We start from the raw sequence: 120,819 nt of genomic DNA, 5'->3' as shown, positions 1-120,819 counted from the left end.
TCCTGGGAAGTGTTCAGCTGGTTTGTTACACCTTACAGACAGGTGACAAATTAAAGGAAAAACCATCATAATGCGTCTTAGATGTTGGGCCACCACAAGCTGAAAGAACACCTTCAGTGCACCTTAGCATAAATTCTCAGGAACTCTGGATGGACCATTATTCTGAAAAGATACTCCCACAATTGGTGTTTAGAACAAACAATTTGGAGTTTGGATAGTGGTGGAGAGCCTGTCTAACATGTCTGTCTGAAATCTCCCATAGGTGTTCGATTGGGTTGAAATCTGTTGACTGCAAAGGCCATAGCACATGACTTACGTCATTTACATAATTATCAAAACATTGAGCTCATGAGCCATCATGCCCTGTAGATGGGGACATTTTCACCCTGGAAGAGACCACTTCGATCAGGATGGAAATGTTTCATCAGAAGATGAAGGTGATCAGTCAGAAAAACTTTGTATTGTTTTGAAGTGACCCTTCCCTTTAAGCAGACAAGTGGGCCCAAACTATCCCAAACCATTCCAGCCAAATGCCCACAGCATTACAGAGCCACTGGTGATTCTTTTAAATTGTCACTCATCTGAGTGCGTTTTCCAAAAGTATCTCCTTAATACCATCTTAACAACATTCTCAAATTAATAAGCATTTCCCAACACCCTTCTTGACTAAGTAGTTTGCAAACTTGTATATAAGTTACTAAGTAAACTTGGCCACTCATTTATTACCTAAGTACGTGTTTTATGAGTCTTGCATGCAGTTCAACCTCAAAAAGGCAGAGGCTGCAAATTTTAGGATAAAAAAAAAAAACAGCCTCAGATACATTTGCCCAATCTTAGGTTTATTATTATTGTTGTTGTTGTTCAGCATTTTCACTCTTCATTTTTTCACTCTTTCTTACAAATTTAGCTTACACATTGATCAATGATATAAAAAATATTGGAATCCAAATGATGAAGAAGATGATAATGATTGTGCACCAGCAGTGGAGACTGTGGAGTCTATCAAGTGAAGTTGTTTGTCTTCATGCTGTGATGCAACCAAATATAAACCCATTCGACCATCTCAGTGACAGCAAGAAGTGGTGTGCCCAGCTTATTAGTCTTATTAGAATATTTCATTTGTTCCTTGGTGCACAATAAGTGGCCACAGCATTACTGTACTACCCTGATACCAAATGAGTAATGGCACACTGATGAACTGCACTAACCACTTCATTTGGCCCACATATCACTGAGGAATGACAGCAATGAATTAATCAGAATCTGGCTCCCATTACACAGCCATAACTCATCCTTGATGAGACTGTATGTTTACAACTGGGCCACTTTTGGCAAGAAAGAAACAAACATTTGGGTCATTTTTGGCCCACACTACAAATGCTGTTAAAAACTTTAAATGTGACTGCTTAACTTTGGGCACCTTTTTGGACCACAATACACTTGTCATTGCCATAAACAGCCCTTATGTGCATGTTTGGCCTTCTTTACTATAGTTTCTCTATGGTTTCAAATACACTGTAGTATTGTAGGTAGTGGTCAAAATGCCTACAACTTGACAGTGATTATTTAAATCAGCTTGAGCGAGATATGATTCATTACATCTGCATGCATTGTACATACACAATAGTTCAGTCAGATTTGTGATTTGAACTCATGGTTGTGGAGGTACCAGGGCTTACGTCAAGGGTTAAAGCTGTAACCCAGTGATTCGATATGGCCACACCCCTTATGATAATAAAGATAAATTTGGCCTGGTACAGGAGAAACCTGCAGAATTGTTGCCCTGAGCGTGCTGTGTGAATTCATTGGTGCAGTGACCCTAATGTGGAAGGCTGGGAGGATGAAGACATAGAAATGCAACAGCAGAACATTGCACTTCCTGACCAGGGGAGTGAGAGGGGCAATGCCATGCTGTAGTGGAAGCAAAACCAAGAGAGTTCTCATGCAATGTGCAGTCCTTGTGTTATGTCTTGGTCAGAATAGGCAACCCACGGTTTATTTATTTGAATATAAGCTAACATTTTACACTTGCTTTGTTCATTATGCAAGAACGTTGTTACCAATATTGAAGGCCGTTTTATGTCGTTCCTCTAAAAGCAGGTTTGCGCTTAATATTAGTATCAATTTTCCTCATTGCCCCCCGATGGCTGTTGAAACTTCTCTTTTCTATTAGCACCTAGCTGCCATTGATTTATTGGAAATCACTGTTTGACTGTACAGGTTGCACCCACAATCTCTGTTCAGTGTCATCCTTTTTAAATGTTTTTTTTTTCCTGCATGCCATGCCACGAGGTTTAGAAAACAGTGCCACTTGTTCTATCTCTTCTAGTAGTTAATTTCTGGTTTCAGAAGGTAATTTCTGCTGTAAACTGATTACACATACAATATCATCTGCCATTTAAAACCATCAATCAACACATATTTATACTTTTTCAGCTGCTGATCCATGTAAAGAATTTGCCTCCAGACCGCTGATCGATTTAATTAGCATTTCGTCACACACTCAGGCTAGGATGAAGTCAACAAAAAATTCTTAGAACTTGTTTATTTAAATTTCTGTTAATGCAGACTTTTGAGAAACACTTTCAAAACAGGCTTGTACGTAACAAAAACCGTTCATTAAGTTTTTTGCTATTCACTAAGATTCATTGTTATCAGTAAACACAGTGATACTCACTATGGATTACCGTGGCTAACTATGGTTTTACTATATGTGGTAGTTCATATTTTCTGTATTGTATGTTCTGTATTCTGCATGCTAGGTATCTTATAAAACCAAGCATTCATTCAACAATTGTGTTCTTGGCTTATAAATAACTTCTAGCTAGTTAACTAACAGTTAGATTAACAATATGTGTTACCAACAGTAACAATATATAGCCATCTTGCCATGTCATTTTAACTTCACATGGTCACGGCTGCCAACATTTATTAGCTAAATATGTACTTATAAGAATATAGCTCTTTTAACATGAATACTGCATAGACATTGTATAACCTAATTTCCCTTCAAGCAGACTCTTGTGAAGATAGAAAAAAAGACATATAAAACATGTAAATCATCTTTTTGCAACGCTGAGTTAGTGACGAGGAAACAGGTACTGCAACAATTTGCCTATGTGACAGAATCTGAAGATCAGGTAAAGAACCTAGAAGAGAAGTGAGAACACGCATATGGTAAATTTCCAGACATAAACATATGTTGCACAGGATGTGTGTACCACGCAAGTTCAAACAACCTGTATGTGCCATTTTTCTTGAAGTTTGTGTGCACATAGTAAGATGATGAGATTGCTGTTAGTCAGTTAGTCACCTTATCTGTTAGTCACCTTAATGGAAAATAAGACTATGGACAACAACATGGCTGATGTAGGTATTGTCACTGATTTTGCAGATTGCAGGAGTAAGACTTGGTTGTGCCAGATCACATCTTTGTATCTTTGTCTTGTGTTTAATAGCTCATCGTGTGTTTTCGGTAGTGTATGACAGGTGCACTGTCGTACAGTGCAACCATTAAGCACCAGAGGGCTTGAAATAAGCTGAACAGTGAAAGAAAGCTCTGCAAAACCCTGTTCATGTTCAAGAGTATATCAAAACTGCAGAGTTTTTGTCTATCACATCTATCACTCACCTCCTCTTTCTCTCTTCCTCCTCCTTCCACTGCCTTCTTTCTCATATACAGGTAACCTGGAGACAGTGTTTCCCCAAGGTCTTGCCCGGCCCCACTGCTCTGCTTATCAATTTTTTTTTATTTAACAAGACATTAAAATATTTTACCTGTTTAATAATTCACTTGAAAAATACTCCATGGTTAATATCATAGTAACCATGGGAAAACCAAGGTATGAAAAACACACCGTAGTGCAATCCTGCTTAATTTTCCCGCAGGCCTGTACTCATAAATAAACTGTACCCAATGGTACATCTAAGCACACAAATATTTATATATTCGTTTTACTTTATCTGCCATGTCTGTAATGTTCTTTCATGTTCATTTTCAGAGTAGTCCTTCAGATCACAATTATTCAAACAATAATCATTTGTAAAACAATAACATTAAAATGAATTGAAAAGTACTTGAAATTAATTTTATAATTACATTGTAATTAATTAAAGTGAGAGCATTCTTATAACTGTCAAACAATGAATGTGCTGCTATTACAATAGAGAAAAAAAAAAGGGTTTCCAATTAGCCAGCTAGCAAAACATGAGCTTGCAGAGCTGCTTAGATGTCGAAGTTAAGCTCCGCTGTTTTATAGGCCCTGTTTCCCTTATCTACACCGTGCTTTAACACATTCACAAGAAATGGTGTATATTTCGCATATAAATCTTAAACATGGCAAAAGAAATACCACTTATGCATGAAGCAACAGTGCTGCTTTTTATTCTGTGATATCAAAAACAGTCAAGAGAGACGTAGCAGTGTACACCACCACCTACTGTACTGGAGTACAGAGAGAACATCTACTGTATGAAAGGTTATGTGTTCAGTCTAAGACAGAGATAAGATAACTATCTTATGTTTAATACTGCTTTAACTAAGAAAAACTACTATACTGCAGCTTTTAACTGATCTCTGTGTTTTTGTGTATTCATTTGTCACATGCAAGATTTACGCTCAGAAACTATTCAGTTCATACTTCCAGTTTTTTGTTTTTTTTGGTTTTTTTTTAACTTTCTCTCAAAGTTCCTGAATCTTGGTGGGAAAATGTTTACTGTGAAAGGGCATCCAGGGGCATGTAAACTGGACTGTCCAAACCTCATGTAAAAGCCATTCAGACTTACACAGAGAACAGCTAAACAATATTCAACTACATCATCCAGAAAATGTTTAGCAACACGTGCCAAGTGCCACACTAGGAATCACTAATGCCCTGCTAGGAATCGTACTACTTTCTCAAATGGAAAAATAGAGTAGAGTTTCAGTTGAATAATTCTAACTTAACTACAATCATTGAAGTCCTCTGAGGCAGGGGTTCTTAAAACTTTTGTAACCATGGACCTCTGTAACTGTAAAATAAATTTCATGGACCCCCTCTGAACATAACCCAACTACTCAAATATTAGGCTCATTATTTAAACGTGCATAATGATAATTATAATTCTAGTCTATTCTATCTCCCAACAGACAAACCGTTATATAGCCTATAAGAGTGATCATCAACTGTTCTCAGAGATCTATGTAAGTAAACTGTATGTAATATATACAGACATATCTGCACTTTACGGTTCCATCCCTAATCCACAGTCCAGTGTACTTGCTCCAGATAATCAGCTACAGGCCCACAAACCAGGGCCCAGGCTGGACAAATGCTTTGGTTAACACCAACCTCAGCTTGGGCATGACAATACATATTTTTCTATATTATATAAAGTTCATTTTTCTTATTAATTTTTTTCTTCATGCTAGATAGCTAAAGTTATTAAGATATTAAGATTTGGTTTAAGTTTAATTGAAGTTGGCGTAAATAAATCGTTCCACTCAGTGACATTTCAGTGATATTAAAAATATATTAAAAATGTAGCCTGAATGTAGTTTGTTTAATGAACATTATTTAAATGTGTAAAATTATATTTTGTCTATTTATTCTTGAACTTTTCACTGACAGAACAAGGTTGACTTTATTTATCGGCCTACTTGTGAGTTATTGAGACCTGAATTAAACCCATTCAATTCAAGGGAACAGTCAAAAGGCTAAGAACTAGAAGAACTCAATAATAAATATAATAGCTTTGATACAGGTGGGTTGTGATTTTCTCCACTTTGCTTCACAGACTCCTGGGATTTCCTGGATTCCACTTTGAGAACCACTATTGTGCAGAGTAAACCAACTCTCTCTCTCTCTCTCTCTCTCTCTCCATTCCAGCAGACCAACTCAGTTTCCCACACACTGCCTACTACTTTTTCCTCTAACACCTGGTGCAAAAATAACCACTGGCTTTTTCTACTTTGTTAATCAGAATAGACCTACTTGAACTCAAGCCAACTCAACTCAATTCGCTCCTAACATCACACACGATGGAAGGCCGTACTTTGGTGGGTTTTGGTGAGACCTTTTCACACTTTGCACACACAGGACAGTGTAAAATTTGTGACAATAGTGGACAGACTTACCGTAGTGTTTGGGGAAAAATGCATTTTATTAAAATACATGACAAATATATACCAAAAAACGTCACTAGGAAATATGCATCCTTAGCCTATCCCGGGAACACTGGGACTGAGGCAGAAATACACCCTGGATGAGACCGAAGTCAAGCACAGGGTACCATGCACACACACTCTTTCACACCTAGAGCCAATTTAGCATTTTTGGGAGGTGGGGGAACCGAAGAACCCGGTGGAAAACCCGAACAGATATGAGATCATGCATGGAAACATCACACAGTTGGTAACAGGAGATCAGTATCGAACCAGTAACCCCAGCACCTCTGTGCTACCCAAATGGTACAGTTCAGTTTTGTAGCCTCTATGGTTTTTGAATGGAAAATGGAGAAATGAACAATTTATGAGCAGGTGCTGGAGATTGTATATTACAAACAAGAGGATCCAAAAGATACTTTTAATATTTAGTACTTCAAACATTGACACAGCATTAAAGACACTACATTTAATAAGCTTACAAAACAATTAGACAGTAATAATGGTTAAATAATTACATCTGGAATGTTGCTGCATTTTTCAGAAGGCACTCCTTCCTAAAAGAGAAAAATACAATTAAATTTGCTTATTCTCTCAATGCTTCTGCAAGGATCAGAAATGAAAAGCTTGATATTACACTATATTATACTTAATTATACTACCATAAACCAATTTAACAATACTCCCAATGCTCCAGCGCATAAGCATGCTTATTAAGTTTAATACATACATACATTTAGCAAGTCGCACTAATATGCATTTTAATACTGAAACAATTACTCCTTGAGGATGTTTTCTGGATGTATTTGTTACACATGAAAATGATGAAAAATTAGATTATTTGAATTATACACAAATAGTGTAGCCCCTGACCACCTGAATATAAAGATCATAAATTGCTCAGCTCACATCATTTCTCATGTAACCCTAAAGTAGGAGTGAACGGTGCAAAACACTTACGCTTCTCGTTTGAATGTCTCATGTGATATCCTGTCATTTCCAAGACCCTCAGGACACTCACTGAAATGCTGGATACCAAGTGTCTTCAGTGCTACACACAAGCACATTTCACTTAATTTAACAATATTATATATATACATAGATATATATACATATATATATATGTGTGTGTGTGTGTGTGTGTGTGTGTATAGAGAGAGAGAGAGAGAGATAAATAGCTAGCTAGCTAGATATAATGTTACATATATTTGTTTAAACTATTATATATAGTATTTGAAACAAAAGTTTTCAGAGTATTTCCTACACCTCACAAAAAATAAATTATTGCAGTAGTCATCCTACCATAAAAGGGAATTTTAATGCAAAACCAAACCTGTGTTTTAGTCAAGACTGGACCCAATATCTGTAAAACTATCCCTCTTTTTAAGGAATCTAGATGTAAAATTCATGTTCAGGTTATTTTTAGCATGCAATGTGATATCCTTACCCTCTCTATACTGGTTGTAAGAGATGTACCCTTGATTTGTAGGATCTAGGATACCACACACTGCATCCAGGTTGGAATCATCAAACAGACAGGGAATACCAGCCGCCTGAAGCTTGGATGCTTGCATTTGCTCAAGTTGGGAAATCAGGAATTCCCTTGGCTGTTCTATAAAACAAAGACAAAAACACAAGGCTAATGGTTACATAGATAGATAGATAGATAGATAGATATCATACAGTGAAAACAATCACCTACAACCATATCAGAGAAGACATGATGCCTGTTCCATTCCCACTTTATCCAGGAATTTTGATGAGTCTCAGGTTAACACAACTACTAAGACTACAACAGTGCTTTTCACACACTGGGTTTTTTAAAAACTGTTATTATTAGTCAGCCAATATATTGTTTATTCAATAAGATCAGAGAACTGTACAGCTAGTACAAGATTTGTGTAGCTTACATTACAACTGCCATACATAACATGACAAGAAGGTCAGAGGTGTGTCACCTGGTCTGTAATAGAAGAGCATGCTAGTTAAGTTGTTCATTAGTTCTAAGATTTTGTGATTTTCGAGGTATTTTGCTGCCTCTTTTTCCCGCGGTGTTGACATGATCGCGCTTCATTAACACTGCTCAGGCCTCCGCTTCCTCAGTGTTTGGCCTGGTTGCTAAGATACCTGCAGCGCGCACTCAAGCCAGCGGCTGTTCAAACTGTAGTGCGCGTATATTCGGGTTTTTACCGTAATGACCAGGAAGCTACTGAAAAAAAAGGTACTACGAAGGTTTACACTTCCAACTTTTTTTATTTTTTTTTATTTTTTAGCGTCCCTGAAGGGACTGTGCTCACGACTAAACCAGTAGTTTCTGTTTCACTAACTAAATGTTATGTACGATAATGCTTTCGAAGATGTGAATGTAAATTTACGTTTCTCTCTACGTTGCTGAAAATAGACCTGTTACAGCGCGCGCCCCCTGCTGACAACAGTAAACCCCCGAATATGCGTGCAGCCTATTCGGGGGTTTACTGTTATACTGTTAAACAGCATATATATATATAAACATATATATAAACACACACACACACACACACACATATATATATATATATATATATATATATATATATATATATATATATATATATATATATATATATATAAACAACTGTGTTATACAATCTTGTGTGTTGCAAGTTCTAACAGGTAGCAAGTCAGTAGCACAAATCATACATTAGTGAGTTTACACTCAAAGATAATAATAGTGATAATAGTGTAATAAAACTGCAGAAAAGCAGCATAAAACTGACAATGACAGCATTACACTATTGCCATGTAAAGTGAATAAAGTATGTTGTTAATGTGCAATGGTTTAATTACAGAGCAGAGAAGGTACAAACACAATATGTAGTGTGTAGTACAATCAAAATGTTAGATGCAGTGGTGCAGTGGTGAATGTTACAATGACACAATGTTACTATGACAGTTGTAGTAGTAATATTAATAATCAACTGTACTAAATAACAGCACCAATACTGCTGCTACTACTACGAAAAGCAACAACTGGCATCACTAGGATATAATGACAAGAAAGCTTAGTGCTGATGTACCATCATGTCTGCAGTATATAATCTATAGTTACTAGTGTTTATCAGTGGAGTTTAATGTGAAGGTTAATGTGATTGAATGGTTTGTTTGTCTGAAGTAGGAGATGCAGTGGGTCCATGGGACTCATTCAGGTGATGGTCCTGAATTAAACCTGTTTCTCAGTCTGGAGGTATATGAGTAGATGTTTGTGTGAAGTAGGAGATGCAGTGGGTCAGTATGACTCATTCAGGTGATGGTCCTGAAGGAAACCTGTTTCTCAGCAAGTGTCAGTGGGATCCACAGGTATGTTTTTTGCTTGGTGAAGGCAACATGACCTGTAACAGCAACAGCACAAGATTTCAAGGGTGAGAAACAATTGGTTAAGCAAATGAACTACTTGCATGAAAATGCATGATGCATGAAAAAAGTAAAGGCCAGGCACCACAGGGTTAGGGTTTGGTAATTACATACTGTAATTACATCCATCATATGGAATGAGAGAATTGCAATTATTGATATAAATACTTTATTATATTTTTGTCCCAACTCTGTACTACACCTAGACATTTGTGACAGTTTCTTTTACTGTAAAAAGTACTGGTGGGTTTAAGAAGTAATAAAGGTAGTAAATCTACATTAACAATAATGCTGAGGGGTAATCAGGTTGTCAAAGCGCTTTAAAATGGTATCCTTTTCCTGTTGGATTTTAAAGAAAGCTTTAATTCAACATAGAGGTTTATTATGACTATAACAGACTAGGATGTAATTGTTGTAACTTTTTTGTGACTTTTTTTTTTTGACACTACCGGATGGAGTGCACTTGACGTAATCAATAAGCGACAAAATACTTCGCTCGGCCCTGCCCCACGGTTTCTTTTGCGCATGCGTAAAGCAAAGAGTCCTTGGCTGCGCTGGCTGCTGTAGGTGAACCGCACTGTTTTGGGACACTGTCAAAATGCAGACCTGGAACCAGCTTTATCGTACCCTTGCAACGGTAACTATCTAATATGTAACCGTAGCATGCTCCACTGAATGTGTATGCAGTGAGTTTATAGACAGAAATCAAGCAATACGTCGCTTCGTCGCTCAAATTGTTTCCCACAAGGCCCAGTTAGCTCAGTAGCTAGACAAGTAAGATTAGCTTAGTTTACTTAGCTTCAGACGAAACTAACGGTATAAGGTGTGTAACTGCTCATGGCTGCTTTTGTCATGCACTTGGCGAAAAAAAAATGCTTACGTTCGAACTTGGTCAAGCTTTTATATGTTAAAGTAAATTATGACTCTAAAATATATCTAGCTTACAGCTTGGAAAGCTTGCTGCTTTGTGTATTCAGGGTCAAGCAGCCTTATTATCCTAGCATCATATGTCTTAATATTGAATACAAGTGTTTCTTAGTTTTAGGTGGATTTGCATTAATGATATTACTAGCTAACAGCAATCAGTTTCTCAAAATGCTGCCACTAACTTGCCTATGAGTCTAAATAGATTTTCCACAACCCCCCTTTTTTAAACCTTGTTTTGCAGACATTTTCTTTACCTTTTTTAATTGTTTGGTGAAGATCAACAATGTAAGACAAGTTAAAATTACTTGTCTCTTCCTGACTTATTAAATGGCCATGTTTAATGGATCATCAAGCATCAAGAGTTTTTTAAGCCAGTCTTGGATTGTTATTTTTTGTTTGGATTATTTATTTGTTTGTTTATCTATCTATCTATCTATCTATCTATCTATCTATCATACAGCGAGGTCAACAGCTGCCCTGCAAACTGCACGGAGCCACAGCATTATCTCTGAGAACGTATGCTGACAAAGCAGCAAGTAAGACCACTGAACTGCTTTAGATGATCAGTGCTACCATAATCAGTAAACCTTCATGTTCATTTACCTGTAGTTAAAGGCACTGAGTTCAGCCGATGTGCATTGCTTTCTTCTAGTTGATGCTGATGTCACGGTGGTGGGATCTGGACCTGGAGGGTATGTCGCTGCTATAAAAGCTGCACAGCTTGGTTTCAAGGTAAGGTGATAACAACAGAAAAGGCTCTTTTGCTGTTATTGTTTTTTTCCTCGATTAACATGGCTTCCTTCTGCAGACGGTGTGTGTGGAAAAGAACGCCACCCTTGGAGGCACCTGCTTAAACGTGGGCTGCATCCCATCAAAGGTGTTTTCTACTTTTTTCATACTAATTGGGTGGACCAGCCATACCAAACGTTTCTGCATTTACAGCAATTTCCTGACAATTTCCTGAAAATTGTTGTTGTATTTTTCAAGGCCCTGTTAAACAACTCTTATCTGTATCACTTGGCACATGGAAAGGATTTTGAAAGCAGAGGTATTGAAAGTAAGTACAATCTCACACTTTACATTTTTCATGTCAGAGCTGCAGGTACTGTTTTAATAGTGACATCATCTTAGTAACCTAAATTTCTCCATGCTTCTTTTGCCAAGTTAAGCAGAACATCAGTGGCACAATGACAGTGTGTCTTAAGACATGTATCTCCTGTTTTTGATTTTGATTTTCAGTATCAGACAGCCCCACAGCAGTATAGTAACTGCCATGTCATCTCTCCTACCAACATAGGGATTGACAAATTAATTGAACATGAACATTTGAAACTCAAGCCTGTTTCAAAATGCAGATAAACATATATATATATTTTTTTTAGTCCAAGGGATTTCGCTAAACTTGGAGAAGATGATGGCGCAGAAGAGCGGTGCTGTCAAAGCCTTGACAGGAGGCATTGCACACTTATTTAAACAGAATAAGGTATGTTGGTAAACATAAACCGATCTTCTAGAGGGACACAAACTGAAAGGACAAGGACAATGAGCTGTTATTTACTACTGCTGTGGTGTTTAATTCTTCTACAGGTTACGCATGTCAATGGGTTTGGAACTATAACCGGGAAAAATCAGATCACTGCAAAGACAGCTGATGGCGGTGACCAAGTCATTAACACCAAAAACATCCTCGTTGCTACAGGATCAGAGGTCACCCCATTCCCAGGCATTGAGGTGTGATTTCACACATTTACTCCAGCTTCATATGCCAAAATGTACAGATTTTTAACAGTTTCAAATTAATTTCGCAAGCCTGTAATAAGTACACATCAACATTTAACGCTTTTGGTATTAAAAAGTCATTTTAGTTTGGTTTCAGCATGTAACTTACCATTCGTGTTTGCAGATCGATGAAGACACTATAGTATCCTCTACAGGGGCTCTGTCCCTTAAGAAGGTCCCCGAGGAGCTAATTGTTATTGGTGCTGGAGTTATTGGAGTGGAGCTGGTCAGTAAATAGGACATAAGAATGTGTACATGTACATAAAGCCTTTATATTGATCATGGACTTTGCTACATTCCATAATTTATACGTTTCAGGGTTCAGTGTGGCAGAGACTGGGCTCCAAAGTGACAGCAGTGGAATTCCTGGGCCATGTTGGTGGGTTGGGCATCGATATGGAGATCTCCAAGAATTTCCAACGCATTCTCCAGAAACAGGGCATGAAGTTCAAGCTGGGTACCAAAGTCCTGGGTGCCACCAGGAGGTCTGATGGCAAGATTGATGTGGCGTAAGTTTAAACTTCACTTAAACTGTTTTTGTGGTCTCTCGCACAGTAGTCAGAGGTGACAGTGGCGAGGAAAATCTCTGAGATGCCATGAGGAAGAACGCTTGAGAAGAACCAGACTCAAAAATGAACTCTACAAAAGAGGTTTCTTCTGGGTGACACTGGATAGTGGGACTATAAATCATTACAGAATATGGTTAGAAGAGTAAAGGCAAAAGATAACAAGTGTGTTGAAAGTGTGTACTGCAGAAGTTCCCAAACATTTTGTGTGAACCTGTTATATATTATGAATTTTCTGCAGCCTCAAGCCAGATTCCAGATTTATTCCAGATCTAAAATGTAGGACTTCATTAAATGTTTTTTTTTTTTTTTTTTTTTTTTCCTAGATTTCTGTTCAGAGTCTATGTTGTCAAGGAACTAGCAGAACGATATTCATAATATATAGAATAAATGAATAAAACAAAGAGGAGTTTTTGAGTTTGTCTCACAACCCTCATGTGTATAGCAAGTGACCCCTTTTCTGAGAACCCCTGATGAACTCTCTGAGTGTATTGTAAATAGTATGACCTCTGGGATGACAGGCTTTATGATTACAGCAGCAGTTCTGAGAGAGTGAATTAGTCTCCAGCATGATTTGTTTGTCCTGATTTATCTAGCACATTTTCTTTAACAAGGTTTTTGATGATAAATTTTAAGCCTGTGTGAATAACTGTGAAACTTTGTTAGTGTAATATTCACTGGGGAGAGAATAGTTATGGGAAAAGAGCAGTGATGGCAGTATTTTGTGTTTGCAGAGTGGAGGCTGCTGCTGGAGGCAAGAACGAGACGCTCACTTGTGATGTGCTGCTGGTGTGTATTGGCCGTCGCCCTTACACAAATGCCCTCGGCCTTGAGAACGTTGGTATTGAGCTGGACAACCGTGGCAGAATACCTGTCAACAACCGGTTCCAGACCAAAGTGCCCAGGTACTACAAATTTAAGGGAAATTAAATCATTTTGCTTTGTGACCAAACCAATAATGACTGATAAAACATGCAGAATAATTTAAGAATATCATTATCTTGTTGTGTTATGTTATTATGTTTATATGGGATATGGGTTTGGGGTTTATATGGGTTATGGGTTTATATGGGATATGGGATTATGTATATATATCCCATATACATAATATATGGGATATTATGTTTCCCATAATTAATAAAAATTAGCATACCCTTACCTACACGTTTTATTGCGATTTATATGGGAGCACAACTACACTGTCATTAAGGCATTTGATATGGTGTATATAATCTAACAATTTCTGTCACTGACTAATTCGCTTGGCTAATTATTTACCTATTCACATATTCTGTTGACTAATTGTGTAATGATTAGCCAACGCTGTCAGACGTGGTGGTTCTGTGCTATTTGTCGTACACAGATGATGCTGAAGGTCGCGAAAAACATTTTGCACTTTCACTTTTACAGTTCATATTTTTGGGTTCCATGTTCCATCCGCGATTTTCATTATCTCAAGAAAGAGTGGCTGAATGTTTGTAGGAATTATCATTGTAACCAGCAGATGAACTGATTAGATTTTGGAATAAATCCAAACAGGGTCAAGGTCACAGCAAGGCAGACAAATTAATAATAGGAAGGACTTGACTTGGTTGGCCTTGAGGCAACTTTGTAGAGTTCAACTTGTTTATCTGTAAAATTGTATTTGAATTATGTTCATTTTCTGTGCACATTGTAAATAATATGATTACTAAGTACAAGCAATCCTCAGGTTATGGCATGTTTTCAACCAGTGTGCTTTTCTGAATGCAGTATTTATGCCATTGGTGACGTGGTGGCTGGTCCCATGCTGGCACACAAAGCAGAGGACGAAGGCATAATATGTGTTGAGGGAATGGCAGGAGGAGCCGTTCACATTGACTACAACTGTGTTCCTTCGGTCATCTACACACATCCTGAAGTCGCATGGGTCGGCAAGAATGAGGAGCAGCTTAAGGAAGAAGTGAGATCTTTTTGTCATTTAATTCAATTCATTTCAATCCCCCCAGCATAAATTAAACTTACTTTGTCTCCTTGAACATGTTTCCCTTAGGGTGTCCCATATAAAATTGGCAAATTCCCCTTCGCTGCTAACAGCAGAGCAAAGACTAATGCTGACACAGACGGCCTGGTGAAGATCCTGAGTCACAAGGAGACAGACAGAATGCTGGGAGCTCACATCCTTGGATCGGTGAGCTGAACTAGAACTGCGTGCCTAATTTCAGTGTTTTCTGTGTTCGTTTAGTGAGCTTTCACATGCATTAAGTTGTTTGCAGCATCTGAAACAAAGCGGAATTGATACTTTTGGTTTGTTTGCTGTTTGGTTTACTTTCACAGTGGATATAATTAAATCAACTAAAAAGCAATGAAGAAATACGGTGACAGAAACCAGTAAACAAACCTTTGCCACGCGTGCATAGAAATCATAGAAAAATAATCCTACACAGATCCGGCACTCAATTACAAGATAATTATATAAATTTAAAAAAAAAAATCTCCAAAAAAAATGCTGTAACTCAAAATACACAACATGTTTGGTTCACATCTTGCAGCTTGAGTCAGGGTTGAAACGTTTTCTCGATTGTACCCCACTAGTGTTCGCTGCTGGAACTGGACCGAGACCACCTTGCTCATATGGTCTCGGCTCGGTTGGTTTAATCCACTCTCGAATGCAGTTGCTGTGCTCTGATCTGCGTAAACAAACTTTAACAAAAAGAAACGCGCCTTTCATTCAAACTGACCAAACGCTGCACCCTTAATAATGTACACTTATGCAGATGATATTGATTTCATGTTGGCATCAACGGAAAGAGAGTGCTTTGTTATGCAGGGAGCTGGTGAGATGATCAATGAGGCTGCACTAGCAATGGAATATGGAGCATCGTGTGAGGACGTTGCGAGGGTCTGCCACGCCCATCCTGTAAGTATTGCCAAAAAACTCTGAAGGGTATAATTACAAAACACTACAAATGATTAAACAAATATCTGTTTCCTTCCAAGTGTCAAGTCATTTTTATTTTGAATTTTGAGTTGAAGACTAATTTTTTTTTTTAAGTGATGAGGAAAATCATATATATGTTATCACGTATTTTATATGGACCCCATAATTTTTCTTTTCTTTAGATTTTATAGAAAAGCTGTCCTACCCTTGTACACTATCATTACATGTAATGATACTGGGCAACACTGATAGTTAACGGTGATTTCTTCTACCAGACCTGTTCAGGTTTGTTGACTCAAACTTTTCTTCCTTTCCAGACTGTTTCAGAGGCCTTCAGAGAAGCCAATCTTGCTGCTTCATTTGGAAAAGCCATCAATTTCTAGATTACAAGTTACATGTATATAATTGTCTGCTTCTTAACTGGTTTCAGTACTACAGTACAGTGCACAGCTGAGATCCTGATCCCTTTGTTTTGAGGAGAAGGCATCATGCAAAAGTACAGTAAAACTGTATTCCATTTAGTATGTTATTTAAATTTAATCTAATAAAAGGGTTGGGTCTTAGAATGGTCTGAAAGTGTGTAAGTCCCATATGAGCGCCAATGTACTTGTGATGTTAACACTCCTAAAAATGTTAACACAGGATGAAGTGGAACTGCAGACAATTCGAAGTACGCATACGTATGTGGAATTAAGGAAACAAAAAGTTTCTTTAGTATGGAATTGTTTTTTACTAAATACATGCTGTAATGCAGTAGTTGAGTGTGCTGTGCTGATTTTGAGTTGGGAATTCACAAAGGGTATGAATGCTGTTAAGATTTGAAATCCTCTCACTGCCAAACTGTCATAGTTAGGCCCTTGAGCATGGACCTTAACCCCAGTGCGCTGACCCTAGCTATGATTTGAAAAGAAAAACATTCATTGTACAGCATACGTATAATGTCAATAAATAATGTCTTTCTAATCATATGATGAATAACGGGACACAAGTTGTTCAGTTTAAAATTGTTTTTAGGTTTAAGTGTCTCTAGTGTTTATCCATTTGAAAATGACCATATCTTCAGAAATTGCATTAAAACAAACTCAGGACAAACTGGGCTTTATAACCACATGAACATATCACACATGTAATTTCTGTGTAATCACAAATGTTTGCACTTGAGATTTGGACTGAAGCAGGAAGGAAACACAACATGGTTAAACTGTTCAGGTTGGTAGTAACTGTCATTTTAGTTCATTGGGGTCGTTTATTTGCTTAGATAAAATGACTTTCATTTTGGAACTGATATGGTGGAGGAACAGTTTTCAAATATATTTGCAGTAGTTATTTAGGAATAACAACTCTTACCTGGATTTCTGTTCAGGTTAATTTGTAGGTTATTCCACATATTCCTTTAAAAAAAAAAAAGAACTTCTTTGCCCTTTTAGCTTAGAGCTCCTTTTTTTTATTTTTGCCAGAGAAAATACTATAAAATATACTATACCTAATGTACTATAACTGAAATCATAAGTGACATTAAATGATGATGCAGAAGTGTGTAAAGAGTGAAGTGTTAAGGAATAGTGTTGTACTATTCAGACCTGATGGTGGCACTAGAGGAGTGTTTGTATGGGGGTGAAGTGTAATATAGCTGAAAAAGGTTGGATATCTATTCATCTGGCTTCCCAACGTGTCAAATATCAATTTGAGGGAAGAAAAACAATAAGCATTTGACAACTAATGTTTACATTTTTGAGGCCATTTTGGAATGACTTCCAAAGCATAGGCTACTGTGACATTTAGGAAAGACCTTTAGGTTTAGGAAATCTGCCTGATTCATGCAAAAGTCTACATTAAACTGTGGTTACTCTCCATGTTTTATGGGATATAATTTTATTCTCTTTTAATAAATATTATTTGCTTTTGCTTATGACAATTTAAGAATTTTTGTCTAGTCTTACAATTTTGATATTCAATAAATTCAGCAGCAGGCATAAGTTACTGTATTGTATGTGTTTAGATAAAACTAAGCAATGCATAACAACAGGATTTTTTTTTAGTATAGGTAAATGCATTTTATTTGGCTAAGAAACCAGTTTATTTGGCTATATTATATATAAGTACCATCCGGGGAGTGCAATTAGAAGGATCCCAAAGCTTGTGAAAGGGTTTTTAAATGAATGTGGACATCAGAAGGGAGAACATGCCTCAGCACGCTAGAAAGAAGTGGGCCAGGTGCTGAAATTAATTTCCAGCAGACAAAATTTTTTTCTTTTCTCTTCGTATTTTATATATATATATATATATATATATATATACACACACACACACATCACAAAACCGCCTGCCTAATATTGGGCTGTAGTATCTGGCACCAATCTGGGGCCTCTATGGATAGGACTTGTTTGTCCAGCACATGCTACAAATGCTCCTTGAACTATTTCTGATGTTTTTCAAGCCATGAACAATTTTTGTAGTGTGGCAGGGCTCATTATCCTGCTGAAAGAGGTCACTGCCATTAGGGAATACCGTTGCCATGAAAACATCCATATGAATTCCAGGACCCAAGGTTTCCCAACAGAACATTGCCCAGAGCATCACACAGCCACCACCGGCTTGCCTTTTTCCCCATAGTGCATCCTGGTGCCATGTCTTCCCAAGGAAGCGATGCATACGCACTTTTGGCGGTGAACAGGGCTCAGCATGGACACTCTGACCGGTCTGCGCAGCCCCATACACAGTAAGCTGCACTGCACTGTGTGTTCTGACATCTTTCTATCATAGCCAGCATTAACTTTTTCAGCAGTTTGTCCTACAGTAGCTCTTCTGTGGGATCGGATCAGTCTGGCTAGCTTTTGCTCCCCACGTGCATTGATGAGCCTTGGGCGCCCATGACCCTGTCACCGGATCACCGGTTGTATTTCCTTGGACCACTTCTGGTATGTACCACCCACTGCATACAGGGAACACCCCACAAGACCTGCCATTTTGGAGATGCTCTAACCTAGTCATCTAGCCATCACAATTTGGCCCTTGTCAGAGTCACTCAGATCCTTACACTTGCCCATTTTTCCTGCTTCCAACACATCAGCTTTGAGAACTGACTGTTCACTTCCTGCCTAATATATCCCACCCCTTGACAGGTGACGTTGTAACGTTAATCAATGTAATCAACATTGTAATCAGTGTTATTCACGTCACCTGTCAGTGTTTTTATTGTTATGGCTGATCTGTGTGTATGTACATACGTATATAAGGGACTGTATAAGGCATGAAGGAACACATCCTTTGCAAAGCACTGATACATTTTCTCTTTGAGCAGTGTCCCTAAAGTATTCTCAGTGACATAAGTAAGGAGAAAAAAGTAATAGTAAGGACATTGCTGACTGAAATATGACTGAAGAGTTGCAGAACTGAGTTGTAAAACATGTTGAAGCACTCAAAGCAAAATCAAAGATGTTTTTAGCAGTAATAAGCCAGTTCAGACTTGTATATTGCTTGCATGAGAGGTTTATTTGGTTTATGTTCATTCACAATTTGGTACAAAAATCTATAAAAAAAAAAATAAAAAAAAAAAGTTGAATCTATTCTGTTGTTTAAAAATCATTGTTTATTGGCAGAGACCTTTGCAGTCACATGGCCAAACAGGTCAAACTTCACATTCATTCATTTACTTTTTAGTATATAGTCATTTTAAATTCCACAGTACATTCCACTTTCCTTAACCAAGACCTTGGTATACCTTTCTTTGATTTATCAATGATTGTCAGTGTCTTACTCCTAATGGCTTTGTTGTTAAAACAGACAGGTGCTGTATAAGGTGGCTTTCTGGCTAATTTCTTGAAGTAACTCTTTCACAGCCTTTTCTAGATCCATCAGCTGGTTGGCTTTATCTTCCAGCGTCTTCTGGTTTTCATCGTAGGATTTTTCCAAATCTGTTGGCAAATGATTTTGTTAATATTTCAGCAGTGTGGAACAAAATAACAAAAGCAATAAAATGTTTGCGTATACATTTACATCCAAAAGGTGATCTTGAATTTCTTTATTCCCACTTAATCACTATTATAGCTTCAGTCAAAGTGTTAAAGACCTAAACCTTTTTTTTATTATTTAAATGAGTTTTAGAGGCAGGTACACTTGAAGGGTGAACCATTTAAACCAGTTGTTTGACCTACACTCACCAGCAACTTTAATAGGAACACCTGTACCCCTGCTCATTCATGCAATTACCAGGCAATCATGTGGCAGCAGTGCAATGCATAAAATGATGCAGATACAGATCAAGAGCTTCAGATAATATTCACAGCAAAATGAAAAAGGGTAAAAATGTGATCTCAGTGACTTTTGATCGTGGCATGGTTGTTGGTGCCAATCACATTTTTCTTCCCAATTCTGACATGTGAGCATTAACTGAACCTCTTGACCTGTATCTGAATGGTTATATCCACTGCGCTAATATTATAATTATATAATAATATTATAATAACTATAATTTACTTATATCTATTCCTGTTTATATTTTCTAATTTATTATTTACCTTTTTAATGAATTTTTTTAAATGACTGGCAACAGACACAAATGTATTAATTTTGTATAAATTTAAAGTCAAGAAACTATTTACTGACAAATCTCAAACAATTGCTTCTCCCATGTTTGCACAGAGCTTATATCAGTACCTTTGAGAAGTTGTAGTTTGTCACTAGCTTGCAGCAGCAGCTCTTTGGCTTCCTGTTGAAGCATCTCAGCTCTTTTCTTAGCATCTGCTACACCCTGAGCCTTTTGAGTGATGAGCTCCTCCACAGTACCATATTTATCCTTCAGCTCTGTGTCCAGATCCTACACACACACACACACACACACACACACACAAAGAGGAAACCATTGAATTGCTATTGCTGCAAGAACACTACCAATGATTTCCCTGTAATGTATGTAAATTCTTAATTCCCACATGTTGGTTTTCATATTATTACACATCAATTTATTACATCCTTGATGGAGAATACAGACACCTTTTTGATCTGTTCTGCCAGCTCACTGACACTGTCTGTGTCTCTCTCTGTCATTTCAGCACTGGTAGAAGTGTTGAGTGCTTTTTCTTTCAAAAGAGCTACATCCTTTTCCAGCTGAAGTAGCCTCTGAGTAGCATTACTCAGCTTGAACTCTGAATCTGCCGTCTCTGACTCCACCTGTAAATCACAGGGGGAAAAAATCAAACCTTTTGTACATGCAAAGATTTATGAGCTCATGTCTCACAGTAAACACTTATATTTGACTGTAGGTGGATTCCAAAAATGCATTCATGTGTAAGATTGCTTTGACATGCAATATGTTCATCTTTCTCATGAACAACCAAATAACACATCTTTATTAAATACTTAAAACACAGGTTTCAATTGCATGTGAAATCTCATCTATTTCCTCTTCCATCTGTCCCCTATCACATTCTTTTATTTCTCTACTCAAACTTTGAAAATCACTTCCAAGCATCTGTACAAAATCTGTACAAAGCTTGATGTGAGATTTTAACTTTATTGTCCTCACTGTATTTCCTTGTAGGATGTTTGTGTGTGATAATTGTCACTTGGTAGATTTGTTGTTAGATCTTCCATTTTAAAAAGGCTCTTAGGAAGCAACTGCCATAACTGTCTTCTTATTTGGCTTCTTATTAACATGATCTAAACTTTATTTTAATCTCAAACCATATTTTCTTCATGAGTGTTTACCTAGGATTAAACTTACAGATACAAGCAGATCCTGTGTTCCCTTGATGTCACTAGTGGCCTGCTTCAAGGCCTCAGTCACAGCTGTCTGAGCTTTTTCTGCCTGGTCCAGAGCTTCCTGTACCAGCTCAGCTGTGCTCTTCACATCAGATGCCTCTTTCCTGTTACAGACAGAGGCTTTGTATTTACTAACAGGTTACAAAATTTTAACATATTATATGTAGGCAAAATGTACAGTATGTGTGTCTCTTTTATGTTGCAGTACGCAATATACTAACAAACCACTAGATGGTGATAGAATATTGCACACTGCATTCATGCTACCTGATCAACATGAATCTTTTGAAAGACCACAAACAATCCAGACAGACCTGATCTGCAACAGAAACAGGATGACATTCTATGCGAGAGTCAAAGTTCTGACCTGGCTTTGCGGGCCTGCTCCAGCAGGGCCTCAGCTCTCTCAATATCAGCAGTGCTCTCGTTAAGGATATCTGCCACGTCAGACAGGCTGGCCACACGTTCCCGAATATCTGCTGTCAGATTCTGCAGCTGATCCGGCGTGGTGGGCATCTGCATCTGCAGCACCTCGTTAGCCACAGCCTCAATGCTCTCCAGATCTGCTCCTTCTTCTGAAGACATAATCAAAAACAGCAGGGATGAGTAGAGCAAAGATTAGGGACAATGATTTAAACTTTTTGTAGAGTGGATCTGGAAAAAGTTATCTGTCTGAAATATAAGACTCAGAAGAATACCACTGAGTCTTTATGATATATTTATACAACCACACAAAGAAAATGAACTATCCTCATGGCGAAGATGTTATTTATCATATTTTCATCTGAAATATTTTAGAAGTCGTGAGCGTACGGGTGAGGAAGTCTCGGATCTGTCTGATGAGCCTGCGCAGCTCCTCGTTGCTGTCATCCACACGCTGCTTGGTCCTATTGGTCTTCTGCAGCACTTCTTGAGCATTCAGCTTGGCCTCATCTGCTTTTACTTTTGCTTCTGACACCTGAATTCACAGCAACAATAATGTCAATATAAACTGCTTAGTAGTAAGTCATGTGATTGCTATTAGAAATGTTCAGTGGTTTACTCACCATCTTGGAAAGTTTGTCCACCTCCTCCATGGCACTGACAATATCCTGGTCAAAGTTCTTGGCTTTCTGCCAGGCATTATGGGCCAATGTGGTGAGACCATTACATCCCTCTCCCCCACACTTCCTGTTTCCTTCAGCATCCACACAGCCCAGACCTCCACACGGAGAGTCAGCACAGGCCTCAGAGCCAGCACGGCTGCCACAAGTCTGGGACCAAATCAGAATAATGTTAATCACCATACAGGCCTCATATATTAGCAGTAATGCTGTGTTATCTTGTTACATTAATTAATAATGAATGTGATAAAGGCCATTTGCTTATAATTAATAAGGATAATTTATAAGATATCTATAATTGTTTACACTGATCAAACTAAACATGCTTATGGATTAGACATCCTTAATTATATCATCCTTTATTATATATGTATATATTATGATATGGTGCTCTGAGAGTAGTGCTGGCTGTAATTCAAATTATAGGTTTATATTAATGTGCTCATCCAAATGTGTTATTGTTTCGATAGTAGCAGTTCATTCACAGGGACTTGTATGGCAATCCACATAATCTGAGCCTAATAATAAACGAATTAAAAAAGCATGCTGTTATTTAACAAAGACAACATATATTTATTGACAAGGTGAAGCTTTCTGTTAGGAGAAATTTATTTTATAGAAGGAGTCTCGATTATAGAGTCTCGATTATCAGCACTTTGTAATGGTCAGTAGATTTTCTGACAAGGGAAAGTCTTCAGGACAGGTTTCTCTGTAACATGACAGTGTGCATTTTTTTTTTGTCTTTGTCTTGTAGCTTCAAGACAGAGAAGGAAAGAAGAGGGGCTGGTGAGGGAAAGACTGTTTTATTGCTGCTATAATCTAAGTGATAACAGGAACTAGCTTGTCTCACGGATATTCCATAACATTAAATGTAACTATAAATGGCTGAAAGGTGCAATGTGTTATTCATTAATAAATAAATAATTGAATCATTGTCAAGTTTCTGTAGTTTAAGAGGAGTAATGAACTTCTGGATGTGCTGTTACTGGAAAATAATCCACTTTGGGGGGTAATGGCATGACACGTACAATATGGCCCGTTGTGTGCTATTCTTTACATATTCAATCATGCATAATACATAGACTTGTTAAACAGTCTCACATAATACAGAATGATATGGTCACCTTCTCACTGAGTTCAGACAGGTCCAGGGTCTCAAGCTGGCCAGCCAGATTGTCCAGTGCCTTGGTATGCTCATCTTGCTTCTTCTGAAACTCCTCTTTAGTCTCATTCATCATGGACTCTGTGTAATTGCGCAGTGAGGCTGACTGCTCCACCAGGCTCTCGGGATCACTAATGGAGGCATTCACGCGAGCCTCTGCTGCTTCAGACTCCTGCATGTATTTCCTCATACTGTCTAATGCTCCTAAAAGGTTGGCCAGTCCATACAAAAGCATATTAAATATACATTATTAAACATGTTAAGCAGTATCAATAATAATCAAAGTCTTTGACTGATGCAGTGCTGCTCACCTCGCACATCTGAATTCTTGATAAACTCAACTTGGTCTTGCAGGTCTTTTACAGTGCGCTGCAGTTTCTGAGCTTCTTCACTGAGTGTTTCCAGCTTTGAGTCAGTGCTGTTGTCAGAGATCTGAGACAAGAGCTCCTCTGTCTGATTCAGCTTCTCATTCATTTCAGCCATCATGGATCTAGATTTAAAAAAGTGTCAAAATTGTAAATTACATTACAGTATCATCTTTGGACCATGACCCTGTGCAAATGACTGCTATTTTCATTTCAATGATTATGTGTCAGTGGGCAGTGCAGTATGGAAATGTGAGTAATCTGAATCCATCCATACTCTCTATCTGTTTCCCAATGCATAAAGTACTATCATAATTAAATTCAATGTATTTGGTACGAAAATACAATTTAGCTTTTTTTATGTGGCACATGTCTAATTGTGCATATCAACCTCACAGCTGAACTACTAGACTACTGAACACAAGACAAAGGGATTTTGTCAAAATGGAAATGACTTATGCAAACAATGTAAAATCATGGAAAAATAGTGAAAATATATAGGGCTAAGTGCAAACGTTTTCAGACAGTATGTCAAATCACAAACTAGTTGCTCATTTTCTATGGCTGTATCTCAAATATGTTCTAATGGGTGTATAACCCACTATATATGCTCTACAACATCAATACATTATGCCCTATGTAGTGAACTGGAAGCCATTATCCAAGAACTAATAGAGGCAATAAATGAACTGTATGGCTTCAGATATCTGACACCACTTTCAGTTGTTTAAATAAAACTCAATCTGTACTCAGTGTGCTTTGACACATTTGGGTTGTAACATACGTAGCTTGCTCCACCAGGCTCTGGATCTCAGTGAGCGGCTGAGTGGCGGGGTTCTGGGCCAGAAGCTCACGGATGGAATTGGCACTCTTCTCCACGTTGTTGATGGTGTCCTGGTAGGGCCCCGAGATGCCATTGGATTTAATGGCGTTAACTTTCTGCACCAGTCTGTGCGTTTGGTTAGTGAGGTCTCCTATGATCACATCCCATTCAGCGAAGCACTGGTGGCAGCGTTCACAGTGTGGGAATTCACCAAAGTAACCCCGAGCACAAGTGTCACAGCGGGGGCCCGACACACCCTCCACACACACACAATGTCCCGAGGCTTTGTTACACTGCTGCTCAGCAATTCCTCTGGGGTCACAGTCACATGCTGAAAGCACACACAAATACTTAGACATAACAAGACACCAATAACCATCACATGAGTTCAATACCATTTTGTTACACTTATTTAAGGTGTAAACCTACATAATCACTTCACGACAAAAACATGAACTGACAAACATTTATAAAGGTTTATTCCAACATACATCATCTTTCATAAAGACTGCTTTGTAGATTTTGATGTCAAGATAACAGATTATCAGAGTAAAGTGACACATACTTACTTGTAGCTCAGTGTGTGTCTGGTTATGATGTGACAGCTAGTTATGAATGTACATCAGGGTCTTAATTAAAGTGAATGTCATATTTCAGGTTATAAGATTTTGATGAATACCTATGGCAGTTCCATAGTGACAGTTATGTACAGTATATTTTCTCTGGCCCTTAATTAAATTGTGTTTATATATATACATTTCATCTGTAATGCTGTATAGTGATCTTAAGCTCTCCTTTAATTTTTTTTATAGGTACAAATAGCTTAGCTTCAGATTTTGTAAAATTAGTAAGATTCATTTTGAGCCTCTGGGTTCAAAGACATAGTTCATCATACCTGAGGAGTTGCATTAGACTGTGTCTACACTAAAGGTCACTTGTAAAGAGGCTGAAAGAATGAGAGAGGAAGTGTTGTGGGAAGGACATGGATAAGGTAAATATTTGTGTGAAAGACTGTGCATTGTAACACATATGTAAAGTGGCCACAGAGTGTTGAAAGACAAAAGAGCCTAACTACCACACAAAAAGATGCTAGACACTAAGCAAACACACCACTAGGATTACTTTAAACTGGCGTCATTTGCACAACCCCTCAACCCCCAGTGCACACAAAGACAGAATCCTTCGAACAGAAAGGTGTTTCTATTCACATCCCCCCACACAGCTTCAATCCACTGGTCTTAATCTTCTTGAATTGCATTCCAACCTGAAGTGCTTCACACACATACATGCATTCTCCAAGAAAGGACTTCATCACCTCAGGGCCCTAATTTGAACAAAAGACTGTGTGGAAGTGGGGGCTTAGCTCAGAGGTTAATCCTACTATTGTAGAAGAGGCCTCTGGCAATGCTGAGAGGCACAACGTGCTGAAATATGCAGTGAATGTGACCCCTGGAGATGAAAACTGTCTGTGACTTTTTTTGTATATGTGGGAGTGATGGTGATCTACATGCTAATATGTATACACAAACCCCAGCTCATACACTTTTGGGAAAGTGAAACAGGACAAACAGAATATTTGTGTGACATCTATGGCATTAAAATTGTTCTGAGGTTAAAAACAAATATCAAAGTATGCATATTTAAATGAGGGAAAACCCTTTTTTAACATACATACACACACACACACACACCAGCCGAATGCCTTCACAAGGTCATAACTATCGGATATTCCTATGTTTTATATCCAGGATGTAAAATCATTGTGAAACTAATTTTCTGTTCAGTAGAAGTTTCTGAGTAGATGCAACAGAAAAAATCCTCCTTCCCAAACATATGTTTTCCATTTTCATGATACATTTACAGCAACAGAATGGTGGAGCAAGACTTTTGGATCGCAATAAAACAAACACATATGGCTAACATTCCACTCACAGAGACTCTGAGTTTCTGCTGTGGTTCCTAAAACCACTGTAAGGTGAATTTAAGGTCTTTCATGTATACACTATTAAAGACAGAATGCACACAGCACCATGGTCCTAAGGATAAGACAGCGATGCCTAAGGAGTAAAAATCTCAGCTACAGTACATAGATGAATCAGTAGAAAACGAATTTATATTACGTTTCATATTACAACCCCAAACAGGTTAAAATGTTATTGTACGTGCTAGAACTCGGAGCATCTAAAAATTATCATTACCACAGTCACACAAAAGGCACACACTATAATCCAATCAGGGAAAGTCCTCATTCCTCTACCTATGGATTGAGGCATATTGAGGTTAAGTCAACACACAGAGACACTCAGGAGGTAACTAGATCTTAGAGAAACATAGGGTAGGAGGGGGCTTCCTGCTATGCTGGGCTCACCAAACAACCGGAGTTGGGGCGGGGTGGAGGGGGGAGCAGTTCTCTGAGCAAACTGGGAGAAAACACAAACCCTGCTAGAGCCCTGCTTCCTGTGATGAGCCACTCATTCTTGGCCTGAGAAAAAGAATGTAAACCAAGGACAGAGGCAGGAGCTCATACTGTGTAGATATGGCTGAAATGTTTATGAATGTTTATGAACACTAGAGGCAGTTGCGTAGTAAGGTGTTCCAGAAACTTCAGAAAACCATTTGGCTTGCTTTCTACAATCTTTGAAGATAAATGTACTTTAAATATAAAGTTAGCTTGCAGATATTATAATGCTATATAAAAGGAATATTAATGCTTGGTCCATAGACTTATCCACCAAGCACTTCTTCATTCACTATTCTCCATCTGTTCCTCAATGGGTTGAATATTAGGAGAAAAAAAAAAAGGTAACAATCTAGTCTAGTCTATTCCACTCCACAGCTTTCTGGGACAAAAGCTGATTTCTGCACTATGTCACCAACCCATGGCCCCTGAAGGGAAAGCCTACTGGAACAAAGCTACTTTGTTGTAGTGGAGGAGAGGATATTAGGAGGCCCTGTGCTCATCATGGCAAAGCACATTTGAAGCTAACCCAGTATTGCAAGGAAACCTTTTATACACTACTATTAGTGTTTTTGGTTACCTTTATAGCCTTAGCTTTGTTTGGAGCAGATCAGCTGAGCAGAGAAATCACCAGCGTTGTACTTAGTGTATATCAGTACAGTTTAACTCTAGGTGTAAGAATCTGTGATATTCCCAAAATATCACATTATATCACAATACTTGAAGACACTTTCATGATACACTATATAGGTATCGTCATATTTAGGTTTGTTAACAAAGTTACAGCAAAAGTCATTTCTTTGCAAAATGTAATCAGTTAGCTACTTGTTATTGTAACAGTAACTGGGGCAGTGCTATAAAAGCATGGAGGATAGCTGCAATATTCTTAGAAGGACAGACTGTGTGATAATTTATCACGGTATTAATAAGACATTTTCATTTTGCCCAGCCCTAGTAAAGTGTTAAGAATCAATTCCACCAGACAAATTAAAATGATGGTTCTCAGCTTACCATGGCATTTGACTTCAGGGTTACCCCAAAACAGCTCTCTGCACTCCCTGCATGTTCTTCCTCCAAATCCAGGCTTACACATACACTGGCCACTTATCTGGAATGGCGTTAAATAAACATACTACTTTACAAACTGTACAACACACTGGCAAACCATGAGGACATAAAAATTTATGCTGAAATCATGCACTACATAAATACGACCTCTGATAGGCAACAGCACATATCATAGCATCCACTCAAGCCTAGGGGTTAGATATAATATGAAAGGGACATCACCTCATTGCAGGCAGAGCTGGATGAGTGATTGGGGTCGCAGTCACAGGCCTCGCAGCCCTGACCACTGGCCATGTTCCAAGTGTCTGGGGCACAAAAATCACAGTTCTGTCCAACTACGTTGGGTAGGCACTGGCACTGCCCGTTGTTCTGGTCACAATGGCATTCGCCAGCAGAGGGACAGGTGTCCTGCCTAGTGCCCATATGGTTACACACACACCCTGAGGAGCAGCAAACAATAACTCACTGACGAGATGAAATTGAAACAACTTGCCTATGATAAATTTGCCTAAATTAGATAAATGCAAAAATATCCTGGTGCTTACGTCTGCAGTTCTGTGTAAGGGCATCACCATAGTAACCCAGCTTGCAGTGGCTGCAGGTCTCACCCTCTGTGTGGTACAAACATTTGAGGCAGACGCCTGTGTGCACATCACATGATCCTGGGTCCATCATGTCAATGTTGTTACTGCACTGGCAAGGACGACACTCTCCACCAGCCTCATGAGGGTTTCCATAGTAGCCTGGGGCACACTCATCACACCTTGCACCTACACGAAGCAAAGTAAATGATAGACTGTACAGTAACACTCACAGAATCACTTAAAAATCAACATTCTGTACCCAAACATAAAGCACTGGATTGACACAAGCACCAAGGTGTGCTATAAGACATTTTTTCATTTATTTAATGTTGATTACCTTTATAGCCCTGGTTGCATAAACAATACACCTGGTTGGAGTCATGGCTCTTATAACATGCCCCAGCAAACTGTCGGCTGCTGCCAGGGCCATCTGGACACATGCAGGGGCGGCAGTGGTCTCCAGATCCCAGGACAGGGTCACCGTAATAACCGTGCAAACATCTGTATAAACAGGCAAGATTTATCAGCAAGTTTATATTACAAGATCAGATGGATTTTGCATTGAGTATAATATTTATACTGCATGTACACTGAATCAACCATGTAGAATTTATAGCAAAAGTAATTGGACATTTGGTTGTGTCCTGGTGAGCTGCCAAGGTCTAACAAAAAGGCTAATGATATGGCAAGGTGCATATGATGGATGTATAAAATTGCTCAATTACGTACAGATTGCACAGAATCCCTGCAAAATGTGTCACTAACCTCTCACAGCTGTGTCCAGTGGTGTGGTCCCTACAGTCTAAGCACTGCCCCGTTTGGGGGTCACACTGCTCCGCATGGCCATTACAAGTACATGGCCGGCAGGTTGGGAAGCCCCAGTGTCCAGGGAGACAGCGATCACACTGACGTCCATACGCTCCGGGAATACATTCACACTGACCAGTGGCCTCATGACAGAATGCATGCACTGAGCCCTGTGGATTGCACTCACATGCTGGAGAAAAGAAATAGCATGCATTAACCTAGTATACCCGTTAGCTCTGTGTATTATTAAAGAAGAGCTTAAAATTCTCCTTTACAAGTATGAAGTAGTATGAATTCTGTACGCAAATCAAATTGAAACTCACGTCTGCAGCCCTGAGGTCCAAAGAGGAAAGTAGAAGGGGCACACCTGTCACAGTTTCGGCCCACCACGTTGGGCCGGCATTGGCACTGGCCACCATTTGGGTCACACACCGTACTAAGAGACCCCTGAGGGTCACATGCACAAGCTGTGGGTGTGAGAAAGAAAAAGATTTATTATTCCATTCATTCATCTTCAGGAACTGCTTTATCCTGGTCAAGGTTGCAGTGAGGCCAAAGCCAATCCCTGGGCACAAGGTGTGAGAAATCACCCTGGATGGGACATGAACACACTCATTTAAACCTAGAGGCAATTTAAAGTGATATATAAGATTTTCTGTTAAATTCAATACAGTTTTTCAGCATTCCATTTATATGTGTATAATTAGCAAATGGATGCTATACAGTACAGTAATCACATAGAAGTTCATATGATTTTTGCAAAGTTTTCAGAAATTATGCTTGTGATATCAAGACCAAAACAGACGACTGCTGTACCACACTATATCAAATACTAAATCTGAAATACTAAAACTGTGGTTCCACTTGAGAGAGCCTTTTCTTTCTAACTTGATGAAAAGGTGCTTTTTACCTGACATGTTATGCATACCACAAACCTCCTGGCCAATTTGTCATGTTGACAGGAGAACAAAGGCCATATCACAATGAGGAAGACTTAATAGCACTTGGTGCATTCCTCAGGATAGGGCATTTGAGATGAAAGATCTATAGTGTCCATTCTGTTTTCTGCATTGCATGTTGGAGCATGTCGGAGTGATTTAGAAGTGCAGCCCAGGCCCATTTGACATCTAGGTGTAATTAATAAAGCACACACACTCAACCACACAAGCCTACAAAAATGTCAGACAACCCATTGTAAAATGAGTGCACACAGCACATAGCTGAAGCTGTGGATTTCAGCAACCTTTTTACATCCCTACTGTACATCTACATCCAAATGTTTAGTAAAGACAGAGAACTTGGTGATGTAATTTTACTGCAGTGCATAAATATAGACTAATTATTCATTGAACTATCACTGAACTTAAATAATCAGACCTATGCCCTTGCCAAACAATATGTAATATATTAAAAACATGCTTTTTCCGGTTTTATTTCCTCTCCCCAGCATCTCTGTGATTATTACAACTTTTGGGAGTAGATAGCTTCAAGGTAAATTCTACCAAACCTGTAATAACAGTAATGAATGCTGTTTCCTGTCTAGAAGACTTGTCTGTCACTTTATTTGACAGCAAATAAGATGTACACTGCTGAGAAAGCTGGCTCAGGAAGCAAGTGAAGCCCTATAATCAGGTGTAAGGCACAAGCTATAACATGCAAAGACAGCAGCAGGGACCAGGGATGAGTGAACAAGGAGAACGAATGAAGACGTATGACTGACATGCCCCATAAAAAAAGACCTTAGGCACTGAGAAGACTGTCAGGAAAGGGATGCGAGCATATGTATGTGCCTGTCAGTACCTTTAGCTCCCTGATGCAGTAGAGCAGACACACTGAAGATGTAGTTCTTGCAGATGTCAGGCATAGGGGTCTTCACCACAGACTGGCTGTTCTCTAAGCAGCGGTAGCGCTGGAAGGTGTCCCACGCACTGTTGGTCTCCAAGTCACCTCCCTCTGATCCGGAACCAGAGAAGATATCCAGATTCTTACAGTGTGGCATCAACACAAGCTGGAAAAAAACACAGAGCAAAACTATGAACAGGCTTGCTGTAATTAATGTTACAGGCAATCAAAAAAGTCTATTGATTTAGGGTCAGCTTTCCATTTCATATGTTGTAAAATGATTCTTGAAAGAAAATGCACATTCTTATACATACATATATACATATATATATAAAGAATGTGCATTTTCTTTCAAGAATCATTTTACAATCAGCTTAGATATTTCAAGAGAGAACATACTGAGTCAATGAGTGTGTATGGGGACTGGACGTCACTGCTGGTAGAGTAGCGAGGAAGACTCAGACGCACTGTGTAGTTCAACCCCTCCTCAAAACACACTGGCCTGGGTAACACCACATATCTGAAAAGACACCATGTGTTTATACAAATTAGACTAAATTTAAAAATTATACAAAAATTTCACTGAATGAATTCAATTATCAGAACAAAAAGTTCCTTCATCTCTTTTAATAGAAACGAGGCACTGAAGAACAGGTAAAAAAAATTACAAATGGCCTGAACATGAGAGTCATACTTGCACAATCTGTTTTACACACACAAATACACACACCTGGAGCCAGGGTGTAGAGACACCATTTGGTTGTCATCATCTGGCATAGTGTTGGCACAGCGGCTGTCAGCAGTGATGCCATGAGGCCTGATGACAGTCATCAGTACTTCCTCCCACTGCTCTGGAAGCTACATAGACAAATACACAATGATAGGAAGAACGGAAACTCATACAATATGACGTAACACGGATATAGGCGTCATGCTGTGCTAAGAATAACACACTGCCACATTGTCTATGTGCTAGACATATAGTGAAAAACACTGTAAAAATACTTCATACTATAAATTGGTGCAGATGTGTGATGGAACTAACCTGGGGTTCATAGCGAATAAGGATGTCATATTCCATGGAAAACGGGATGTTGTCAATGCTGAACTCCAGATAAGCTCCTTCTGGAACATTCACAAAGCCAATACCAGTCCAGGTTGGATTGCGGTCCTGAGGATATGGTCTCTGCACAACTGTGACACCCTGGAGAAAGAGAGATTTCTAGTACATGGCCCAATTCAGATTTATAAACCACCTTAAATAGATATAAGACAGGTGACTTACAGGTCCAAACTTGGCATCTTCTGCCTCATAAACGTAATGGTCCAGAGCAATGAAGTAAAAACCGGACTCCACTTGGTCACAGCGTCTGCCTGACATGTGCTCCCGACACTGGCAAAACCCTGTCTCTGGAGAACAACTGAGGAACACACAAACATCAACATGATCCTCATCAGTCTTAAAAATCTGGAATCTGCTGCAGCAATGAAGGCATGTTTACATATATGATGACATAATTCAGAGGTAAATCAAAAAACCCTGTAACTTCTTAGTGCTAAAGGGGATAAACATTTCCATTTGGAAAAATAAGTGAGAATTATATTATATTTCTTTGAAATTAGTGCTGAATATGAAAGAGCCAGGGAAATAAAGGTGGATGTACAAAATTTCATTTTTATGGCATGCTATGTTTTATATGTACTATGTGTGCATGCTTTGAATGCCTTTAAATATTTAGTTTAGTTTGAGCACATGAGATCTACAACTTAACATACATCCTGTAATGACGTGTTTTGGATCAAAAGCACAATGAGTGTGAGTTCAGCACGTGATCCAAAATAGATCTTGAAGTTTAATCTTCCTATCCAATCAGCTAGAAGTTGTACTGAGTTGCATGTCATACTCACTCGTTATTGAGAGCACCTCCAGCATCACAGTCGCATGGCCTGCAGCCGTCCATGTCGTTGCTGAGCCCCCAGTGCTGAGGCTGTGAAGGGAAAAGCTAGTTAAAACACGCTTTGAACTACAAGCTGTTTATGACAGACCTCCCAAGATGAGAAGCTAAGCATTTCACTGTGGGGTGGCCTGTGTTTGCCTTTGAATCTGCTAGCTAGATACATAAACAGTTAAAATGAAAGGCTGTCTAGAGATTATTTGGAAACAAATGTTCGCTGAAATTCAGACATAAAACTACGCTAATATTATTTAATTTAAAGCATCGTACCAGGTCCCTGTCTAAATCAACCAAATAGAATAATGTCCAGGAAATGCATGATTAAAACGAAAGTCAACCTACCAAGCACTGGTCACAGTCTCTCCCCGTAACTAAGCGCTTACAGTAGCAGTTCCCTGAACTTGTGTCACAAGGGCTTCCACCTGGGATTGTCCCCACAGGATTACAGGTGCAAGCTAGAAAAAGCAAAACAGACAACAGGAATCATGGAAATGCTTTCTCAATGAGTATTATTCAAATGCAAAATATCCCCTTGCCTGTGAAGCAATAAACTGAAATGTCTACATATGTACCTTTACATCCCAGAGGATCGTCACTAAGGCCATAATGGCCTTGTTTGCACTGGTCACAACGCTCCCCCTCCACGTTAGGCTTACAACGACACTGTCCCGCGATCAGTCCGAGAGAGACATCTGTCAGCCCATCACAGATGCCTCCATTCAGAGAACCAATGGGATCACAGTCACAGGCTACAGAGGGACAAATATCAACAGTCAAAACATTAATATTATAGGGCAAAATCAATTAACAATCAATTATCAATCCAAACAACAAGAAGCCTGAGGTGTTGTTTAATAACATACAGTAAAAAAGAAAAAGGTTTAATAATATTATATTTAATTATATATTTTTTAAAAAAATATAAGAAATCAATCATGTTTTTAGAATAATTTGGCCATGTGTGTGGTCCGAGAGATTAGCATAAGCCTCAGAGATCACATAAAATGAAGTGTGAAACTTCAGCTTAGTATTTAGCTCTGTGTTGACTAGCACCACTTCAAAGACCAGGTGTTTCCCACCCCATGCTGTCCCTCCATCATCCCAACCACAAAGGGAAACAGAGTCGTTCAAAGATCTAGCCAGACGTTCCTTTCAAAAATGAACTAGCCCAGACAAAAACATAGAGAAACAGATGAAAGCAGAGAAGAAGAGACAAAATAAAGGATGAGTAAATGTGATAACAGGAAGAATAACGCACCCTCGCAGATGTTGGGGTCACGAATGTCCCTCTCAGGATGCTGGTAGAAGAAGGGCTTGCACTGCTCGCAATGGTGGCCCATAGTGTTGTGCTGGCAGTCATCACACACTCCTCCACTAACATTACCTGAGGCCTGGTACACAGCCATGTCAAAGTGGCACGAGGTACTGTGGTGATTGCAGTTGCACTCTGTAGAGAAAATGGTAAATTTAGCTCGTCTCTGGGTGACGATGGAACTTATTTATAACCTTTTTATATTCTCACAGTGGAATTTTTTTTTTCACCTTATAAATAGGTGAAAATAATATAATTGGTAAAATAATATTAACATCTAATCATCTATTTGTGACTATAAGAAAAGTTGGACCTGTTATAATGTTAAAGAATTACTGATATTATCAGTGTACATAAAAACAGTTTTGAGCTGAGATAACCATACTGACCCACTGCATTACACTTGTGTAATATTTCCTGTAAGTGTCTTACTTTTGCAGGCATTGGTGTTACGCCCCTCTGCAGGCCTCCAGGGCAGGTCATGGTAGAAGTCCTGACAGAGCTCACAGTTCAGCCCCATGGTGTTGTGGTTACACATACAGTGGCCATGGACCTACAGGAAAAGCAACCATAAGAAATCTTAAAAAGTAATCATAACTGATAATGATAAGGACTAACTCTAAAAATGTGGATAACAAAAATTTTAACTGCAAGTGGGTTAAAATAAATGAAAAAAAAAGTGTTCAGGCTGAACTCAGCACATTTGGTTCTTATAAAAAGTTATCCTAGTATGCTAACTGAATAACAACAAGCACCAGATTCTTCACCATTGCCCTGATTAATTACCATTTTAACATCACAGGAAAAAAACAAACAAACAAATGGAGCTATGGCAAAGATGCAGCTACTCAGAATAAGCTGTAAAATCCCCCCATTCAGATGGCAGCAGAAAATGTTTATACTTGATGCATCTGGAATCCATTATCAAATGCCAGCTCTGGCAGCAGTCTCACACACACACACACACACAAACACACAGCTTATGCAAGCTCTCACTGTACTGTATCATTTCTAGAACAGATTAGGCAATGCTACAGTGGGAGTGAGATCAATAAGATCCAGTCATGATATGATCAGGATGAGTTTCTTTTAAGGGGCTGTTAAAGCTTACAATGATGAAATTTCTGTCAGACAGAAAGTAAACAGTGCGGAATCGAGACTAAACAGGATGCTCCTTTCACACACACACACACACACACACACACACACACACACACACACATACACATCACTCAGACCCAATGTCTATGCACAGAAAAGAGCAAAAAGTAAAGCATGTGTTTAATCGAGTGTGACTTTCCACAATGAAAAAAAAAATCCCCATTAAATTCATTCACATTGCAAATTTTGATTCTTATAAGCAGCACATTCTAAACTCGTTAATAGATTTGTCTGCAAACTTGTTAATGCGGTTCTCTTCAATGAAAAACTGACATGAAGGCATTTTACTCAGCTTTCAGTTGAGAAAATGCTAGACAAAATAATCAGTGCCTGCTGACTAAAAGCCCTCCAGCACAAAATTCCTCCTAGAATGGACTTTCCACTACTGACCTTTAGCAAATCTACACCTGCAATATTAAGCCTTGCTATACCACAGCACTGTTGATTTCTCTAATCTGATTGCTCAGAAGTTGTTGTTTACTGTGATGAGATTAAATTTTTGGAAGGACACTCCAGTCTCAGCACTTTGTAACAGTCAGAGCTCTTTCCAGCACAGGAAAGACTTCAAGAGATAGGGCTTTTTTTTTTTTTTTTTTTTTTTTTTTTAGGTAACACAACTTGCATCACAATATGCATCAATATCTGTTACAAGACAACTACATCTTCAAATCCCTTTTGTGCAATAGCAACCTACCATTCCATCCACCACCTCTCCAGCTCCATCGATGGGAGCACATTCAGAAGCGTGGCCATAGCAGAAGCAGTTACCCCTCACCACCATGTCATAAATGGCATAGTAGTACTTCTCCTTGATCTCAATACGTGAGTCCAGCAGATTGTCCCCCAGTGTGTGCAGCTTAGTAAACTTCACTCTCAGGTTAGTAATCTTCAGCATATCTAAAATCAGAGAAGAGATGCTACATGTGCAAAGGAAGTACACATTTCTGTATATTGCCATCATTATACATTCACAAGCTAGGCTTGCTGCAGAAGCTGTAAATGAAGCTCTTACTTTGGATCCTTGGGCTGTAAGGATCATCAATCCTGAATGCTGGGTCCAATACTCGAAAGATGACCTGGATGAATACAGGATTCCAGACACAATTAATGATAATTCAAAATACTGTACAAGCATTACAGTATATTTTAATTCAATTATAGGAAACAGTAAAGCTCACCTCTCCCTCTGTAGATGGTTCAATATCAGAATAGCGAGAGTCGCAAATGACATCATCCACCTTCTTCATGGGGCCCCGAGAGATCAAGGGAAAGGAGGACTCGCAGTCATAGGCAAAGTAACGGTACACCTGCCATGTCTTTCCAAAGTCAGCTGAGCGCTCGATCACCATGGCAGCTGGCCGGAAGGTCTGGATAAATATTACCAGAGAAAACATTTTTAAAAGATTAAAGAGAGTATTCTGTTAGTAAATAAGGAGATAATTCCTGCAATGCTCCACCAGGAGCTAAAATATAAGATACTGTATGTAATGACAATTCATCATGAGATATGAAGCAATGCGCCTAATACAGTGTAAGTAATAAATTTCTGCAATGTTCTTTGCTTAGTTTTGCCAGGATCAGCAGTGCATTCCTGCTTCTTAACAATGTTGTAAATCATTGATTTGGATTTCTTTTGGTTCTCATGTTAAGGCAAAACAGCAACAGACAGAAAGAATAAAAATCACTTTGAGAATCTAGACCTTTAGTACCTCTCGAGCATGAACTAACAATATGATGAAAAGAAACTTGAGAAACTACAGGTACATTTTTGCTGCAGCAACTTCTTTAAGAAACAAGGATCTTTGTATGAATTTCAAGAACTTTATTTAAGGCAACATTGGGAAACTTTTGTGTTTCCACCAGAGGACCATAAAATTTTAGTTCCTGTTACAGACTAGGCAACTTTAGATTTGAGATTGCTGTACACTTCCAGTGGCATGCTACTTGTCATCTTTTGTGTTCTTTTGTCAATGGTGAAGGCATCTGCCCTGTAAATGCAACCCAGGAACTCATGAAGAAACTTCTTGTTCAGGGGAGTTCAAGAAAATGTTGGTTCCTCAGAGGTTAACCGTCCACCTGTCTCAAATGGAAGTCGCCTTGGATAAAAACGTCAATAAAATATAAAAATGCAACTTTTGTTGAAAACCATATCAATGGGCCTTGAAATGGAGGAAGTTTGTGTAAAACACTTTGATTCCTCTATAGCTCACCAAAAACAGATATACATCAAAAATTAAATCTAAAGTTGCACACATTAACCTCATAGAGATTTCATCTCGTTTTAATGCAATTTGCTGGACTAAGGACATGGTTTAATACACTTTATACATAAAGGCTTAATTGTCGAATAGGAAGCTTTATCAGCAACATTCCAATCGTCTCAGTCACAAGCACAGCTGGAGCTTCTCCAGACCTCCTACTGTTCTCACACGGATCCACCATCACCTCCCCCACAAGCCATGATAATGTGAATCCTCAATGCACACACACACACACACACACACACACCTGTCATCACCAGACCATGTCCCTCAGCCTATAATCACAATTACCTTGAAGGTCATGATGAGATGGGTGAAGTGGAACTCTGCTTCCAGGTTCAGTTGGATGGTCACATTCTCCATGCCTGAGAACAGAGATTAGCATATTAAATAAGAAATAAACAGTTTAAAAATTGGCAATGCTTCACATTAAATCTAAACAAAAGACAAATCACAAAGGAAAAAATATAAACATGAGGAAATAATATAAAATTATTTTTATATTACATTAAAAAGCACAACTTTGGCTTAAGTATGGAAGTGCAAAGAACCATAAAAAACATGTCATGGTAACATCTGCAGCTTGTACATTATGGAAAAAGTCCATGTACAGTCACGGTGCAGTTCTACAGTTACAGCTGTGAACATCTGCTTTCATTGGAAATATGCCACATGGATCTAGGAAGGATAAAGAATGTATCATTAAGCTGTATGGCTCTGTGTCTTTCTCTGATTCCCAGGCCCATGTATCCAGCTGTGGGGTATAACTGTTTCCTCTCGCCCTTACATTACGCCACCTTAAGCTCTCCTCTCTTGGAACAACTCAGCCTTATATTCACAGGCCTCTCTTGTTGCAGTCATGTCCCTTACTTCCTTTTTCTCTTCATTTCACATTCCGTCTTTCCCATGAATCAGGCAATGCCCCCTCTGTAACCATTTTGTCAATGAAATATCGCCTGGGAAAATGTATGAAAGCACACAGGAAATGCAACCTCATATATAGCTCATTTAATTGTATATATTTTTTTAACTTATTGAATATAGACAATGAAAATCAACTGCTTTCCAAGGCTTGAGGGTGATAATTCCTATGGGAAAAAAGTTGTCATTCCAGAGTTAAAATGGAGGCCATCATTTTAACTAGTCAGCTATTAGGTGCCTGCTTTGAAGTTGTAACTCCCACCAATGGTATGATTACAGGGGGCTATCCTGAGAGGTGTTCCCTTTAACAAGCCTTCTTTTGCAGTGTCCCTTTTTCCCATGAGAACGAAAGGCCTTTCCTGCTTTTAATGAACCTTTTAATGAGAAATGTTTACTAGAAGCAAAATATATTCCTATTTATTCCAAAAGACGGCAAATATGGAAGGAAGAAAAGCAGTTTTTGGTCAATATCTGCTCTTACAAACTCACCATTTTCTGACTGCCACCAAGTCTTAAGTCGGTTAGGAGCAAATGTGGTCACCACATTTTCGATACTGTGGCTGGTTGTATGTGCGGCGTCACTGTAGGACTCCCTAGAATCGCACACAAAGCATTTCTTCTCTTCCTACATTTGGTGAGGGGGAAAGGATTGAAAATGTCAATGGCATTTGCACATACCACATTTAGCAAACCATATGAGAGAAACAACTCTAAGGCCCTATTCATTGTTTTATCATGGAATGTCTACACTTAAACTAAACTCCACTGTCTGAAATTGAATGGCTTATGTCCAGTCTCACAGATCTGGAGATAACAGCGGCCTTAGATTTTCAACTGATGTTCAAAGACATGCACACACAACTGTGACTGGAACCTTACTCACCCAGCTACTCCGACTACAACCAAATACCACAGTACTGAGACATCTACAAAGATAATAGCAACAATATAGCTGGTTATTTTCAGCCTGAATTAAGCTTCTTATGGGCTTTCCTGTTTTACTCTTTCCTCTCTCTTTTATGATGAGTTTTAATGTTGTAATTTGCTTTATTTTGTTTGTGGTTGTGGGGATGGAGTCTAGACATACCAAAATCTAAACTGGAGTCAAGTTGTATAAAATGTCAACTCTCATGCAAGGAAGAGTATGTCCCAAGAGCAACCACATGAAGTAATGACTAGTAAGAACAAGAAAGATTAAAGCCCAGAAGGGTATGTAAAGCACTCTCTTTGATCAGATCAGGTCTCTGATAGTCTCAAGTCCCGAACAACTCTCTGTAGATCAAGATTAAATTTAAGGAGATACGAAACAATGAACAAGGCTAAATGTTTTCCTATGTTGTTACAGCATTACCTAATAAGTAAATTATGCTGGGAAAGTCCCAAAGTCCCCCCCTTACTTGACTTTTAAAGTTGAATGTATTACTGGAATGACCTGTATATTACAGACCTTTCTCTCCTGTTACTTTTTTAGCCGCAGTCAGAAGTAAATAGCTAGTGGGTCTAGAATTCTTTATATGCAGAAGGGCCAGTGGGTAAAACAAACTCATAAAGGCAAACACTCAATCTACCTGAAGGTGACTGACGATGCAGAAAGGTTCGGCTTTCTCCAGGCCACAGGTGGAGGTGGCTGAGAGCTGATGGGCTCTGCCAATAAGCAGGTCTCCAGTGGCAGGGTAGCAGCTTCCCTCCGTGCACACATCCCCACGCTCAGGCAGCTCGGCCAACGACCGCGCCCCTAAACCTGGGTCAAGAAAATCCATTCAAGTTATTTGTGTGAAGATATCTTTCATGATCTTTCATGATCTTTCTATTTTATTTTCCATTGTTTAAAATGAAAACATGAACAAAAACATTTTTAAGCATAAGATGTTTAATCATATAAGAATTTTAGCATCAAATTAAAAAAATATATACTATAGTACTATATACTATAACAAAAAAAAAAATTTTTACAATACTGTACAGACAGATTTATGTACAAACAATTACATGTACCGTCAAATGTAGTCTGTAAAATTTAATTCTGTACCTTTATGGTGTTCATCTACAATTATGATTCTATAACCAAAAGTTGCAAAAAAAATAAAATAAAATACTTGGTTGTGGGATACATGACTCATTGCAAACATAACAAATTATGAGGAGAAAATAATTTTTTTATTCTTTCCTTTACTTTTTCCACAATAAACTAAAGTATGATATACAGTGTATGATATACAGTGTATAGTATAAACATCAGGAGGAAAAAAAGGGCTTATTAAATAACCCATGCATCTTTTGACTGTATTTTCCCCACACAGCTGTATCAAGAATAAAAAAGATATTTTCACTAACATTTCCTGAATAATATTAAAATAAATACAACTTCTGCCAACACGGTCCGAGAAGTAAAATTCCTGTACTGAAATACAGGAGCTGGAGGGAAAACAGGCTTGCATGGGTTAAGGAGACAATAAGGACAAACCTTCCGACCTGTAAATGGTTAAAGGATTCAGTCGGAGTGTAAACTCGCCTACAGAAAAACTCGTTCTATTAACAACAGCCAGCTGCCGAACATCTGGAAGCGTGCATGTGTTCACGTGACTAATAGTACGAAAACTTCCTGAAGAATCTCTGAAAGTAAAACAAGTCTTTAATGCATTAAATGGAAAGTGAATAAACTTACACAAAAGGGCTGCGAGTTGGAATATCATGATGTTGGTGTTCCTGGTGTGTCGCCTCTCGGTCCAAGTTTCTCCTTTTTCTCCTGTCCCCTCTCCCTCTCTCTCTCTCTCTCTCTCTCTCTCAGCTCATGCGCACAGGGCTCTCAGCCCTCCCCCAGGTGTTATCAAATGTGACTGAGTTAGTGAGCCGTTAAACTAGACCAGAACAAGCTAAAGTGTGGGCTCTGCCACCAAGCCCTCTATTCAGATGATATTAGTTGCTCATATTGTTCTTAGGACTGTAACCATGTTAGGCTATACACATGTAGCTACATACCCTATTCATAACCCTGTACAAATGACCACTACTAGCATTTTATGTATTTATTTATTTGAGGTCATGCTTTCATGGAGTCATTTGAGTAATCTTTTCCATTCATTTAATACAGTAAGCCCTCTTCTTTTTTTTTTTTTTTTTTTTTTACAAAGATTTTTTTTTTACCCATATGTCTTTGGAAAAGGATGAGGGGAAAAAAAGGATGCTAAAATCAATTTTATCTAGCCAGGAATCAAACATCAAACTACACAGAAAGAAACATACTATCTACCCACAGCTCTGGATAAGGGCGTCTGCCAAATGCTGTAAATGTATATAGTAAGAGAATAGAACAGAACGATCAAGACAATTTAACTTTATACAAAATCTCAGAGAATAGAGGCTACGCTGAGATTTTGTATCATGTTATATTGTCTTGGTTGTGTTGGAAGTTGAAGGATTTTTTGTTGTTGTTAAGAGTCTGGAACTGCTACTGCCAAGTGTCTAAATATTTACATGGCTGAGGATGCCTTGCCCCTAGCAAAAACAGCAAAAATAATCTAACTTGTAAAACTCCCATCCTTTTTCTATTCCCTGACTATATACATTTATAGCATTTGGCAGATGCCCTTATCCAGAGCAAAGTTAGATTTATCTCATTTATACAACTGAGCAGTTGAGCAGTTGTCCTCAGGTTATTACATTAGATAGCTGTGGGAAGCTAGTACATTTCTTTCTGCGTAGTTTGATGTTTGATTCCTGACTAAATAAAATTGATTTTAGCATTCTTTTCCATCCTTTTCCAAAGATATAAGGGAAAAAAAACTTTGTAGTTAATCCCATAAAGCTGAACAAAGTATTAATCTTATTAGTATTAAGTTTTAATCTTATTAATACTTCGACTACATTAACTATTAATGTTATAGTATAATATTCAGTAACTAGGCCTACTATGAATTTTTCTGATTATTATTTTGTTGTATTATTCAGTAACTACAACGAAACTACTAAAAGTTATGTCAGTGTGAGAGTCAAAATTGAGCAATGATATTTTAGATCCACCAACAGTTTTTGGGAGTATAAGAGGTTTAAGGTGTTTATATGTAGCTCTAAGCCCCAACCCCAGTCATTTGTACCCACAATCTCCCCAATATAACCACTGACTTCTCTCTTCCTCCTCCCCCTCTCTGAAAACAAAGAGACCTCTGATGTAGGAGGTGCGGCTATTCCCAGACATAACCAGAAGATGTATAATACTGCAATTTTTTACAGCAACAGTGTGATTGTTGTGATTGTATAGGTGTGGCTAGCATAGGTAAGTAAACTTCAAGAATGTGGACAAGTTTTTAGAAACACTCTTAGAAAGAAAAAATGGTTCACTGGATAAATAAGGGTCATTAGCTTCTAAAAGTATCTGCTTTAAGGGTTCATCCAGGACAACTCTCCCAAAATCATGACTGAGACATGATGCTGGTGAGATGTGATATTACTAAGTTCTAACAGCATGCATTTACCTATTTTTCTCCTATTGAATCACAAAATAATTGGGGATATTGTGTTACCTAAATGTGTTTGACAAATTGTTCATAGCATAGTTATTGACCCAAGTATACTGTTATAAATTGGTAAATTGTAAGAGTAAATTGTCATTCATTTACAGGACGAGTTAAAAAAAATTTCTTATAGCTTTCTATTGCTTACATGAGCCAACTCAAAACTTTATCTTTTTGATTTGAACTCTGCAAGGAGCTACCAGTAAGTGGTTCTTCCATATGCAATGTCTTTTCTACGAAAAGCTAAAATTACTGCACAATTCTGTGCACAAGGTTGCAAGTGCTTTAAACTGTCCATTTGTCCTGGAGCTAAGCTATATCCTCAGTGGGTGGTAAAGATTATCTGCAAACACAAATTTCATATGATTTAATCAAATGAATACGTGGCTTTAGGGCCAAATTACACAGCACTCTTCATGGGCAGTCTTCAGAATTTCACTCCCTGAGATAAAGACTGAAATTCAATCATTTAGAGGTCCTGAGATTTTGCTGCCCTATTCAACAAGTCTAAAAGACATGAGCTACATTTAATTCTCATATAGACCTTTGTGCAAAAACACTAAAGAAACAATGTATGTTGTAATTAACATATTGCTATAACTGTATTTATTAGTTCTTATAAACTGGGAATTGAAATAAAAATAAGTGCAAAGGTAAGCTAAGGTAACTAAAGATCAAATGTGATGAAGGACATCACTGATTTTGCAGTTGAATAGAAATGGTCGTCATCTGGCTGTTCACACCTCAGAACAAAAGGTAGAGATTGTTGGGCCCTTCAGCTATAGACACTTGAAATCAGCAGGCATCCAAGGCTGAATGTTGGTTTAATCTTATTACAACTAATTGTTATTTACACCTAATCTTATTACATTGACTAATTGTTTACACAAAATAAGAATGCAAAGCTGGACAATTGCCATGCTACAATAACAAGGACCCCTTATTCATGAAGTTCTAAAAGATAATAGAGTTACAGATATTATCATATTAAAATATACGAATATATATCAGAATCAGAAAGAGCTTTTATTGCCAAATGTGCTCACACACACAAGGAATTAGAATATATATATATATACACACACAAAGAAGATATATTCAAAAAAACCTACCACCTAGCACACTGATTAAACAGTATCTTAATTTAAGATGGCTGTAGTTATTTATGACAAAACAAAAGATAACAAAGAAATGTACTAAAATCACTATATAGATAGTTCCTGAAATATTCTACAATCTGCATGATAACAGATAATTATTTTTGCTCTCTTCTATACAGTCTTTGGTGTTGAAACTGATTCAGATACTATGTGGTTAATATAGCACACACAGAAAGTCTGTACCACCAATGAAGAATCTGTCTTTTAGCAAGACCAAAATAAGAGCTAAAGTTATCAAGACTGCACATACAGCATTGCATCTGGGTGGGGTGAAGCCGGAGACATCTGCAGGCTTAGGTGCCACACTGCGAATAATTGTCCACTTTTTCAACAATATATTCCTTCAAGCTCATCGCCTCTGCCAACAGAACCTCCAGTTCTTTCATTTTATTCATTTTATGTTGTACTGCATTTTGAATCCTTTCCTCCAAGACTGAAACCAATTGGAGAAGGAAATGTTTACATATTTTAAACACAAGATAAGCAAGCAATAATCTTCAGTGACAGAAAAGTCCTTTAATATGAAATCTGATTGCTGTGGAATAGATGTTACATGAAAAAACACATGATAATGATAAAAACGATAAAAAATCATACCTTCGATTTGCTTCATTTTATTTTCAACATCTTTTGCCATATTTTCAGCCTCCATTGTTATGTTCTTCAGGTGCTCAGTTCTTGTATCATTTAGACCCTGAGTGTTGTTTCTCAGTTTTTTTAACTGTTCTTCTATTTCCTCAAGATCCTGAAAAAGTAGATATAAAAATAGAATAGAATAACAGATAGACACAACATTTTCTTGCCATCTTACAAATTAATATACAACAGTTTCTATGAAATTTCAGTGCAGGAAGATTTGGAAAGTTCCAAAGTACAATTACTGTAGTGAAGTGTGGATTTTAAGTATATGTTTGACTTTTACTTACAGTATTTCAAAACAAAAAGCTCCATTTTCTACTTAGTACATTTTCAAACACCACATCACTACATTTCTCTATAATCCTATATTTGTACAATCATAAGCTGACCTTAGAATCAGATAGATTCAATGAGTTGATCTAAATTCCTAACAAATCTAAACTTCATGTCAGTTTGTATAATAGCAGCTAGCTATTAGCATTCAATTAGTTTGCATTGTCAGAGTTATGGTCATGCTAGTGAACATTTGAGAGAGTAGGAATTTATACTTTTTAAATTGAGTGAATAATTCGACATTTTACACATTTCTTATCATTTACCAATGTATTTATTTAAAGATGAGTACTGCACTTTTAGTGGAGTACTCTGTGTGTAGGTTAGTGTTAAATTGTTAACTGATACCACTGACCTTGTTAGCATCTGTAACATTGGCTAATGCTGCATCGGCTGCAGTTTTGGCCTCCAAAGCCTGAGCTCGATTCATTTCCGTTTTATTCTTCAGAGCCTCAATTTCCTCTTGGAGCTTTTTGGTCCGAGGCGTGTTTAAATTATCTTCAGCATTCTTTAGTTTTGTGGCACTCTGTTGGGAATGATAGTGATACTCATGACAACTTTAGTAAAAGTACACCTAATACAACAAACGTAAACCTTTCACTTAAGGAGACGGCTTACGTAAAATATTTACCTGGTCAAGTAATTCAGCGGTAACATTTCTGTTGTCTTCGGTCTTGTTCAGCTTCTGTTTTATCTTGTCATGGAGTTGGTCAGTGTCCTTTAGGGCTTTCTCTATGTCACTGACATCAATCTTCTTAGTTCTGTTTCTGAAATATAACAGAAAGAGCGGGAGTAATGAGCTACAGGATAAAATGTTTGGATTTTTAAAGACCTATCCATGATGTTTGCTGTGGTTGGATCAATGCATGATGATGATGATGCACCTACAGGATTTCATCAGCCTGATTTTTCAAGTCTTTGGCTAATTTGGCCTGGTCCTCCAAGTCCTTCAGGTCTTCTGTAATGTGCGTGAAGTTTTCCATCATTTTCTGAATATCCTGGATCATCCTCTTGATCTCATCTGGAGAACTAGGAAGCTTAATAGCCAACACGGCAGAGGCTACCTTGTCAATGTCTTCTGGTTCCATTGTCTCTGCTACAGCAAGAGTAGTAAAGAAGTATAGATTCAGTATAGATTTATGTACATCATACTAAATGTATAAACAGTATAGATTTATGCGTATCATAATAAATGTTTAGTTTACATATCTACTCTTAAGTCTTAACTTTAGGTTTAAAAAAAAAAAAAAAAAAAAATCCAAAAAAACTCTTATTGTCAAGACTACAATGACTGTGAAGACATTTGTGAATAAACCTAATGAATGTCAATTAAGTTTAGAAAACTTAATGAAAAGAACACGCCTTACCGCTGAGGTATTTCCTGACACTCTCTATAAGTTTTTTAGTGTCATTCTTGGCCTTATCAAACTTATTCTTGCTCTTGATGATTTTATTCATCATGTAGTCTGCCTTAGTTTTCACATCTTTATTAACATTTTTGATGTCTTTGATCTAAAAACAGAAATCATTCAAACAGAACACATTTATTATAATACCATCAAATAAGATAAAAAAAAAAACAGCACTCTTCCCTCAGTATGTCAGTAACTATATCACATTGAGTAACAGTTGTAAATATGTAAATATATAAATAATCAAGTCACAGCTGCTAAAATGTTTTGAAATATAACACGTGTGGTGTGATTTATCATGCCTTTGTTTCTGCCTGTGTGAGATTTTGGAGGAGGCTTTGAATGCCTGCTTTGATCTTCTTTGCTGTGTCTGTAGCATTGAGGGCGACAGGTAGACTTCCTGTACAAGATGGCCCGCCACACTTCCCACACAGAGCACCACCACACACAGACTTTTCACACTCTGCATCACCTGGTGCGCCACAAATCTACAGCACATTAACAAACATGTCAGGTTCGATGAATGCGGAATTCAGAATGTTTATTATTTTTTATCCGTTCATATCAGAAATCTGGGATTAGTTCTCCTATATATCATATCATATCATATCATATCATATCATATCATATCATTCATTCATTCATTCATTCATTCATCTTCTGTAACTACTTTCTCCACATCAGGGTTGTGGTGGATCCTGAGTGGATCCTATCCACTGGGAGCAAGGCAGGGATGCACTCTGCATGGGAAACCAGTCCGTTCAGGGCACCATGCCCTCACATTTGCATACCCAGTCACACCTAGGGGCAATTTAGAGTCGCCAGTTCACCTATTGGAGGTGAGAAGAAACTGGAGAACCAGGAGAAAAACCATGTGGCAACATGGAGAACATGCAAAACTAAACACAGATGTACTTGGGTTCAGACCAGGAACCCTGGAGCTGTGAGGTAGCAACACTACTAGCAGCAGCAACCAGCCACCCTATATCATATTAATCATCAGTATTACAGGTAGATGACTGTAGTTCAGTTGTTTCATTCTGCTGATAAGTAAAGAAAGAATAACCTACTATATATATATATATATATATATATACATATATATATATATATATATATATATATATAGTAGGTAATTTGTTATAATTTGTTATCGGTTTCTCTAATTAATGTAAAAAAAAATCTAAAAAAAAAAACATTTATATTTATTTCAAGTAATGATGAGAGAATATAAAGGTGACATATAAAGTATTTAAAATTCTAGCCCTCATAAAAATCAGGAACCAAAATTTTTAGTCTGATTGTAGTCTCTGTTACATGATCTGTATGCCTTACTTGCACACACTGGTACTGTCATGCCATCAGGACAAGCACATGCTTGTGAAGCGGTTTTGTGTGCTATCTTCTATAAAATAGTTTATATTGTTGATAAATGTGATGAAGATATACAAGGGTGAGTCAAATGAAAACCTTAAAAGATTTTTTTTCTAGAGGAATCCAGACAGTTGTTAAGTGCTGGAACACTTCCATTGAATGAAATGGAAATTATGTAGAAAAATGATACACTTTTGTGACACGTGTTTGCAAAAAAAAATTGTAAAATAAAAAAGGTTAAGGTTTTCATTTGATCACCCTGTACTGGGTACTTTTTACAACTGAAGGTCTGGCGACATCTGTTGGTGAGTAGCAAACAGTAAATATCTATTAACTGAGTCAGTAAGAGTTCCTTTCCCTCACCTCCTCATTAAGTTTGGCCACACTGAGCCCTTTGACCTTCTTCTCCAGTACATCCAAGGGCCTCAGCTGGCATTTGGCCAGTTCTTTTTTTGTGTCCTGTCGGGTCTGCCTGGAAGTGTCTATCTTATTTCTTGCCGCCTTCACCCGTTCTTCATCTTTCAAGAAGTCAGTATGAAGTTTACGGATCTTCTCCAGCGTGTCTGTAATGAAAATGATCACACCGTATATGTCAATGCCTTCCACAGGGTCAGCGCAGCATCCTTTGGAGAATGAGAGGATTTTAAAGCACACTTACCATTTATCTCTTTTAGATCTATTTTTTGGCTGTCTTTAATTTTCTTTTGCAGATTATCCAATAACCTCTTGAACTCATTATAAATGTTATCAATTTCAGTTTCCAGCAGCTTAGATGGATCGATAATAATTGTGTTTGGATCTGTGGTTTCTGTTAAGTTCCTGACATATAAATGAGAAAGATTATAATAACATTTTTCACATTTACACAGGTAGATATAGATATACAAGTAAAAGGGTGACCAAATAACTTTCGTGTAAATTAAATGACTGAACAGCAGAGTTTTTAGAAAATTAGAAAATTATTTTCTAACTGCACCTGATTTGATTCAGGAAATTCTCCATGCCTTCCAGATTAATCTGGTCATAGCTTAGCATGCTAACCAGGCTCTTAAGCTTCTCATTCAACTTTTGTATCTTTTCCTGGTGTTGCTTGTCGCTGAGTAACAAACTTCCTCCATGTTTAGAGAGCAAAGACTGCATGTTTTCCATAGCCTGTGAGATGTCTGTGACATTACTTCCCCATAGATGGTAACAAGGGTGGCAGGGCTCGCAGGCAGGGAAGACCGGATCATGCCCTGGGGCACATTTTTCACAGAAATTGCCACTTACTCCAGGCCGACACAGACACTCGCCGGTGTCAGGATCACAGCCTGGGTGGATAGAGCCCTGCATGTCACAGTCGCAAGCTAGAGAAGTGAGTTGGAGAAAGTAGAAATACCGAAAACCAATAAATTTAGTGAATAACAACAGACATTAAATTAAAATGACACTGAAATGGTATCTCTAGTGTTAAGCCACATACATATACACTGAATGTCAGGGTTTCCAAAATGATTGGCTGCACACTCCTTGCACTGTTTACCACCATATCCCGTTTCACAAGGACACTGGCCAGTAATCTGGATACACAGAAAGATGTGTAAATGACTTTATACATCTGTGTGTTTTTGAACAACAATATGAGTATGTCTAAAGAGGGTCACCTTGTCACACATATTGCTGACAGAGTGGCTTGTGTGACAGTTACAGGGCTGACACCCAGACCTTCCACTCAGATTCCAGTATCCATCCTCACAACGATCACACTGAATGCCTACCACACCACGACGACATGGGCACTGCCCAGTCACCTCATTACATATGCAGGGGCTGCCCAGTGGGCATTTAGTCACGTCTGTGCCCTGCCGGTCACATGAGCATTCTGTAAACACACAAACAGGGGCATAAAATCAAAGAAGTTCAGCCCTTAATGTCATATTCACCTAGAGGATTTTTTCTGGGTAGCCTCTTTTCTATGTAGCCTTTCTATGTAGCCCTACTTGGAGATTTTAATATTTTTTAAATATTTAATTTCATATTCTTAAAGATCTCCAAAGGATGCTGCTTACAATGTGAAAGGCATTGAAGTATATGGTGTGATCATTTTTGTTACACACACGCTGGAGAAAATCTGTAAGTTCCATAATCTACTCCATTTTAAGCCTCTGGAGGAGATTTCTATTGTGACGCTGATCAGGGTATCTGCAGCTACCACTTGCTACCTGGAACCTATGCCTACTCTCCTATGATCCTATGACTTCCTTCATTATGCTCACTTATAACTTAGGCTCTCTTAGTTCTGGCTCTGTTCACCCCAGTGTGAACTGTCTGCAATCACCTCAGTTCTTGAAATGCCAGTAGTTGACCCTGAGGAGCTTCGTAATTACCAACCTATTTCCAACTAGCATTTTCTTGGCAAACTACTCAAGCATGTGGTAAGCAGCTTAGCTCAAAGAATACATAGCCTCCAAGGACCTGTATGAGGAGTTCTGGTGTGGGTTTAGCACAAACCATAGTACTGAAACTGCACTTGTCCTGGTTACAAATGACTTGTTGGCTGCAGCTGCCATGGGCTGCTATTCTAATAGGCCACTCATTTTTTTTAAAAATTGATGACTTTCCTTATACTGTCCTCTCCTGGTTACGATCTTATCTCTCTGACAGACAACAGTTTGTTTTAATTGGTAGGTTTAGGTGAGACATATTTCACTCTCTGTCTAGCCTGCAGATGCTCATTTTACACATACGCCCCTCATAATATCACAAATGTCATGGTCTGCAGTTTCACATGCATGCTGAGGATATACAGATTCATATATACACTACCCCCAAACAGGCCGTGTCTTACTTTAATTTTAGACTCTACACTATCATTTCACTTAGATGGTAGGGCTCTTACCCAGAGCAGAACGTGGGAACATATCATCATCATCATGCATCAAAGGTTTCTGAATTTTTGAATACTGTACAAAATACACTGTCTGATATTTACATGACTGCATAGTCTGCTCTTTGTCCTTTAGGAGATTTTAGTGTGGCTGCCTCAAAACTGTGAGACACTCTTTCTCTCTGTCTCCATGCTTTCACCTCCATTCCACTTTTTCAATCATTCTTTTCAATCAATTCTTTTCCACTCACCCAATGATTCCATATGCATCTAACTTACTGAAAGATCTTAATAAGTCTTTTCATTTGCTTATTTTATTCATCAGCATATCACATAAGAGACACTTTTCAGACAAAAAAACATAATGAAGGCTGCTGGGTTTGGCTGCAAAAATAAGAAGCAAGTGTGACAGTCAAAGTCTTCAGAAGAACTGTGGCTGGTTCTGCAAGATGCTCAGTAAAACGTACCAGATAATTTCCTTCTAAAACTGCATAAATTGTACCTGAGACTACTAATTTTTTAAAGCAATGTGTCATCACACCAAATATTGACTTTGTTTCATTTATTACTGTTTACTGCATGTAGAAATTTAATGTAGAAACATTTAATTTCATTATTTTTGAAGGCATCTTTGCTCTACAGCATTTCTTTGCGTGTGCCTAAGACTTTTGCAGAGTACTGTATTTGTAGAGTGTCCTTGTGTATCTAGAAAGGCTCTTTCAAACCAAATGCTGCTATTATTATTATTATTATTATTATTATTAATATTATTATTATTATTACTGCTGAAGAGCCCAACAGTGGGAGCTTAGAAATGCTGGGATTTTAGCATTTATTATTTTATAGGATTTTTAACATGAAGCAATAGTTAATCATATCATATTTTTCTTAAATATAAAAGGATTTTCTTTAAGCATTGCTTTAGACATTTAAAAGCATTGCAATCATATTTCAATACAATTCTAATTAATAAATGTAAATGCAAGACAAATGAAAGGTATATTCTAAAAAAACATGCACTCCATACCTCTGCAATCCTGGAGCAGTGCATTACCGTAGTATCCTGGTTTACAGGTCTGGCACTGAGGCCCAAAAGTGTTATGCAAGCAGCGGAGGCACTTGCCAGTTAAAGCATCACATGCCTCGCCATCATTGGGATCGATGTTGTTGTTGCAGGGACACTCTTTGCATGTAGCGCCTGGCAAAAGCAGGTTACCGTAGTAACCAGGTGCACACTTATCACAGTGTAATCCTGTGAAAGAAGAAGGAGAGGAATCAGCACTGTAAGTTTATTGCATGTGAATACATTTGTCTATGACAAATCAAGCTGCAGCTGTTATCTATTAGATTTGGTTATACTATTTAAGATATAATGTAACTAGGGAACTAATGTCAAGGAACTAATGTCAGTGACACATTGTTTATTGCTTCATTAAAGCAGTGTGTGTAAATAGGTGACAGCTCAGACCTTGATGTCCTGTCATGCACTGACAGGTCAGGGTAAGAGAATTTGCGTCCTTTCTGCAGGAGCGGGCAAAGAAACGGCCGCTGCCTTTCACGTCTGGACACAGGCATGGCTTGCAGGGTTCCCTCACTACAGGATCACCAAAGTAACCTTCAACACACCTGCCAGACAATAGAGAACACACACGCAAAACTTTAAAAATCACTTCAGCTTCAAACAACTGTCAGAAATTTTGTTTTTTGTTTGTTTGTTTTTGGTAGGTTTTCACTTTACTGTTGAGTCAAACATTTTTAGTTTTTTTTTTTTAAATTCAATTTTATTTTGTTATTTTATTAGAACTCATACCTTTCACAGTTGGGCCCAGTTGAATGCCCCTTGCAGTTTAGACAGACTCCAGTAATCTGCTCACAGATGTCAGCGAGCCCATTACACTGGCAACGTCTGCAGTTAGGAAAACCATAGTATCCGGGCAGACACCCGTCACATCGTCGGCCTGTGACCCCATTATGGCATTGGCACTGTCCGGTTTTATGGTCACAGAACTCAGCTTTGGAACCCGATGGCTCACAGTTACATGCTGGGGAAGAAGGAGAAGTCATATGCGTTCATATTGACCAGCCACTCATTGTAGTTGGGTTTAAAGCATCCACGTTATTAAAATTCCTGTACAAACAACAGTTATGCACCTACATTTGTCTGTACCTCTTATTTTCTACATTTCACAAGTGTGTATTACTTACGTGAGCAGCCATTTTGTCCAAACCCATAGGTCAAAGGGGCACAGGTATCACAGCAGCGGCCGACCACATTGGGTTTGCAGTCACATTGTCCTCTAAATTTACTGCAGGATGAACTGAATGACCCCTCAGGATTACATCTACAAGCTGGAGGAAAACACACACAGGTGATTATTAATGGACTGGGATCCAAAAGTGCCATCTCTTGAATAGGGTACCAAATGGTATAAAATGCTGAGTAAGCTTTGCTGTTATGTGGCTCAGTTTGAATATTTTATTTCTAGGCATGATGATGTGCTAATCATTTGGAAACAACCTAGTTATACTTGAAATTTCACATATGGATAGCATTATTTCTGTGTTGCTATGTTTCTATGACATATATTTGTAGGATACTCACGTATTGCACCATTATGGATGTATGCTGACATGCTGGCAACCAGTTTTTCACACACCTCAGGGAGGGTATGTTCTCCTGCCTGTGCACCCAACTCCACACAGCGATACTGCTGGTACTGAGCTAGGGCTGCATCAGAGCAGAAATTTGGCAGAGACTCCATCTTTGGAATAAGTCCCATCTGAGGATTATTTTTCAGGTACAAAAACACATTAGGGTTTGTAACCTAGTATCTTTTCAATTTGTGAATGATTGATCAATGGTGGTGGAAATATGAAAAAAAAAACAGCTTACAGAATCAATTAGAATATGTGAGCTGCAGTAAGGGTCAGGATTTTCGAATGTGATATCCACATAGTACCGCACGCCAGAGCTGAGACATACAGAAGGATCCAACATGGCTGCCCTACATGTAATGAAACATCAGAGAATATCAGAGAAAATGAATAAGAGCCACAGCAACAGAGACCTGCTATATGAAGCATTAGTTGAACAGAAGTTAAAGGTGTACTGATTAACACAGAAGGGAGGCTGCAGGATTTTATTCAAACCCATCAGGAGCCACACCTGATTCCATCTGTTTAATCAGTTCATGTGTGGCCTTCCTGCTTGGTTGGAATGAAAACCAGCATCCACACTGACCCTGTTTGGATAAGACTGCAAAATATTTCACATTGCTCCACGGCACAGCCATCACAAGAATCAGCTCACCTGCTAGTGCTAGGAAGCATAAAAGTTTTCTCTGATGGATCAAATGGACAGTTTTCATCATGAGATCCTAATGGCACAATTTTTACACTGGCTGTCCAATCATCTGTGTACTACACATATACAGTAAAAAAACACATTCAAATTATTACATTGAAATAACACACCCATATATATTATTTATTAATCATATACAGGTATACTACACAATACTAATTATGCCATAATAACAATTTCAGTTTACACACGTACAACACACATACTGTATATACAATATATACAAAAATATACAAACCTGTGTGTCATAGCGAATGATAAGATGATAGTTAAGAGTTAACGGGATGTTGGTGACAATGAATCGGAGTCCTGCGCCATCTTGAACCCGCACAACTCCTGGTCCTGTCCAAGCAATAGGTTCATCTGGGGTACGTGGTCGTAGGATGACCTGATGGAGGGATCCTGGTTGCAGAGGAATGGTGCTCTGGAGAACCAAACAACAATTTTATACAGGGATCTAAAATTTAAACAACATGCCAGATTTGTCAAAATGGTATATTAGTCTGACTGTACCTGGCCTTGTCTTCTTTTTCGGCGGCTCTCACGCTTAACCACCACAAATCTCCCATCCCTGAACTCAACATCATAGCCTCTGCTTCTGAAGTAGTTCACACAGCTAGGTAGAGTGACAGCCGCAGGCGGAGTTTGATATGCTACAGGAGGCCAAGAATTCTCATATATAGAAGGTTCAGAGGGGTCATAAGGCTCCTGCACTGTAGGCTCAGGATGGTAATAAGACTGTGTTGTAGGCTCGCGAGCTATGGTTCCTGGGGGACAGTATGGAAGTGGACGAGATGCAGTAGGATACAGGGGAGGTACAGGAGAAGCATCGGGTCTAACCTAGGAAACATAAGTATAATTTTTGTTTGTATATTCCTGCTATATGCTTTGTGTGAGCCCTACATATTAAACTTAAGCCAAAATTTTAGAGGCGGTGACCAATGTGAGAAAATATGCAATTCACAATAGTAGAAGTATAGGCAATTTCCGTTGTGGTGACCCACCAGGTCAGAGGAGCATTTGGTGTCCAGAGGAGCAGCATTTTCAGCCTCATAGAGATAGAAATCAAGAGGGGCCAGGAAGTAACCAGGGGCAGGTTCACTACAGCGAAGTCCCACCATATTGGCTCTGCACTGACATTGGCCACTATCTGAGGAACACCTAAGTATACATACAGAAATACAAACATGCATACTTGTGCTGCGGTTCCCCAGACGATCAAAAAAATTGTGAGAAGTGTTTAGTTGTCTGCTAGCTTACAGAGTAGTGAAGGCTCCTCCTATGTCACAGTCGCAAGGTAGACAACCATAGACTGTATTTCCTAGTCCCCAGTATCCTGGCTAAAAAAATAAAAAGAGCAAAATATGAATAAAACTTTCTATGAAAGTAATCTTTATCAGACATATATCAAAAATGTGATGCATTTTGTAGGAAGGAATAATGGATTTCAGGGACTCACTACACACTGGTCACACTCTGGTCCATGGGCCAAGGGGTCACAAATACACTGGCCTGTGTTCTGGTCACATGGGGAGGTGCTTACAGTGCCCAAGAAGTTACACATACACCCTGGTCATGTCCACATAACAACAAAGAGAGTTATCTACTGACAAATCATATAGAAAGAAAAAATTTCTTCCTGGATGTAGTTCAGTTTGCAATTTAAAAGATTTATGGATCCAAATCTTAAAACACTTAAGCTTTCATAATTCTGCTAAAAACCTTGTGAAAACATCTTGAATATGGGACGATATATCTCATTTTTTAATTATAAAATAATTATAAATCAAATCTAAAATAATTCAGCAATTAATAATTTAGATTCTTTCACACATTTCAAGATAATTTTGCTTCTTTGTTGAAATAAATGCTTAAAATAAAAAAATAAATAAATGCTTAATTATCTGCCAATGGAAGATTATTCAAGCTTATGAGAAGATTATAGAGCTTGTAATCAGTAAAAAAGTCAAGAAATAGTTTTAATAATCATTTATTTGTTTTACTGTAATTTTATAATAGGAAATACTAGATAAATTTGATTATATTCAAGATATTTTCACTTGCTAAAATGTTGCAGTGTAAGAAGAAGGAGAAGTGGATCTCTTACTCTGACAGCCATTGGGGTCTTCCTGGCTGAGTCTATAGAATCCAATCTTGCACCGGTCACAGCGCTCACCCTCTACATTCTGCTTACACTTGCATTGACCACTCACTGGATCACACAACCCACCATCTACAGACCCTGCGGAGTGGCAGGCACAAGCTGCAGAGACACAGAATAAAGCTTAGTAAGATATAAAAATTCTTCTGTTGATATACGTAACTGACAACATTAAATTGTTGATGCCTTCTGCCTTTTTAAATACACTCACGTATACAAGCATAAGGATCATTTAGAGAACGCAGAGGGTCCTTGTAGTAGTGTGGCTTGCACAGCTCACACTGAGCGCCCATGCGGTTGTTTTGGCAGTCATCACACACACCACCACTGACCTGCCCAGTGGTTATGTAGCGCTGTAGGTCAAAGTGACATCGCTCAGAGTGGCCATTGCAGTTGCACCCTGTAACAAAATGTGCTGTTATTATTTACTTTTTACAGTGTAAGTACTTGTAGTCTAATGCATCTAATCTAAGATGCTATGCAAGGTGCTATACAACTAAAGTACTACTACTGCCCAGGTGCCAGCATGAAATCCTGAGTGACCTGAAAAAAAGCTTATGTTAGTCCCGGAACCCTACCAAAACTATCTTTACCTATAAGTCATATGTTTTATTGTCCATGACTATTCCTAGGGCCCCTGAATCATTTAGGTCTTCCCCCTTCTTACAGTGCTAGCAACTACTACTACTGCTATTATTATTACTATTATTAATTTTGTTGTTGTTGTTGTTGTTGTTGTGTTTACTTCTGCAAACATATGGGTCAGTGCTTCCAGCTGGCCTCCAGGGGGCATCATTGTAAAAATCTTGGCACTTCTCACAGTTGTTCCCCATGGTGTTATGCTGACACACACATCTCCCATGAACCTGGGAACAAAAAGCCCCTGTTACATATGATACTACATACTACCATACTAAACAGTGTGTCAAAGCAATACGGTAAGGCAGTATGAGTTTTCCCACCATAGTATTGATAGCTACTTTTGTTTTTATCTTCCACACTTATTTTCAGTGCCAAAAAAGCATTTGAGACCAGGTCTCATTTTCCTGAATATCTCTAACATGGCAAGCACAGTATATATTTAGATATGTAAGTACTGCATAGTTGTATATTTGTATTTGTAATTAGCATTCAACATTCATATAACAATTATTCACAACTTCTTGGGTCAGTAATACTGTTTGCTAAATCCAATGCTCACTTATCTATAGAAATTCAGAAACTGGGGCCATGCTCACCATGCCAGGTTCATTCAAGGTATCTCCGCGTGTGTTATAAACAGGCATACACTGGCTGGCATGGCCATTGCAGAAGCAGGTCCCTCTGACCACCATCTCATACAGGGCGTAGTAGTATTTCTCCTGTGGGTTCCTCCTCTTCCGCCCCAACAAGTCATCACCCAGTGTGAGTAAACGTGTAAAGTTTACTCGCAGGTTAGTCATGGTGATGAGCTCTAACAGCAAAGAAACATGATGTCACTTATCTTCTTTATGGAATTTATTTTTTATATAGCACATACTGTATATTTTACAGAAACTGTTGTATTACACATTTATTCAGTTCCTTTAGCTGATAGAATAGGATAAAATGCATTTGTAGTTAATGCATAAATAATGCATTTGTATCACATAAATATTTGCACAGTGTTGTAGTTGAACTAAATTTTATACAAGCTAGAAATGTACAGTATAACATCAAATTATAGCTAGGGTATGCCCTCAGATACAAAAGTACTTGAATATTAAGTTTGTTTCTTAACATGCAAACCTTGAATAGTAGGGTCAAATGGATTTTCAATATGAAAGTTGGGGTCCAAAGCCTTTAACACCACCTGTAATGGGTTTACAGTATTTAGAACACACATTATACTATGCTGAACATTTGATGAAAAGGACAGATGGTCAAAGAGGTTGTACTTCGCCGTCAGTAGAAGGCTCAGCTCCAGAGTAGCGGCTGTCACAGATGAGGTCATCTATAGTTTCTGCTGGGCCTTCTGAGATACTGGGGAAGTGTGTAGCACAGTCTGCAGAGAAGTATCGAAACACTTTCCAAGTGCGACCAAAATCCTTTGACCTCTCCATCAGCATTGCAGCAGGTCTGAAACTCTGTACAATGATGGTCCAGTTCATTGTGGTGGTAGTCAAAAACACATACCAATTCAACCCCAACTCACCCCCCCACCCCCCACCCCCAAAAAAGAAAAAAGTACCTTGAATGTCATGACTAAATGGCTAAATTGAAACATGGTCTCCAAGTCTAGTTGAATGCTGACTTGATGCACACCTGAAGTATAAGATACAGTTTGAAGTGTCAATAAATAGCAGATGGATTGATCCATTTATAATATTTCATGCTTGTGGTATCCTTAATGGGCACTTGAAATGGAATTTTGGTACTAATCATTATAGACCTTTAGGTCCAAATAGCTCCAAGAGAGCTATTTATTGTGTTGTTGACTCACACAGTGCGTAAATATTGGGAGACTCACCATTCTCAGACTGCCACCATTTCATCTTTCGCTCTGGCTCAAAGGTGGTAATGATATTTTCAATTCGATGGCTATTAGGGTTGTTGTATCGATTGTAGGGGCTCCTTGAGTCACAGCTGAAACATTTTTGCTCATCCTAAAGAAAACATGCATTTGATGTATGAAAAATCCTTACTGTGTCAAAAGACTAACATTCATTTATTCCTCTTCAATAACCATTTTATCATGGAACACTGGGCAGGAAGAGGGAACTCACCCTGAATGGGACACTAGTCCATTTCAGGGTACCACACACACACGCACACACACACACACACACACACACACCTAGGAGCAATTGATTGTAGCCAATTCACCAAATTGAACACAAGAACACAAACTTCGCACAGACAATAACCCAAGCTCAGGCTCGAACCAGAGTCATAGATTCTAATAGTTTTTTTTGTAACTGTCGAGTATACTAAATGCAAAGAAGTCACACATTTTTCTCTCCAAAACAGGCTTCATACAGGAAAAATCAATGCTACATGGCACTTTTGGAATTAGCACAATATAACACATGGTATAAAAGCATACACAGCACATATTTTCATTAGTTGGCATGTATGAACTAGAACTATTCTTTGTATATTCCTGGTATATAAACATAGAGGAATTCAAACTCATATCACTACAACTGATTGTTGCTGAAGCAACTGTTTCTGGGGTTGATTCTTCATGCCAACAAAAACAGAGAACTTTAGCATAAAGAAGGATGGGGCTCAAAATGAAAGAGGCGTAAATTAGGTAGAGGAGCGACCTATCATACTGGCAGATCTGAACATGTCTGTAGCATGCAGACACAGGGTTGGCCACATTGCTTTCAGTCCACATCAAGTTAAAACTGCCTGCTGCTTGCTAAGATGCTGACAGCCAGATTTGGGATGGATTTTTATTCTAGAAAATTTATGTCATGGCAGGCATTCATTTACTATAACCATTGACTATGCTATGCTTTTGCTATGCATAGCAAAAGGCCTGGCCCACAGCTGGGAAATATAAGTGTTTTTTTTTTTTTGTAGAATTAGAGAAAGTATAATTGCAGGAGGCTGTACTGATATGTGCAGTGAGCAGCTATATTTCTACTTTAATTGTGCAAATATAACTTAGTGTGTAAAACATAATAAACCCCAAAATCTAGTTAACATTATGGAATAGTGTGGTTTAGAACTGACCTCCAGGTATCCCAGGATGCAATAGTTCTGGGGCCCATTTAGGCCACAGGTGGATGAGGCAGAGAGTTGAGCAGCACGGCCCACCATAAGATCACCCAGGGTGGGGTTGCATGAGCTCCCCTCACATTCTTCCTCCAAGTGAGCTGGCACCACCAGAACTATAAAAAAAAAAAAAAAAAAGAACAAATATTTGAGCTGTTGTGTTGGTGAAATGAGCCAACACCTCTCTGCGCTGTGCCCTCACATCTCTCTCATCACCATGTTGTGTATTTTATAGGAGATAAACTTGTCATGCAGGTGAGCAAAAAAAGCTATTTGTGAAAAAGACTATAGTTCAATTGGCAATAGTTAGGTTAAATCAAAATCCACTCCACCAAGTAATCTTATAAAAACAAATCTTATAATACAAATAACATCTCAAAAGGGCAAGTGCCTGCAAGAAAACAGCAAAAATAACCATCCTAGCTAAGCAAGTGATCACATGTTTGTGCTGATGAGGCATACTGAAATGATTTTTCTGTTAAATTCCAGCAATGTCAGAGCAAATAAGAGCATACTCACAAAGGAGCAGCACTGCAGACATCCACCTTTGGCCCATTGTTGCTTTGGCTGTGAAAACCAGGGGCTGAAGAAAGAAGCAAAAAAAATACAAATATTTGTTAATAAATAATTTATTAATGTAGAATGTACACCACAGTATTTGTATGGGGTGCAACATTTGATTTCATTTAACAAACAGATAAACCTTAGCCTTATGTTAAAACCTTAAATCATTACTGCAACCTTAAAATTATTCAACACTTTCCATTTGTAAGCACTGACAAAAATTCCAGCAGATGCAGTTCATTAAGCTCTGACTGCCTGCAATGCCTCAAGCAATTCAATCCCAACATGTACAGTCCTAGAAGTTCCTCAGAGAAGAAGCTGCAGCAGCCTTCAGCTCAAAGGGGTGATGCATTTTTTACATATACTGACGTGCCTGGAATTTAAATTATTCCAATAAATGGGTCAATACATTGTAGACATTTCAGAGTTTCTGGCAAGTCTGTAAGTACAGAAATTGAAAGAATCAAAATATATAATTTCTGCCTATTTAACTGTGAAATTCCACAACATATGTGGGCATCAATGCATGTAGTTATGTACACTACACAAAACACATCAGTGCAGTCCTCTTCCCAGTGCTTCACCACCCAACCTGCCATTACTGTAGCACTGTAAGACGACTGTAAGACGATTAATTTTTTTTTTTTTTTCATAGACAAACTTGCTTCCAGTGTATACTTCCAGATATTTGAACCTAAACATTATGCTATAAAATATGCTAATAAAATACAGCACAGAAAATGGCCTGTTCTATTTCATTCTAATAGCCTGGAGCTTTGAAATTACATGATGACAGTTGTGGTGCACTGCAAATGTGTTAAGAGCTAGCTATGATGTTTAACGGTCCCAAACAAAAGTACTTTGTAGACTTACATATAAAGTATATAAGTCTATAAAGAAAGATAATGCCTTTACATGTAACTTCAAGAACCTGTACAGACCACATTATTACAAAAGCTACAGAGTAAAACTGATTAAGCACTTGCTTAGCGATTTAGAGATTTTGATCCTGAGTCATGCTCCATTAGTCTTATTCCATAATTGTACAAAAACAAAACAGATTTGTATAGTACACCACATAATCATGGGACCAGTCCAAGTGGAGATTTAACACGTGTAACATTCCAGGTGATGTGATGCCAAACACCTTGCAATAGCAGTGAACTGAAGCTGGTCCTGTAAGAGTTTACTAATGAACCATCAAGTTTAGCAACTGCAAATGTCTTAGACACCAGTCACACAAAATAAGTACAATTTAGGAGATATTATATGGCAAAAATGTTATGTGCAATATTACATTTTAGGTAACTGCAATATAAAGATAAACTTTAAACCAATGGCACTTACATATTAAATAGAACAGATCCTGTGCATTCAGTTCATTCCGTGTCTACCAATTTTTCCCTCCATGTCCATGCAGCAGGCGGTAATGGATTGTGAAGCAATCACTGTAAAGGTTGAAGCATGTAAAGACACACCTGAACACCTGAGAACGTAGAAGGGTGAGAGTGTGTGAGTAGAAAAAGGAGCTGCAGGGCTCTGTGGTAAAAAGGGATTACATTGCACTGAGAGCTGATTTATGCCTGTCAAACCAGGGAGTAAGGAGCAAAGAGAAGACAGGATGCATGGAGTATTCGCTATGAGAGACAATCAATGATAATACCAAAGTGACAATAGATAGTGTATAATAATATAATAAATGGCTATTATATTCACGGCTAAGGTTGGCACCACTTCTGTGTTTCACAGATGATGTAGCATGCAGTTTTCTCTTCTGACACCAAACTTTCTGTCACACTGGTAAAGTTTTAGTTGCATTCTGTTAAAGAGTAGTTACACATAAAAATGGTTTGTATTGTATATAAAATAAGAAATGTATTGCTTTGCAATAATAAGTCATATCAGTTTGAAATTTAAACAAATCTTTCCGAATCTTTTCCATCAAAGCAACATAAAAATGGGCATGGAAGGCTTAGGACTAATGCACTGAGACATTATGTCACATTATGCAAATCAGCTAGTTAATGATACCACCTACTGAAGAATACACCCACCTCCCCTTCTCACATGGCCCCCAAAGAGAAACCTGATCCTGTAGTTTCTAATAATTCTTCATATATGTGACTTTGAAATATGAGAAGTATGAAATATTAGTGCCTTGAGCAGCAAAAGATATTTTTTTCATAAATGAGCTAGGGGTGGAGTCTGAAACTTCTTTTTACTTTTTTTGTAACACCTTATATGGATAGTCCACTGACACTCCGCAAATCGTTAACAAACCATCTACAGACGTTTAACAATCTGTCAGTGACTGTCATCAGCCAGCTAATCAAAAAAAACAAAAATGGTTTATGGCCGTAGACTATAAATTTGTAGCTAGTCCTATCACAATTTCAAATTCAGTTCATGTGGTCTTTATTGATACATTTCACGTATTGCTAAAATGAACATCATTTGATATGTTATTGAGAATCAGTTACTAGGCTGCTTTATGACAGTCTACATATAATATTGTATAGTATTTATAGCATTTGTCAACATTCGACTATCCAAATAATGTTCTTCCCTTTTTGCTACTTTTTAGGTAACTGGGTTGTGTTGATCTGAAAGTACTTTGTGGACACTCAGTTTAGCCATGCTGGATTCGTGATTCTGACACCTGCGTTCTCCTGTCTATGCCTTCTTTTTGCAGCAGGCCCAAAGATGACCCTGGTACACAGGGCAGATTATATAGTCCGTTTTGTGGAGAAAAAGCTCCAGAGTTGCTTATTAACAGAAATCCAGTTAATAACACAGTGAGTGATAGCTAATAAGGCCAACAATGTTAACAAGGAGACGCTGACATGAAGCAGATGGGCACCTAGTAGGGAGCTGGTGATGTATAAAATAAGTACACTCATTATGGCAGAGGAGATGAGGAAGACAAGAAACCTGTAGATCTGACTGTAGTCATAAGCTGCCAAACGAATAGCTCAAATATAGTGTACATGTGGTCTCTCATGTCCGAGGTGAGAAGAAGAATGAGAAAAATGAAATACAACATGTGTTGCATAGTTTATTATGTCAATTTTTCTGACAGTACAATAGCATAATGCAAAAAGCCTGGCTAGCCAAAGTAACATAACTATAATATACCTATAAGAGCATGGGTGCACAGGCAATTTTCCCTCCTTTATCTTACTGAACTTAACTTGAAAAGGATTAGAGAACCAAAGCACACTCTCTGTGAAACAGCTGATTCTTTCCAGTTAGTTACCTGCTCTGAAAGTGCTCTGAGCACTACCTGCTCTGGTAGTGACTCAGTGTTTCCCACACGCAGGTGACATACTTGGTTGGGGCGCTCAGGTTTATTGATGTGTGCCGTATATTTCACACCATAAAAAAATCCCTTTTTATTTTAATAATCTGTTCTGAGTAAACACTGCAAGGGAACATGCAAACAATTAAGTAAACATGCAATGCATGGGAGTAACTTAGAAGTAATGTAATGCGTAATGGGATTATTTTTTCCAATAAGTTATGAGTAAACTAATCCCCTTTACATTTGGAAAGGAGTAATTAGTCATTTGTAATGGATTACTATTATTATTTGTAATTATGCCCCACTGCTCATGAAACCAACTTCGGCGTCATGATATAAAGATTACCGACAGTTCAGCAGTTTTGCTCCATCAGCAGTTTTTACTCTTGCAAGCTTATAAGAAAAAAAGCTATTGAAAAAAAGCTGGTTGGCTGAGGGTGAGGCATCAGACCACATTAAAGTGGAGTTGATGCAGGTGAGAAGAACGAGACAGTATGGCTGTAATGAAAAATCATCTTTGTTATTTCTAACGTCTGTCATGTCACGTAGGTTTTATTGTCACTCCTTTAAATAACTTGTATATAACTACATTTCATTCAAGACTATGGCGCGACACATAATACAGCAGCCCAGTACACAGGACTGCATGACTGACATCTGGTGTTCTCCAGGTGCATGTCTCATTTTATAATAGCTCCATCTAGATACTAGATTGCTTAGGTATATTGGGAACATGTACAGGATATAAAAGGATAATACCTTTAAATGTGCTTAAAGTGCTTTTGTCTGTTAGAAAAGGACTTCTGCCATAGTGTTGATATGCTTAAGTTTCAGTACATTCTCTAAGGCTACATTTAACTCCGCATGCTGCCAGACTAAATAGATTGCCACCTCTGTACTACACATAAAAGTAGACGGTTTCCTCCCATACTGATGGTCAGGTACTCTTACAGACATGAAAGCTGTTAATCAGGAAAAGAGTTCTCAGTTGTTGCATTGTAAGCCCGGAGTATCTGTGCACTTTCTACAGCCTAGTGATGCCCTAAATCTTATCCAAAAAGCTGTATGTTATAAAATGTTTAATGATATTTTAACCCTTATGATGTAAATACTATTAACTTATCATCATAGACTGCAGTGTCTGTAAGTGCTATAAAACGAGTCTAGTGCGAGTGCAAAGTCCAGTTTAAAAAGTTTATTCCAAATTTTGAAAATTACAAATTTAAAACATCTATAAATCAGTCTTCTATGAATAAATATTTACTAACATGTTCTCATTAACCAGCGAAACCTTACATGTTTAGTGTTTGATCAAGTATAGCAAAGCATGCAATCTTTGGTTAACAATAAAAAGCTTCTTGTGATTTTTATTAAAACTACTAAGGATTAGAAACACTTGGAAAAACAGATGTTAATTTTATTTTTGTTTGCATTTATATATGTGTTCTTTGCTTCTACTTGTGAAAAGGAAATTGTATTTACCCCATGCTGCAATTCTCACTACCTCACATTTATTGCTGAAGGACAGTTAATGTCTAATTATTTTACAACTGTGTAATCAATGATGCAAGACGCAATAGTTATTACTACACATAAAATGCGTGATATGAAATCTGAACCTGTATTGTTTTCCCTTTTCTCCAATAAACTGCATTCTGACAATGTGACTGATGTTTGATGTTAATGACTCATGTTGCTGTAGAGATGCTGCTCCAGAAAGGCCAGGGTTTTGTGCCAGGAGTCCTCCTGAGCTCGACTGTGGGGCTCCGTTTGTCCACCCCACAGTACCACCACTGCAACAAAAACAATGATAGCAATCACAAACTGCAACTGCAGTGTTAAATAATTACTTTTTTCACTTAATTACTTATGATTGAACTCAGTTTTTCAATTTTTTCAAAATGTTTTGTTTTTAAATAGAGCACTATGTTTTGCAGGGCGTATACTGTATACTGTAATATATATATATATATATATATATATATATATATTGTATCACAGAAATGTCAAAGCATTGTAAAAGTACAGTAATATGACATTTTTGTCATAACACCAACACCTAGTCCATACAATCTGATCAGTGAAATTAGCTGAGATTTACCGTGGAGCAAATACATACTCATTTTCATGACAATGTATCTTCTGTAGTTTCCTCAAATTTTAATTCACCCTCTGATGGCTTACCTTTATTCCTTGTCTCTGCCAACATGAAGTTGCTGGCTCGGCAATGTGGACTGTAAGGAGGCTCGATGAGGTGGCCGGCTCCAGGGTAAGACAGAACAGTCAACAGGTGACTGTTACCAGCTTGTTCCATCATCTGCTTCATCTGAAGATGAATGAGGGGAAGGTTATAGGTGTGATCTGGAACCCCATGGCTATGCAGTTTAGTGGGGTTTTTTTTTTCTACTGCCAGGAGAAATATGAAATGACTAAGAGCCCCAGCTGACCTAAAGTCATGACTGCTTTCTATTTAAGTTAACAACGGTCTTGTTGCAAAAAAAGCATGAACAAAAAAGCCATATACTGTATTCCTGTGAGCTTAAGTAGGCCACAATGTAATTATTTTATTATTATTATTATTATTATTATTTTTTTTTTTTTTTTTTTATATATAAACATATGAATATGAATGAATAAAATTGATTCTATTGCATCTACTCACATCTTCTGCAGATTCTGATGCTGGCCAATTTTGATCATCCTCCCCAACAATCAATAAAATAGGACACTTGATACGCCCCATCTGCTCAACATTATACACAGTTAAAGAAAGTCACAGAAGAGAGCAGAAACATGTACATACACAAAACTAAAGAAAATGCATGTTATAATGATCAAATTAATTTGGCAGTATTCTCTGATGGATCCTTACTTCAACTTTCTTTGAAGGGTCATCTGGTATCGGCAGCAAGAGATCGCGCCAAATGATCCTCTTTTCCTCATCATAGCGGGTGTTCATGACATTTCTTAAAATCAAAAGAATACAGGAAAGGTTTGTCACTGAAACAAGAAAATATATATACATGCTCTGAATGTTGAGTGGCTATTTAATTATGTAACCCTCCCTCTTCCATGATAGGAACTGTTTTGTCAAGTATTCAGACAGTTCTGTCTACAGCAGGTGGCTTTGTAGTCAAGCTATTGTGCACAGGCTGGACATGTGACACAAATTATGTGACTATAATTATATTATACTTCAATAATCAATACCTGTACAACTGTCATGCCGAGATTGTTACAAGCTTTTGACTCTGGCAAATGTTATAGGCGTGTCTAGAAGTGCATGTCTGCTGGGACAATGACCGCTGTTTAGCAGACAGTGTACTTCCAGGTCATTTAGCATTTTGTTTCATCATCCATTGCTGGTTTGAGGCCAATGATGATTTACTACACAGCCAAAAGTATGTGCTTGTTGAACATCCTGTTCCAAAGGTATGGCATCAATATGGATTTCAACAGTTTCCACTCTTCTGGGAAGGCTTTCCATTAGATTTTGGAATGTTGCTTGGGGATTTGTGCTCATTCAGCCACAACAACATCAAGTTGCCAGTGCAATCCCTATCCTATAGCCACAAAGCATCATTCTTAATGGCACAGCACAGCTTACCATGGATATACTTTCAAAACAGACCGCTAGCTTTCCATACACTAAATACTGTATTTCCCAAGCAGAACATGACCATTTCTTTTTATAGCCGAGACCATCCCAAACTTTTTTAAGTACATCCTCTATTTAGAAGCAACAACCCTACATAAGACAACAACACAATGCCAGCAAAATGTAGCATCGTCCTTCAGCTGGAAAAATTTAAATCCCAAGCACAGTTGCTTACTGTAGTCACTGTGTGATGGCACCAGACATTGGTACCAGGAATACCTGTAGTGGTGCTAAAAATTTAATCCCAAACACAACTGCAAGCTATAGTCACTGTGTACCAGACACTCCTAAACATGGTACCAAAGTGCTGCTTTTTGGAATGTACACAACTGACATTATATAGTATAGTATACAAGTTAAGAAACTAAAATTTAGTCTGACTGTGCCATTCAATGGAACAACTTTGAGATTAGGTTGATTAGTCAGAGTAAGCAGGGAGGAACTGTTAGAAACGATTATCTGGAGGTTACTTTTGCCTCAACCTGTGAAAAAGTAATAATATAGCCTGACTATCTGACCAAAGTAGAAGGAACAAGAGCATTAGCAAAGAATTCTCATCACTCAAATTACCTGAGGGATAAAATAAAACTGAAAACTACAATGAGAACAAATTTGTGATTGCGTATGCTGACATAATCATATCAATTTTTTTAACATTGTCTACCACAGATTAATCACAGTCAAAGGTTTGTTTTCAGTTAACTGTAGATCACGATGAAATCATGAACTAAAAATGGTATGCAGTAAATGTGACAAGAAAATGTAATATTAACACATTTATAGTATTATTGGATTATAATTGGATAATATTACTATTAATGATTAATATTGGATAAAATACAAGGATCATTGTATTTTTCACAAGCTTGATATGAATCACCAAGCCTGCACTAAACATTCATGATCTGTTGCTCACTTTTTGATCTCAGCAAAGACATCAGCCAGTGATCCGTTAACAGGCATGATGTGGCTTCCACTAACACACACTACACACCTGGGCTGAAAGGAAGAGTGAGAAGTCTTAGAGAGTGTATGGCTTAGGATTTTCAACATGTTCAAAGGTTGTCGATGTACAATGAAGACAAATGTTATAAATGTTTCACAGGCCTACCTTTATCACTGAGGAGTATGCTGCCATTCCCAGGGTCACAGACACACCAAAAGACAAACCCAGAATGGCGATTCTTTCAGGACACACCTGTGGATGCTGCATCAGCACAGTGTAGGCTGCCTAAAAGATTACAAGAGGTATTTATTTAAGTGTTTGTTTCTTTATTGCAATTTTCAGATTAAGGATTTGATCATTTAGTTTTTCGTTCTTAGCTGTGTTCTTTAATATCTATACATGCACAATTGCACTACACAAATGTCATAAGTTTAGAGGTAAATACCTCGAAGTAGTCATTGTCCACTTGGTATGACTTTCCAACAGCATTTACTCGTCCAATATACTCCAACGCTAATGCGACATAACCTCGGGATGCTAGTAGAGCAGAGCGGTACTCCACTAGACCCCCTCCTCCACCCCAGAGGTCCAGCACAGCAGGAAAAGGACCAGGACCTAGAGAAGTATATATGTTATGAAGAACACACTGTTTCTTTCTGTAGAGTATGTTACTTATCACCTGTCACTGACACAAGATTGAAGTCTGTTGAAGACTCTAAGACCAGGCGTGTCCAATCTTACCCGGAAAGGGCCAGTGCGGGTGCAGGTTTTCATTCCAACTATGCAGAAGCCACACCTGAGTCTACTGAAATCCAAGATCAACTGATTAAACAGGTGGAATCAGGTGTGGCTCCTGCCTGATTGGAATGAAATCCTGCACCCACACCGGCCCTTTGCGGATAGGACTGAACACCCCTGCTCTAAGACACTAAGAATCATCCCAAAACTGTACCAGCCAATATCTAACCCTCTGTCAGTGATACCTGGTGGGATGTAAAGAGTCGCCTTCAACCCTTTTTCCGTAACATTAACCCTCTGGATTCCTGGAGCAGTGTACCACCGCTGTGCCACGACTGACGCTATAGGACGTTTCTCCCGAAATCCCTCATTTAAGTGGTCTTCGTACACAGATATGTGGACATCAATTGGCGTGTAGACATCCTTCTTCCGAAATCTTAAAAAAGAAGGACTAATTGAGTCAGTGAGAACTGATTTAGCAGTACAAACATCCCTAGAAGCTGCTTTGGTTTAACCTGAGGCCTGTCCTACTTCCAGGAATGGGTTTCATACTCCACAGCAGACCCATGGGTTTAACTCCTTCATATGATCCACCAAGACTGGCATCTTTACATACTGAAACACAGCAGATTGTGTGTTAGTGCTTACCTGCACACAAGGTGTAATAACTTATGAACCAGACTCATGAAAATGGTTTATATGCACCTGTGACAGTTCCTGAGTCATCGCTAATATAGTGACCAAAACCTTCCCAAAAATCTCCATCCTCTGTGTGAAGCAGCGCGTGCAGCGTGACTCGGACCCCGGGCAGTAAACCGTGCACGCGCACGTCGAGCCTTTCATCCAGCATGCAGCGAAGCGGACGGACCCACAGCAACGGGCACGGACGCGACTGGGCCATTTCCTGCGACTGAAAAACAACAGTGTATAAACAGTAATATGCGTTAGTAAATTCGACGGAAGAACATTAGGACTTACATGTAGTGTGAATGCGTCGATTCGGTGTGTCTAAGCAGCTCAGCAGTGCGGAAAGCACTCTAACCAAAGTTCAGGAGTTCCTCTCTAGAAAGAAGATCCTTATCGGAATGGTTTAGTTAATAAATAAACCTCATGCATACAGTATAGGCTAAGACAGTGGATAAGGACGCCACTAGTTGACATACCACAAAACACTGTAAGTGATTTATTTCGACTATAGGCAGATACTCAGGCCTTGAACAATGCCCAGCAATAAAGCAGTTTCATCTGTTTTCATCGAGAGCGCTAGTGGTCTTGTGGGTTGCCAGATATGTCTGTTCATATCCCTTCATCCTGTCTGCCAAGATATCCACTAATCAGCCATAGCATTAAAACCACCTGAATAATATTGTGTAAGTCTCCCTTGTGCCACCAAAACAGCTCTGATCCATCGAGACATGGACTCCACAAGACCTCTGAAGGTGTGCTGTGGTATCTGGTACCGAGACGTTAGTAGCAGATCCTTTAAGTCCTGTTAGTTGCGAGGAGGGGCCTCCAAGGACTTGTTTTTCCAGCACATCCCACAGATGCTCGATCAAACTGAGATCTGGAGAATTTGGAGGCCAAGTCAACACCTTGAACTCTTTGTCATGTTCCTCAAATCATTCCTGAACAATTTTTGCAGTGTGGCAGGGTTATTATCCTGCTGAAAGAGGCCACTGCCATTAGAGAATACTGTTGCAAGGAAGAGGTGTACTTGGTCTCCAACAATGTTAAGGTAGGTGGTACATGTCAAAGTAACATCCACATGAATTTCAGGACCCAAAGTTTCCCAGCAGAACATTGCCCAGAGCATCACACTGCCTCTGCTGGATGTATTAAAGCATATTATACATATTAAGCATATTAGACAACTTAACATATGTAAAATGCACAAAAAACAAAATTGCAAATATTCTTATTGTAAACACATTTTTAAGTATTCAGCATAATTTTGAGAAAGGAATAATCATCAAAAATACCTTAAATACCATAAAGAAGTACTAAAAAAACAGACCAGACTACATATTCTAATAACCTATATATGCCTAGGATAAGTGTGAAAGAGACAGATGGAGGCACACTATATAAAAAGAAAATGATTTCAAAAATCTCAGAATAAAAACTTATTGTGTCAACAATATTCCCAACTGACTGGAAACAAGTAAGCTGGCTAGAAGTGAGCTATCTGGGAACAAAATAAAAAAGAATGTGCAATATTTCCATTCAGGCTCTTCCATTGTGTTGGAGTGGACAAACAGTTTTGGGGATTTTATACATTTTTTGTTTTCAGTTATGGGACCATAATATAATTTGGCAGAGGTGGCATGGAGGTGCAGTGGGTAGCGCTGCTGCCTCAAAGCTCCAGCTTCCAGTTTATTACTGAGCTCTTGTTACTGTCTATGTGGAGTTTTGCATGTTCTGCTTGTGCCTGTGTTCCTCATGACTGTGTGAATGTGCACGTGTGTGTTTGTGTGTGTGTGTGTGTGTGAGTGTGTGTGCATGGTTCTCTGCAATGGACTGGCATCCCATTCAGAGCATATTTCTGCCTCAAGCCCAGTGTTCCTGGGATAAGCTTTCAGTAACTGCTTTATCTTGTTCAGGGTTGTGGTGGATCCGGAGATCCAAAACAACCCTGAACAAGATAAAGCAGTTACTGAAAATGAATGAATGAATGATATTGATTATTGATCAACCACTGGTTGTGACCTATAGCAGATGGACTATAAACCAGCTTTAGCAGACACACTGAAATACCCAGAAACATCAGTGCAGTTAAAAAATCTCAGTGCTTTACTGTGATAGAGGCTGCTGTCTGGCATTTTTCTGCTTTCATTACTCTCTAAAATGTTTAAATGAAACTTTTCTAATCCAGGTAACCTACACAGGCCCATGGAACTTTCCTTTTTGAAATTATTTCTATTACCCCTCTACCTGTCTGTTGCCATCAGTATTTACTGTTGTTAGTTCAAACTTTTTTTTATTTTTTTTGCAGTGTTTCGAATGCTGGCAAATGAATAATAGAAATGTATAACCTTTTTAAAAACTGGTTTAATTATAATATTGTTCACTGTAAATAGTTCTGGTGAGTCCAACTATCTATAGCAACACTTTTGCACTTCAAGAAACACTTCTGCCTTCTATCAGGGAATTAATGTAAATATCATGTTATTCAACATCACTCGAGACAGGCTGATCATTTAATAATAATAATGCTACAATTGGTAAAGAGGGAAAAAAGGAAAATGTGGGCCTATAATAACTAATGAATGGCTTTCTGACCAATATGGCAACAGTGTACACTGCACCAGTGGGTTGCAACAATATCCAGGAAGTGGCCTGCATGACGTCATAGAGTCTTAAGCTCTATAAAGTAGCACTTTGATATCTTGTCTTGATTTGATCGAGTCTGATTAATGTTGATAAAGTCTCGGATAGTGTCCATTAGAAGTTAATAACATGTGCCATATGCACCACCAACTGGATGTTGTATGTTTTTAATGTGTTTTTTAATGTGTGTGTGTCATTCATTTCTGATTCCCTGTGACAGTAGTGAACAAACCCCCCAAACAGTACACATTCTGAACTAATACATAACTCTGGTTTCGAGATTTAATTCTTCAAACAGAATTATTTCCACAAAATATAATCACAAACGCCAATATTAGCAATGGCATAGCAGGACATAATGCAGTGCACTCCAGAATAACTGGCACCCTTCCTGAAAATGATTATCCAGCTAATAATATTTTCTCTCAAAAATATATGTGCCAAAAGTACTGACAACCCTAAGGAATAATTTAAATAAATACACATACAATTGTTATTCATGATAAGCATCCGTTATTATATATTATTATTATATTATATTATTGTATTTATATTATTAACACACAGCCCATCCACTTTAATAGGAACAGCTGTACACCTGCTTTATGCAGTTATGTAATCAGCCAATCAAGTGGCAGCAGCACAATGCATAAAATCATGCAGATACAGGTCAAGAGCTTAAGCTAATGTTAACATCACACATCAGGAGGAAGAAAAGTGTGATTTCTGTGACTTTACCCCTGGCATGGTTGTTGGTGGCAGATGGGCTGGTTTGAGTATTTCAGAAACTGCTGATCTCCTGGGATTTTCACACCATTCTGGAGATTGGTTTCTGAAATACTCATATATATATACATACATATATATATATATATATATATATATATATATATATATATATATATATATATATATATATATATATATATATATATATAAAGTACAGGTCCCCAGGAACATGTTCCCTGTTGCATCAGAGTTTTAGAATCGATTCTTACAGTTTAGTTGATTCTCTTTCAAAATCAACCATTAAGCATCACGTCACTTTCACAACAAAAAACTGGAAGCATTGCAAGAAAGAAGCCCCTCCTTAGATCATCTCACAACATGGTGGTCCAGGGGCTCTTGTGAAGACTGATAGCATTATGAATTCTTCTAAACACCAAGATATTTCTGCCCAAAACCTGGCTGCCTCTCCAGGAGGTTCAGGCCTTTTCACTGATAAACCTTTCAACAAACATACTTCTATATCAACCCAGAAATGGTTAAAAAACACAAAATGTTTTGCAATGACCATCTCAGTCTCCAGATTTTAACCCAAGTGAAAACCTGTGATGTTTTTAAATGTTCTGCATAGAAGATTAGACCAAGATCTCTATAGCTCTGTAGGAACAAACAAAGTGTTATTAGACAGGAAGAGAGGTTAGGTATCAAAATGGTCCCCACCCATAGTACTGATACTAATACTATAATTTTACCAATAATTTTAAACTCAATATTTTCATACAAAAAAGTTCAATGTTTTTTGTGCTTCCAGTCAAGGAGGGTGAAGGCTAACACATGCCTCCTCTCAGACACGTGAAGCCAGCCTTTTCAAACTGCTGCTCACGCTGCATCACAGGACCGCATAACACACACAGAGGAAAGTGCTATCTGCCCTCTTCCGCATGCATGAGCTCACAGACACCCATGATTGGCTGGTGTTTCTGTGATTGACAGTGTGCCACCCCTCCCACCCAGAGCGCACAGCTTTTGGACTCCCAGCCATGGGTGGCTGTGGCATTATCGGGAATCGAACTCGCAATCTCCAAACAACAAATAGAACGCTTTTCTGTCACACCACTCGGGAGCCAGGGTGCTGCTAATTCTGGAGGGAGCTGTATATTCACATAATTAGTGGAATTAAAATAAATAAAATATGTATGTTGGCATGTCAGGAAAAAAGTGTGAACAGCTTTTCTATTTAAAATATTTAAGAATAATTTGTACAGTTATAACTGCACAAATATTACAGAGTACATTCTTTGAGTGTGCAGCATTTCATGGAGCTCCCCCAGCAAAAATGAGCTCTAGGGCAGCTTGGATGTCTCCTCCAGTGGCCTGTAGGGCTCGCAGAATCAGCTCCTCATCCTGGATTCCCATATCGCGCAGTTGCTGGAGCTGAGATTGCCACTGACTCTAAACAAACACACAACCACATTCACCCAATGTCACATTTAAAAACCATCCCAATTCTTCCTATTCGCTCTTGCACACTTAAGTAATGCTTAGCAGCAATAGTAAACCCTGAGCATAGCTGCATTTTAACATCTTTAAGAAGTGGCACTTTGGAAATAAAGTGATGAAAATGATAATGAAAATGATAACATTTGGGAGTACTCACTTGCAGAGACGATATGCTAGACACCTGTAAGGCTTGCTGCAGGGCTTGGTTAAAAAGGTCATTTGTTATCGGAGTTCCTGCAGGGATAGGGGAAACCCCTGAAGAAGCTCCCTAGTGAAGATGTTGGAATACAAATCAGAATATGCAAAATCAAAAGTAAAATATAACCACACAAAAACCTAGCTCTGCCACCATCATTATATATTAATCACCCTATTAATTGAATGAGTTGCACCTAAAGGTGGTGTTTGTGTCAGAAATAATTTAAAAAAATGGGTTACATAGTTCCTAAAATTATTTAAAGTACAATTCCCCTTTATAGCCTATCAGGTTTATTTTACTTCAATACCCCAAATTAAACAATGGACACCAACAGTAAAAGTGTACAGTTAAGATTACTCTCTGCATGCAGGTTAAGCTGCTTCATGTTTGGATGAATATTTACATTAGATACGATTGTATACCATCCTGCATCTTTCATGGAGTAATTGCAATTAGTGTTCATATTCACTCAAATTTACTTCAGTCGGACAAAATAATGTACCTGGTTTCCTATGGTAGGAGTAACAGCACTGCTTTCTGGAGTGCTGGCTAGGGCCAGAGCTGTAGCGAGTTCACTCTGTGTGATTGGCCTGGGCCCTACTGCTCCACTGTAACCTAATGTAGCAGGCCTCAGGCCCGAAGAACCTGCAGAACTCGAAGATGGGCCACTGCGATTCCCCTGTTACAGATCAGAGCAGTTAACTGAGTGAAAAGAACAACTGCATATTCTGAATGATAAATATGTCTTAACTTATGGCTTACAGACTGGAATTCTTCCTCATCATCCGACATGCCTTCGAAGAGAAAACCACCTGCAAATGGAATAAGTATTTTTGTAGCGGGTGCTTTAAAGCATCATGATCCTCGATTATAGAGTCTTTGGAGTCTCAAAACTGTGACTATGAGACCTTTTAAGCTGATAAAATCTATTATGCCACTGATAGTAGGCAGAGTTGAGCTGCAACAAAATATGAGTAACAGTGTCATGTATTCAGTCGATGATACACTTTTAAAAGGCAGCGTTCAGAATACAGTTACTTTTTAAGAAAGTTAGCACCAGTGTTTCCCCATGTATAGGGAACCCCTACACATCCTACACAAGGAATATGTCCCCAGGATGTATTCTAAATAAGTTATTTGTTATGCCTTGTAATGGAATAATTCATTACTGAGTACTTGTTGGAAGGTACAGTATTCAGCTATCAACACTTTTTCAGAATATTGTCCAGCCTTGACAGTAGAACACTAAAGCTGAATCTAAGTGAAAGATCTTATTTTAAAACCCTGTTTTACCTGGCATTTCGCTGTAGGAGCTGGAGGATACATTTCTAGAGGAGCTGGCACTCTGCTGGGTGGGAACACTGCCAGCTACAGAATGCAACACCAGAATAATGGCATTAACCAATGCTGGGTGAGAGCTAATCAACCTAGTGGAGGCACAAAAAGATGGTGAAATAAACCTACTTTTAATTTACTACTTGTATCATTTTAAGAACTGTGTAATGAAAAGCTATGCCTTAACAAGTACATACAGCCAGAAAAGAACTGAAACTGAAGCAGTTTAATTTTACTCACATGTCAAGCATGTTTGGATCTGTGAATTGCACAAAGAGGTCCTTGTCTTGAAGCACACCTAAAAGACAACACTTCATATAAAACCAGGTGCTTCTGTGAGCATGCCATACTCTCACTATAATCTCACTATAATCATTGACTGTAAAACTGTATATAACTGTCTATTGTTTAAATTGTATTGCATTGCATCTGTTGTGTATATTGTGTAAATTGTATTCCAACATCAAGAAAAATTCTTTGTACACTTGTACTCGGCACAACATCCTCAAAGCTATAAATGAAGAGCTAGCCTACCTAGGGCCACTGCATCACTACTCAAGCCAGGTGTCGCCACAATGATTTGATCCAAAGACTCCTTGTTGTTCAGCATCTTAAAAACCTGAATAAAAGACAAGGATACACATTCTTTACTAAAACACATCAATTCCTCCACACAGAATGCTTGACTGGTACTACGGCTGATCATACTGAGTCTCTGTAGGCTGTGCTGGTGTGAAGAGCTGCCTGCAGGACACGAAATTCTCTTGCGGCTGTCACCCTGTCCACTGGCTCTAAAATGATACAAGAGGGGAGTACATTTAAAAACAGTACTGACCAAAGACCTATACAAACTGGACTTACAACAATGAAAACAAACCTACTAAGCTCTTAACCCAAACACATACACATCCAAAAAATACACAAACACAGCTCCTGCTCTCAAACTGAATCAAAAATTAATAAAAATGTGTTTTAAGCAGCCCCACCATTACAGCAGGGACAACTGGGTTGCTCCAAGACGGGGGCGAGAGGGGAACTAGAAGATCAGTTGACATGCAGAACAATTCATTCATTTATCTTCAGTAACCACTTTATCCTGCCCATCGCTCACTGCTGTGGTGGATCCGGGGCTTATACCAGGAACTCTGATTGTGAGACAGGAATATATCTGGGACACCAGTCCATCACAGGACACCATGCATACACTCATTTACACGTAGATTTAGTAGAGCCAGTCTACCTGACAACATGTTTCATCCCACCTCCCAAAAATGTGAATGTAGGTGGATTGGCTACAAGAATTGCCCTGAAGTGTGAATGAGTGTGTATGTGTGTTTATGGCATCTTGTTCGGGGTGTATGCCCACTGTTCCCAGGATAAACCAACTACTGATGATGAATAGATGGATCGATGGATGGATGGATGAAAGAATATTTAAGCCCCAATAACTATCAGTAATTGGCTACGTTTACATGCACATCAAATTTAAGGTCTATATTCGGGTTGCAGCCGTATTCCGAGTACGGTGTTTATATGTGTACAGGCATGGGAATATTCCTGTATACATGGCTGACGTAAGTATGCCTGAGTTGCCATTCCTAAATGCCTAGCCTACAGACAGGGGTGGATTTAGTGATTTGGGGGCCCTAGGCAAAATACAAAAATGGGGCTTCTTATTTAGTATTAATAATTAAATATATATATAATTTGCATTTTTAGGTGTCCCTTGGCTTCTGAGGGCCCAAGGCGGTTGCTTAGCTTTGCCCAGTACAAAGTCTGGCCCTGCATACAGATAAGCATCTGTTAGTACCCACGATTCCTTGCAGACTGAGCATGCACATATATCTCCTTTCAGTGGATTTTCTGAAAAAGGTGTTTACATACAATGAATTATTCCGATTAAAAACAGGCACATTCCAGGGGTGGGAATCAGAATTTGTGGAATCTGGTAAGAATATTGTCTTAATCCGAATCGGGCAATCGGATTACAGCGTTTACATGACTCAGTGCTAATCAGAATACTGCCAAATTCAGAGTAAGGTCTGAGTAGCCAGAGTCAGCACAGAGTCCTACCTGGGTGGATCTCAGGTTCTGGCCATGACTTTCTCAGGATGTGTACTGTTGATCCTGACTGGATCCCATAAGAATCTAAAGTGAGTTCATCCCTCAGCTTCCTGCCACAGTACACCAGCTCTGCAATGCACAGACAGCCTAATGGTCATGCGTTGCGTTTCACTAAGCAAACTCCTACGACAGGTGCTGAAATGGTGCTGAATTTCTGAGTCATGATTAACCCACCTATAAGCTCAGGGTCTGGAATGGCGTCCGGTAACTGCACTGAAACGAGCTGCTTGAGAGTCGCAACGCGGTACTGGCCCGGTGGGACATCACCAGGCTCTGCCTCAGGAAACTGCAGCACCGACTTCGGAACCGAGGGCTGGTCCATTAACTTCAGCGACAAACGCCACTCGGAAACCGCCATATTTCCGGTGCCAGAGGCAAACCCGTGAGTAATATATCACCCCAGCACCAACAGGAATTAGAGCAAGATACTCTGACTAATATTTAATTCTTAATGAGTGACGCCGGAAAGCGGGTTTAAGACACAAAAATAAACAACAATTCTAAAAAAAAAAAAAGACGTATTCTTTTAAATTCTTATAAAATATATCTAGTCACTCTGTTACAGTCATGAACTTGTACACTCTGCAAAATCATCCTTGTTTTCATTCTTGTTTTGTGCGGAATGACGTAAGCACTGAACGTTATGGTGCTTATGGGATTTGTAGTCAAAATGGCTTTAAACGCGCCATCTCTGTTGTAGTTTCTAGCTTTCAATGACCTATGAACGGATGGGGTCGCTGTGGTTTACAGGCAAAAAAAGGGTCAAAGCCAATAGGAAGAAGGAATGATGGGATTATTGCAAATCCATAAATAAATAAAATATGATAGTCAGGATTAAAACATTTTACATCACTGTGATTGAATGTTAATTATAAATTGTTTAAATGTAAGTCTACCATTTACACTTTGCTTAATTGTTTAATCACCATCGTCATTAGCAGGACTCTTTCTATTCTGTACTCATCATTGGGATATTTTGTCAGGCAGATCTGTGTTTATGCTGTCATGCTGTTATCCACAATAGCAGATGGCTGCTTGGTTGGATGTGCTTTTCAGTGAGTGTCATTGCCACAGAGCATACACTACATGCTGGAGCAGGGTTGACAGAGACTCAGGGAAATGGCAGCATTTGCAATTTACCCCGATAATGGTAGCTGATATTCACCAAAATCCGGGATTTTCCATTCCAAACGCAAGGATTAAATCAAGATCAGTTAATTTAACAATTCGGGCTCTGAAACAAACCTGCAAAATGGCAGATCTAGAAGTGTTAAGCCTGAACCTTCCTGAAAGTTTATTGCAGATTGAGACCAGATGATTGGGTCACTTATCAGTCAACTAATCCTGTCTCTAAAGTGCTCTGCAGCATTAAAAGAAGATGCCATGGCAAATGGAGCCAACTTTTACACCAGCTGAGCCACTGCAGTGTGTCCTCCTTTTCTGCAAAAGCATTTCTTTTGTATTAATAACTGGTCTTAAGTGTTTTAATTTTTGGATTAGTGTTGGCTTGCTTTCATTATGAATACAATGGATATAGATAGTGTACACACCCCTATTAAAATGGCAGGTTTTTGTCACATGCAGAGTAAGCAGTGCTTCTCAGATATTCCTGCAGCTCCTTAAATGTTGCTGTTAGTCTCTTGGCAGCCTCCCTGGTAAGTTTTTGTCTTGTCCTTTTGTAAATTTTGGAGGGACATCCTGAAACCAAGATGTCAAGAAAATCCTACAGAAACAGCTGGTCGTTATTTGGGGTTTAGTTGATTTCCCACGTGAAAACTCACTAAGATAAATAAGGCATGCTTTACATAAGCCACAGCTACAAAGGTCCAATCTGCAAAACCAAATCAGTCCTATGCATATAATCCACAATCAGTTGTATCAGAAAATGTGTTAAAAACTTACAGTTGTGCTGTCTGAAAAGTTCCTCTGAAAGCTGTTAAGTTTTTTAAGTCTAGATTTAGGTTAAAATAATACTTGTGAAGTTTGTTTAAAAAATACCTATGAAATGTGTAATACCTTACATGGCTTTGCTTAGGTTTAAATACTGTAAAGCTGTTTTTTAGTAGGCTATAAAGATTTTCACAGTAGGCTATAGAGCCCAGGGAGGGAAGGAAAAAATGATATCTGTATTCACATGTACAACGTTATACATTAAATTATATTAGTAATATACATTAATTATTCATTTATTAATTATGTGGACTAATGTGTACACATAAACATGCATACAAATCTTTTATTATATAACATTTATAAAGATTGCACTTTTAGATACGTTTTATCTTCCTGAAATTTTAGTCAAGCTGATAAATAGCAATTCCTTGGTGGAGAACAGTATCAGAACTTTGACTAATTCAGTCTGTCATTGTCAGGACATTTTATGAACCCTTTTGATGACTTTGGCAGTCTGGAACGCAAGTCTGGAAGTGCAATGGAATGTTAAGTATGTAACCGTGGATGTATGACTGGAGGACTGCTGATACATGTTGGTGACTTGCGTTGATAAGAACAGCCACGGGACGAACTTGATGTCACAGGCACCATTTATAGGGTACCAGCATGGCGTCACGGTCATAAGGTAGTAGTGGTCACTAGGTCACTAGTCTTAGGGAAGGATACAGACCTGGTGGTCCTCCGCTTAGTCATAAGTTACATACATTACCTTCCATTTTTAAATGAAATTTTAACCACAGATTTATGATCTGATTATTGTTCTTCAATAGCTGATATAAGGCACAACATAATATGAAATGATAAGAAATCTGGAGAAGACTCTTGAGCTCCCTTTTCACCAGTGAGCCACATTCTGGAAATAAATGTTTTCACATTGGTTTTAATCACTTGTGTTGCTGTAGAGGTGCTGCTCCAAAAAGGCCAGGATTTTGTGCCAGGAATCTTCCTGAGCTTGACTGTGAGCCTCCGTCTGTCCACCCCACAGCACCATCACTGCAACAAAAACCATGAGATCCATCAAAATGCAATCTGCTCTACTCTTGCTAACAATGTTTCAATTATTACTTAACATTCATGTGCAGCGATCAGCTCAGTATTAGTAAACCAACTAAAGAGCCTCTGAGAAGAGAATCTGTTGTGCACATACATTTAATTAACAAGGATGATGAGGTAAAATTAAACCCTGCAAAAATGTTGAACTCCAGAACGTAGTCATAAAGATTGTTCAAAAAGTTCTCTTATTCGCACTGGTCTAAACTGAGCAGCAAAATTTCAGTTCAGAAGCACAGTCTTTTTTCATTAAACATTAAACTTCAGTCAGTACATAACCTTTAGTCCTTGTCTCTGCCAACATGAAGTTGCTGGCTTGGCAATGTGGAGTGTAAGGAGGCTCGATGAGGTGGCCGGCTCCAGGGTAGGTTAAAACGGTCAACAGGTGACTATTACCAGCTCGCTCCATCATCTGCTTCATCTGGAAGGGGAAATGGAGGAAGGGGAAAGGGATGGGATGGACACTAATCCTAAATTACATCTATAATCTCTGTGTTAAAGGTGTGATCCAGAACCCCACAACTCTGCTGTTATTTCTTTACTTTAAAAGACAAAAGGAAACTTTTTGAAAAGGAAACAGCCTAAATGAGAAAAAATGCAAAATGTTAAAATTGTACAGTGGTGTGGGACAAATTTGGGACTGGCAATCCTACTTAGATTTAAAATGGTTTAAAAAATGGTTTATCTTTATGAACAAAATATTGATCAGGAAACTACACCAGTGCCTCTACTTACATCATCTGCTGACTCTGATGCTGGGCAATTTTGATCATCTTCCCCAACAATCAGTAAAATGGGACATTTGATACGATCTACCTGGTCAAAACAAACACAGTTACTCAATCAGCAAAAATTCAAAACATTAGAAATATACTATTTCATGAACCCTTACTTCAACTTTGTTCAAAGGGTCATCTGGTATTGGTAGCAGAGGAGCTCGCCAAATTTGTCTCTGTTCCTTATCATAGTGGGGTTTCTTGGTCAATCTTAAGAATATGACAGATTTGTTTTACCTGAAACTGTCTATAAGCAGGAAAAAATACAAACAAAGAAAATAGCCCAGGCTGTAGAAGCAAATAGTTTGCAGCATTAAAAAGCACATAGACTTACAATTGAGGCCAAAAATGGTTATTCACCTAGGCTAAAGATATTCGATCTCAGTTCACACATTTCATGTTACCATACATTTCTTTTGGCAACTTAGTTAAAGCTCGATTTTGTTTACATCAGAGGTAATTTTAAAAGAATTTATTAGCGACAGATTTATTTCAGCTTTAATTCACTATATCAGAATTCCAGTGGGTCAAACGTTTGCACACACCAAGTTGACTGTCTATCTAAACAGTCTGGAAGATTCCAGAAATGTATGTAATGACTTTTAGAAGCTTCTGATTGGCCAACTGTCATAATTAGGAGTGCATCTGTAGCTGATTTAGAGCCAGGGCCTTTTTGCCCTTGATGCCATGGGAAAATCCAAGCAACTTAGCCAAGACCTCAAAAAAAAAATTGTGGACCTCCAAAACTCCTTAGGAGCAATTTCCAAACAACAGAACATGCCACAACCATCTGTACACACAACTGTGTACAATTATAAAAATCTTGGGACCATAAAGATACTGCATCGTTCAGGAAAGAGGCACAAAGTATCTCCCAGGGATGAACAAAGGTTAAACTGAACCCCAAGACAACAACAAAGGAACTGGTGAAGGAGTTGAAGGCATAACGTATACAGTGTATACATCTTCCTTCCTAACGTATAAGTGTATACATTTACCATTAAGAGAGTCCTACATCGCCATGGCCTGAAAGGCTGCTGTGCATGGAACAAGCCCCTTCTCCCAGACTGGCATAAAAAAGCCAGACTGAAGTTTGCAGGTGATGACAAGGAAGAATAGCCTTTTGGAGGCATATTCTCTGGTCAGATGAAACAAATATTGAACTGTTTGGCCATAATGATCAGTGAATGATGAATCCTAAGAACACCATCCCAACTGTGAATAAAAGTTCACATCTGTCTCTTAGCTATTATTTTGAAATGACCTCTTATGGAAATAAAGTAGATAAACTAATTGACTTAACACAGGAAATGTATGGTAACACGAAATGTGAGGAGTTAGAATTGAGTTTAAATATCTTCAGCCTAGGTTTACATAAACTTTTGGCCTCAACCGTATGTATAGGCATGTGTTTGGATGTCTGTAATTCAGGGAAGAATTCACATTCATCATTATAATCAAGAGGCAATAAAAATGCTGAAAACAAGCAGATGCCCATATGATAAAAGTTACATAATTTAGCCTTACTTCCAAAACTATGCAAGTCTTTTGGAATATAGAATGTGGAATTAACACACTGAGCGAAAAAAACCATCAACTTATACTCATATACTCATTAAATGCTCATAGAAGCCAGTAAGGTACATTGCAACCATATGGTAAGTGCACATAATGAAACAGCACCTCTTTTCATAAGCTTAAAAAATATGAAACATTAAGCTTACATGGAATGTAATCTATCACAAATCTATCATTAAATGTAATCTATCACTCACCTTTTGACCAGTCCTGAGATATCAACCAGTGATCCACTGACAGGTATAGCATGGCTTCCACTAATACACACTATACACCTGGGCTGAAAAAGAGTAAGTAATAGTGAGTAAGTCACAAAACAGCTGCAATAAAAAAAAAACACCAATATCATCTCAGATTAATGGAAAGACACAAACATATCTACAGTAATATATACAAGCTTCATACAAGGTCGAAACAAGCACATTCAAATGATTCTCTTAATAAGCCAAATGCTTTTTAAATCAAGGGTACTGTTGTAATAAAGACAAACATTAAAGATTTTGGCCTACCTTTATCACTGAAGAATACGCCGCCATGTACATGGTCAAAAAAGCACCATATGACAAACCCACAATGGCGAGTCTTTCAGGGGACACCTGTGGATGCTGCCTCAGCACAGTGATGGCTGCCTAAGAGATTACAAGGGATGCAATGTTGTAACACTGCATTCAAGTGTGACTTCTCTTAAATATTTTCTTAGCCTTGTTTTAATTTATATAAATGCACAATTATACTACCCATATATTGTAATATAAGAGACCAATACCTCAAAATAGTCAATCTCCACATGCCGCGGCTTTCCACCAGCATCCGTTTCAGCACTATACTCTAAAGATAATGAGACGTAGCCTCTGGATGCTAGTAGAGCAGAGCGATACTCGACTAGACCCCCTCCTCCACCCCAGAGGTCCAGCACAGCAGGAAAAGGACCAGGACCTAGAGAGGAATATATGTTCTGCAGCACACACTCTCATACTGTTTTTTCCTATAATTTCATAATCAAATACGAAATCTTGTTGATATGACCAGGTATTCAAATATGGCAAGTTCATCTCATCTCCTATTACATAAGGGTTGTACCTGGTGGGATAAAAAGAGTCCCCTTTAATCCTTTGTCCGTAACATCAACTCTCTGAACTCCAGGGGCCATGTACCACCGCTGTGCCACAACTGATGCTATAGGAGCTTTCTCCTGGAAGCCGTGTGTTAAGTGGTCTTTGTACACAGATATGTGCACATCAGACTGTGCCTGGACATCCTTCTTCCTCAATCTTTCAAAAGTATAAATACATACATAGAATAGTCATTTGCACAGCTGTTCATTGCTATAAAATGTGAGTGGAAGTTTAAGGATGACTTGGTAATTGGAAAAATGTTGAATATCAGCCAATCAGATTAATTCAGGCATTTGACAGGTTTACTGTTGTCAAAAAAAATTGATTGTTATCATCGCGACCTTTATATTTTGTTATATTCTGTTTTATCCAATTAAGCTTGTACATGTATAACTAAGTGTTTTGTATTTGTTTTTAAAAAGGTCCCATAAAACTTGTTTGAACTTGAAGATAATTGTTGTGTTTTTTGTGGGATGGAGGGTGGTGGTAGTACTAGGGCTGTTAATTAATGAGTGGTCGATTAACTGTCTTTGAGAAGTTAGTGAACTACATTATAAAATTTAGCAACATGCAGTCTTTGATTAGGCTAATTTAAGTTCTTAGCTAGATTTATTACAATTTTAAATGCTCCACAATGCATTATTGCAATGTAATTACTGAGCATGGAATGTCACAATAATTTACATGAAACACAAAGAAACCGTGATACATGAACCAGACAATATGGAGTACTGTATGGGAGCATTTTCCAAATAAAGATGACAGTATTGCTGGTTCCTTCACAACAGGTATTGTTGACAGTATTGCTGGTCTTACAGTTAAAAGGTGCACACAAGACTCAGTCCTGAACACGTTCACATGCTTTTTTTTCTTAGATAAAAACCCAGTAGATCTGTGGATTTGCTCCCTGGGACTTTTCATCCCAAGGATTTGTGGATGTTCCAGCAGTGCTTTTTTAATCAAATAAAGCTAAATGTGAGTCCAAATTAACCTATGCATATTATACTGAAGTTTCAAAAAAGTTGAATTCCAAAGAATAAATTCCAAAAAAATAGGAATGTTTGCAATTTCATTTTCCTTTAGTCAATTCTCAATAAAGAAATGTTTGAGGAGAAATATGCATTTTGTATTTTCTATTTTATAGACCTTGCAAGTTGCACTGCATTGTTTTCATTAACCTTACCAGCGCTCAGTCTGTGTTATTGTAGCTCATTGGTTAAGCTGATAAACTACTGCTCAGTAGGTTCTGAGTTCAAATCCCATCACTGCCAAGCTCCCACTGCTGGACCCTTGAGCAAAGCCCCTACCTCTCAACTGTTCAGTTGTATAAATGAGATAAATGTAAGTCACCTTGGATAAGGGTGTCTGCCAAATGAAGTCAGTCAATCATATTCCTTAAATTCTGCCACCCTATAGTAGGCCTAAAATAGGCTGCTGTGAGCAAGATGGATTGCTCAATGTTAAATCAGCTAACTAAAGAACTAAAGAATCAGTAATGCTGCATTTAGATTGTTTTCCATGGTAGCCTTTGAATGAATATCAGACTTTCTACTCTCAGGCTACTCTCAATGTTTAAACAATGTCAAAAATCAATGTTGTGTCACTTATGTACATTCGACTTTGAGTGTCATTTTACTGTCTGGGATGTTTTTAACCTGAGGCCTGTCCTACTTCCAGGAATGGGTTTCATACTCCACAGCAGACCCATGGGTTTAACTCCGTCATATGATCCACCAAGACTGGCATCTTTACATACTGAAACACAGCAGATTGTGTGTTAGTGCTTACCTGCACACAAGGTGTAATAACTTATGAACCAGACTCATGAAAATGGTTTATATGCACCTGTGACAGTTCCTAAATCATCGCTAATATAGTGACCAAAACCTTCCCAAAAATCTCCATCCTCTGCGTGAAGCAGCGCGTGCAGCGTGACTCGAACCCCGGGCAGTAAACCGCGCACGCGCACGTCGAGCCTTTCATCCAGCATGCAGCGAAGCGGACGGACCCACAGCAACGGGCGCAGAAACTGTTGGATCATTTCCTACGACTGAAAACAAGTAAACATATAAACTCGAGTCTGTTTATGACCTTCACATGTAGCACACGTTAAACGTGTAGGGCGAGGTACTGGGTCGCCAGCAGCTCACAGTGACCGGATTTAAAGAGTATGTCCAGCCTCAGTTTCTGCTAGTCTCCGCCCTCCTGACTTTCTTAATACGGAAGTCCAGAAAAGCTGTGCCTTGTTCCCCCCCGCCCCCGTTTTTTCTCGAGATCACGACTTATTTTTCTCATTTGTCGAAATGTATTATGTATGGACATACAGTAATACTGTAATCAGGGTATATTTAGCACAAAATAGTTGGCACAGTGGAAGAGTTGCAGCCTTATAACCCAAAGGGTGTGCAATTGATTCTGAGCTTGGGTGACAGTGTTATGTTTGACTCCTTTTCCCCCAGATTTCCCTTTATAAATAAAAAAGGACATCTAGCAACAGGGTGGTCCAACGCCTCGCAGCTCCAGGGTCCCTGGTATTGTTTGTGTTCCTTTGGATTCTCTGGTTTCCTCCCATCTCCCAGAAACATGCCAGAAGGTGAACTGGCTCCTCTAAATTGCCTCTAGGTGTGAATGTGTCGAATGAGGAATGAGAGAGAGAGAGAGAGAGAGATTCATCCTACCTACCCTGGAGAAGATAATTCCTAAGCTGTGCCACTGTATTCTCTTCACTGGAGGCTGCACACGGTTTCTGGCAGATACCCTATCCACCCTGAGAGTAAGCTCACCACCTTTATTGGCCGGATACTGTTTCAGAAGTCTACCATTCACCATAACTAGCACTCCAGAACTCTTTCACTGAATGATGACAGAGACGCTGCATGGTCTAAAGGGGATAATGGTATTCCTGGACAACATCCATGTGCGTGGCAAAACTACTGCAGAACATGATTTTCATGTTCAAAAGGGTATCGCAGTATAAAATCTACAGGGCTAATGCTGAATAAGGGCAGGCACTTTTTTGCAAAACACCTTAGTTTCCAGGGTTACATGATCAACCAAACAAGAGGTGTAAACAAGGTGGAGGCAGCTAGCTCCACCTTAAAACCTCCAAGAAATGAAGAGGGTCCTGTGTATGGTAATTTTAAATAAAAGTGTGTCTGGACATGGAAACATATTTAGCAAGTGCATTTTATTCATGCTTAAAGAGAAATAAAAGCTTCTGAGACAGTATATGCTTAAAGATAAAAGTCTCTGAGACTAGGTTTGCACATTTAAGTGAAAAGCTTTGTATTTTATATATATATATATATATATATATATATATATATATATATATATATATATATAAAATATATAATATATATATATATATATATATATATATATATATATATATATATACACACATATATATATATATATATATATATATATATATATATATATATATGTGTGTGTGTGTGTGTGTGTATGTATATATATATATATATATATATATATATATATATATATATATATATATATATATATATATGTATACACACACACATTTATTTATTTATTTAGTTAGTTAGTTAGTTAGTTATTTAAAGCTGGGTACGTATTAATATGTGACCTCACTCACCGAAACTGGACAGCTGAAGACTGGAAAAAGACCAGGTCATTTTTTTTCTAATCTTCAACTGTCCACTTTGGGTGAGTCTGTGCCCATGATAGCCTCAGATTCCTCTTCTTGGCTGACAGGAGTGGAAGTCTTCTGGTGTTGTAGCCCATCCACCTCAAGGTTCGATGTTTTGTGCATGCTGAGTTGCTTTTCTGCTCACCATGGTTGTAAAGCGTGATTATTTGAGTTACTATATTCTTCCTGGCAGCTCGAATCAGTCTGGCCATTTTCCTCTGACGTCTCTTATCAACAAGGCGTTTCCACCTACAGAACTGTCACTCACTACATTCTGTGTAACCTATAGAGACTGTTGTGTGTGAAATGTCCAGTAGACCAGCAGTTTCTGAAATACTCAAACCAGCCCATCTGTTAACCAACAACCATGCCACGATCAAAGTCACAGAGATCCCACTTTTTCCCCATTCTGATGTGAACATTAACTGAAGCTCTTGACCTGTATCTGCATGATTTTATGCATTGCGCTGCTGCCACATGATTGGCTGATTTGATAACTGCATGAATGTGCAGTTGTACAGGTGTTCCTAATAAAGTGGACAGTGAGTCAGGTAATCAGGTTACACTGAAATCATAAATTAAAGTCACGTATTTACATAAAATTAGCATGTGCATTTACCCTTCACCTATGTCTGTTTACACCAGCAGTTTTAGGTTAGCAGAGTGTATTTTACCCTGAGGTGATTTCTGATTTCTGAGGTCTTTTCACTTGAGACCCTGTGAAATGCTGCTGCTTTGTGTTTGGTCTCTTTTCAGGTCAGTTGTTTTTTTCTTTCTAACAACAGGGAAAGCCTTTTGAGGTTAGCCAACAGTTATTTCAGGAATGTGCAGAATACACTCTCCCCAATGCTGGCCCATTGAGCCTTATTGGAACAAATTAATGTTACAATCCAGTGCCTTTGGTTATGTGACATTTGGCAAATACTGTTCACAACTATCCTGCATGAGTTACAGTTTAAAGCTCTAGAAGAGCTACTGATACGTAATCCTTTTCTTGGGCATAACAAACACCAGTGTGCTGGTGAGACTCAAACAAGTCCATGTCAACCATAGAGAGAGAATCATGGCTAACGGGACAAAATGTACAAAAACAGAAACTCCACTTTTAACTTTAAAGTTTTAATTTAACTTTACTGTATATCTTTAAACAATCCCACCTTACATTTTGTAATTTGTATTTGGTAAAATAAATTGCATGGCAGTCATTACAGCATTTCCGTTAGTATCGCAAAACAAATATTTATGTGTGAAAGTCGTTAAACAGTGAAAGTGGCTAAACTGTGAAGACAGTCTGCCTAAAGAAAATGTTTTAATTTCTAACTTACTAACTAAGTATGCTTTTCACAGTGAACATTATGCTTTTGTCATGTTATGGAGGTGAAGGCGGATGCAAGTGCAGATTATTTATTAAGGAAAGTGTTAACAAAACAACAAAGATGTGAAAACAAGGATAATACACATAAACTGTGGATACAAGGCAAGAACATACAGACTAGGGGCGATACGGTGATACACACAACAACACAAGCATTACAACACACGCTTGACAACTAGACACTGACAAACTAGGCCTATATTTAGTGGTGTTAATCACGGTAACACGAGACACTTTTTTATTTGCAAAGAAAACAGCACTACATTTGAGATACAAAGAGCATAAAGAAAAGAGAAGGAAACATATACGAACAGTCAAACAAAGGAAACCTCAATCAGCAGGAAAAAATAAGATCATAGGTCTTAAGATATTTGCTATTCTTCTTATTATTAATGAGTTTAAGAGAGTTTACAGTATGGGAAATTTCAGAAAGAAAGACTTCAAATCTAGGCAAAGTGTTGAGAAATTGTTGGTAACAGGAGACAGCAGGTGAAAGTGCTTGAGACATGTGACATGCTGGGGCTGATGGGTAGTGTAGTACAGCGCCCCCCTTTGGTGCTATCATGACAGCTTTGATCATGTTTCTGCCAAAGTGAAAAGGACATAAGTCTAAGTATAGATTCAGTTTGTAAATAAATACCAGCTGTTAAATTATCTGCAATGCACAGGCACTGTAGCATATACTTTATGCTATAACTTGCAGAAGAGAAACATTTCAGTTCAGAAAAAGACATAGTTTGATATGGTATAAAATGACAAATTTTCACTATGTGAAAGGTTTTCCCAGACCACCACAAGTAATAAAAGACAATAAAGATTGTTATGGTTTATTCGATTTGCTATTCCATTATAATGCAGTATAATTTAATCAAAATGCATTCAGAGAAACTGCTTATGAACATCCAAGCTGTTCTGTACACTCTTAGGAAAAAAAAGAGTCAAATGTAGAACCCTTAACCTTGACCTTTCAGCAGCCTTCAACACTATCTTTCTCGCATGACTCTCCTGCCCATCATCATGAGTCTTGGAATTAGTGGCACAGCATGGCTGTTGTTTTCTTCATATACTTGGAGAGAGGGTAATGTCAGGTGAGGAGAGGATTCATGGAGAGGATCCACATCTGCTCCATGCAGACTCTCCACTGGTGTCCCACAAGGCTCAGTGCTCAGGGTATAGATGTCCTCTTCTGTTCTCCCTCTACACTCTCTCTCTCAGTCAGGTTATATCCTCACGTGGGTTTTCATACCACTGCTGTGATGAAGATACCCAATTCAGCATTTCCTCCCTCAGAAAATAATATTTCTGCATGGATCTCAGCATGTCTTGACTCTAGAGATTACACCATCTGGCAATGCACACAACCATGGGGTAGCTGGACTCATTTACACAACACCCACTACCTCAGCCTGATTATGCACAGCGTATATTGCATAAACAACTACACATATCTGCACCTTATTCAAAATACAGTTGTACTGTTTCTGCCACCGGTCTATGTATCACTTACATCATATTTTTTATAGTTTTATAGTTTTCCTTTCCTACCTGTATAGAAATAAATTCTGGTTCATGTGCATTCTATTTTTATGTCACGGACAGTCAAGAAAAGCATTTTAGTGTATAGTTGTGTATGTGATCATTAAAATTTTAAATTTTGAATTTGAAAATCTGAATTACTTCTGGACAAATATCTATCCTTCTCACCTCACATTCTTAACCTGACTCGGTCATACAGGTTTCTCTTTCACAGCATCAGGAGGATTTGTCCATTTCTTCATCACCTCAAGACTGCACTACTGCTCCTCACTACTGGCAGGTCTGCCGCTGTGTGACATCCAACTTTTTCAGCTGATCCAGAATGCAGCTGCAAGGCTTCCCAAGCTTTCCAACATCACCCAATTACTGCATTCCTTCCACTGGCTTCCTGTAGCTGCCCACATCAGATTTAAAACACTGATGCTCACTTACAAAACCAAACCAGCCCCCACCTACCTGAAGGCACTTACCACAACCCACTCTGTGCCATGCTCCCTTCAAGCCCCTATTACTGCTGTAGCATAGCATTGGACCCATCATCCCTCAAGGTATAATGAAGACAAGCATCAAGACTTTTCTCTGTCCTGCACCCAGGTGGTGGAATTAACTTCCCTGGCTGTCAGCTGAGTCACTAGCTGTCCTCAAAGAAAGATTAAAGACCTGTCTCTCCACCAAGCACTTGAATTAGCACTTATTTAATATTTTTTTTAAAAATAGCATGACTGCAGAAATACTTACAGTATTTGTAAATGCACCTACATAGCACCTGAATTACTATTTAGATAAATTGTATGGGGAAAAAACACATTGTATTGTTATTATGTTAATTACCATGTTTAATTGAAGATTTAATTTAAAATTTCAAACAATTTGTAAAGATGAACAATCATCAGCTGGGTTTAAATTAGCAAGGAGTCACTTGGAATAACTGGAATAAGATTACATCACCAAAACCATGTAAAAGTCATTCATATTTGTTTGTTGTTTATTTTTCAGTCTCTGATTTCAAAGTAACCTCATGACAGCTGTGTTGTGAACTCAGACTAATGCAGCAGAGGGAGCCATTGTTGTGAACACCACTGCACAACAGGCCCTGGAAAAGAAATGTACTCTGTGATCTTTGTGAACACAGCAAACAGTACTATCTGGTTGCTTTAGATTACTTTAGATTCATTGAGATACTGCATTTACCTTCACCTAAATGCACAAAAGTAGTTTTGAAGTTAAAGGCAATGTTTGTCGGATTTGGAATCCCACTTGAGGTACTCAATGACAACGGGCCATGATTTTCCAGTGCAGTATTCCAGAGAAACATTTGGCCTTTAACCACATTACTTCCAGCCCACAAAACCATCAAAGCAATGGCCATGTGGACGGGGTAGTACAAACTGCAAAGAAAAGTTGTAATCTCACAAACAGGATGACCCCTTGCCCACTTATATGTGCTATAGGTCAACTCCTCCCACTCTAGAAAGCAATCTTCTGCCAAAGTGGCCTGACAAAAACCCAGATGGAAAGATATATGTTAAAAGAGAAAGCAAGCTTTCAGCAGACATCAGAGGATAAGGCACTTGTCTGTCCCTATCCTAATCCTGTTCTCACCAAACAGGATTAGGGTAGGAACTGTCACACCAACAGTAGCCACCTGAGAAAACTCCCAAATCTTAGCTAATGAAAGAAGGGAGAAGATTTCATATACTAATGTGAATGTAATATTACAATATCATTATCATATCATTGAAAAAAATTGTTCCTAAAGTGTTCATCATTTCATCAGTCTTGTCTTACTGATGTACGACAAACACAAGATTTTCACATAATCACTTCAAGTTCATATTTCTCTATTCATAAGCATATATAAATATATATTTTTATACACACATATATATATGTATTATGTACATATGGGGCAGTCGTGGCCTAATGGTTAGAGTCTCGGGCTTGTAACCCAAAGATGAACCTGAAGGTCGTGGGTTCGAGTCTCAGGTCTGGTAGGGATTGTAGGTGGGGGGAGTGAATGACCAGCGCTCTCTCCCACCCTCAATACCACGACTGAGGTGAGACCCTTGAGCAAGGTTGACCTGACCAGCTGCTCCCCGGGCGCTGCAGCAAAAAAGGCTGCCCACTGCTCCGGGTGTGTGTTCACGGTGTGTGTTCATGTTCACTACTGTGTGTGCACTTGGATGGGTTAAATGCAGAGCACAAATTCCAAGTATGGGTCACCATAGTTGGCCACACTTCACTATATTATATTGCAGTTTCGGCCTAGGAGGGTTTGAAGGTAAATTACACTCAGGCTGGTAGGTGATTTTTGTCGAGAAAATCGAAGCCTTAGAGAATGATAAGAGGCCCATCATCCCATACCATATTGCTGAACCTCTAAGAGAAATGAGAAATTCCAGGGCAGACAGACCAAATGTAGTGCTTTCATAAAAGTCTACCAGTGCATGAGTTTGCTTAGAATGTGAATGTGAATGTTTTGTAGTATGAACGGCTGGTTAAGATCTGAAAGAACTGATGACCTTTGACTCTTAGGTGAAAGCATCCTTCAGCAGGGTAGGATGGATCCTTCATAGTATCTTGGTTATGTCTGAAAACTACAGAGAAGAAATGGGGGAAAAACTTCAGTAATATCTGACCAAATGCTGGTACCTGTTATTTCCATTGGTTGTAGAAGGCTGGAAATGCATCCACCTCTTCAGACAGTTTTTTTTGGCAGTTAATCCAGCTTGGTGTCTCTTTCACATATATTCATTTTCAAAAATTCTGATATGCAAGTAGTGGAATGATAGCAAGGTAGCTCGCTAGCAGTTTGGAGAGAATAGGAAGCTATGTTCTCACACAAAATCTGCCTCACCATTGGGATAATTTGTCAGGCAGACCTGTGTTTATGCTGTCATGCTGTTATCCACAATAACAGATGGTTGCTTGGTTGGATGTGCTTTTCAATGAGTGCCACTTGCCACAGTGCACACACTACACTCTATGGAGCAGGAATGACAGAGCCTGGGGAAACCTGGACATACTAGCCATGAAATGGTAACAGCCCACACATTTCTCACCCTGAAAACAGGGCCATCCAATTCAACCACAAGCAAAAGATGAAACAATACTGACACCCTTGCTAAAGGTAGCAGACAGTGAATATCTCATCCTGAAGCAATAGCCCAGAATGCTTGCTCTGGTGAACGCTCTATGTAGAATTCTTTAGTGTTTGACTATCAGAGAGGGCTCAATATGAAACGCTTTTAGGGATCTAAAAACCCCTAACAGTCCAAAATATCTCTAAGGGATTTAATGTAAAGTTATTTAATTAATTATAATAATTTATTATTTGCCACTTTTGTCAGAACAAGATGTTATAATAAAAAAACACACATAATTGAGTCATACTGTTGATTGTGTGTGTACATAGTGTGTGTGAGTACAGCAGGTTTGGATGAACTGATTTGTGATGCCTGCCAGATTGTGGTGTCTCTTTAGTGGACAGGCAAAGTGGAAGTTGGAATGTGCATAAACTTAAGAGGAGTTATTTAGTAAGGCAGTGTTAGGCAAGCAAATAGTGTGTCCTGTTTTTATGCCTCTGCCACTAGGTGATAGAGGCATTGTGTTTTCGAGTTCTCTGTGTCAGAGTGTCAGTCTGTGCCTCAGTCACTGCATCCAAGATATGCGTTAGTGCTATATCTCTAGAATGCAGTGGTTGAATGTTTGTAGGATTTATATGGAATTATTATTGTAACCAGCAGATGAACAGATTAGATTTTGGAATTGATCCAAACAAGGTCAAAGTCACAGCAAGGTCAAATGTTTGAAATTGTTTTTCTTCAATAGCTTTCTTCCTGTTTAAAGTAAATATACAGATTTTTGTTGGGTTTTGGTACATTATGACAATATACAATGTACTCCCTTATACTATATATAATATAGATCATTGTTTAAACAAAAATTGTGGGGAGTTTTATATGATCTGATAGCCAGTCTGGAACACTACAGAGATCCAAGGGAAAAAAAGACAAAAGAAAGGAAGAAAAAATATAGAGTTACTATCACAACATTTCTGCTTTTACAAATCAGGCAAGTGTTTTTTTTTTTGTTTTTTTTTTTAAGATTTAGGTTCAATACACCATTATTAATATAACTGATCAAAGGTTGCCACATTTCCTGACATCCCCCTCAGTGTAAACCTGAAGTATATTCAAGGGTATTTCAGGCATACAAATTTGCAACAAGAAAGACTAGACTTGTTGGCGGTGAAGGCATCCCTGTCAATTTTGTTAGCATACTTGTATATATTCTCTCATAAAATTATATATTTGCATCATTTATATGGCAGATGTTTTATTCCAAGACAAAGTATATATCTGAGGAAGTGTACAACAGGAACAGCTGAGCAACTGAGGGTTAAAAGCCTTGCTTGAGGGACCAATAGTGTCTCTAAAACTTGCTTTCAGAGCAAATAAAATTTGTTTTTTATTTAAATCACTACATGTGATTTCTACTTCTTATGTAGGTTTGAGAATAAGAGACTTTGTGTGTAAAAGAAATTGTGTGTTTCCAATTATGACCTTATTAGAAATGATAAAGTGTTCTGTGCACGTTCTACCATGAAGGAAAAACAAGGCATCTGACTGCATGGAAGATGAGCAAACACTTTTTATTGCAGGTCATTTTTTCTGAATCTGTGGTGAGAAATATAAACACTGTAGGGTGTATCATTTTCATGGAACACTGACTTACACGTTTCAAAATAATTGTATTCATACTATACAATAATTGACTTTGTCTTTTGTTTCTACTTCTGGATTTTTTTTTTACCATTATGCTTGCAACAAACTAGGTATGCTTGTAATAGACAAGAACAATACGACTGATTGATTTCCTGGTAGCTGTTTTAGCAAAGTGGCCCAGAAAGTAGTGTTGCTACCTCACAGCTCTCCGTTTGATCCTGAGCTTGGGTTACTTGCATTACTGTCTGTGTAGAGTGTTTCCGGTTTCCTCCTACCTCCTAAAAACAGGCTGGTATGGGAATTAGCTGCTGTGTGATTGAGAGTGTGAATGTGTGTGCGCATGGTACCCTGTGTCCCCACCTTCCCGAGAGAGACTGGATCCACCATGACCCTGATCAGGATACGGCCGTTACTGAGCATGAATGAATGTTCTGAAAGTAAATATTTTGTCAGTTTGGTCTCTCTTTTTTTTTTTATTAAGGTTGTGTAATTGGGGTACAGATTGAGCTTCATAACAGTATAACAACATGTGCTATTTATTCTCTTTTTATCCTTTAGAAGTTCACCCCTATTCAAATAAGTTTAACTAGTTTATTCATGTGTGATGTTAATTAAGCCAAGGAATGATGTTCATTTTCAGGAGATCTGTATTGTTTAGGAATTTAAATATTGTGCTTTCAACAAAAAAAAAACTATTACATTATAAATACAAAATAAAGTCCTCAAGTCAATGTGCAGTTATTTATGATATGCTATGTGACATCAATATTAAGCATGCATGGCACAGTTCATTTCTTACGAGCAGTTGGATGTAGAGAAAGTTTTTAGTGCTTATGTTCAGATGCAGATCGTTGCTTGGCAGGACTGTGGGGCAATGCAGTTTGTGTGCTCTTATCGGACACTGTTTGAGTGCTGCAGCTACGGAAAACTTTTTTCTTCGAGCCCGGACTCAGGTGATATTTGCGGTCTGATCTGGGTGTCAAAGCCCCTAACCTTAAAGGCCGCAGAGGAGAGGATGAAAACACAGAGTCACTGGAAGAGAATCTAGAGGATCTCCTGCCACCACTTTCTTCATCGAAATCATCATCATCACAGCATAGAGCATGATGCTCTACACTGTCACATGAATGCATTTCCTCCCTTCTGCCAAAGACCCAAGAAGCATTTGGCCATGTGGGTCCATTTAGGGCAGGCAAGTCTCCACAGCTCCGTCGGTACAGGGCAGGTACTTTTATTTTAGCGGAGTCGCAGAGAGGGACGTGTAATAAGTGGGCTAGACCATTGCTATCAGAATAAGTCTCGACCTTGAAAAGGTTCCCCAGTGCTCTCTCGCTGCTGTTTCTACTGCAAGCCAGGGTCAGTTTGTCATCCTCTGCTTCCTCTTCAGTGTCCAAATCAATGTATGCTGTCAGCTTGTCAATTTGAGCCACTACCTGTAGAAAATAGGAAAGTTACACTTTCAAAATCCGTCTCAATTTATGTGTGTATATCTTATGGATATTTTCCTCTTCTCTTCACACATGCTCACTCATATACTCTCAATTAAGTAAGTTGGGTTTTTTTATTTTTTTGCACAAGGCAAACTCAAGGGTGGCACACATAAATACATGCAATCAAAATACAGATATCAAAGACTCATTGCTAATTTGTCTTTAAGAGTTCAAAAATGCAGTATAACACACTTCTTAACTGCCTTCCTAAGGTCAATTTTCTGATGACATTTAAAGCTAAAATATATTGTGTTTTAATTCAAATTTTCACGTCATTGGTTTAGCTTGTTCCTATATTAAGTGCCTTAATCCCATTGATTTAACATTAAATTGGTGCTACAATTTAAATGTCTTATAAAAAAGCCTAAGTGATGAAGTGTAAAATCCTGGCAGTTGGTCCAGCAAGCAAGTGAGGTTATTGATTTAAGGCCTGAGCAAGTCCAGTTTAAGCAGAAATAACACAAATGACAAGAACCTAAGGGTGCAAACTGCTCTGCATCTGCAGCTCAAGCACACACACACACACACACACACACAGGGGAGTCAATGTGAGCTGAATGACAACCTAGAGCCCAGAGATTGAGGCAATCTTCAAGAGATGAAATTAAAGGAATGACCCTGCATATACATTCACAAACTGATTTCTGAGAAATTTGTATAAATATAAACTAATGAGGAATTGGGTATAATAATGTGGATAGGTTTTGTTTTATTTTATACAGATTAACTTGTAAGAAATGGTACAACCATTAACGCTACCCCTAATCCTAACCTTAACCTTTATATATTTTCATATGGTTTGAGTTGTTGTTGTTGTTTCATATGAACTGATTTCTAAATTTGAAAGTATGAGGCAATGTTGGAAACTGCATGTAGTCTAAATAATAAAGACTCCACTAAAGTATGTATCAGTATATCAGAGATCAGGCTGTATATTGCTGTTTACTTCAGTGTTTTGTAAGGTGGCATGCTATTCTGTGCTATCAGGGAGTTTACGTTTTGCTCTCGGTCCATATCACAATGATGCTTGAATAAAAGTTAAGCAGAAGCTCAAGAGAAACAAAATACAACTAAAAACAACTCTTTCAAAAGGTGAGGCAACGGTTTGGTTCATACATGCCTCTGATAATGTTAATGAACCACTTGTGCTACAGAGGTGAGACATAAAGATGTTAGAAGAAACATGAACCCTCGAAAAAATAGTAAGTTAAGTAAGCAATAGCATGATTGGGCAAACTTGACAAATCATTCTTATATCAATGGTGGTTTTATTTATGGCTGACCGTATATACTGTAAATATAGAGTTATATACGTACCAATAAAATGAGATAGCTAGCTGTGTATATAGAGACATGTATATAGGAAAACACTGTGCTTTTTTTTATAAGGTAATGCTGAAATGAACAACAGCGCTATACTGACTGACACTTTTATCCGATCCTGATGGAAAAGTTCCCTTTCAGCATGATAGTGTCCCAATCTATAGGGCTGCATCACCAGATCTCATCCCAATTAAAGTTATAGGGAAGCCTAGGAGATTTTGGACTGACTTATTAGACTGTGTCTCTACTACCATCAACAAAACACCAACTGAAGGAAGAGTGTTCTTTTGGAACAATTCTTTTGGATGAATGTTGTTTATCCCATCAGTACATTTCCATAGAAGTTTAGGATTTACACCAGTGTGAACTGAAACTGTTCTGATGGCTCTAAGACACTTTAGGCTGTTTTTTCCTTTAATTTGTCATCTGTATTGAGGTGTCAAAACAGACATTTCAATTGTGGTTAATAGTGTCTATATGCACAGGTATGGTAATGCAAAGCTCAACCCTTGCTAATGCCATTTGCAGTCTTGTGGATTTTGGTGTGTGTGTGTGTGTGTGTGTGTGTGTGTGTGTTTACCTCTCTAAGCTCTCTAGCCACATCCTTCAGCTCATTGAGGACTTCTTCCAGCTGTTCCATTACCATCCTTATGTGACTACGGATGCACTTCCTCCGATCCGAACTCTCTGTTATTGCCAGAGATCCTAAAAGCTCACTGTGGAACATCCTTCACATGGACACACCAGCAGCCAAAAAGGCAGAGGAGCATGGGCTTCATGTCTGGAGCCCCCTAAAGGCATGACGGTTTTTCCATTGAGAGCTATGCTGTCACCTTGACTGTGAAACACCTCACAAAGCTTTGCTTGGCTGTGAAGAGATTTGGATATTTTTGATTCATCTAAGAATATTCATCAGTTTAAAAAGACTGGAAGACAAAAGGACTGGAGAACATGAAATAAGTTAAATTGTGCTTAACTTTAGGTATGGGGCTATTGTATTTAATGATATCTTTTTAGTATTACCAGTTATATATATACACTGATTAAAAAAAGATTTACATAGTTTACATAATCTTTGTTCTGGTAAACTTAGTAATTTAAAAAAGGAATGTTGCTATTCTAGGAAATGTATGGTATCATGGTTGCAGTAAAACCACACTGTGCAAAAGTGATGATTGGTTTAACATGTTCTATATGATTTGTACTCACAGACTTGTACCAGTGATTAAATTTTCCATGTCTGGAAGCTGAGTAGTCCGTCAGTGCAGTCGAGATAGTATATATCCAGTCATGCTTTTTCAAGGAGAAATGAAATGAAATCCAAGAGAGAAAGCCTTTGAGAGGCTGAGCATGTCCAACATGACCCCCAAGAGGAAACACAGTAGGACTCTCTGCAAACCACCACAGCTTCTCTGAGGAAACCGTCACCCCTGAGAGCGTGAGAGAGAAAATGAAAGAGCTGGCCCATTCATTTCCAAACATGCTGCACTTTCATTAAACACCACTTCAGTAGCCATCCTCGGCATTTTTTCATAGCCGCAGTGGTCTGGGTTTGGTATTCGATAGCTTTGAAGCTATCGAAATCAAAGCATGGGTGTTTGGAAGTGTCCATCAGAGACTGCTATGAGGTTGTGTGCTGCTCTGCTGCATCTGCGCCGTGTACTGCACCTCTCATCTCCATCAGCTTGAGCTCAAACAGTTTGAAGCAGGCTTTAGTTCATTGCTTCTAGCCCCCCTACCTTTTCCCTTCTCTCCGTCTCTCTCTCACTTACTCACTTACTCACGCCTGCTCTCTCATCTTCTCCCTCACGCAGCCTTAAATGTTTATTTCCTATCTTTTCCTCACACTCTGTTCCTCTCATAGAGGTATCATCTTTTTTCATAGTCACTCCCATACACAAACTCTGTTTTTTTTGTCTCTATAATCAGTGTGTCACTTCTTCCACACTTTAGACACACACATCCTTCCGCTTCATTCTCTCACAGAGCTTGCCACCTCAATCGTGGAAGAAAATTAATTCAATTCAGTGTTGCAGTGCAGGAGATGAATGCACTGTTGCGGCAGTGGAAGCTGAGCCGATTATTCCATTAAATACATTAATGAAAAGCATGGAAACAGGAAACCACTGCTGCTCCAGTTCCTAGTGCTGCTGTAATTATATAGGATGTGGCCCCTCCTCAAAAGATCATGAAGCACACTATCAAGAGTGAATTGACTGACAGAAGGTCTTAGCAAGTCTGCAAAATACAATCTCCTTCACTGAGCTATTTTTAGTACATTCCCCAGGCATGCATTACACAATGGATTCCATACTTCGTGAGATTAACCGACCCATTTATTAACAGCAGGATACATAGAAATAAATAGATATCAATATCTGTACTAGAGTTGATGATGAAGATGCCAACTTGCAATGGCAAGTTGTTCATGTCTAGAAATGCTGTTTCCACTCGTGATTGTTGCCAGGATGACAAATGAACTGTGCCACTGTACTACACTTATATTTCTGGAGAACCACAGTACATTTAGCATTTTAGAGTCATGTTTCACCTGCTCTAAATAAACCTGAGTCAGTTTATGAAAGGCTCCATTCTTATGAAAGCTGAATTCTGGAGTGCGCATACCCTCCAGAATGGCAGGTGACTAACATAGGAATATATATATAACATACACACACACACACACACACACACACACACAGCACTTTATTAGGATACAGTACAGTGAAATTCTTTTCTTCACATGGTTTCTTTGGTTCATTTTTGGGAACCAAAAACAGCCTTCAGAATTATAACAAGTTAGATATGCGCATTTATACTGTTCCAAAAAGTCATCTGTAGGCTGATAGCTGTCCCACTCCATTTTCCCTGAACTGACCCTGTGTGTGGAAAAGACGAAATGATTCAATGTTCTAAGATGATAATGCCTCCTGTTTTAATTTGATATGTTCTTCCATGTGAAGGAAATTGTGTTCAACTACCTTGCTGTCCATAGAGGGATATAAAGGAGGCCACGTTACACCATGGCCATCAGTTGTTCTAATGCGGTAAAATCAATTTTCAATCAAAAAGTAATTTTAGGAGAAAATAATGCATAATTTTTCATGTGTGGTCCTTCACACATATAAAGCACATCTAAAACCTTCTCTGATTCTGGGAAAGAATGTGTTAATGTAAATGTATTTCCTATACCAAGAGTCTTTCTGCCCTCTGCTGGAGAAACATGTGATAATAAGTCTACGAAATGATGCAAATTCTGTCAGACACAAAATGCAACAATATCTGTTTACTAGCCATGAATGAGACATAAAATATTACAAAACTAATATGAAATTATTTTTAAAAATCTTCACTGACCTTTAAAAAATCATAATCTAGTTGCTTGGTTCTTTAGTTACCCTTCAATATATTTAAGATTATATGAAGAATTATATATAGAATATATGAAGACTTTTCATCAATTAACTCATTACTAACCCAGCATTTATATCAGAAAGGAATGTTTATTATACCAACATAAAACACAAAAATAAAAAAAGAGAAAAAGAAAACCCTTAATGTGGATTTTATATGTAGCTCTTTCCCTGAAGTCAACAATACATTCCATGTTGGGGTGGACAGCAGTAACATCAACATCAACACACAAATAACATCTATCTACACATGGCACAAGGTTTGATTAGATTCACAGATTTACCAAGCACCACATGACACACCATACATAGACAACTACCTTTTTAGTTCTATTATCAATTGCCACTCATTCACTTTACACTATAAACAAGGCTTTATCTACTTTTAATAGTGTTACTATATAAGCTTTAGACTGTAGTAGGTGTTGGCAACAGACACTGGGCTTTGCTGCTGCTGGTGCATCTGACATAAAACTTGATGTCAATATAATTTCATCACATTACTCTTTACACTTTTAGGTTATCAGATATTTTTATCTAGGTAAACTCTGCTCTGGAAATACCAAATGGGAATTCAAATGGGAAGTCAGCATTTTTAGGGCAGTAAAAAGTTGTGGACAACAGCAGGGAATTAAATCGCTCTGGGAAGTAGATTACATTTTTATGCTGATCCAGTACCGGCTTCTTGGGCAGTCCAGAAAACTGGCAATTTCTACCAACACTATGCCTAAAGCCCTAAATATTATGGTCCTTGTTAACTAAGGCCCAAGACAATACCTGTGAAACAGCTACGATACACTGAACATTAAAGCCTCACGCACTTGCTAAAAGATAATAATAATTAAAAAACAAAAGTCTTTACAGAAGTCAAATTATAGAGCTGCAAACATACACATTAATATACACATGATACTTAAGCATGGACCATTTCACAGTTCTTGGGATGAGGTGCTATCTTACAAGCCTTGTTTAAGACACTTTGATTACATAGTTCATAAACTTTACATGTATGGTGTAATCTCAATCTATTTACTTATTCGTTTTCTTATATTGGTTTAATTTAAGCATACTTAAGAGTATATAAGGACTGTTTAGTTCTGTAGCTTAAAACCTAACCACATCCCACTAACTCATTCAGACTATGGATAAGTTCAAGTGTCACTATAAACATATATCTGTAACAATAGTCTGTCCTGTATTAATTACACAAATTACATGTATTGAGATATAACAGCCTTATCAGCTGACAAGGATTCAAGGATTTACATATATTCAAAACCATGTAATATGAGAATTTTTCACAACAAGTACTAGTCACTATATCACAGCAAATATTTACACAAAATTAAGTATTATGGTAAAAATCCCTATTCCTATTTGGAAGTAACAAAATTCTGTGTTTTAATGGATTCACACTAGTAATAATTCCTGTGTAATTCAAACAGAGATTAGTGTGCTTTTCCTGCAGGCATTTAACTCCTGCTTTTCCTCAATAAATGTCTCAACAAAATATGTCAATACACTGTATTCCTTCACCAAAATGGACAGAATGATTTATTCCCCAATTTGGAATTAATTATTATATATTAAAGCTGAAGTAATTCAATATTTCACTGCAATAATGGCAAAGACAACATTAAATCAGATTAGGCCTGAAGTGATTTATAACAAATCAGTATTTCCTGGCTCAGTGATTCTTGATGCAGGCACTGAAGTCCAGTTTATGTAAAGATTTTAGGATACACTTCAGTTCTTCTAAGACATAACCAAAGACCATTTTAAAGCCAGCATGTTTTTGTAAATGCAGCTCTTGACTAAAATTTATCAAAAGTTTCCTTAGGTTGACCTTTCACCTATAAACAGAACTATTTGAATCCTATATGAGGTACAAAGAAATATCAGCACAGCCAAACTGTAAAATTTGATAAAATAAATCAGAAAATATTAAACACATTTCCGCACTCTATACAATTACAAAACCAATCAATCAAAAGTAAGCGTATAAGTGTATGGCTATTTGTGTCCTTGCAGACAAACTAGAATGAGGTAATTAAAAAACAAGACAAATTGTTAAGATCTAGTAAAAGGCAAATTATGATGCTAGATAAAGACTGAGGAACTGTGTCACTTGCTGTATTTATTACTAAGTTATTTCACATAAATCATTGTAACTGCTTTACAATTATTACTTCTAGTGTTAGCCTTTAGCTGATTTAATGTCAAATAACCATATAGAAATACAAAGATACAGATGGCTCATCAAGGGCTCTAATACTACATAAACACAATGGAATGTTTCCTCAGTTGAATCATACTTTTGGGGGGAATAGAACACAGCCATTACAAATGTCTTGATACCACAAAGACATAATCTATTACTGGTAGGGTCTAGTGTAGCACATCTCAACTCCTGTCCTGGAGGTCCAGAGTCTCAATTTCAAGCTTTCCCTACTCCCAAACATTCTAGATTCAACCTGCAGAAGGGTTGATAATTAGTTTCTGAGTTGAATCAGGTGTGTTAGGAGAAAGGAACATGAAACTGCAGGGCAGTGGGCCTCTGGGGTATGAGTTGAGAAACCCTACTCTTGAGAACAAAAACAATACTTTACACTACCATACACAACAACTGAGGCAATTTTTTATGCATTATTGTATTGTTGTTTAAAATGAAATTGGTCAGTTATTTACTCTAATTCTTTTTGTTAACCCCCCTTCTCCCTCCCTAATACCCTTGTAAGGCCAGGTTTATACTTGCTTTTAACTATGCACATGCGTATGGAAGATGGCATCCACACATATCCTGCGTTTATTTGGCGTGTCGATTGTGCATGTTTGTGGGCATGTGGTACAGTGATTGTTGAAGCAGGCAAGTGTTCAGTGCCCAACCTAAATAGTGTAGGCAGTATAGTGCAATGTGACATAATATCTGCCACAGTCTGAACAAACTATAGTTGAGCCTCAAATTGCACACTTACTCTAGGTACTATTCTAGACAGTTTTTGTGCATTACCACTAATCAATTTCCCTAGTACAGGAAAAAGAAAAGTCTGTTTTGCATACAACATGGAAACCTGATGGACAGGGATGTTTTGGCACTGACATGCCATCTGACGTGATGTGGATGTTGTTTGTTCCCTCACATTGCGGCTGAGTCTGCATACACAAGCATAGTCACGTGTCAAGTATAAAACAGGCCTAACACTCCTAACTGTTTTCCTAAAAAATACACATTACATAGGGTCATTATAGTTGTAGGTAGGAGGGGCCGAGTACTGTTGGCCCTGCATTGCCCCCTGGGCTGCACCCATAGCTGCCTGCTGGGCTGCTTGTTGTACATGGGGGTTTTTCCAAGCACCTGTTGCCCATTCCTCCTGGGCCTTGCTCATGCTCCCTCCACTGCCACGGTAGAAGTTATGGACCTGCACACAGAAAGGTATGAAAAGAATCTTTTCTAAGTTGCTGTTGCTGTTTCTATATACAATAAATGAAGTAGTGTTATCTGATACCACCTTATAATAAACATCATTACATTTACTCATTTGGCTTTTATCCAAAGCACCTTACTAATGATACAGTATACAGTTGAGCAATTGATTATGGGTCTTGATCAAGGATCCAACAGTTGGGAGCCTGGCAGTGTTGGGATTTGAACTCACAACCATCTGATCAGAAGCCTAAAGCCTTTATCACTGATTACAGGTATTGCAAATAAGGAAGTGATGGAAAAATCAACTGTTTTCAGGATCAGAAAGGGAATAAGGTACCTTGGTAAGGGCGATGAAAGATAGCACAGCGACAGCTGTGAACATAATAGTGGGAATCAGCATGACCACAGCAGAGCCAATATTAGTGCTGAAGAATGTGATGGTGGCCAGCCACCCACTGTAATGGAGAGAGACATGAACACAGTAGAATCATTACCTTACTGTCACTACTAGCTGTAACAACAATTGAATTCACTATCTAAATAAACACAGGTACCACAATTAGAACTTTTCTGCAAACCCCACACCCAAAGCTCTTACCAAACTCCCCAGCCTGGGATGCCCACTGTCTGGATAATACTGATCACGACTTGAGCCATGAATACGAAGAAAAATGCCATGAAGTTGAAAGAGCTGTCAGTCCTGAAAAAAGAGTAAGGCTAAGAGTTATAACCATATATGAATAATAAATGATATAGTTTCAAACAATATGGGCGTTAAAGTTGATACTTTATTGTCTTAATTTGAAACTATTTGCTAAGGGAGATTGAACCGAGTGAAGCGGAATCTATTTTTTCACAAATATTGACAGGAAATGTAAACAGCCAAATGTATCTATCTGTCATAACTGTTTTCTCAGAGACACTGTTTATAACTAGTTCACGTGTCCTGCGTCTGGATTGTATCCCGGTAAGATTTTAAGCACATACATTTTCATTGTAGTCAAATACACTGGCCAGACAAATCTGATACCTGTGTTACATGTTAATATGCAAATCATCTCATTACATTCGAACACCAAATTCTAGTGTTGCTCTTCCTTTGTAATTGTTTCATGAATAAGATGATTTCTGCTTCCAAAAACTGTTATCTTGGAGAGACACATGCATTTATACTTGTGCAACATGCAGCTAAAATGCATCTTAGATTTCCTGAAGTGGTGTGAGTGATCAAATTTCAACCTGTTTAAAATGTGCCTTGGGTGCATTTACGCTTTCATTTTATGTCGATAATCTCCATTGGGATATAATCCTGATACTGAAGACGCATGAAACAACCCACTCGAGTGTAAATGGGGTCAGAAACTAAAATATCCTGAAAAAAAAAAATTCAAAACTAATAATGTGCAAAATGCAATAGGTATATTAGTAAGATACACATGCTTGTTCGTCTGAACTCACTTAAAGGCTTTGTAGATGGGCCGGAACCAGCACACATAAGAGCAAGGGGTGAAGAGAATAAGCCACAATATAGCCATTCCAAAGTTAGTGGCCCCGCCCCCACCGCACATCCATGCCAGACAGCCAATCAGATTCACCGCCAATGTAGCACTGTTCACTGAGTGAGAGAGAATAAAAGAATTTAAATACTGAACTTCATGTAGTAGATTACACATTCAAAATAAACCAGGAGCTAATCTCTACTTCCTATCGTTTACATAATCTTATACAACTGCGTCACTAAATTCTCGATTCTGATTGGTCAGAAGGTGTTGATGAATATTTCAATAACAGCAGCTTCAACAGTAGTGCTGACTGCTTGGCAAATTACAGGATTTATATTAATGCACTCATTCTAATACATTGTTGTGTGTATAGTAACCACTTAAACAAGGACTTCTATGGCTGAACTCCACATAAACAGAAAATAAAAGAAAATGTGTGCTTGAAAATTGGTGATATATTGAAGTTTTCTGTAAGGAGTTTTTTATTTAACATTTTTGGAAAGAGTCTCCACTCTCAGCCTTTATAACAGTCAGAGGTAAAAAGCTTTTCCTTTATGTTTTCTGACAGGAAAAGTCTTCAGGACACTTCTGGGCTTTGCGGTTTCTCGGAAGACAAGAAGACAAGCTGCATTTTTTTGTCTTATTAACAACTGTTTCTAAATGTTATAATGCATGTGACAACAGGAACTAACATGATGCAGAGGTTCCATAACAATAAATATAACTATTAACAGGTTAAAAAGTATGACATTAACATTGGCACACTAGCACTGAACACAGCCCATTGTTGATTATTTTCCCTTAAATTATTAATCTTATTAAGTAACTTCTATGAATTATTACTTATCTTATTAAGTAATGACTATGAATTATAATGCTTATTATATATTATAATGCATGTGACGCACAACAATCAGCTACATTAAAACAGCCCACATAAGCTAACTAATACGTCCATAGATTAATGACAGTGATTCCATTTCTACAATGCATCAAAGTCTTACTGTACTTGTGGAAGTGGTTAGGTATTGTACAGTATTTGGCAATTACAATCCAATTTGTACATTGACGAAAAAAGAAACACACAGCAAGAGACCTTAATGTCCTGTGATGTGCTTACTACCAATCTGCAAACCAGTGCTTTCACTTCTGCAGTGTTTTGAGGGAAAACACTGCCAGGATTGTTAGGCCAAACAGTACACAGCTCACTCAGGAATACATAAAACAAAAAATACAGAATTACAACAATGGGAACTCTGATAAACCCATAGATATCAACCGATTTGTTATACTTACAAATCCAGAGATAGTACAGGCGTTTGCACATGGTGCGGCGCTGCTCTGGGATCTCGTTGAAGTCTTGGTAGAAGCATGGCTTCAGGGGAATGAAACGGGGGAGAGGTGGGAAATTGTTTTCTAAGGCTGTAAAGGTATATTATGGGTCAGCCATGGTATTACAGTAATCTTTATTCTTCAACTAAGAAAATGATATTTCCACAAAAATCTGGATGAAAGACATAACAGATGTGTTTATATACATTCCTAAATTAATCCTATCCAAAAAATAACCAAATAATAAATAACCCAAATAATAAACTCTTACCTGCCATGAAGATTCTTTTTTAGATTCCTGACGTCAGAATTCAATATTCTGTAACCTAAATGAAATATTGTCCATGAGCACACATTTTACTAATATTTACAACATGGTCATGAAATCATTTCCAACTGATACTATGGAAAGACTCTCCTGCATCGACTACGGCTACGTCCCAAACAGTTTACTCCTTTATTAGGGAGTAGGTTACCTGTGTATGGTGGACTACTATTTTGACATACTGTTTAGTGCCCTATGCTAGTGGGTCTATGTGTTTTTGAGCGGAGCCTCCCATCCATTTCCTCAGGAGGCGCTCGCGCAGGCCGGCAATATACCGCCCCCTAGTGACCGGAATAAAGATAGCCACAAAAAAAAAAAAAAAAAAAAAAAAAAGGCCTCCTACAAGATGTGAAACAGTGTAGCATCCGTAACAGATTACAGCTTTATTAACTATATTACCACCTCATATTATTATTATTATTATTATATTACCAAATGTTTTAGCTACATTTACAGGATTCTGCGTCTCTGCAAAGAGAAAATAAGCTTCATGTTCTTCTTTAGATCATGTAGCCTATAGAGGCTATAGCTAGGACAGGAAAAGGAAAATACTAGGAAGCGGAAAAACGAATTCCTACCTCTCAGAAATGATAAAATACATATTTCCTGACATGATTCACCAGAGTTTTCCAGCAGCATCAGCATGGTAATACCAGTGAAGGGCATGCCTCTGTGCTTCAGGTGCGAATGATGAAAATAAAGCTCTGATTTCCTGAAAGCTAGCCTGATGTTCTACCTGGAACACCTACCTGCAGTCCTGTAGACCTCCCTACCTCTGCCAAGTGTATAAGAGCATCAGCTGGAAGGCAGTGTGAATGAACCAGCTGAAAGGATCAGTGTGTTTTTCTCAGTGAGGGTCAGAGACAGTGGTGTGGAGGTCGCCCTTCAGGACAGCAAACGATGCTCCACTAGCTCTATCCATCCATCACTGACTGCTCATCGTCTCCGATTTTTACCCCAAATATCTATCTTACATCCCACTTATTTTTAATCTGGAAAGATTGGGCAAAATCATCTCACCTCACCTCGGTCCTCAGGCTAACCAAGCACGCTGATCCGTCGACTCTGATAAACAACTTTCCATTCAAGGTGACTTCACATTCACAGCAGAGACTCTTTTCGTCAGCTGTCTGGTTTCTTTTCATCTGATTACGGATTTGAGATTTAAAATACAACAATCACGTCACGATCCTCCTACACGCCGTGTGTCGCCTAGCTTCCGTTCCGCCTCAGATGTAGGGACGATGATGATGATGATGATGATGCTGAAGAGATTCGACCAACGAGCAGAGCTGCTCAGTAATCGCGATATTTCATTCCTGTACCGTCTCTCCTGTTTTCAGTGAGCTCACTAGTCGCTCTCCTTGGTGCTGAAGCGAATAGAATAGAATAGAATAGAATAGAATAGAATAGAATAGAATAGAGGGTCTCCAAAAAGTCTTTACACACAGGGACTATGTATGTCAGCTCCACACACAGGGACTATGTATGTCAGCTCCACACACAGGGACTATGTATGTCAGCACCACACACAGGGACTATGTATGTCAGCTCCACACACAGGGACTATGTATGTCAGCTCCACACACAGGGACTATGTATGTCAGCACCACACACAGGGACTATGTATGTCAGCACCACACACAGGGACTATGTATGTCAGCACCACGTCGGTTGTGCCATCATTAGTGGATGTTCTCAGTTCTTGACTTCTCAGTTGGTCCAAAACACTTCCAGTCTTTTCGGATTTGTTAATAAGTTTGGCAACAGTGTTGTGTGTGATGTGCTGGTGATGTTTTCTGTTAAAGTCCATCGCAACCTTGCCATAAAAATAAGTTCTTCTTTTGTCAAAGGCATTCTTAAAGGCTGTCTGAAAAAAAAAAAAAATAATATAAACCAAGTATGAAAAATTTTGGAAGACATTTTGCTAAAGAGTGTTAATATAATATAAGGGCTTAGTGGTTAGCATGTTTCTCTGACAGCGCTGGCTGTAGTTCCGGCTGTATTTTAATTCATATGTTTATATAAATGCGCTCTTCTGATGTGTTACTCTTTCTATAAATAATAACTCGTTCACAGGGACTTATTTAATTTAGCCTAATAACAAATGAATTGTTAAAAAGAATTATGTAACAAAGAAAAATGTAGAATTGCTGATATCATGAAGATTTCTGTAAGGAGACATTTGCTTAAATTTTTATGGAATGAGTCGTGGGTGTCAGGGCTTTGGAACAGTAAGTTTTCTGCCATGGGACAGTCTTCAGGACAGAGGATTTTACACTTTCTGGTTTCTTGGTAACATGACAAGATGCATCTTACTAAAAGACAGGCTGGTGAGGGAGCATGTGTTCATACAGTAGCTGCTACAAATTAAAATATAACAGCAGTTAGCTTGTCTCACAGACGGTCCACTACATTAAATGTAACTATACATGGTTAAAAAGTGAAGTGTCCTTCATTCATAATTAAAAATTATAGTCGTTGGCACATACATGTGCTATAAGAGGAATAAAACACTTCAGGACATGCTTTTATAGGAAAAGAATCCAAAATAATCCTCTCTGCTTTGGTATTTTCTCATAACAGCACATATCATCGTGTATTATAGACATATCATACCCTAACCCATGTTTAGCAAACCTATCAGAGTGCACTTAGGAGAACAGAAAGCACACTATAATAGCATAATTTTAGAGAAAGTTCAGTAAGTGCACCAGCACAGTACAGAGGGGAAAAAAATCACAGGTACAATTTTTTTTAAGTGAGTTTAAAAAGTCGCCAAACACCAAACATATAATTCACACCAGGCTCTGAAACAAACAAAATTCTCATTAATCTCTATCATGGGTTATTAAATTAATTATTATATTGAAAAACTCTACATTTGAGATGTAGATACAATTGTAAATATAATTTGTATTTAGACTGCTAGCCTATTCATGACTGGTAGGTTAATACCAGTCTGGACCTTAACATTCTTTTAAATTCTGGTGGCAGAGTGGGTAGCCTTGCTACCTCACAGCTTCAGGATCCCATGTTCAATCCTGACCTCAGGTTACGCTCTGTGTGGAGTTTCTGTCCATGTTCTCTCCGTGTTTGGATGGGTTTCTTCTGAGTTTTTCTCTTAGTTTACTCCCACTGTACAAAAATATGCATGTAGGTGGATTCACTATGCTAAATTGCCCCTAGGTGTGAATGAGTGTGATAATGTGTGTGCATGGTGCTCTTTGATGGACTGGCATCCCATCTGGGGTGAATTCACCTGCCTTGCACCCAGTGTTCCAGGGATAGACTCCGTAACCTGGTCAGGGTTGCAGTGGATAAAGCGGTTACTGAAAATGAATGAATGAGCATTTTTTTCTCTGTGTTCCTGGTTTGGCCCGTTTACTCCACTGACTTGACTGTTTGAGCCTTTCCTGATTTTTGACCATTCTTCTACATGCTGATCTGGTTTCTCATTAAAGATTTGACAAACTTACATATAACTACCTCTGAGTTAGTGACACACATTTCACATACAGCTTTATCATACTGAACATTAACCTTAATTAACCTTAAAACCTTACAGTCATCTTTACAGTCCTTTAGGAAAAAGTTATAAGAAGTTGTTAAAATAGCACATGTAATGAGTGATATGTTGAGCTGAAACATATTGAAGCATTGGATAATTTACCACATTTTTTTTTATCATAGAATGGGCTTCTTCCCTTCCCAACAGCTTCATTTGCATTTCAGGTGCATTTAACACTTAGTTTTGAAACAATCTAATATACAATCCCCTCTGAATGTACTGGAAAGGCTAGGCCAATTGTATTGTTTTTGCTATACACTGAAGACATTGGGTTTGAGATCAAAAGATGAACATGAGACAACAGATCAGAATTTCAGCTTTCATTTCCAGATATTTACATCTAGATGTGTTAAACTTAGAACATGGCTCCTTTGATGGCAGACCACCCAATTTTTAGGTCAGCAAAAGTATAGGAACAGATAGTCTTAAAGTAAATTACACTTAATATGTGGTTGTAATAATTGTATCAAGCTGGCGACCTGCTGACATAACCAACTATTATTCTTTTGTGATGCTTTTCCAGGCTTGTACCACAGCTTCTTTCAGTTGTTGTTTGTTTTGGGGGGTTTCTCCCTTCAGTCTCCTCCTCAGGAGGGGAAATGCATGCTCAGTTGGGTTAAGGTCTGGTGATTGACTTGGCCAGTCTAAAACCTTTCACTTTTTTCCCCATGAAGTCCTCTGTTGTGTTGGCAGTGTGTTTTGGGTTGTCGTCTTATTGCATGATGAAATTCTTTTCTGGCTCATCTCTGTATTTCTTTGCGAATTCTAATCTGGCCTTCTGATTCTTACTGCTGATGAGTGGTTTGTGTCTTATGGCATGGCCTCTATAATTCTGCTCTCGAAGTCTTCTTTGAATGGTGGATTGTGATACCTTAATCCCTGCCTGTGGAGGTTGTTGGTGATGTTACTGGCTGTTGTTTTTGGGTTTACTGCTGTTGTTTTCCTTGGCTGACCTATTTGGTGTCTGGTTGTTGGTATACCAGTGGTTTCTTTCTTTTTCAGGACATTCCAAAGTGTTGTACTGGCTATGCCCAGTGCTTGTGCAATGGCCCTGATTGATTTTCCCTCATTTCTTAGCTTCAAAATGGCTTGCTTTTCTCCCAGAGACAGTTCTCTGGTCTTCATGCTGGTTTATCCTTTTTAACAAATGCAGTCTTAAAAGGCGAAACCCAGGGCTCAAACCAAGTGTAGACATTCAGACCTATTAATTTTTTAAACAATCGATCTAAGAGATCACACCTGGGCAACAAGAAACACCTGTCAGTCACATCTTCCAATATTTTTGATCACTTGAAAAATGGGTGGGTTCAAAGAAAATGTGCCATGTTCTAAGTTGTTTAACACATCTATATGTAAATGTCAGGAAATGAAGGCTGAAATTCTGATCTGTCATCTCATATTCATCTTTTGATCTCAATCTCAAATGACTTCAGCATATAGAAAAACAGAAGAATTGGCCTTGCTGTTCCAATACTTTCAGAGGGGACTGTTCATTATATAAAAGTATGTGAATAGCTGACCAGTCACACCCATATGTGCTTGTTAATCATCCCAGGGCTCTGTGCAGGCCACTCGAGTTCTTCCACTCCAACCTTGGAAAAAGTATCTTTATAGACCTCGCTTTGTACATAGGGGCAGCTTTGAGCCGGAACAGGTTTGGGCTCGGCGTCTTGGTTGAAGTGAAGAAAAACCTTAATGCAACAACATACAAAGGCATTCTAGACAATTGTGTGCTTCCAACTTTGTGGCACCAGTTTGGGGAAGGCTCACATATTGTTAGATGGCCACATACTTTTGACTTTTCATGTTTAGAAACTGCATGGTTTTGTATGCATGTTACTTTGTAAATATTACAATACGATTCTTAAGATTTTTTCATATTGTCATACATATGTTGATTATGAAAATTCATTGACATGTATTTTTACGGTTAATAACGAAAACAAGCTATAATGTAAGACCACATAGGCGCCTATTTTTTTGCAAAGAGAGATTTGGAATACCTGGTCACACTAAGCTGGATCTTCAGCAAACAACTGTAAAACTACTGAAGACACTGCATACTGCAAACAGAACTTTGAATAATGGGGGTAATGATTCAAAGCAGGAGTCAAAAGAAAGCAATACCTAAAATGTTAGTTGTAGTTTCACTCAAAGCATGATGCAATGCAGTGTATGCAAAGAGATGGTCCTTCATGGCAGCACATCAGAGATGCGTGAACATCTAAACCAAAAGCAATTTGTGAAAGCTCATGCATGCTAAATGCAATATGTTAGACTATTATTACATGGACGGGGACGGGTTTAAGTGATAAATATGTGCAATATTAAAGTGGGAATTTAGATTCTATCTAGCAGGCTTGTATTATATTGGGAGCTATCAGTTACTCAAACACACCCATTGATTTTGAGCATAAACTAACACTAGCCTGGCCTGAACACAGCACACGCCACAGGAGAGAGAGAGGCTGGGTGTAACTGGGTCATGGTCTCCATTTTCTATCCACGCCAAGGTCGAAAAACTGATCCTAAATCCTAAATCCTTTATCTGTGTTATCCTTGGTGGTATAGATGCTGCTTTTACATAATGAAGTAACGTTAAATAGTCGGGAGAAATAGCACCGGTACAGCAGGACAGGACACATCCTCTGATGACTGTGTCGGCTGAGCTGTAACTCTTTAGCGAGGTGAGTAACATTAGCTGGGGAAGTTAACTAGCCTGCCGTGTTGCTGAATATTTGCAACATTTGTTAGCAAACGGCTAATACTTTTGCAAGCTAGTCACTAATGTACCTTACGTTACTCTTTATTGCTAAGCTAGTTATCTCTGGCTAAAATAACGTCATGGAGTTAGGTAAACAAACTTGCTAAAAACAATAATAGCTAATAACTCTGTTACCTCGTCGGTCCATAAATAAGAGTCAAACCTAACAGACAAACTGTCCCAACAAAATAGCTTTAAAAATGGCTTTTTAAATTAGAGGTTAATGTAGGCCCTATCGACGTTAAATTGTTTAGCTTGGGCTAACTTAGCAAACTCACCAGCTTGTTGGTTAGCTAGCTAGCTTCTGGAAGCTTTGTCCTAAAGTGCTAACATATGTGCTACACCTGTGCAGTCATCACATTAAAACCAGGCCGTGAATCAAAAACTATGGTCAAACAAAAGATATGGTTACTATAGATTTTGTTTGAAAACATAAACCAAAATAATCCAAAAGACCAGCTCATGACCAATGTCTCAATAAAAAGTCTAACCATACATCTCCTAAAATCACTAAAAGACTGGTGGCAGGGCAGAACATGACTAAACAGATACCTGTACTACATCTTAGGAAGATTCAGAAACTTGGTAGAATAAATAAGTTTTAAAATTGGATTTAGAAATGCCTGTTGTAGGGGGTGACTTCATAAAACTGTTCCATAGTCCCAGGGCTACAGAAAACACTGCTGAAGCACATCTGGGATTATGGAAGCCATTAAAAGCAACTGGTTAAGGGAACTTCCTGGTCTAGAGGTGGAATGGAGGCAAGGGCTGGTCTCCATCAAACCACCAAATGCAGGTGTGACAACTGTCTGATGGATTTCCTTGCAAAGGTAGCTAATAAATACACATAAAAATGTAAATGAAACTTTCTGTGCTGCAGTGACAATAGTACCCAGGAAAAGTTACATGTCACAACAGTTTATTTGCTTAACAAATTTTAATGCAGAATTAAAAATAACACAAAACCCCGGCCCTGTCAGGATGACCAAATATAATACTTTTTTAAAGTATTGAAAATGCATATGATGACCTGATTGTACTTACATCTTACCGCTTATTGTTGCACAGCTTTCTGTTGCTGACCCTTGCTTGTTTTCCAGTGTTGGGAATGCAGCCACCTCTAGCGCCGGCCACAGTCAGAGAGCTGGTGCGCTCCCATCTCCATCTTGACCCCGTTGCTGCAGATTTGCGCTGCAGTCTTTTGGTGGCTGCCGCACAGAGCTACAAGCGTGATTCTGTCCTGAGGCCATTCCCACCTCGATATCTAAGGGGAGAGATAAAGGATTTTGAAGAGTTGGTAAGATATTACATTTAATTATTCTTTGATTGTGATTTAGCTTATTATGAATAGGTTTCTGTATCTGGGATTATGGTTCCTTGAAACAAGGTGACGTTTGCAGCATCCATCCTACAGAATGAATTACCATAGCATCACATCACTTAGCTCAAAGATTCAGCAAAAAGCCAAAAGCCCAAGACACTGACTCTGTATGGGAAAACATCTTGTGACTCTTACAGCAGAAAGATGTGAGCTGCTTGCCAAGCATAAGAGACCTGGTCCGACTGGGAGCAGGAGATGGAGATCACCATCTGGCACTAGTACACTGGGTGCTCTCCTCCAAGAGTTTTGCTGTAAAGACCATCCAGAAAGAAGAGGTGCTTCTAAAGTTTGAACATTGTTGATTGATTGTAGATGGTAGCTGAAAATAGCCTATCATCATTTTGCAGTGTTTGAAATAATCATGTTTAATTTAAAACAGTGGTTCTCCACTTTCTTTTTACATTCTGTTTTTTTAAATTATACAATTTAAGTGGGCCAGACTCAGCCAACTGACACAAAATGCAGGAGTCTCCTCTCCTGTGCCAGACTTCCTTTTTGAGTTGGAATACTGTGAACAGATGAATTCAAAGTTTGAGAAGACACGGGCAGGACGGGACATTATCTATGCATTCCATGGCAGCCGACTGGAGAACTTCCATTCCATTATTCACAATGGTCTCCACTGCCATCTGAATAAGGTCAGTGCCAGTAATGTATGTGAAATTCAGTATTTCTCTTGGTCTAACCCAGAGATATTCAAACTGTGAGACATTGCATAGGGGGTCTGGGTGGGGGTGAATTGGTAAATACCAAAAACAGGACTGTAATTAGACTGTGTCAGTCTTGCAAATTGTTACACATTTTGCATAGGAGCTCTACATATTAAGTACTCCAAAATATACCAACAGAGCTGTCTTTTTTTCATAGTAAATAAAAAGCAGATGAGTTCATTGACTTTTGAGCAGGATATTAACTGGTAAACGGAGAATGATTCGAGTTAACCAAAAAATGGTCCAAATTCTCAAAAGAGGACCTCATGGGAATACATTTGAATACATCTAGTCTAATCTAAGAATAATTTAGCATTTCCTCATACAAAAGTAATATGGAGTATTTGGTTTTGAGTGGTTTTGAGTGAGACAGTAGACTCATCCAAACAGTACAAACTTGGCACCTTTTCTGGAGCTCTTGCTCACGTGGGTGGTCCATTTGTGTCTTATCAGTCTGTAGTTAGATATTATACACAGAGTTTCCAGTTTATTAGGGAAATCTTGCTCTTGCTATTTTACCAGACAAACCTACCTTATAGGTGCATTTTATAGGTATACAAGTACTGTCTTTAAGTAGGAACAGCACTGATTCTGGTCAGTGGCGGTTTGTTTTTTTCATTTCCATTGATTGAGATCATAAAGGTAATTGAAGGTAAAAGGTAAAGATAACAGTCAGTAATTATATACCTACACAGTGTATCTATACGGTAGATGTACTCAATACAGTAAAGACGTATCACATAAATGGTGTCCACTGAGTTGCCAGTTTATTAAATACACCCTCCACCAACACTCATTTTTTCATAGTACATTCCAACAAGTAATAATACTTCATGTGACTGTGGTCTGTAGTATATTCAGGCAGACCAGCATTTCTGTTGCTACTTATTGTTTAACTGAGTGCTGGAATGGACAGAATGTGTTATTCTGTGTGCATGTACTTTAGCCTACCATGATGTAATATTTTATTTGAACCCTTTTAATTTAATGATAGGGAGGTCTTTTTGAATGCACTACACATGTAATTATCTTAAATGTATTGCATATGGTTCAGCTGGCATTGTTAATCAATGATGTAATGTTTACATGTGTGTCTTCTGCTTAACTGTGTAATATTTGAACATTTATAATACTTAATGAATGGATATTTGGTAACCACAGGGGAAGGGAATATAACTTTAACTTTTAACTCTCACCCTCTCCTCTCTTCTCCTGGTAGTGGATGTGCATGTGTTTGACAGACATCATGTAATGAACTGATGAACAGAAAAATTAAACACACAGCAAAAGCTTTAGTGCATGTCAGTTTAACATTTCAGGCTAGTTCTACTACAAGGGCACATACTCTGGCATTGGTTAAAATTCACAATTTTGTAGAAGTGGCATATAATGTGGTGGTCAGTACAAATATTTATATGTTATATTTAGCAATCCAATGAATGAAAAACCCAGAAATGAATGTTCCACATGAGAGCTGTGCCAGGTTTAAAACTAAAAGTGTTGTGAAATGGTCTTAAACAGCAGACCCAAGGTACATGACTGGAGTCACATTGAGCATTATTGGAAATGTATTATCTCTCTTTTGTCCTACAAACCTTTTTATGCTCTCTGCATAAAAAATATTACCAGATATGGCTTTAGTTTTTCAACAACATACTTTCTCACTGACTTCATGTGGACCTAGGGCGTAATAAATACCCATATAGTGATTTCAGCATTTGAATACTGAATACCCATGCAAATCTTTAGTAATACTGTCTTTTTCCTTTCAGACATCACTGTTTGGGGAAGGCACTTACCTGACCAGTGACCTTAGTATGGCTTTCCTCTATAGTCCCCATGGAAATGGATGGTGTGACAGTGTCCTTGGGCCAGTACTAAGCTGTATTGCCTTGTGTGAGATCATTGATCATCCAGATGTGAAGTGTCAGGTAAAGAAGAAAGGTAATGTACCACAGATCAAGAACAAAGTCCCATCTGTTATTTAACTAGTATTTGCCATGATAAAGACCTAGGTTTTTCTTCTTAATGCAAAAGTAATTTTTATACAACACTTTGGCCTGCAAATGCTATTCATAAACATCTAGTTGCTGTCCTTACAACAGTTTGATGAATATATATACATATTTTTTTAAAGACAAGAGAATTAGGTTTAAGATCTGTTAAAATATTTTAGACTCTGAGAGCATTGACCGCAAGCGTTTGAGGGCAAGGAACAGCGAGGGTGGGGACGTGCCAGAGAAGTACTTTGTGGTCACCAATAATGAGCTGCTGAGAGTGAAGTACCTGCTGGTTTACTCTCAGAAACGTTATAGAACCAGGTGAGACATTTTCTTGTACATTCTGATTGCAGAAAGTTGGGATTGTACAATTATCACATGTAATAAAACATACACCACAGAATTCTGCATTTTATAACATCAAAGTCAAAAGTATAGTCAGAATAGCAGAGGATGGCAGATTTGGACTTTGACAAAATAAACAAAGTATTTTTAGAAATGCTGGAA

At 38.3% G+C, this 120,819-nt stretch overlaps 10 protein-coding genes across 15 annotated transcripts in view; 2 read left to right on the top strand and 8 right to left on the bottom strand.

Annotated features, from left to right (window-relative positions):
• Nucleotides 1–6,549: 6,549 nt before the first annotated feature.
• si:dkey-42p14.3 (EF-hand calcium-binding domain-containing protein 10) lies at nt 6,550–8,552 on the bottom strand. The gene is made up of 4 exons (XM_026919792.3): nt 8,101–8,552; nt 7,590–7,754; nt 7,103–7,193; nt 6,550–6,699 (listed from the first exon to the last, which is right to left on the bottom strand). Exons 1-4 carry the CDS (start codon nt 8,201–8,203, stop codon nt 6,657–6,659), a joined length of 402 nt encoding a protein of 133 aa, XP_026775593.1. The 5' UTR covers nt 8,204–8,552; the 3' UTR covers nt 6,550–6,656.
• Nucleotides 8,553–10,010: 1,458 nt separating this feature from the next.
• dldh (dihydrolipoamide dehydrogenase) lies at nt 10,011–16,838 on the top strand. The gene is made up of 14 exons (XM_026919746.3): nt 10,011–10,169; nt 10,920–10,995; nt 11,112–11,191; nt 11,268–11,336; nt 11,447–11,516; nt 11,842–11,942; nt 12,047–12,190; nt 12,363–12,464; nt 12,557–12,747; nt 13,539–13,709; nt 14,557–14,746; nt 14,837–14,974; nt 15,614–15,703; nt 16,042–16,838. The coding sequence occupies exons 1-14, from the start codon at nt 10,131–10,133 to the stop codon at nt 16,105–16,107; spliced, it is 1,527 nt and encodes a 508-aa protein (XP_026775547.3). The 5' UTR covers nt 10,011–10,130; the 3' UTR covers nt 16,108–16,838.
• Nucleotides 16,839–19,190: 2,352 nt separating this feature from the next.
• lamb1a (laminin, beta 1a) lies at nt 19,191–42,127 on the bottom strand. Its single transcript, XM_026919247.3, has 33 exons — nt 41,972–42,127; nt 40,875–41,047; nt 39,796–39,931; nt 38,677–38,750; nt 37,303–37,491; nt 37,137–37,200; nt 36,819–37,021; nt 35,396–35,516; nt 34,910–35,098; nt 34,224–34,400; nt 33,994–34,106; nt 33,605–33,684; nt 32,982–33,117; nt 32,742–32,900; nt 32,427–32,554; nt 32,096–32,216; nt 31,655–31,862; nt 30,178–30,321; nt 29,813–30,044; nt 29,385–29,548; nt 29,009–29,233; nt 28,686–28,903; nt 28,407–28,503; nt 24,899–25,268; nt 24,061–24,239; nt 23,712–23,953; nt 22,531–22,737; nt 22,298–22,442; nt 21,852–22,059; nt 21,447–21,588; nt 20,717–20,893; nt 20,381–20,540; nt 19,191–19,638 (listed from the first exon to the last, which is right to left on the bottom strand). The coding sequence occupies exons 1-33, from the start codon at nt 41,997–41,999 to the stop codon at nt 19,499–19,501; spliced, it is 5,349 nt and encodes a 1,782-aa protein (XP_026775048.3). The 5' UTR covers nt 42,000–42,127; the 3' UTR covers nt 19,191–19,498.
• A 2,104-nt stretch (nt 42,128–44,231) lies between these two features.
• Nucleotides 44,232–62,961, bottom strand: lamb4 (laminin, beta 4). The gene is made up of 35 exons (XM_026918617.3): nt 62,782–62,961; nt 61,390–61,453; nt 60,829–60,986; nt 59,615–59,750; nt 59,336–59,409; nt 59,043–59,231; nt 58,894–58,957; nt 58,365–58,579; nt 57,872–57,992; nt 57,338–57,526; nt 57,073–57,228; nt 56,425–56,534; nt 56,226–56,305; nt 55,970–56,126; nt 55,479–55,805; nt 55,204–55,389; nt 54,912–55,021; nt 54,495–54,606; nt 54,204–54,381; nt 53,807–53,950; nt 53,412–53,643; nt 53,070–53,227; nt 52,629–52,853; nt 50,379–50,596; nt 50,198–50,294; nt 49,712–50,081; nt 49,394–49,554; nt 49,099–49,298; nt 47,664–47,849; nt 47,317–47,461; nt 46,838–47,045; nt 46,581–46,716; nt 46,305–46,475; nt 45,575–45,722; nt 44,232–45,410 (listed from the first exon to the last, which is right to left on the bottom strand). The coding sequence occupies exons 2-35, from the start codon at nt 61,424–61,426 to the stop codon at nt 45,271–45,273; spliced, it is 5,538 nt and encodes a 1,845-aa protein (XP_026774418.2). The 5' UTR covers nt 61,427–61,453; nt 62,782–62,961; the 3' UTR covers nt 44,232–45,270.
• Nucleotides 62,962–65,915: 2,954 nt separating this feature from the next.
• On the bottom strand, nt 65,916–71,647 carry LOC113529626 (peroxisomal succinyl-coenzyme A thioesterase-like). 3 transcript variants are annotated; one of them, XM_026918930.3, is made up of 12 exons: nt 71,241–71,645; nt 71,056–71,139; nt 70,783–70,987; nt 70,593–70,692; nt 70,323–70,513; nt 69,785–69,954; nt 69,505–69,624; nt 69,310–69,392; nt 67,608–67,701; nt 67,398–67,478; nt 66,920–67,061; nt 65,916–66,528 (listed from the first exon to the last, which is right to left on the bottom strand). In XM_026918930.3, the coding sequence occupies exons 3-12, from the start codon at nt 70,976–70,978 to the stop codon at nt 66,416–66,418; spliced, it is 1,290 nt and encodes a 429-aa protein (XP_026774731.2). In that variant the 5' UTR covers nt 70,979–70,987; nt 71,056–71,139; nt 71,241–71,645; the 3' UTR covers nt 65,916–66,415. The 3 variants fall into 3 exon arrangements, with proteins under 3 accessions (XP_026774731.2, XP_026774733.2, XP_026774732.2); XM_026918932.3 differs by lacking the exon at nt 71,056–71,139 and having other exon boundaries at nt 71,241–71,647; XM_026918931.3 differs by having other exon boundaries at nt 71,056–71,644.
• Nucleotides 71,648–73,668: 2,021 nt separating this feature from the next.
• ubl7a (ubiquitin-like 7a (bone marrow stromal cell-derived)) lies at nt 73,669–81,310 on the bottom strand. Its single transcript, XM_026918936.3, has 10 exons — nt 79,463–81,310; nt 79,238–79,357; nt 77,873–77,955; nt 77,699–77,783; nt 77,405–77,462; nt 77,123–77,256; nt 76,592–76,641; nt 76,332–76,508; nt 75,788–75,898; nt 73,669–75,582 (listed from the first exon to the last, which is right to left on the bottom strand). The coding sequence occupies exons 1-10, from the start codon at nt 79,644–79,646 to the stop codon at nt 75,445–75,447; spliced, it is 1,140 nt and encodes a 379-aa protein (XP_026774737.1). The 5' UTR covers nt 79,647–81,310; the 3' UTR covers nt 73,669–75,444.
• Nucleotides 81,311–81,510: 200 nt separating this feature from the next.
• Nucleotides 81,511–87,961, bottom strand: LOC113529627 (peroxisomal succinyl-coenzyme A thioesterase). The gene is made up of 10 exons (XM_026918934.3): nt 87,606–87,961; nt 87,416–87,515; nt 85,726–85,916; nt 85,412–85,581; nt 85,155–85,274; nt 84,843–84,925; nt 83,184–83,277; nt 83,027–83,107; nt 82,571–82,712; nt 81,511–82,234 (listed from the first exon to the last, which is right to left on the bottom strand). Exons 1-10 carry the CDS (start codon nt 87,799–87,801, stop codon nt 82,122–82,124), a joined length of 1,290 nt encoding a protein of 429 aa, XP_026774735.3. The 5' UTR covers nt 87,802–87,961; the 3' UTR covers nt 81,511–82,121.
• Nucleotides 87,962–96,983: 9,022 nt separating this feature from the next.
• On the bottom strand, nt 96,984–101,999 carry LOC113529594 (inhibitory synaptic factor 1). Its single transcript, XM_026918879.3, has 3 exons — nt 101,097–101,999; nt 100,468–100,755; nt 96,984–98,507 (listed from the first exon to the last, which is right to left on the bottom strand). The coding sequence occupies exons 2-3, from the start codon at nt 100,612–100,614 to the stop codon at nt 97,899–97,901; spliced, it is 756 nt and encodes a 251-aa protein (XP_026774680.3). The 5' UTR covers nt 100,615–100,755; nt 101,097–101,999; the 3' UTR covers nt 96,984–97,898.
• A 1,371-nt stretch (nt 102,000–103,370) lies between these two features.
• Nucleotides 103,371–111,690, bottom strand: scamp5a (secretory carrier membrane protein 5a). Of its 3 annotated transcripts, none has more exons than XM_026920042.3 (7): nt 110,912–111,690; nt 109,833–109,887; nt 109,526–109,651; nt 108,186–108,342; nt 107,326–107,427; nt 107,065–107,182; nt 103,371–106,719 (listed from the first exon to the last, which is right to left on the bottom strand). In XM_026920042.3, exons 2-7 carry the CDS (start codon nt 109,837–109,839, stop codon nt 106,531–106,533), a joined length of 699 nt encoding a protein of 232 aa, XP_026775843.1. In that variant the 5' UTR covers nt 109,840–109,887; nt 110,912–111,690; the 3' UTR covers nt 103,371–106,530. The 3 variants fall into 3 exon arrangements, with proteins under 3 accessions (XP_026775843.1, XP_026775842.1, XP_034163283.1); XM_026920041.3 differs by having other exon boundaries at nt 110,907–111,685; XM_034307392.2 differs by lacking the exon at nt 110,912–111,690 and adding an exon at nt 110,636–110,817.
• A 4,164-nt stretch (nt 111,691–115,854) lies between these two features.
• parp16 (poly (ADP-ribose) polymerase family, member 16) overlaps nt 115,855–120,819 on the top strand; it is a 6,464-nt gene continuing 1,499 nt past the window's right edge. Inside the window, exons 1-7 of one of the 2 annotated variants that reach the window (XM_053236962.1) lie at nt 115,855–116,144; nt 116,882–117,051; nt 117,322–117,518; nt 117,740–117,877; nt 118,034–118,240; nt 120,085–120,256; nt 120,489–120,633. In XM_053236962.1, coding sequence (XP_053092937.1) covers nt 117,330–117,518; nt 117,740–117,877; nt 118,034–118,240; nt 120,085–120,256; nt 120,489–120,633 — 851 coding nt within the window. In that variant the 5' untranslated portion in view covers nt 115,855–116,144; nt 116,882–117,051; nt 117,322–117,329. The remainder of the gene's footprint in view (nt 116,145–116,881; nt 117,052–117,321; nt 117,519–117,739; nt 117,878–118,033; nt 118,241–120,084; nt 120,257–120,488; nt 120,634–120,819) is intronic. The other variant, XM_026920032.3, reaches the window with a different exon arrangement.

The sequence above is a fragment of the Pangasianodon hypophthalmus genome, chromosome 9 (assembly GCF_027358585.1).
Source record: "Pangasianodon hypophthalmus isolate fPanHyp1 chromosome 9, fPanHyp1.pri, whole genome shotgun sequence".
NCBI classification, from domain to species: Eukaryota; Metazoa; Chordata; class Actinopteri; order Siluriformes; family Pangasiidae; genus Pangasianodon; species Pangasianodon hypophthalmus.
This window is presented reverse-complemented; position numbering and strand designations above follow the sequence as displayed.

Excerpts from the sequence above, each read along its gene's own strand:
- si:dkey-42p14.3 (XM_026919792.3), bottom strand. The coding sequence starts at position 8,203 with ATGTCAACACCGCGGGAAAAAGAGGCAGCAAAATACCTCGAAAATCAC. Across the intron at positions 7,194-7,589 it reads TTACAACCAGTATAGAGAGG|CACTGAAGACACTTGGTATC; the intron begins GTAAGGATATCA and ends GCTTGTGTGTAG. Across the intron at positions 6,700-7,102 it reads GAGACATTCAAACGAGAAGC|GAAGGAGTGCCTTCTGAAAA; the intron begins GTAAGTGTTTTG and ends TTTCTCTTTTAG.
- dldh (XM_026919746.3), top strand. The coding sequence starts at position 10,131 with ATGCAGACCTGGAACCAGCTTTATCGTACCCTTGCAACG. Across the intron at positions 11,337-11,446 it reads TGGGCTGCATCCCATCAAAG|GCCCTGTTAAACAACTCTTA; the intron begins GTGTTTTCTACT and ends GTATTTTTCAAG. Across the intron at positions 12,465-12,556 it reads GAGTTATTGGAGTGGAGCTG|GGTTCAGTGTGGCAGAGACT; the intron begins GTCAGTAAATAG and ends TATACGTTTCAG.
- lamb1a (XM_026919247.3), bottom strand. The coding sequence starts at position 41,999 with ATGATATTCCAACTCGCAGCCCTTTTGT. Across the intron at positions 37,201-37,302 it reads AACCATCTACAGAGGGAGAG|GTCATCTTTCGAGTATTGGA; the intron begins GTGAGCTTTACT and ends GTATTCATCCAG. Across the intron at positions 25,269-28,406 it reads CCCTGAAGTCAAATGCCATG|CATGTGACTGTGACCCCAGA; the intron begins GTAAGCTGAGAA and ends GTGTGCTTTCAG.
- lamb4 (XM_026918617.3), bottom strand. The coding sequence starts at position 61,426 with ATGGGCCAAAGGTGGATGTCTGCAGTGCTGCTCCTTT. Across the intron at positions 57,229-57,337 it reads TGATCCTTATGCTTGTATAC|CTTGTGCCTGCCACTCCGCA; the intron begins GTGAGTGTATTT and ends GTGTCTCTGCAG. Across the intron at positions 54,382-54,494 it reads CACATATTCTAATTGATTCT|ATGGGACTTATTCCAAAGAT; the intron begins GTAAGCTGTTTT and ends AATAATCCTCAG.
- LOC113529626 (XM_026918932.3), bottom strand. The coding sequence starts at position 70,978 with ATGGCCCAGTCGCGTCCGTGCCCGTTGCTGTGGGTCCGTCCGCTTCGC. Across the intron at positions 67,702-69,309 it reads GTCTTTGCTGAGATCAAAAA|AAATGTCATGAACACCCGCT; the intron begins GTGAGCAACAGA and ends TTTGATTTTAAG. Across the intron at positions 67,479-67,607 it reads ACCCTTCAAAGAAAGTTGAA|ATGGGGCGTATCAAGTGTCC; the intron begins GTAAGGATCCAT and ends AATGTTGAGCAG.
- ubl7a (XM_026918936.3), bottom strand. The coding sequence starts at position 79,646 with ATGGCGGTTTCCGAGTGGCGTTTGTCGCTGAAGTTAATGGACCAGCCC. Across the intron at positions 77,784-77,872 it reads GCACAGCCTACAGAGACTCA|GTTTTTAAGATGCTGAACAA; the intron begins GTATGATCAGCC and ends TCTTTTATTCAG. Across the intron at positions 75,583-75,787 it reads CTAGCATATCGTCTCTGCAA|AGTCAGTGGCAATCTCAGCT; the intron begins GTGAGTACTCCC and ends GTGTTTGTTTAG.
- LOC113529627 (XM_026918934.3), bottom strand. The coding sequence starts at position 87,801 with ATGATCCAACAGTTTCTGCGCCCGTTGCTGTGGGTCCGTCCGCTTCGC. Across the intron at positions 85,917-87,415 it reads GGAAGTAGGACAGGCCTCAG|ATTGAGGAAGAAGGATGTCC; the intron begins GTTAAAAACATC and ends TACTTTTGAAAG. Across the intron at positions 84,926-85,154 it reads CGTATTCTTCAGTGATAAAG|CCCAGGTGTATAGTGTGTAT; the intron begins GTAGGCCAAAAT and ends ACTCTTTTTCAG.
- LOC113529594 (XM_026918879.3), bottom strand. The coding sequence starts at position 100,614 with ATGTTCCACAGTGAGCTTTTAGGATCTCTGGCAATAACAGAGAGTTCG. Across the intron at positions 98,508-100,467 it reads TGGCTAGAGAGCTTAGAGAG|GTAGTGGCTCAAATTGACAA; the intron begins GTAAACACACAC and ends TATTTTCTACAG.
- scamp5a (XM_026920042.3), bottom strand. Across the intron at positions 107,428-108,185 it reads CCCATCTACAAAGCCTTTAA|GACTGACAGCTCTTTCAACT; the intron begins GTGAGTTCAGAC and ends CTCTTTTTTCAG. Across the intron at positions 107,183-107,325 it reads ATCCCAGGCTGGGGAGTTTG|TGGGTGGCTGGCCACCATCA; the intron begins GTAAGAGCTTTG and ends TCTCCATTACAG.